The sequence below is a fragment of the Helicoverpa armigera genome, chromosome 14 (genome assembly GCF_030705265.1).
Source record: "Helicoverpa armigera isolate CAAS_96S chromosome 14, ASM3070526v1, whole genome shotgun sequence".
NCBI classification, from domain to species: domain Eukaryota; kingdom Metazoa; phylum Arthropoda; class Insecta; order Lepidoptera; family Noctuidae; genus Helicoverpa; species Helicoverpa armigera.
This window is the reverse complement of record NC_087133.1, coordinates 3,993,588-4,115,483: the sequence shown is the minus strand read 5'-3', so window position 1 is coordinate 4,115,483 and position 121,896 is coordinate 3,993,588. Positions and strand designations below refer to the sequence as shown.

General features: G+C 34.9%; 1 protein-coding gene and 1 long non-coding RNA gene across 2 annotated transcripts; one reads left to right on the top strand and one right to left on the bottom strand.

The window, feature by feature from the left end:
• Positions 1-291: 291 nt before the first annotated feature.
• On the bottom strand, positions 292-73,876 carry LOC126053839 (uncharacterized). Its single transcript, XR_007510501.2, has 3 exons — positions 73,710-73,876; positions 24,142-24,244; positions 292-748 (listed from the first exon to the last, which is right to left on the bottom strand). It is a non-coding gene; the product is annotated as an uncharacterized LOC126053839 (long non-coding RNA).
• A 3,741-nt stretch (positions 73,877-77,617) lies between these two features.
• LOC110380257 (homeotic protein Sex combs reduced) lies at positions 77,618-116,640 on the top strand. The gene is made up of 3 exons (XM_021340187.3): positions 77,618-77,945; positions 80,703-81,621; positions 114,366-116,640. Exons 2-3 carry the CDS (start codon positions 80,856-80,858, stop codon positions 114,668-114,670), a joined length of 1,071 nt encoding a protein of 356 aa, XP_021195862.3. The 5' UTR covers positions 77,618-77,945; positions 80,703-80,855; the 3' UTR covers positions 114,671-116,640.
• Positions 116,641-121,896: the final 5,256 nt, after the last annotated feature.

Sequence of the window (121,896 nt, the reverse complement as noted above, 5' to 3'; positions counted from 1 at the left end):
GGGAATGAATGCGAGTGTCGTTAGGGATTTGATTTTGCATATCACAAATTAATTTTTGGTTTCAGTTGGGAATGCGTTTTATTGTTCATGGTTTTTGGTTTTGGTAATATATTATACGCGGAAGGTATAGGGTGAAACTATTAAATTAAACACGTGATTTTTCAGTCACCACTTTAATATCGATATCTTCATATCTAATTTCTTGTTATCATCGATTACATTTTTATTGTGACAGACAATAGACTTTAAACCAATTCATACGAATTTATTGACTATCAAACGCTTATTCCAACATATCGAGTACATAAGGATTTATACTAATTCTAATCTTCCAGTAACCACGTGGGTAGAATCGAATTGTCGTCACAATAACCGTTATCTAGTGTTGTGTTGTTGCCCACATTATGTAGATATATTCACTCGATATGCTCAACCAAAATATTAAGACCTGCTAGAGTAATAGAACTCAGTACACCGTATTAAGAAGAGGAGGTTCAAGGTACGCTGGGTAGATGAGTTCGGTTTGAGGTGAGCGGTACTATTGTTGTCTTCCATTGATTAATGTCATAGTTTATCCACGATATGACAACAATGGCGTCTTGCCCGAATACCTTAATGCGTTCTGCCTATAGGTTTTATTTACCCTTCCCTTGTTTTCACTTAAATGGTGTTGCTTTATTGTTTTGTATATTGACGACTTTTTTTCTTTCTTTGCTTCCAGGAGATGCTGCGACTTCGGCTCCGAGATCTGAAAAGACGAATTGATTATGTGAATTATTTGCAACAATACATCTGAATGTAAAATTATTTATGACGTTTCATTTATTTGTTTTTGTCCTGGGTACATAATGAAGACGTTACAAAAGCTAATTTTATCGTTCTGCATAAAGAACGTATTGTATCAATAAAATTAATTTGGGAGCAGCCTTATTATTAACTCTGCACATCATGGGAAAAAATGCATCAAGGAAACAAAATTTCACCGGATCTTGGTGGGCTGGATCAATTTTAACAGAAGTAGTGTAAGGACGGTATTCGTTGTAAAAAATATGAACTAAGACTCGTCAAAATTAAAACATCCTATACAAAGTAGGTGTCAGTCACACAATAAGATGGATGGCAAGGCATCGCACCATTATATGCAAATGTTCACCAGCATGTACCAACACAGCAATGATCGCGATAAAACACTGATCATCATCTAAGCACGCCACTGGTTTTGATGATGAATGACATGGCTTATCAGCGTCTATGAGGATGACACTTGAAGGTGCTGTAATTTTAGAATAACCTTTTATTCAAAGGTGGACTTTTAACAGGTTATAGTTAAGTTATGAGAATTCTGCAAAACTTATCTTGGGTTTACTGGTAAGCAGAAGGGCAGACTAAAGTTACTTGATTTCTCCGAAGGAAAATGTAAACATATGTATCTCAAGAGACGTTTTGTCCTGCAGGTTATATTTTGCGATGTAAGATCGATTAAGCCGAGAAAGATGCTTAGGTATGGCTTACTTAAAAATCACAAAAGCGAAACAGTCAATAACCCCTCTAATTTTGTTAATAATACAGAATAAGCCTTAGGCCTTATCCAATCAATATCTGAGCAAGATAAAAAATTCTGCCGTTAATTGCGTAGGCGCAGCTCAGAGGTTTTAAGGCTGGGTTAAAGATCACATCAAAGAGACACTGACGCCCACAACCTATCTGGTATCACTTTTGTAATCTGTTACTGTTCGCTTATCTCAAGCTTGCACAATTGGAGACGTTGCTGAACGATTTTGGTCACCATGATAGAAGCTCCGCCCACGGTTCTGTTAGGTAAACAGCCATAGTTTGCAAGGAGGTTGGCGTCTTTCTAAATCATTTTAAATCACAGGTTTAATGCCAGATCCATCCAATTACGTTACAAAAATATACCTAGACATTTTAGGATAGGTATGTGACAAAGTATGTAATAATGTGACACACATAATGTACACTCATTTTATTGACAGAGGCACAATTAGATTAAACTTTGTGTAGCCTCCTAAAGTTTTCTAGAAAATCTTTTGATTAAAATCTCATTACTTATTTATAGTACGTATCACTTAAAAACCTTGAATCTCAACACTCTCCATTTAATACATACGGCATTTAAGTATCACAAAAATGCCAGGCTCCAACGACAAACAGAAATACCAAGTTCCCGCGATCTTTAAGAAGAAACAGGTATGTGTCATGGCCGAAGTGACGACGTATGCTACGGAGGGAGTCAGCGGTGACAAGTAACACGTGGTGTGGCTTCAGGCGTGGTGATGATAAGGTAACTGTTTGTTTGTTGTGGGATATGTAATATGGGAGAATAGGGAACGAGAAATTATTAGGATGGCAAGAAAGTTTTAATTATTATAAGTGCACAGTCATGTTGCTCAGTGGGGTTATATTTAAATTATTTAAATGAAATTTGGCAGAAGATAGGCTTACTTAGGTTAATCTTTTCAGGATTCGTCGTCAAAGAAAGCAGCTCTTTCATGATAAAAAATAAATTAAAGGATATTTAAGGAAGCAAGGGGTCACAGTCGAAAGTTCTCACATGGACTACGCACTTTGCATATGTGTTATAACTGCATGTATAGATAATCATTTTTGTACCTCTAGGCTCGATTAATGTGTTGCAGATTAGAAAGCCTGCACGATCCATAATGCTAAGGTCACAGAGGTTTTACACTACATAACAACCAAATAATCACATTAACATTTTGTCTCTGTTTTTGTGATTTCATAATTTCCTGTCTTGGTCAACAAAGTTCGAATCCCTATATTTTATATATACCTTAGCGAAGTCGTAACGATCGTAAAGCGAAAGTGTAAAAGTAATTTATCTACTTAATTGAGTTGTCTAAAAACCTTTTACTATCAAGGAAATGGTGAAACTAATGATTACGAGATAATGCGTAAGAAATGGACGAAGGCAAGAACGCTTTCCTACATCTATTCTGAAAAAGCGAAAAAAGGATCTGTGATGGAGAGACGAAAAAAAAGACCGAATTTCGTCTCAGGAGAGTAAGACTGCAGAACCTGAGTATGATCACCCGACGAAAAAGGTAATAAGAAGCACAATAATACATTTGAAACGGGAACTAATGATTAAATAATTAGGGATTGTTTTTGCCTGATGAGATTTACGATTTAGAAAGATACTTGGTAACAAATAAAAACGAGATATCCGTGACTAGTGAGAGGGGAACGGAACTACAAAAAGAGTGAGACAAAAATATGGCATTTTGATTAATACGTAGCCATTGCTCAGAGCGGGCTGTGTACCATTGCTAAGTAATGACCACTCCATAAAGACATGGTTAGGGTTAAAAGAAAATTACTTTATCAACGCCTTGTTTTAAATAAATATCCTGTTTCAGGAAATATTATTGTTGTTTCCAATACAAGAAATTGAGATGTTAGTGAGATGTTAAGATTCGGCCGCCTTATTGATAGCTACACAAATGATGTATTATGAGTATCGTTTATTTTGTTAGGAAGTTTTGTTTCGACTGTTTTATTTGAAACATGGCGGGTTAATTTTATTGCTGCTATTAATTACGCGATTGTGAATAGATAACGTTAATTAAAATGTGTTTATTGTGGTAATAAATAATATTATTGCTGGTTTTTTATTGGGTAACGGGTGTCGCGTTTCATGTTTGCTGTTATTTAGTTAATGTTTGTCACATACAGTTTAATGTTTTTACAAATTGAATGCTCATAAAGGAAATGGAAATGGTCAGTAATGATGATTGATTTACTTTTAATTTTATTGATTTAAATCAGGTTTTATATGTAGGTAAATTGTGTTTAGCTCGTTAAAAAAATAAGGCGCATGCGGATACAAATTAGAATCGATTTTAAGAAAAAAAGGAACCCAGGGACTGAATAGATTCATCAAAGTCTAGTTTTCCTTGTAAACTTTCTTAGAACTACCCTGACTCACCTCTAAGAATCTAAACACCTAATAAAATAATTAAATCCCTTCCCAGCGAACAGAAACAAAAAAAATAAAACAAGGATATTAAAATGCAATAAAAAAGCACTTAATATACTAAGCTGGGAAGAAAAAAACACGTCTCAATGTAAATCGTGCGCCTATGACGTTCTCATTGGTTAAAAAGGGTTACGACAGCTGTCAGATTGGTCCTCTACCAAAGGAATGAATAATAGCTCTAGATAATCTGTGACAGATCCGTCTTAGTAAAAAAGCCGTAGTTTGACACAGACAAATAAGATTATTCAGCCATATTCCAACCTTGGATTTTTGTTCCTGATTTAATTACCTGGATTCTCACAATGTGTGTCATGGGGTTTTGTGTATCTTCTTTTCAGATAAGATGTTTCAATAATGATAATTTTGGGGATGATTCTTTTTTTAAATTAATCGATTAGAATAAGGTTTGGCGTATTTTTTCAAGATATTGTATTCTGCATAGTACACCAAATTTAAAAGCTAGAATAATTCTCTTATGTATGATAGAGGTAATTAAGTACCCACTTAAGGAGGTTTGAATAAAAGTTTTTATTTTTTTATTTAATCCTGTATTGCAACACGTGGTTTCAGCAATGTTAGCGCGAACTCAGTTCCTTTGGGAGAAGTGTCTCAGTGAGTTTCCTCTTACGGAGAACATCGAGATAATTATGCTAACATTCTTAGGATGCAAGTGTGCAGGTAATATCTAATTAGCTTCCAGGTGTTAGCCAGTTATGTAAAGACTTTTAGACCATCAAAACGGGAACAAAGGATCAGTTATGTTAATTTAACATAAGCTTTCGAAGAAACCATTTTTAATTGGCTTGGCGATGTGTATTTGGCGGTAAATTGTTGAATAGTACGCAAGTTAACCATTTCAGTCAGAATTAGACGTCAACATTAAAAACTTTTCAGCTTGACCAGAAATAAGTGACTAACATAGAAGATACATCAAAAACTAGAATCCCGAATTTATTCGTCTAAAAATTCAGCAAACTTTACCAGAATATTCACAATCCTTTTCAAAAAACCGTCCACAATTTCTAAACCCTGCTTCCGCAGAAGGGTTCAGTGGGATAATCAATTATGTATGTCTAGGTGAGCCACCAGGCAGTTAGGCACAATGGTGTCGCCATTATCAACTAATTCCTTGTCATTTGCCTGTGGCCGGGCCTGCGACGGTCAACCGATTGTGTACTCTCTATGTACTGTGATTCGCTCTGATGGCGCGGTTTAAACTGGTTATGTGAACGTGCATTTTAATATGAGAAAAGGTTTCTTTTTAGAGATGTAAAGTTAGGTATATATTGTTGATACTTGATTTATTTACTTGCATATAAAAGTAAGCACTTGTGGGTACAATGGTTTCGCCATTACCAACTAATTCCTTGTCATTTGCCTGTGGCCGGGTCTGACGGTCAACCGATTGTGTACTCTCTATGTACTGTGATTCTGACGCGATGACGCGGTTTAAACTGGTTATGTGAACGAATTTTCTGGGAGTATGAGAAAATTAAAGGAGTTTTTACTGTAGAATAGTTAGGTTGACTATTGATTTAATTTCTAGGACACACATAGCACAATATACAATTGTAATCCCTTTCAGCTTGAAGGTGCTCCATGCATATGTTCCAATACATAACATTCACAGAGCAGTAGGTGCCAGTATACAAGATATTAGGTCCGCTATTTACTTACAAAATATATATGTAATTGTTTTCTAAAAATCACATATCTATAACTATGTAGTGGAGATGGAATCTGTGTAATTATTAGTAATTGAAGTTAAAACTAAATACAACACCAAACTTCTTATTGATTATCACGCAAATGCCTCCACCCTTCCCAGCAAAAATTATTTACAGCAAAACATTATGCAATTCTAAAATCCTTAATCTCCTAGAATCCACTCAGCCCAAGCGGTTGTATTACGGCAGCAAGACAATTGATTATCTACGGTGGTCGTAGTTGCGTCGCACTTAGGTAGAATGGTCGCACCATTACAGGATAATCCCGACCATTTGCGTGCGAGTGCGAGACATTGTAGGGGTCAAGGTTTGTGCTAAGAATTCGGATTAAATGATTTATACTATTTAAATAAAGATTTGTTATAATAATATACACGGTGAAGTCAATTTTGCAATTGGCATGAGTAGCAGCTCATAATATGACATTGATATAGAGCCTTTAAAAACTCGTTTCAATAACATCTGCATGGAACGAATCCGAAAGTTACATTTTTTATTATTAATTATATCGTCCAGATACACCGACTATTTGTTCAAAAATAAAACACAGAGAATACAAAATATTAATTTTGTTGAGCTTGTCTGATACTTTGTCACCTTCATTCCACTACAATCCATCAAACTCATTGGAATTTGCGTACAAGAAAAACAAAAGAACAAAGCAAAGAAATGGCAGATCCACGGAGGCGTCTCGCCTCCATCAATCACGCACAATATTTGCTATTGGTCGTAATCTGTGTGCCCAAAGTCCTCACTCGGGGGACACACACACTATGGGACAAAAATCGACTCTCACGGAAATTATATTGATATTCAATACACAATAAATGGGCCCTGTCAAAAACTTGCTGTTCGCTCCTACGGTCATCCCTAAGCTATCTGTGTCATTTGCTATTGGAAACGCAGTTTCTATCCGTCCCTCTTCTCCTTTATAAAGCTCGTAAGTTAGAGTGAGATAACCATGTATAGTGGGTTTAGCTCGCCTTTGTCACGAGGACTGGACTAATTTTTCATCATAGGGCCCACGACAGTTACAAATGCGGCCCGAACTGTCTCCTTCTTTAATAATACTTTTTATATTTTTTCAAGGGTAGTTCGCCCTCCGTCGAAGGAAGATTTTCATCTGAATGCCCGGGAAAAAATTTAAAGAAGCTTAAATTGCAATTTGTTTGTTAAAACTCTTTAATGCCGCTTTAATTAGAAATAAAAATGTTGTGTTCATGAATGGCAAAGTTTTGTCGAGTTTTGTCAAGAAATTAGTAGAAAATAAAAATGCAATGCCGTAAAACGCAGAATTATTTTTAGAAGGATAAGTATAAAAAAAACCTACCTCGCGTAGGCTTTCTTCAGTTCAAAGTGGTTTTGGTTTAGGTTTTCATAAAACAGGAAATAATTTAAAGTATTTAATAAGGCTTCAAATATAAGACGGCTGCAATTTTTCTATTTAAGTAGATAATATCCTATTTTGTAGCTATTCAAAGGTAATTTCGACCCCACAAAAACAAAAACAGGCACGACACCCAAAATTCCACAAAACGCAATCACAGATGTTATTCTAAAATCTATCGATGAACACAAACGTCTTGGGGTACCAAAACACCCTACGCATTATAATTCGGCACCCCATCAGATGAACTCTCTCGATCAATCTCTGACGAATCTGTCATGTTCGCTTTATGAGAAAAATTGTTAGGATGCGTCCAAAGATCCCCCTTCCTAGCAAACTGTGGGTTTATATAAAGGGTATTGGCATGCTAAATAATGTACAGATATTCAATATTTAGATTGGTTTTGATGAAAAAATATTGGTGCGCATTTTTTGCATCCGCAAGCTTTTTCATTTTCGATATGAGTTTTTGCGAATGAGAGTGCTGGTGCAGAAGCATATGGTACATAATAAACATGTAGCAGGAAAATCTATAGGGTCAACTTGGCATTCAGGCATTATTCTACTTGTAAGTATTGCTAGAGATCTTAATCTTACTTATTCGTGTAATACAACTACTTTAGCTGCATTACCAATACAACTACTGATCTTGTTTCTACAGGATTTACTGGCAAAATTATAACATCAGAAAGTCTATATTTTTCTCTAAGAAGATCACGAGTATTGATCAGGACTAAACCTGAAGATGTTTTAAATAGATTTAAAGCGAATCGCCTGCGGACTTCACGAAATCCCGAATAACATCGAAAAGCAAAAACATTTGAAGAAAATACTTGGTTGGAAATCATTTGTCTAAGCATCGAGGGGTCAATGCGACGCGCCCGTTCTCACGCTGAACCTACGACTAAAAACCACATTGCATTTTCACTTAAGAAGTCTAGACTTTTCAGGAAAGTGATCCTTAAGTTGTGAGGCAGAAGGTTGTATGTGCGCTGATGAATGATTCTATGGGTGCTGGAATAAGTTTGCGTGAGTGTAGGTATTTCGAGAGAGTTTCCGCTAATCGTCTAGAAAAAATATTTGCCGATTCAGCTTCGGTTCTTTTTCCACTGATAAATGTGCTCGGAATATGTATCTGGCAATTTGTGTGTAGTTCGGATCCTTTTGTTTCATTAAGTGCTTTAGCGGTGGAAGTTTTTTTGTTTTTCCTGGGAAAAGTGCCATGTGACGGCGCCGATGGAACAAAGTAAAACATTTGTCTAGTTTTTATATCTATCTAAGTACCTTTACCTATATAACCTTGTGGAATGAATGCTTACATAGATTTTTTCGTAGTTGTTTCAGTAGAAATAACAATGACCTACATGGCATGTGCCTGTAGTAGCCTGATTTTTGATACTAGGTAGGTACACACTTTATTTTCTGCAGCTTTTACAATAATAGCGTTTTATGAAAATGACTGTTTATTCATCCACATAACACACAAAACTATACCATCAAAATTCAGATTTCACCCACAAAAAACTGCCTAATAGAAATAAAAACTCGCGCGCCCCAAAACGGATATTAACAATTTCCTTATTACACAACACACCAAAAAAAAAATGTCCTCGTCCTACAATTAACAGAACAAAAAGCTTCAATGTCATTCAGCTATTAACCATAGAGGTAGAAATACATAGATCGGAATCAGAGAGCCACAAACATTAGGGCGGGGGTACACTGGGTAGATATTGAAATTCAAATGGCCGTCCGTGATTTAGTATTCATTTGACGTGATGGAGGCTTTACTTCGGTTTAGGTTTCGCCAGGCGTCGTCTTCTCGTACATCATAGCGCTACGCTTCAGATCATTGAGTTGGGGACACACTGGGTGGGTAAGACATTATTTTTTTTGTGTCTGGTAGGTTTTGTAGACTCTAGATGATTTGGATGGTGTAGGTATTTCTAGTATCTATCACGGTGGATTATATCTTTAGTATATCCGAATCTCAATATATAATGATGTATATGTACATACGGTAATTTACTCAAATATTTGAGCTGCTGATTGGGAGCTGTCTTTCGTAAATTTGACCTTCAAAAAGTGCTGTTTTTCAGCCTACTTTGAATTAATGAAATTTGATTTTGATTTAATCGTTACTATTGTTGTCGTTGTAACTATTGTTTTTTACGATGATAAGATTAAACTTTAAGCAGTGGCTTTAATTTAACCAGAATAATAAAAAGTAATAATGTTTTAAGTCATGCAACTACATCTTCAGTCAAACTACTCAAAAAATATTGCAGGTTTCACGAAATTTCCTAAAAGAGTGGTAGTGGTATCAAAACACATAAAACACACATAAATCTCTACCCGTCTCCACTCGGTACAGCCACGACCGAGTCCGGTTGACGGCAGCGTAATCCCAAAAGATTTCCACTTGGAGCGAGCATCAAGTCGCGTCCCCACCGCTACACATTCTAAATAATAAACAGCTACACTACCTACTGTGCGCGATTGTACATGTATTCTATGTACGGGTATTGACATGGATAGTGCAATAAAACTAGAATGATAAAAGGCAATAATACCTCTACATACATAACTACATCTTCAGTTAAACCACTCTAAAAATATTTTACAGCATTTTCTAAATATCAGACCACATGAAAAACTATACATAAATCGTAAAACATTCTACAGCATTTTCTAAATATCAAAAACGCTACACATTCTAAATAATAAACAATAAATTCCACTACCTACTGTACGCGATTGTACATGTACTCTATGTACGGGTATTGACGTGGACAGTACAGACAAAAGGTGGTTCTAATGGCTCGTATTCTAAATTCGATTTTGTATAGGTATATAGTTTTTTTTTTTTAATAATTATGGTTTATCGATATGGTTTTTGTTTTGTGTTTTATATTGTTAACAAGTTTTGTAAAATAATAGTATTTAGAAAACAGCTACACCACCTACTGTGCGCGATTGTACATGTACTCTATGTACTGGGTATTGACGTGGACAGTACAGACAAAGGGTGGTTCTAATGGCTGGTATTCTAAATTCGATTTTGTTGAGTAGTCTATATACGGATATTGAATTATTATGGTGTATGTAGTACAGATATCTATGTTACTAATATATGTATGGTTAAAATGTTGGTTTGAGATTGTTTTTAAAAAAGCAAAATAAGAATTTGAGAGCTTCGTAAAATAATCGTACCCAATAAAGACCTAATTTAATTTTTGAAATTTTCGTTCTCTGTTTACATTTACTTCCTGGGTTACAAATATTTTAAAGACCGACAAATGCTTTTAAAAACATACTGCTCACAGTTATTTAACTAAGTGATGTCTACATCAGTATATGTATGCATGGCGGCGCCTTTCATCCACTTTGGTGGGATAAGCAAACTGATATTGCTAATGAGTTACTCGGCAAGCCAGACAGAAGGCTCGAAAGAAAAAAACATGAAAAAAAAATCTGTAAAACTGTCTGAACAGTTATGTAGATGGTAAGTATAAAGGGATAGATATTGTAACATAAAATGATATTCCAGCTACCACTAACAAATTCTTAGTAAATTATCCAGCAGAAAGTTATATATTAGTTTTGAAATAGTATAAGTATAATTTACAATTATGTACCTATAATTTAGTTTTTCAAATCATTCCTTTAAAAACTTAAGTTATATTCTTCATTCTTCAAATGTAACACTTGCTTACAAACAAATACTGAAAACTAAATAATAAACTTATTTACTTAAGCATGTAACTTCAGTTCTTGCTGACAATTACCCAATACTTAAGTCAGCAATATAACTTAAAGTAGACATACTATACATGCATAATATACTAGTGTGGTAAGTACATAGTTTAAGTACTAAGATATTCTGCGGTCTAACCCGTCGGCTGCGGCTTCAACGTATTGACCCCGAGGTAACGCTTAGAAGTAACATTACTAGTAAATTGTTGTGCTAAACAAGTAATTTCTATGTACGAGTAACTATTGTGGTAGGTAGGTATAATATAGTAACGTTACCTAAAGAAATATTTACAAAAAACTTTCGAAACAATTTAGACCCAACTGCTATTGAATTCAATTTTGCAATTAGTGTTCAGACTAGTCTAGATTTTTCTTTACTTCATTCATGAAATGAGAAAACGGAAAAAAATACCTTTGATATTATGTACTTCGATTTTCATATATATACATATATCAAAGCAGTGAAATTTTTCCGAGTCAGGAATCGCCGTCAGTTACAAATGGCTGAAGAAGGACAGAAAACTACACTTCTTTCGTTGACCTTAGGATACAAATACCCTCCTGAATCCAGTCTGCAATAACATCGCTAAATTTCAATCCATTGCCGATTTTCTACAAAAGCATAATTTTAAATTCCGAATAGAACGCGCAATGGATAGCAAAGTAAAGGGAATGTTCGAGCAGCGTTAAAGTGTCAGATTACAGAGCGTTGCTACAGTAGTCCATTGATGCATTTCCTCAGGGCCACTGTGCATTCGATTGATGCACCTCCGACGGTGGACGTATTGCAATCGTTATGCACCTAATGTCAATGCGATCCTGTCGGACGACTGTTAGTCGGTGTCCGTGTTTAAGGAGTTTTATTTTAGAGTTAGATTGTAACTCGTCTGCGAATGGAGGAATATTCGTTCGATTTGTTTTTTTATTTGCATGGGTATATACATTTAGGGGGATTTTCGTCCTCCATGTGAAGGTTATACTATTGAAAATAAACCTTCAAAAATAGCGTGACAAATAAGTAATTAGAGAACATTAGTTAGGAGAATGAGCAGACCTAAAAATACAGAATGATTTTGTCATCTAACCCTTAATAGAATAAGGAACGGGGTTTAATCCCAATAAAAAAAGGTAAGTACCCAAAAAATACTTATAGAAGAAATCATTTAACCACTTAAACATACCGTGCACAAATCATAACATTATAAGGAACTCCCTATTTCAATTTCCAATGATGAAATACAATGCAAACTCAATCCGAACAGAAATAACGAAGAAATATCGTTTACGAAGCTGATTCATTGTTTATAAAGAGTCAATTTCAGCAAAAGCAATCTAAAACGGTTAGCTAGGGAAAAGCGAGTAGTGGCCAACAAGTTGTTCGATGGCAGAGAAATAAAAAACAAATGGCGGAGGTAACTGTGTAATGGGATATTGGGGATAGAAGAATTAAAATCGTAAATGGTTTTGGTGAAGTATATTTTACTACGAGATAAATATGGGGATACTTAGAAAAAAAGGAGCATTAAAAATTATTCCAATTTTGGAGAGAAGGCAAAATGATAAATATTGGAAGACTAAAATTTGCTTAGTGCTGATTGATCCGCTTGAGTGTAATAAAATATTTCTACTATCTATCAAACTGACAAAAATATTAGAATTACCTTTGTATATGTTAAAAAGATTCTTCCAAAGATTTTGTGGGGACCAATTCACGCAATCGAACAAAAAGTATTCCTATTTATAACAATCTTCTATAAATGGATTACCTTACACTGAGAGAATTTGACAAAGCGGACAAGAAGTTCCTTAGTTACATACGCGCACAAACAAACGAATTCTTCAGCTTTATAACCAATGATACCACGATCCAAAAAAAAACATTGGTCTAGAGTTATTGGTTCAATATAAACGCGCTGTCTCCATGGTTGTAATACTATATAAATAAATCGACGGTGCCACTTTACAATCTCGCGACAATGTAATCACTGGAATAACTTTGCAATATGCACTGTGTGCTTTATATAAAGTTGGAGATTTTTATACCTTTATTTATATACGAAAATATAAGGTTAATCAAAGTAGGTATATAATAACAGATATTTTTTATTATGTGCAATGAAATTAATGTGGACCAGCAAATACTAAAAGTGGTCAAATGTTATTTTTTTATCATCATTTTATCAAAATTGAGTGTATAATCATATTGTACGAAATTAAGAAACTTAAGCTTCATGTAGAAAATAAAATAGAACAAACACTACATATTTTTCTCCTTTGATCGCTTGGTCCGCATTTTTAAGCCACACTTATTACCAGGAACCAAACATTGGCTCACAAAATCTGTAATACCACAAAAAGGTTATCCTACCCCTTCCAGCTATAGCATATAGCAGCTAGAACAACGTAGGCAGCATTCACAAGACTGGTTGAAACATAAATCTGGCTCGTCGGCTCGGTCGCGCGGAAACTTTTTGAATTATTAGTTTTAATTTCCGCCTAAGATCCGCCGCGCGTCCCCGTATCTGTCAGCGGACATATACAATCCGCGGATATATTATGTTTGTGTGAACTACGCCTTATATGTGGGTTATGAAGCGAAGAATTTAATTACGTGCGGATTTGTTCGTAATGTTTGCGCATTGAATGTTTGGGCGTTTGTTTTTCGTTTTGAAAGTGATTATTGATTTACTTTGCGGTGTTTCGTTTACAAATGTCCTTCTCAGTTGAAGAAATTAAATAAAAGGAAATCTGACGAAGGGGAGGGAATTTAAAAACTTTTTATTGTACAAATCTACTTTATCAAAGTTCTATCTTAAATTCTATCTAGACGACGTTATGACTTGTTCAAGTTCCGCCAAACAAAATACGCCGTCCGATACAAAATTCCGCCATACATCACAACTCACGAGCCAACCCAACATTGCAGCATTATATCAGACATCAGCAACATTCTTAGCACTCTATTAAGATACCAGTTTGTTATTGAATGGTAGCGTAATTACAGAGTAAGGAACGCCACTGGCTGGGTCGATGTTGATTTTATACTACTGCAGATCGAATGCAAGATACGTCGGCAAATAATGTGCATGTGTTAATACGCCGCGGTCGGATACTGATCGTCTGACTCCAAGGAGGGTTTATCATCGAAATGATACCTTCTGGAATAACGAGATGCCTGAATACAGACGTTGCGCCAATGATATGTGATTTTCCTTGATTTGGTGTTACGCGCTGCAATTTGTGCGATTGAGTTCGATCGGCTACTAATCTTGCCATTTTCAGTACAGAATTAAGTTGATTTGTTAATATGTGGTCTGTTTAGTGATGTGAAGTTAAACCGTGGATAAATAATGAACTTGTTGCGGTACTTTTGAACAGCACAAGTTTATGATTGAAAAAGCAATCAGCAATAGTATTTAGCAACACTAAAGCTACAGAAATAAAAAGCCGATACAACACACAAATAAAAGCGGCCGACCGATAGGATTAATAAATTTGTCTAGTGGAAACGCCACGCTTTCACCGTTCTCCCTTTTTGCGTGTGTTTCCACATTTTTCACGCTATAAATCATATTTTTTCACCGGTAGCGCTTTTTGCGCTGGCGTCCTTTCGGTTTGCCCGAGCGTACTGTCATTTTTTTCACTCGGACATGGGAGTTTGCACTTGCTCATTTCGCTTTTGTTTTGTACGAGAATTTATGATTAATTTGTACCGCGGATGACGCACAGTTGAATAACCTCGACATTGAACTCAAGTTTGTTTGTACATGTGTTTCAGTAATACCTTAAGCTGTAACAATAACGGGAGCGTTAATTAAAACGTTTAATTATCGATAAACATAAACACAGTAAGGCAAATTCCCTTAACGCCGACATGACAAATATATTATATTCAGTCGACAGCGGGGGCGATGGCGCACCGCTTAAAATCTCTCATCGCTGTAAATTTTAATTTAGCTACCACAACGAGAACAATTTAATTTAATTGCCAAATCATTAAGTTAAGCACGAAAATATTAGTCGGCACTAGTGCGACGGAATTAATAAACTCGACAGAACAAATAAAGAAATCAATGACGTATCTATCTTCGGAAAAAATGGCGGAGACTGTACATTAATACGTGGCCATAAATTAAAGCGTGGCTTAAAATTAAGACAACAAGCCTCTTTAATCTACAATAAATGGTGGTCGTCGCTCGGAGACCGGTTTTGAGATGGAGGCGCAAAAGAAAAAAGAATAATCCGGTCCGGAGCGGGTCCAAAATATGATAGGCATCCATAATACAACATGGCCGCTAAGCTCCTATATCTGTCTCCGTCGCACGCGGGGACCTTGTGTATGGCTATCACACTTTATTAAGGTTGACCACATGTGGAGTGTTCCGCTAAGCCTAACCTTGATATCATACTCTCCGCTGTACGGGGTGTCCTTATGTCGATTTCATCTCGCGTTTTTACAATTTATTGCTTTGTGTCGTTTACTCACAGGTTATTTACTATATATTAATGAGTTGATCTGACTCATAATTTAAAAGGAGACTTTATTCGTGCCACCTTTTAATGTCAATAAACTTTTGGCGAACCAGTTTTTACAAATAATACAAATGTGTGATGAACATTGCATCACATTTAAAGCTCTACAAGAAATATACCATCCATCTACCTATGTCAAATTGCTTCCACATGACAACTAGATGATAGGTACTTATAGCACGTATGTCCAGTCACATAAATGTCCCCTATGTTCTACAGAACACCCTATAGAGCCGGCCCCCTCCCGCGTCGTCCAACCGTCTTCGACCACAGCATTCCACATTACCAGCACCACCTTATAAATAAACCGCTTATGTGAGCCTACCTGCCGAAGCTACTCTCAGAAAAACATAATGTAAGTAGGCATCCCGTGTTGACATCAATAATGTTTCGACCATGCATGTCTTGCGGTATATTTTAATGTTTGACTTTTCCGCCGCGTGCGCCGCTCTTTTGTTTAAAACTGTTTTTTGTGTGTCCATTGTTTTAATTTTCTTTAATAATTCATTCGATTTTCAAAAAATGCAACAACCAATAAATGAAGTCCTAAAGTTACTTACGTTATTTTACTGACAATACACATTCAGAATTAATACTTTTATATCACTTTGATTAGGTATAAATTCACAAGACACCTTTGATCACAACTCATGCAATTTACAACACAAAATACGGACTGATTTACCCAAAGTATAGAAACAAACTGAGCCGGTCAAGTGAAAACGAATGCAATATTCTTTTCATGTTCATGCGAATAATATGCAAATGTTCACGATCGGCAGGTGGTCATTGTGACAATACTATTGTCTAGTACTGCCCATTCTTTTGAACGAAACAAGATCACTTTCGCTCGCATTCCAACGAATTTCTGCTACACCTTTACTTTCAATAGTTTTCTAAACAAAACGTTTTGTTGTATGTTTGTAGCCACATCGCCCTTAATGCGGTTGTAAATCTGTAAACACTTTCTTTTGCTAAAACATGAAAAGAAAGTACCTGTTAAAATTTTGCACAGTTGTGTTGCAATAAATTATGGTGGTGTTCGCTTTTTTCTGTTGGCACCCTTTGGTTACCTTAAGTGATATTGCAATTAATTGTTGTAAGTAAAACGGAAAGCAGCCTCTTTCCCGACTGTTGCACACAAACGCTGTTTAAAGCTTTTATGAAAAAGTAGATTGTTCATAGTGGCAAAGGGTAATATTTTTATGAAGGTGCAGAGAATATTTTTTTAGTAAATTTTGCAACTATTCGAAACATAGATAGAAAAGATACTTAGAGAAAGACTTAGTTAGCACCTTTGCAGACTTTGAGATACGTTTATTAACGCACATACAAACTTATGTTATTTCCTTATGTAAGCTTGCTTTTATTTAAATAGAAGGAAGTCAGTTGGATGGGTAAAAGTTACCGGTACTTTTTTTCTTTTAAAGAGGGTTTCTTTCACTCAATGAACTCACTGTTTAGCACTAATATCAATTTATACTTTTCCTTCCGCTTTATAACAATATCTCTTTCATATTCACATCTGTTGATTAAGTTTATGTCGTACCTTTAGCTAAGCTATATAATATGGTATCCAACTTATTTAAAAATAACGATTATTATTTTATGATTTGGTGTTTAAATCATTTTACTGAGAATTGGAACGTAGCTATATCATAGGTATTAATGATGCCCGTTTATTTATTACACACAATTATATTTTAAACTCAGTAACGTACAAACCTCTACATCATCATCATCATCATCATCATCAGCCTATCGCAGTCCACTGCTGGACATAGGCCTCTCCAAGTGCACGCCACTGAGATCGATTTTCGGCTTCTCGAAAATCTTCAAACCTCTACATAAATATTTTTATTTACAAATTCAATGATCTATACATAACCGATTAATGAAAAATCTCAGTGACCACTACTACCAATTCTTACTCCCAATTTTCCAACTAACAACAGTGGGATTTAAAAGGTTCTTCACGTAACTTAGTATAATATAAAAAGCTATAGTATAGCTTCTACACGAGTGTATCGCGTGCCTCCTTCGGCTCATTATCGCTGCAATAACAGATGTTTCTCTGTTATTAATACCGTACGAATTAACTATTTGTTAACAAACGTATGTATTTCTTTTATTGTGCAACGTTATACTTTGAGAAAATTTAGGGTCTTTAGTAAAGATTATTTTTTTAAGGAGAAGGTGTTCAGAATTTTTATGCTGATAACATAAAATACAATACATAATTCCATTCGTCAAAAATTGACGACTTAATTTGATGCAGCCTCTTATTTTTAAGTCTAGACAGAAAACTCATTTACCCAACTTATAATTAGTGTTTCCGATTAAAATTCCCAAGCATCGTACTCGGCTATTTTTGTACACACGAACAACTTAACACTTACAAGTATATTCCCTCATTTTATAAATACACGCGCCGATACGTTCTCGGTTCCGTTACTCGAGACAGACGAAAGATGTATCTCGCGCTTGACCCGGGGTAAGGCCAAAAAGAACAAAGCTCCTAATTCTATTGAAACACCATTATCTAATAAGTTTGTGGACCATCGATCATAGTGAAACGTCCCCTCTTCACTTACATATCATTAATCAGTATCTATAAATGTTGTGCCGACACTTGTGTATCGAATTTTGGGTTTTTTTGGGGGCCGATTGCCGTTCCGTGGCGGTTTATATCGATATGTGTGAGCAATTTGGGTGTGTTCTGTACTTTAATTATGCCGTTGCATGTAGGGTTCTTTTAGTAGGGAAGGTTTGTTTTGTTTGTATGCATTTTTATACAAAATATCTAGGTTTTTATTTTGTTGTTGAATGAATAGATTAAGTATGAGCTATATTTTCTACTGGAACTCGTATTTTGCAACTGATAGGTCCCTTGGCAAAAAGATGCAAAAGTATCGACTCCTCAATCTGATATACACATCAAAGTTAATAAGTGACAATTAAATAATCGATTTGCGTCAATTTAAATGATCATTTAACAGCCTAATCGAATAACAATTTGCTCGTCACTAAGCGAACGAGCAATGACTAAATCGACATGCTAACTAATGCCGTGCATTTCTGAAAGCATTAACTGTAAGTGCCTGAACATAAAACTGATAGGTATGCGATATATCCGAGCGCCCATCAATCTGGGACTGATTCGAATAACATCTCGATATTTAGTATCGATAAAAAAGAGCATTGAGTGCGGTGCCTTTGTTCTCGTCTAAGCTTGCGGTGATTCTTTAGTGCTGTGAGTTGTTGGCTTGCTGTAAACTATATTGTCGGGATATTGCAAGTTGAGAGGTATTATTTCATTCGCATTATTATGGAGAAGATCTAGCATATGTGCGTCTGAAGTTTCATTTAAAAGCGAATCAATTTTTAGTTTTATTTTAAAGCCACGTATTGAGATTATATACTCGTATGTGACGCCTGATTAAATGGAATTGAATTATATAAAGAAATAGTACAACAACCCCCATCGAAAAATTACACCGAACTCAACCAACAGTAGTCATATAAATCTATAAATCTTCAAGAGCAAAACAAAAGTACAATGTCCAAATCATAGGCAGGAAGTTAGATTAAAATCGGGCGTCACACTGCGACATGACTTGAATAATTCCGTCCAATAATAGGGTGGAGCCCTACGGCACTACGGCATGCGGGCATTTGACTCATGTACCTACTACTACTACGGCACGGCATCAGCGTATCGCATTTCGTTACTACTGCATGCCGCATGCCGATCGCGTGTACGACAGGCCTTAGGTACATCGGCGACTTTTCTGTCAGTTGGATTGGGTATGGGCATGGGCATGTTTCGGCGATTTTGGATTTGGTTGAAATAAGTACGCTAAACAATTTAATATTACATTTTAATATACATTATTTGATAAAAATATAGCTTCTTTTTTATCTATTAAAAATATATACATTTTATGATCTTTTTCTATTGACAGAGGGAAAGAAAGACACGGAATAAAATGATATTTTTCCTGGGAACACTATTTGCCGCTAACGTAGCTAAGTCTAGGGACGATGGTAAAAAAATTGAATTTGCCTATCAACCAAAAAATCTAAAGTAATTTTATTATTTTCTTACTTACTAGTTACATCTAAGCACTTCACTAACAAACATCGATTACCCGATCAATCGGCGCCTCAAATCCCATTAACGCCACTATTTTTATCTATCACGACATTTTTGTCTGAAACGTGCGCACGGCCGTATTCTTGTGTGTCGACATCCATTTGTCACCATCGATCGAAACCACCATCAGTCTACCTCCCAGACGAACCGATTGCCTTCACTATGTATAAAACGTACCTAATTGTTTTATTTGTTCTAGCAAAAGTTTGATATACCGCCAATTGAGAACTATTAAAAGATCGGCGCAGACTTTAATAGCCCATTAATGTTGGACGAATTGTAAACACAGAGAAATAATGATGTTGGAATGGATTAAGGGGTTTTAGTGTTTTCGGAATAGACCTTCTGGATTAGATTGTGGTAAACAAGGATTATGTTCTTGTGTGGTTTCTGTAAAGAATGAACGAAAAATGCAATGGCAAACTAACAGATTTTAATGACTTCTTTATGTTATTCTGAGATCAATAGAGTTTATTTTTTTATTATAATTTGAACAACGAGCTGTCAAAATTGCTTTGAATAAGCACGAAACAATAAGAGCGCTCTCGATTACGTTATAATAATGACCACTATTGGACTTGATAATTCAGATACATTAACACTGCTATAAAAATTCCAAACATTCGTTCCAAATTATATACCTACCAGTTTATTATTAAATCATTGTTCCTCTACAATTGGAGTGTAAATTATTCCCTTGCAGATTGTTTCGCAAGACCAGTTTAAATCGTACAATTATAACGTAATATCTTGATTGCGGTCTTCGTCACGAATGTTATATCTTTTTCTTTTCTTTCGTATGAAAAAGGGACGGGTGTAACACGTACGATGTATCGTACGTGATTGAGGAAAGTGGGCGTGCTTCGATCATTTATTGAGTGGAAATTATAGATTGATAACACCAATCATTTACAACACTATTACCTCACTACTGATTCGCGCTGGATATAAATTGAAAACACTTAATTAAGCGATCGATTAATATTATAGCTTTTTATTAAGATGCAGTCTAACTAGCTTGAGCCTACCTCCGTTGAGTAATGGTACGAACAGTTTCTTGCTGTTTTGCAAACGAGAGCTGATAATTATGAAATGTATTGCAATTTCATCTTGGTACTAAGTAGTAAAGGAAATATACAAATGAGGTTTTGAATCTTTTATCTATTCGAATGAAAATAAAATAAATATTACCTACTCTTTCTTTTAGTATCAGACACCGAAAAGGGCAAAAACGTTGTTATATTTTTTCACATTCTCATTTGGAATTACGCACTAAGTTTTTCTGTTTCATTAGGTGTTTTCGTAAATAGCTGTGTGGTAATAGTGTTTATACTGTGAATATTCTAACATCTTTAATCTCTACTAAATAAAAACTAAAAACAAACTTCAACCGACTTTCTATAATCACACTACTTAGTTTACGTAATAAGTCTTTCAAAAACACGTAGCGTGGGCGGTAAAAACTCCCTTTGTTGCCGCTCGAGCGAGCTGATTTCTTAAATAATGTCGGTTTGTGTAGGTAGAGGGCTGGCGAACCACATAGCAGGCAGGCATAGGCAAGCCCCGGTGCAATCAGTCTTATTCCACGCGGACGCGCCGCGATTAGTCAACGCCTGGTGCAGAGACAACCGTTCCCTTTCCCCCCAACCTCCTCTCGGGACGCGAAAATCGATTGTCGGTAATCGATTTCGGTTTGGGCGTGTATCGATTGTTTTGATGTTTTAATGAATAAGTTTTGTTTTATTTATTTTGTTGTATGTCGTCGTTCATAAATTGAAACATTCAAATGGTTGGGATAAATGGAGTCCGGCACGCAAAAATGTGAGTTCAGGAACTTTATGATGAACGAACACAAATATAATTATGAATGAAGAGATAATTATTTGAAAATATTGTGTATACCCACTTATGCATTACAACAGTTATCAAAAAAATCCATAGCCAGCACTCCAAAGTCTTCCGTCTCAACTCTAAGGCGTACTGACAGCTAAGTGTACACTATTAGGGACCAACCACCGCGCAGCTCAGGTCACGTCAACCATAGCTATAACCTAAACGTTCCTCGCATAAGAAAGGGGTAAACAGCATCATCGCAGTCGTGCCCAATCAAGGGCTGGCCAGCCTTTAGATAGCTCTTCGGCAAATTACTGTTGTTGAGCCAACGTCCCCGTCATTACGTGAGGTGAGGCTTATGAAGTATCAAAATGCTTGGGCGTGTGTTTCGATGGAAATTATGTGTTTTTGTTTAGCGAAAATTAAGATGTTGATCGATTATTTTGACTGGAAATTTTGTCTGAGATAAATAGTGTCCCAAAGTATTATTAGCATCAGTCTCTTAAAATATTGAATGAATGAATCTTCAGAGCATTTATGAATATATCTATTGATCACAGAAAAACAAAACCTTTCCATGTACTTATACAGAAATGTTTTACACATTGCAAGCTTCACTTAAGTCTTATCGTATGTATTCTTAAGTAAAAAAGCGGGTGTATTACCTATCCATATCTCGATCGCATTTCCCGTAAACAACTTAACACGCCACATTATCTATCCACGAGCCTTCCTTTATCAGAATTCATTACCTATATATTATTCACGTGGCCGTCTGTTATCGCGACTTTTCTCACTGCGGCATTATAATGAAGAGTTTAAATTTAGGAGTAATGGTTGACCAATAAGATAAAAGCGAGAGGGCTGCGCTTGCAAAAGTAATCAGGCACGTCATCGAACTTTAAGACTCTAGACACAAAGACGACAATGGAGTGTCTCAGGTGAACTTTATCTTGGTATTTCGGTAATGACGGACGCTTGGACGGCCGCATACAAAGCAGTCGGCTACCAGAATAAAGTTATCTCGCGATACATCCCCGTATTAATGGGCAACTCGTTACTTGGGTATTGAGACGTTTCGGATCACTAAACCTGATGATTTTAAGGCATCGAACTTTTGAAAAAATCAACATGGCCGTACATTTTGTTTTACAGGTTGGTGTTTCGCGTTTAAAGGGTGTGCCAAAATAATGGTTGGATTTAATCAAGATTGTTTCGAATGGTTCGGTAATAAAATTAGCTGACGCTGACGCTGCTTGGTAGTAAGTTTTATGAGTGTTGGTATTGGAATTCTGTAAAAGAAATATGCATAAAAAAATAAATACGGTTAATAAATCACGGATTCCTTTTTCAGGTTCAATAACAGGTTCATATCTTTGAACTGACGGTTCCTTAAATTCCTCGTTCCTACGTATACACAAACACTTTTTGCCTTTTTCAGATAATTTTATCCTATGTTTATTTTAGTAAACAAGGCAAGCGAACGTTTCAATGAATATCTTTATTGTATCGGAGCGTTTAGTTTGGTCACCATAATGGAGCGCACAATAGTTGGGCTCGCAATCACCGCGATCTCTATCGGGCACCCATGACCGCGGCCAATGTCTGCGGTCCCGGACTATAATTTGCCAGTTTTCGCCGCCTAGCTGCCTGTAATTTTATAACAACGTCGAACAACTTGAAGACTTCATTTTGTTATTTTAAACTTTACCTTTTTTGCTGCAGATAGGCCCGTAATCATTGGCTTTCGGTTACGTAACGATGGAGAAAGTCCGCCATAATGCCACAGGGACGAACATCATTTTATCATACAAATGAGTAAGCATCGTCGCTTATTGAGATGCAAAGTGACCGTTGTTTTGTCCAAGAATAACACATTAGGAATATAAGTTAATGAGTCAATGTGACTCGTTGTTTACACACGTATAGTCTCGCCTCATAGAAAACTAATCTGGTAACCAAATGTTCATTCAAATGCTAAGGACTCACGGACGTATTGCGCAGTTCTATTGGAAAAAATCACTATGGGCGAGCGTTAAAATGTGCAAAGCACAAGACGACGTATTTAAATGAGGCATGTGCCATAAACATCAAAGAAATGTCACATAAATCATAAAAGGTTTTGGAGACAATGGCTCCTGGCGTCTCCAGTAGTCCCTTAATAGGATTTCGTGAAATCAGGTCAGGATAACATGTGCTTCTAGTTCATTGTTCCGTATTGTGCAATCTTCCGGGTTCTGCGGCGCTATTGTCGGCTATCGGCATGCAAATTTTTTGTTTCTGTTTCAAAAGTGTCTTCACTTTTAGATTTTTGCTTTGTTCTGTTTTTGTAATTTTCTTTTGAATATCGCAAAACTTCACATTGTTCTCTATCTTTGTTGCGTAACAGCCCAAAAATCTTGCCAACGTGTAGCATAGTTCACAGATATTCGGGTTGCATGTCTGATATCTATTTATATTGTAGTGCCTAGATCCAAAGAACAGGCAATTTTAGGCACTTATATGATAATATCACGTGTTTCGCAGGTTCAGTGAAGTCGCATTACCATTTCTATAACGTACGTACACGCAAGGAGCGCGACTCGAATTCGTGGGAAGTCTAAGGCGTCGGACAAAACAAATCACCGTGTCATTCCATCCATTTACTTGCAAATTTCGTGCAAAAGTATCGAAAAAACCCCAAGATAAAGGTACAAAAGTGTTCTATTCTAGTCGCCAAATGAATAATTACCTTTCACGTCTCTCCTTTCAATCTGCGCTCGTCGATCGATCAGCGTCGAGGAACTCTTTCAGTGGCATCACCCTTGCCGCGCCTCAGGTAAGGCGCAATTAATCTGAAACATCCCAAATCAGTATTACATTAAAAACTAAATAAAAAGCCCGCAGCCTGCCGTTTTTTCGCTGCGCGTTTTCTTTTCCATTCAGATTTTTTTGACAGGACGAAAAATGAGACTCATTTATTTGACTCGTACACAATGTAGGACTGTTTGAGTACGAGTATTTGCTATAAATACGCATTTTTCTCTACATCTCCTTCCTCCGTGGGGTGAGCATTAGCCTCGGATGCGAAGGGAGTCTCACGTGCTCCCTTTGTTCGATTTCGAGATTTTAGGGGAGTGCTGATGCTTGTATTCTCATGGAATCCATCAAAATAATCGCATACTCATGTATAATGGATTCGTGGTGTCAACAAAGTTTCTCATGATTAACTGCCTTCGTATTGGAAAGATTTGATATATTGGTTGCTTATGCGTATCAAGGACAAAAATGATAATTTACAAGGAGTCTTCAAAACCTTCGAACTCCATAACAAAGTATTAAAATATTCAGAAGTTTTTTTGTGTCGGTATTTAGCTACTGGAAAATGTAAATACCATCTGAAATTGATGTGTACTTATATAATAATAAACGCGGCAACTGTACAGTCGTGACCTGCCTCTCAATTACTCAAACATCAAGACAACTAATCAGGAAGCAGTCTTTAATTTCAACTGCCTTTAATTGAAACGGCGTCGAACCCCAGACCGTAGCATACTAGTACACGCGTGCTTCAACGCGCTCTCATTAGCACACACATAAAAGGCAATTGTTTCTTTATACTTTTTTAAACGCTGCCTTTTGTTTTTGTGAACGGCGTGCACTGGCAATGTCATATTTTTGACGTTTTAACATTTGTTAAATGCTAATAGTTTTTCTAAGCTCAATTTTAAGGTTCTTGTGCGTTCAATTACGTCGGTCAGCCGAAACATTGGCTCATTGTGTGACAAATTAGGGAACATAAATAGTGTTTTGTCTTTGCCCATTCAGTTATAATTAGGTAGCACAATTTGCTCTGTTGAATCGGTAATGAGACGGTTGTGCGCGAGACTTGTGGACAATAAGCGGTAAATCAATTATACAATGCGTTTCACTGATTTTTACGTCTTTGTTTTTCGTTATGAATATGTAACGTTTGGGAGGCTAATGAGTTTCGAGATGATGCTCATATTGAGTAAGTATTTCAGCTATTTTATCATTTTAAGCATGTTTTCCATTTTCATGCCTATTTCATTGTTTACGAACTTTTCAGCATTTTTTGGCAATAGTCGTAATTGATTTTGAAACGTCTAATAAAAGACGAACATTAAACATTGCACTTACAAATGGTTAAATTCAATTTTCAAAATTCTTATCGAAACTCAAGTAATCAATCAAGAACAAAATAAGTTCGAACAAACCACTCGGCGATTTGTCCAAATGAAAAATTAATTTTGCCGATGATTAATATAATGGCTTACAATAAAACGTAATTGCTGTTTGGAAGTTTTTACATCTTCCTCTTGTCTAAATTAATTTGTTTCAACAGAACGGTTGCAGAATTTAATGTTGTTTAACAGCCTGTAAAAATACCGACGAAAATTATTTTTAGAATTCAAATTCGACCTTCAATTCAAATTATCTTCGTTTTATTACAGTAGCGGTTTATTGTGTTTTTCATCGTTTTATGCAATTGTATACCTGAATGAAATGAGCAGTACTTTTAACGTTTTGAATATTATTTTCTCCCACTGGTAGTCCTTTATCTGACCAAAAAGGTTAGAACAAATACTCGTGAATCGGTACTTTACAATTAATTAACGAGTGCGCTTTCTATACGGAAGAGTCAAATACCTCCCCTTGATAAATCGGATCCCACAGACCTCGGAATTCATTCAATTCCAGGCATAAACTAGAAGACACCTCCCATTGAGGCCTGAACCAAAACAATCAGGTGACACAATGAAATATGACATTTCGTAAAACAATGAGCGGGATCTCGCTATAATAATAGGATGAAATATCTGTGGTAACAATTTATATTCTAACGCTGGATTCAACTTGACAATTTATTAATCAAACCGATTACCTCCCCTGCAAAACCGGGGCCTATTGTGAAAATATTGTCGCCCAAACAATCCTATGAATAATTAAGGATTTAAATTTTAACACAACAAAGGCATAAAACAATACACGCCCTTCAAAGTGGACAAAGGCATTTCTGCGAGTGGCATTTTAGATGCCCCTCGTAAAAATTTTAATGTGTGGGGTGGTCAGTTGATTGTTTGCCACTAACTATATGTTGGCACGTTGTTAGTTAACACATTCTTTCTGCATGCCTACACTCTACACGCGTTTATGCTACGAAGCCCAAGATATTTCGAAAATGTTTTGAAGTAAGAGGCGTAAACTTTATAGACAAACTTTGGTTCAAGCTCTTTGGGCTTTTCGTGTTGTCAATTTCAGGCATTGGTAGAATTTAAGTTAGAAATATAAAAAAAAGAAATACTGTCAAAATAAATTATTGCAATAACAATTTTGACCCAAATATTTATTAACAAAATTTCAATTAGGTAAAAAAAAAAAACATTTGTTCACCTACACTACACATAATATTCATTATTACATAACCTAATTAATAACAAAAATGTTAGATTAATCCAGGAATCAATTAAGGCCGCCATCGGTTCGGTATACGTCTCCGACACATGTCGGTCCCCACTTCCCTCGCTTTTTCCATAACGACCTGTGAGCCCCTCCCTTCTTTAGAGAGAAAAGCATAATCCATCACTGTACGTCACCCCTATTTTGGTACTAGCTGTTTCACCCGCACGCGTGGTACGAAAGTATGTCTTTCCTTGTTTCACCCGCTAGGGGTAGTTTCTCTCAGTCGCCGCTTGACGGGTGATCATTTTTCTTGTGGCGCGTTCAATCATCGCGTCACTATCGCCTTCCCTTTCGTCCGAGGGCATGTTGTATCCCCCTCTCGCTCGCACGGGCCCTTCCTGTCTTTCTGTGTGTCCCTTATTTTCTGTTAGCGGTGCGTGTTCGCGGACCAAATATGGCGTCTTTGTGTTTGATTTTGACGTTTTAATTTTTGTTAATAAAGCAGTCGGCTTTTTAATTACTTTCTGCTATTGTATATTTTTTGTTAGCATAGCTGTAGAAGAAGGGTAGGTAAGCAAAACATCTAGATTTTTTTATGGCTTTCTTTAGTTTATATTTCAGACAGGAATGTATTAGTTTTATTAAAATATAAAAGCTTTGAATATTTAATGTAATAACATCAATGATTCATAGATAACATCGTTGTTGATATAACACATGTTTAATTAATTTCGCTATTAATTTATATGGCATAGAAGCTTAATGTTAAGATTCAGATTACTGAGCATTAATCCAGCAGTCATAGGTACTCGGTGTAGAAACGTATGCAAATGTACTGAATGTGTTTAATGCTTGTAGAACATGCAAGGAAATGAGACAAATTTTCATATCATTTTCAAATTTTAATCATGGGCTTTTATAAACTTAGTAAGAGGGTAAGAGCAAACATATTCGACACTGATGATTATTATTGTTGTTGCTATGATGTATTTAAAATACCTAATGGCGTCCAGGGCCGATTTAATGTTATAATTCCTAATACAATGTTATTATCCAGCTACGCAAGACATTCTTAGGTATATAGGTACTACACAAGCATTTGCGCAGACGCAGGTGCATTCTTCATTCCTTGACTCTCATAGCCCGATGATGGGACGGCGATCCGACGCGACCGGAGATAGATCATAAACAATAATAATTCAGTATATGAACCTATGTAAAAAAGCCGAATAGATCACGTTACATTTAGGTAGGTACTTTCATTTAAAATATTAAATGATTCCTTTACTAACTGTAAATAAATTAATGCGAGTAAATTTTTATTATAGGTAGTCTTCTAAAAACTATAAAAAGGAAGCTTTCTTCAATTATTTTGCCAACCAACAAAAAATATAACACATTTGACGTCCTCCTATTTTACGTATACTGTACTAAGTGCATGACGCTCCACTGTCCGCTCCCGGGACCGCCCGGGAACACCGTAGATTGACTTGTCAGAATATTTGAATTTTAATCCCGGCCAAACGTTACATAAACACCACCGTTTATTTATTCATGAGCCTATCACTGCACTGGATATGTGTTGTCAAGTGAATAGAGAATTTTGGGAAGGATTGATTCTTTAAGAATATTTTTTTGAAATTTAAAACACCTTAAACTATCTTCACAAGGCTTTCCCTAATGCGACAGCAAGAACTTAACACTATTTAATAACTACATTATTTACAAACATGATATGTTATCAATTGCAATTACAGTTACAACTTGTGGAATACCGTCGTCAAAGATAATACCTTAATATTTTCAGAATTTTACAGAAGACATAAATGAAAAAAAATATATAGATTTTATCGAACATAATATAGTTTAAAATGAAGCAAATAATCTTAAAGAACAAGCAATATTATTTACTCAAAGCAATATATCATTCACAGGTCCCCCACATTTCAACGCGCGCTTACGTTAAGGGATGCAGCATTTTAGCGGCCCGATGTACCGCGTACGAAGTTCAATAGTTTATTAGTAAATTGGTAAGTATTATTTCTTTACTTTGTCTTTTATACATTTTTCTAAAATAATATTATCCTGCTAAAATCATAAATGTAAAAGTTTGTGAGAATGTATGGATGTTTGTTATTCTTTCACGAAAAACGGCTGGACAAATTTGATTGAAATTGGGTATGTAGATAGGTGTTGCCTTGGATTAACACATAGGCTACTTTTTATCAAGAGGAAGCTAGTATGTAATAAAAATAAATACTTATGTTAAAGTTTGCTCGTCAAGAAAAGAACATCATGTAGGTATGTTATGAAAAATTTTTTTTTTCTCAAGTGGTTCCTATATATTTATTATGTTTTTGGTTTTAAAATAAAAGGTTACACGAGCGTGCTGATTGCAAAATTCGCCTCTAGCCCCGGGTGAGGCGCGATGCGTGCAACTTCGGCGCGAGACAATTGGTATGTTCCTTTTAACACCCCTAAAAGGTGATTTTTTTTCTTTATTTAATTTTAGGCATTGATACTGTTCAGTGTTTTTTGCTTTTTATAATTAGGTACACAACATCAAAGAATTACAAAAATGGAAATGCTCGTAGTATAGTAACACTTTTATAATGCCTTTAATATTGTTGATTAAATATTATATTTAAACTATTTATATAAGTTTATTTAATTTTTAATCAATTAATGTAAACAGCAGTTAAGCTGTAAAAAAAATATACATTTATTTACATATAAAAAAGGAAACATCAAAACTGTGTATCAGAATTAAATAATTACAATTTACAAGAAGTTGGTGGTTTTTCGATAATCATTTTATAAACTCCTAATATAATAAAATATAAGAGAGCGGAAATTTTAAACTAAATTATTACTGTTCATTGTGCTTAGCCCCAATTCATGGCTTTATGTATGTAGTATAACACCAGATGAATGGTAATTATCTTATCGAAAACTATTACATTAGGCTACCTACGCTCCTAATAAAATTTATTATTCAATAAATCCAATTCATTATTACAGTTCATAAATACAAGTCACTATACATCCACAGATAATGTTAATAACAAAATACCAATAAGTCACCGTCAACCCTATTAGTATTTTAACATTATAATTATTCCGATCAGAATTTTATTAATGGGTCCAAGTGGAACATACCTCAGGCCTTACGAGTCAAGAAACCTTTAGGCAGTAAACGATTTGATGGCTTTTTAATAAGTTGCCTTACGCGGCTGCCATGAAATTAAATTGAATGGCCATAACGGATCGTACGGGCCAGCCAGGAAGGCAAGACTAGTGTTAATTATACGATTTTATGTAAAATTAATGAAGTTGTTTGCAATATCGGATTTTAATTGCTACTGTTAGTAGGAAACTCCTGTTTTGGGACATTTTTAATGAATGCTTAAAGTTTGGCTTTAATCATTATTATCATCGTTTTATATTTCTGCTCGCTAAGGAAAGGAAGAACCAAGCCGTTGAACAGTATAATAGCCGACTATTATCCTTAAATCAAACTTGATAGCAGATCTAAAAATATATCAGATTTTTCTTTTATCTAAAGCCTCCTTGTCTTAAAGGTCGCTCGATCTTTTATCTTAGTGAAAATAAAAGCAAAATTGTTTCTCACTCCGCAGTATCTATAGAGGACACCTATTTATTTCTTTATGTAAATACAACTCCGCGTCTCGCTGTGAACTTTTGAAAATGGAGTACATTTTTATCATTTGTTTTGTTCTTTTATTCTGATAGCCAGTTGTTTTTCTTATTGTAATTAGATACGGAGAGAGCCACAAAGGTAGGCCGCTAATCCAATTTTTTGTTTTTGTTTTGACGCGTACAGGGAAAAGATAGTGGCATCCATTAGTGCTACAAGCCTGAGTAAAGAGCCAACACCAGTTGTCGGGGAGTATCCTACATAATATAAATATTCAATAGGGGTTTGAATATGTTAATACAACGTCTCCTCATTGGGTTGTAGATTGCGTCGTCGTTTTTATCTTATACGACATTTAACTCCGGTAATTCAATTTACTTTATTTGCATAATGTCGCTTGCTTTCTAAAGTAGGTGAGTATGGAAATCTCACTGAATGGGAACGCGATTCGTTTGTCCTTTGAAGTGTATAAATAGATTATTTATGTTGATTTTACGTTTGATAAAGTAGTATTTTAATTGAGTTCATATGTACTAAGAGGAACGATCTTCGAATAGAATTGATTACAATAAGTTTATAGTGATAATTTACGCTTGTTTCAACCTACGCTATCATTGTTAACATCAACCGAATCAAAAAGGTTTCATCACGCTATTACGTATAGGCGAATGGAGATATCTAGAATTAATCGGGCTCTGAAGGCATACAAAGCCGTGAAATATTGCTCGCTCGTTGTTCACAATGGCTACGTCTTCATCACGACCCTATTGTTTTTTTTCTTTGGGCACCACACGCGGGATTGTTTTCTGTTACAGCTATGGAGTTGGGAAACGTGTTTTGCTGTCTCTGTGCCCATTTGTCAGGGACTAGGCATCGACGGCTTAGCTCGCCGAGATAAAAATATCTTCGTACTTAAATATAAGAATCTTACATACTTGTTAATATTATTTATGGACGGTGACCCGCCGATAGTGGCCTGAGGTGTGGGGGATATGAACCGTGATTTATCGTATCACTGTACTTTGACTTGTGAGTTTGTTTGTACCTATCAATATTTGCTACTTACTTTTTTAAAGTAGCGACGAGACAATAAATAATAAAACTTAATCTTATATTCAAACTAAACATTACATAGTAGGCAGCTACTACACAAAACGTACCGACCCACCGTGTTTTTTTAAATAAAAAACCGTATGATTCTCTATCAAGCGGCCCCTAAAAATTGTCACACAAAAACTTGATTAATCAAAACGAATCAATCAGTCACGCTTCCATCAAATCCAACATATGGGAAAGCGATATTAAGTTTTTACTTATAGGTACCTGTACACAAAACCACAATAGAACGAAGCTCTTCATTCCCCGTTATCAATCTACCATGATGCCATCTGTGACGCCGCCATTACTCAATTTCCTTTCCCGCCAAAAAGGAACGCGTAAAAAGAATTCAAAGAAAGAATTCAAACAACCGTTGAGAAACATGGAATAGAGACGCGACGCTTCACTGTCGTGGGTTTGATGTTACCATTTGATTTATGGCTGAATAAATAAGTATTGGAATATGATTTTGAACGAGTCTAGGCTTGGTTCCTTGAGTTTTCTATAAGCTTGGATTTTACGAAGAAATGAGGTATGAGCTACTTCTCGAATGGATTTATCGATTTAGATCTGTCGAGGTATATAGCGGAAAAAATTGAAGGTAAAAACCTTGTATGGACTGACTAATACTTACATTATAACTTTACTTCTAGAATTGAATAAATGCGATGTTAAAAACAGTTGCCTAATATGGTTGCAAACACCACTGACATAAACAAAACGGCTTGTCGAAAACAGATAGATTCTTATCAGATTTGCATATAAATTTTCGGTTTCTAAGCGGAATGTGGCGGTGCACCCACACAGAACCGAATTTGGACTCTTGCACTGTGTGTTGGTACCACTGAATGATAATTTAAATTCATTCTCTCCGCCGCCCGCGCCATCATTTGGACAAATGCTGCGTCATTTGTCTAAGGGACTGCACCGAAGTACGGGGCGGGGAAAACAAAACACTAAACCAAGGAAAATCAACCTTGTACCCTCACTACTAATGTAAGTTTTCCAATAACACCTACCGATCAGATTCCAAAATCTTCTGTTGATGTAAAGTTACGCAAAATTGATATTTACGTGCAAAAATATAGAGTTCATTCGGGTCCGAGCCACGAAAATCTCATTTTGTAAGCTTCCGAAAACATTTTCACAATGAAAAATGAAACTTATAAAGAATGTTCGTCGGTTGATTTTTGATCAGCAAACTTTGCTTTCAATGGGTATTGAATTAAAACTTACCGTATTTGTGCTACGTTACTAATTAATTTAATTATTTATCTCATTGTGCGCATGTTTATTCAATACACATAATTTTAATGAATAGGTGCTTATATACGGAGCTTCTGTAGCTTATCATCGGTAACTACATAAAGTATTATATGACATAACAATATTATTGTTAAAAACAGTTTATTGTGTACAAATTACTTTCAAGGATTGTGAGAATACATTCATCAATATGAATTGGTGATTGGTTATTTGCGTATTAGATAATTTAATGTTTGAAATACTTATTCTACTAAAAATATAAGTAATACTTAAGGGCTGTTTAAGAAAATTCTTAGGTACTTATAAACGTTGCTTAAGCATGTCTTCACCAACATTTAACACTACTTAAGACTTTAAGTAGTGATTAGTTAAAATGTTGCTTAAAAGGTGATTAGAGATTTTATAAGTAAGGGGGCATATCTTTTGCATTTTTTTTATTCTAAAATTCTTCTTGCTGGACTTGTAAATTTTCAGCAATACAAAAGTAATCATAAAGTTTGAACCCATTTTTACTAACCTCGTTCATTAGAAGCGTTGTCTTTGTGATTTTCAGTCTATTAAGATTATATTTGTAAAGGTAATTCCTAATAAAGTTTATATAAATAATCATTACTATCGATTGTTTCATCTTTCTCATTGTCGTGGCTCACGATTGGTTCGATCGTGATCGAAGTTCTTGGTAACGTCCTGATTCCAAATATAAAGAATTCTTCGAAGTATCGTTCTGGAGACCAATGAAAGATTAGGAATCATTAGTCCTTTTTAACCTCCTCTATGTAAAGACCCATCTCATTTAGGGCATCAAAATCAATCAAAACCGTTCCCGCTTTCATATCCCCTAGTATAATAATTCCTATTACTTTGAGCTGTAAACGCCACGAGAAGGAAATGAAAGGCATCAATTTCCTCGGAAAACCTTAATGTAGTACATACAGGCAATCATGTAAAAAGTATATACATATAAGTACATTACGGAGGCTCATTTGTATCGGGTAGGCAGTCAGTGTAAAATAATCGTATACCGTAAATGTTATATTAATGATCGTCCATTTGTCGGAGTGAAATAAATTTGATGAAATTAAAAGGAAAAAAAATCAGTATGAATAATTGGCGTTCGCTTGTTGTGTGTCCGCCTTCTGTTATTAAATTCCACGTAGGTTTTATGTGAAATGTAGAAAGAATTGTTCCGTACAAGTTGGTCGTATATTAGCAAGTTTTCTGTGACGGTGTTTTATTAATTCGTTACATATTGCTATTATTTAAACTACTCTTTAAAACGTGGAAAAAGTTTGCTGAAAAATGGCAAACTTGAAATAAGAATTTCATGTGTCGCAGAACACGTCATTATGGTATGGTGATAGATGGAATTGACTGAATAAAAATACTTAGTAGTTAAGTATTTCTTACTTAGAAGAATCCTTAAATGCTTCAAATGATGACGAGACGGGACCCAAATGTTACGAAGATCTAATTCGGCGAATTTGATTTTTATCTCGACTTTTTTGATCCACCAACCCTACAGTCCCGAAAGCAATCTAGTTGGGCCCAGGATTACTCGTTTCTTTTTTTTTATTTTATCTAATTGTGCCCGCGGTATGCCCCAGAGATGGGGCGATGTGTCGCGGAGTATCTACTCTGCTGCCCTGCGCGGAAACCAATTTCAAAAGACCCAGAAACAGTACAGAGTCGGATGGATTTGTGATTTTTTTTAAAGTGTAAACTTAGGTTATTGGAATTAAGGGTCCTCTATACCTGATACATAAAGTTGCAGATAGAAATTGAATTATTTGCAATGCGTTAGAGAAGGTGAAGTTAGTATAATTGGCTTCTTTTTTTTGGAAAACAAAGTTTGTCACAGTTATTCAATGCTCTAGAACTTGTTTGAACATTAATTTAAGGGGTCTTTGTAAAACTACAACGCTGGAATTTATTTTCATCAGAAATATTTGAGATATCGATCATAAACTAAACCTTCGACCCTTTACAAGCACGTAAAATACATATTAACATACAGATGTATATCAGAAATCGTAGGGTAAATATTGTTGGGAAAGGATACCGTACTCCGGCCCTGTCGAGAGTGGCGCCCCCTTCAGCCCGCGAGTGACACTGACGGATCGCGGGACATTAGTCATAGTCGAGACCTCCCGCCCTCCCCTCCCTGGCCCCTCACAACCCCCGCACATACCCTGTTTATTTACTTTTTGTAACGCTATTGATGTTTAATTATAGAGCACCCTAATGTATCTCGCCTAATTTTGACGCGTAATGTTTTGCTTGTAATATTTCATTGCATCACGAATATATTTTGTTAGTACTTCTATGTCGTTTGTTGAGTGCTATTTCGAAGCGATTTTCTGTCTGCAGTCGATATTTCTTCGGCGAATATAGGAGCATAAGTATAGCAAGATCGTAGTCAAAGTTTGTATTTTAAATACATTTGAGATTCGCGTTCATTTCTTTTACCTTTGCAATATCTACTAAGTTGACCTAGCCCTAGTACAAAAACCATCAAAAATCTATACTTACCTATCTGTTGAGCTAACCAGTTCCAGAACAGTTACCTCTCAAGATCCACCCTTTCGGATGTTAAAGAATTTAGGGCAATTTTACGATTATATTTACATCATAAATGCTTCCCAACCTCCATTCTCCCTATATGTGTCACATCATTAAATTCAGCTAAATCCATGGAAAGCATCTTCTGGTCCCTCCACTCCCTGGCACTCGAACCAAAATCCATTTCAAGAAAGACTAGACACAAATAAAACGCCAAGAACTACATTCAAAGTGTTACAAGTAAAACAAGAGAAACATAGTAATGGCATGATAGTCATACTACGTTAGTTGTTCATTAATACACGAACAGCTGTGTCATTTCAGCTTTCAACGCGTTTTGTTTTGTGGCAAGACTTAGGTATCTTATTCACGCGTAGACCTTATGTCATAAATTGTGGGACGTACTTAGTATTTATATGAGTGGGCTGTTATAGCTGGGAATGATGATTAGAATAGCTGGGCTGTTTTTCTTCTATTTTGTGAGATCCTACATATCTCTACGATTTGACAATTAATATCAATTTATGAAGATCTCTAGATATCCATTATTGTTACACTACTAGTGTTTAGAATAAAGGAATTAGAATAAGTTTTACAAGTCTTGAGAAAAAAATACTGACTATAACAGTATATTTTTCGTGTATTGGTAGGTACACTATAATTTTGCCATTATTACTACTTTGTGCACTAAGTTATTTGTTGGAAACCTTTCAAAACGCCCTCTTTTCAACACCTCACAATGATCATCACCCAAATGAGATACAACTTCACTCTAAAACAAACGCTCATCAAAAACAGTAGCATCATTAAACAAATCGAATTATCCATCAATCAGGTTGTCATCATTGAAGATATCTTTACCTGAACGAACCCCTCGTCTTATCACACAGCGCCATGATAAATGACTCGCGCCTATCTGTTAATTAAGATTTTAGCAGCTCACGTGTAGACGGATGCTGGTAATTTAACTTAGAATTTGTTTGGAGTGAGGTGGATGACGAAAAATATTGATTTTAGATTGTGATTGTTGGTGATAGTGTGGAAATGTTTCGTCGTTTGTAAATAGTAAGATATCTTACACAGGTAAATCCTATATTGAGATACCTATGTTTCAGAAATTATATCTTTTCAAAGATAAAACCTAAATGGGTATCTACACTAATATAGAAATCGACGATAGAAATCTGTTTCGGATTATGATTATGGTTACAAATCCACAATCACCTAAAGACACATCATCTACATAGATAGTGTATAACAGAAACTCACATAACATTATTTTCAAAAGTCAAACACTAAAAAAAATACTGCAAAGTGCAAAGTGTATCAAGACTTACTAAAGATAGTTCGCTGATCGCCGATAGAGGGCGGGTCGAACTCCCATTTGTCAGCGAGAGGCTCATTAGGGTCGAATCTGGCCAAATCTCCGGGGATTAAGGACCTCAGGACGACCCTAGTCGTCACAAGTGTACACTAATGGATATTGAAGGAAAAATCTTAGGTTCAGACTTGAATTTACGTCACGTGTGATAGGCATTTGATTGATTGAAGGGACAACAGTATTTCGGCATTGTGCTGACTGATATTCTACCAGTTTCAGATTCAATCTAATACAGCACAACATACGAGTATCTTTATTGTTCAATGTGTATTTTTAAGAACTAGCTTTCCTCCATGAAATCTTTTAATTTTTACGTCTAGCTCTTTCTTTACGTAACTTCTATTTTTTCTCCAGTTCTGCAACAGTATCATGCCTACATAATTATTTCTGTTTTGGTCATGAAACGTACACATTGTCAGCTCCGTCTCATAAGGGCTTGAGCTATCATTACACAAGCACAAAAAACGAGGTCCCCAGAAAACAAAACGCTAGTTAACTCAATTATAATTGACTTTATGTACGATGTAAATCTGTGTACAGCGATTATAAAAACATTACACGATAGATATAAACTTATCGCGACCGCCAATCACAAACGAGAACTCGAAATAAATCGATGTTACATCCAATCATTACTCTACGTCAGGATCGACTCAATTAAAATATCGTTAATGTGTTTAAACTAAACAAAAATCAACCCTATACTGTGAACTTTACAGTTGCTTTTTATGTGCGTAATATTTTTACCTTGCAATGGTCATTATGGTAAATGTAGTATAGTATAAAACCACGAAATCGGCGTGTCGGAATCGGAATAAAGGTAAAATAAACAGTCGGTAAAGCAACGCTGGACATGAGGTAGTATGTTTTGAATAATAAAAGCGGTCATTATAAAAATATCAACTTGTAAAGATCTTTGGACGATATTTTGTAGAAATAGGTTTAATGGTAATGGCGGTACATAGTTCAGAGACGACAAATGAGAACCGTTATTTTGAAATCACTATTTGGATATGAATTATTTATGAAGTAAGTAAGTAGAGTAGTTACGTGATACGTTGAAATAGCTGACTTTTAAAATCCTTTGAAGATGGTTCTGACACACAAAAACATATCTTTTTCTCACTTACATCAAAAACATCTACATATTTAATAGCTTTAAGTAAACACTCTTACCTCCTTGGCTAGGTACATGAACACCTACATAGATCATTGAGACTACTACTATTAGCTTTAGCAACTTTATTTTGCAATCCTACAATTAAAGCTCCATGGATTTCATGTCTAATATTATTTCAAGTATATTTTTTACATGCTCAAAATCCATAATACCTATACCTTTATATTTTTATCCGGTACTCTATCATCATCCTCATCATCCTCCGAGCCTTTTCCCAATCATGTTGGGGTCGGCTTCCAGTCTAACCGGATTCAGCTGAGTACCAGTGCTTTACAAGAAGCGACTGCCTATCTGACCTCCTCAACCCAGTAACCCGGGCAACCCGATACCCCTTAGACTGGTGTCACACTTACTGGCTTCTGACACCAGTCATCATCATATCCGGTACTCTATCATATTATAATAATTACGACATTACCCAACTAGAGTGATTGCTATGAAATACAGATATGTCTCTGATATTTATCAACTGAAGTATACTGTAATTTCCAAATACTTACTTGGATAATTGCTGGAAACAGATATGTCGTAAAATAATGTAATTTGATACATATACTAAGCTATTTTTGGTAATCTGTTCTAAAAGTAAAGTAAAATGTAAAGAAACTGTTAGGTAATTTCAATTCCAAAGTCAGTTTGATAAAGAAACGAAGCAAACTTGGATTAGAAAACTCTAGTAGCACTATTGTTGCCTTTTATAGAAATTAAACAACATTTTAAGATTTACGCCCTGTACAAGTAAATTATTTCCCCACCTATATTCTGGCACAGCATCGTCGATCATCTCTGAAAATACCCAAAACATCTGACAATCTACATGAGTACTTTTTAAAAGAAAATATTTACAGTCTCCAGCGGTGTTATCCTCGTGTACGAACGATAAATTACTTGTAATTTTGATACCTGAGCTCAGTGAAAAAACACGAGACATAGACGTCTTGGTGCGTCGCAAATTACGGTCATCATCTTCTCATCAGCAGCGTGGGTACGCGTTGATGTATAGCCCTGGCTGGAGGGTACGGGAACCCATAGAGCTGGGAAATGGAGGCGCCAAATTCATTTTTGGAACGTTTTTCTTGTTTTCGTTGTATAAGGTTTCGGAATTGCGCAATAGGTGTACTAAAGAGACTAGTTGATAAGGTTTTGATGCAGTTTAACGTGTCAAAACTCTTTAATTTTCTAGATACCTTGAGTTGAAGCTTTAGCTGACCAATTAAATACAGCTTTTGGTAATAATTACGACTATAATGTAAATCAATTATGATTTAATTATTTTGTTGAGAAATTCTACCCTCAAAGAGATCTGAATGGTCTGACACGATATGTCTTCGCTTTACTTAGAGGACCCTTCGCAAAGTCATATCTAGTCACTTCCATACTCTGTGATGTAAATATGAGCACTTCAACGTCAGAGAGAGTTGGCTTAAAGAGTAAATGGGCGTTCAGCGTTAGGTTTTAAACTCCACTAAAGTTGGTGCCTCACAAGAAACAAATTACAAGGAAACGAAATCACCGCGGTAATATCCCGTTACATTACATTATGTTGCGTGTATTGCCACCTGTGAATATTGCCTATGCAAAAAGAGGGTACATTATTTTGCAAAATAATCGATAAGTATAGAGGCTGTGGTGCAAATAAAATCAAGTGAATAAATACTTTTATTTTACTATACATTACATAACATATTTTTTGGAAAACATTTGGAAAGCTTAACTTTAACCATTATAAAGCTACATCAGACTTTGAATGTTTTGTAGACATAAGATACTTTCTTAACGAATTAAAAATAGCTTTCTAATTTCCATGCGATCGGGAGCGCAATTATTAATGGCTGCAATCAATCTGCATTCCTTTTTATTAACAATTTGCATTACTTTCCGTTTATTTCTTTCTAAAGCAGACCCTGAAAATGATTTTCTTTCTAAGTGTACTTGACGAGTGAGGACGATTTTTTCATGATGAATATTTTATAATTAAAAGTGTGTTTATTTCAAAATCCTTTTGAAACATGTAGGAATTACTTATATGTTTTCCGATTTCCTTTATTTTGTTTATTTGCTTAAGTTTCAGCCAATCATGTAATTGCTTTCGTTTTAAATATATTTATCCTTCCTTTCCCGCCATTTTGTCTTAGTAGTTCAAACGTATTTACCATTCAACTGATGCAAGATAAACAAAATTAGAAATCACGCTCAAGATCAGACACTGCGCATCCTAAAACCATAGCTAAACCAGCTTCCAAATGCCATCATACTTAGCCCATTTATTCAAAACAGAAAGGCAGACAAGCATTACAATATAATATTTCAACTGAAGGTATTAGAAAGGTAGTAGTGAGCGTACGACGGGTACTAATGTCTGCGTATGCGTGGCCAATTGGAATGGCGGTGGAACAATTGCTAGAACGGTTTGAGGTAGCCATGGGTGCTTGATTCGATGTGGGAAACTTCCTTATTTAAAATTTTGAAATTAGAACATGTTGGTCTGCTGTTTGAAATTAAAATGACAAATTAGGAACTATGCCAATTAAACAGGTCAGAGGTAGCACGTTGCGTAGGAGTTGCAAATATTCTTTGACGATACTTAGAAGTCTATGAATAAAGGCTATCTCTACGATGATCTAGATGTGTACCAAGTTTCGGTCTATTGAAGAAGCCTTTAGGAATAGGTAGAATATATGCTATTACTATCTCAATATCTACCATGCCTAGATTTAATGTATGAATCGTTGAATGGTAAAAAATGTCCAGATATCCAAAGCAGATAATCGTAAATAATTAGGCATGAAATTGAATTCCTTACCCCGCGGCACTTAGGAAAGCAAATTCACGCTCCGACCGGGAAAGGGCATAAATTTTCCTATTTTTTCAACGTCCACCCACACCTAATAGTTTTTACGCATCAAGCGGTAGTCGTGTAAAAACGTAAATTACCAAAACGGATCGCCGGTAAAAAAGTGGGCTGGCCGTCAGATCATTAGTGAGAGCCAATGGTCGTTACCTAAAAGTCATTAGCGTCAACTTTTACCGTAATTTGAGGTTGTATACCAACCTACATAAGCGTACTATGTGATGCATTTTCATTATAATAATTTATGTAAAAGAACCAATTTTGTGTTATTAGTTACGACTTTCGATGATGACTTGATGAGGTGAACCTGATTGCGAAATTGTACCGAACGTGTTTTGTGACTTTCGATAGAGCTATTTGCATATTTTGTCCTCTTTTGCTCATCGAATTATATTGAACGTAGTTAGGGTTTACAGGTAATATCTTAATTTACTTGACGCTTTTAGCCTTATTTTATATGATGGATGCTATTTTGCTCCTGATCAGGTTCACCCAGTGACTTAATTATCTTACCGTTGCCACGTGTTCTTGTCTACGTTTCAGCCATTTGTTATCTTAGATAACCAGCAACAGAATTTATTAGGTAAAAATCACTTATTTATAATCAGAATGCTGGAATGGAACGTTTGGCGTTGCCTATTTAATTTGTCTTAAAGACTGAAGCGTTTTCCTCGAACTGCATAGTCACAAAAACCAATCGATCGTGCCAAACCATCGGACCGTGGACAATAACAAAAACCTAGATACTCCATTGTTTTACGAATCAATCAAAACAAAAACTGGGCGTTCGTTTCCATCAATTTGTCGCCCAACTTTTACAATGGCATAAGTTTTTGCACGAGCCAGTGCAGTCGATTGTTCTAATTGCGCGGTTCCATTACAATAATGTCTTATAATCACAGGGCTATTTGTAAACGCCGCGTCGAGCTGCAATGAGGTGTGGAAACGGACCGTTTTGCGGTGTGCGCTTTCAGTGGAGCGGGTAGGGTACAAGTTGTAAGCGTATACAAACTATGTTGCATGTAGACAAAGCGGTAGCGATGTTTGTATGTAACTGTCTTTCTGGGTCAATAATTGTATGTGAGTTTGTTATATCACTACGGTTACATGGTTCTGTTAAATCATTTAAACGAAAGTCATTGCTTTAATGGCTATGAGGCAAGAAAATACACACGTTATCACGTTATCAGGAAGTGTAAAATGCTCTATCTCGTTGGTTTCGGTATTATTTAGAAAATTCATAATAATCTAAGAAGTTAGTTTTAATTGCGCTTTCTTCCAAAAAGAACTTCTTCAACTCTCTCTCTAAATACTCTATAATATAGCTCATTCGTCCGTAACCTTAACTCGCTTAGCTTTCATAACTTGTACCACACTAGTTCTCTGCATTACTGTAACATTGTCGGTCGCTGATGGCCAGTAGCCGTGCGGTTTAGAAATCGATTCAGCTATTCATTAATTTAATACATTTCCTGTTAGTGAGCTTTGTAATTGATATCTAGTTTAATAACGAACAATAATGCTTAACGTACCACAAATTTTGAAATACTATTTTATTTGTAGCAGGACTTCCTCAATGGTACATAATGTTTTAAGTGGACAACTGTTACCGCTTTATGATTAATCACGAAGTAGCTGATAGGAATCATTATTAGCTGCCAATAATATGAAAGCTTTAAGCATGCAATGTAGACTTAAACTTACAGACTTAAGTCCTAAATACCATCTGAATCCGCTTCCTTATTCCCAAATTTGATATCTGCGAAAGAATTTCCATCAAACATTTTAAAGTACTGTAATTTATCATACAAACACCAAATGCTAAAAAACACATGAGCTTGAAGTGTGACCTGAAATGGTGTCGGGTGTTCACAGTGAGACGTTCACTCGTCACATATAATAATTAGTTACAAAGACAAACGGGTCACGAGTAGGGTTGGCGCAAAACAAGGGAAGTTTAATAATTTCTTCCGGATATGTGATCATTAAAAAAGAGGAATATAGTTATAAGTGAATATTTTTATACACTTTTATGAGAAGATAACGTTTTTTTTTATATATTTTCATTGAAGAAGAAAATATTTCTTGCATTCCAACATCTGGATGGAAAGCGTAATTGATGTAAAACAAACTCTTGCTGTACATGAGGGACTTCAATCCATATCCTATTCTTTAAAATTCCCAGCCCTAGTGTCAGGTTTTAATTGATATATTTTAGCAATATAAGAAGCATTTTGTAATTATTCAACTCTATTAATTACCAGCCACACACAAGTGTAAGGAAAAGTTTTACCGGAACTACATAGCAATCATCATCAGCCTTTTTATCGTCCTACTGCTGGGTTCAGGCCTCCTCTCACACAGAGAAAGATTGAGCGTTAATCATTATTGCATACATAGCAAATAAAACCAAAACTGCAATGATCATTAATAAAGCAACTGCAACCAAAGAACTGCATGCCAAATATGAAACAATACGCCATTATTCATTTAAACATCTTGATGCTAAATGCAAATTCTTGACGCGTTAATCTTGCACCTTTTATGTTAATTGAAGACATGTAGAGGGGGCTTCCCCTCGAGAGACAGCCTAGGCTAGTGATTAAACTTTGAATAAAGACAACAATGACAGAATAGAAACTATTTTGAATACGTGTGGCAGTGAAAAATGATGATCTATGGGAGGATGATGGAAAGTTGCAAAGGATGTCGATGTAGAAGGTTCTGGGAATGGTTTGCTTTGTATTGAAGGGATGAGGTTTAAGCTTATTGATTTCTTTTCCGAATAAAATAACAATGTTACAATGACTTTAAAGTTAAAATAAATATTTTCAGTGAGGAGAGTAAAACTAGAAGTTAAGGTTGACTTACTTAGATCGTTTAGTTAAGAGACTATTCTCCCAAAATTTTATATAGCCAGATATTCCACAAAATTTTTACCACTAAATAAGTATTTGCCTTTACTAAACAGCCCTCAGAACAACCCTAAGAGTTAAGCATAGCAAGTGACGTCACTAACGAGTCGACAGTACTCGGACGTTAGCAAGAGGCGGGCTGACCCGAAATTCCACTTAGCAATGCACAGAGAGAAACTTGCAATATAGGTATATGTAGAAACATAGAAGTGGTGCTGAATAGACTCGTGATATTGTAGGAATATAAGCAAATACCAGTAAAACGTAGCATCTTCTATTTTGTAGGGATATTTTCCCACTTCGGTCTATCGAAAATAAATAAATATCTTGACACAATTAGGGTCTGATATACGCAACTACCATCATTTTAGTAAGCTGCAAATCAGACTTGAAAACTCAACCTTAATAAAAATAACAACTGATGTCAAAAGTACCCACCCAAAACAAAAATGTGAAAGACTGCCAAGTTCGATAATATGGGAACGCTTCGCCTATAAAAGAAGTGAGATCTGAATAAGTACCAAGTTCCATACACATACCTCAGTTAAAAATAGTTACTTTTTAATGATGCTACTTGGCAAGTTTTCACACACCTTGTTATAAACCTACTAAATGCAATGAATCAAGTATTTAATTTTCTATTAAAACTTGCCAAGTAACATCATTAAAAAGTAACTATTTTTAATTGAGGTATGTGTATGGAACTTGGTACTTATTTAGATCTCACTTTTTTTATAGGCGAAGCGTTCCCATATTATCGAACTTGGCAGTCTTTCACATTTTTGTTTTGGGTGGGATTTCATTTATTTTTGTAAGGTTGTTTATTTTATTTTTTTTCATATGACTAAGTTAGTAGTAACTGACTGACATGACATGTTATCATATATTATGTTTGTGGATCAAAGTTACACATTCGTTATTTTCGAAAGTGACTCACACTTGACCGTTTTTAGATTTTTACTTTACTTTGACTAAATACAAACCTTTGTAACGAATTTCAGATCGGTACGACCATTCGAAGATATATTATATAAATATTGATAAAAGTTCGTTTTAGTTCCTTAGGGGTATAAAACACCTTCATTATTTTAAAACCGACTCACACTTGACCATTTTCAGATTTTTCCCTTTACCTTGACATAAAGACCTACCTCCATGCCAAATTTCAAGTCAATACGACCATTGGAAGTGGTCTAGGTTTTTGATGAGTGAGTCAGTCAGTCAGTCAGTCAGTCAGTCAGTGAGTGTATAGTAAAAATAGCGATTTTCTGACGTCAATATCTCAAGACCTACAATAGGTATATTAATGAAATTTTGTATTTTAGATAAGTGAGGGGGTCTCAACAGATACTTGAAATTTGATAAGCGTAAATAAAATAGATTTTGAGTTATAGGGTGTTCGAATTTGGCCCGAAATGGTTCGTGTAATATAACCCACGGCCGGTGTGTCGCTTTTTTTGCTCGAACTTGGCGGATACACTGCCGTGTGTCTAGATTTAAGTAAACAGAAGATTTGATCTCCAAAAGGAAAAAAAAATATATGAAAATCCTAAAGTTCTCGATCCAGTCTCCCATTATTTCAGTGAGCCAGCGCTAACGATTTGAAAGTGCACAGCCGTTATCCAAATGAGGAACAACCCGAAAATCCACTTAGCTGAAGGAAAACTTGGAAAAGGGTTGCAAGGGTTGCACGTAAGAGCTTAAAACAAGGGGTGTTTATTAAATTATTTTGTCGCACATAGGGATTTCATCAGAGCCGCTGATAATTATTTAGGACCGGTATTAATGGTTACCCGTTAATATATGTGGCATGCTTTTTTTCTTTCTGAATTCTTTCAAGAAATAACTTATTGCTGCTTATATTCCTTCACTGTTTACTAATAACGGGTCATTTGTTTCATTTATCCAATGGTCAGTTCCAAATAGATGTACAATATCTACTTCAACTACATTTCTCACATGTAAGGTAAACTCAGCGCAAATATGACCAACGTTTAAACACGACATTTTCTAGCTACCAAACCTACCCACAGGATCTAAGTGGATTCCTCAGCGTCTAATTAGATCCAACGAGAACACGTTCCAACCGTTGTTCCTTGTATAATGACTTGTTATTAAAACTTTATATTTGTGTCAGGTGCCTTAACAGAGTGCTAAGTTGTCTGCCAAATGACACTTGTTTTGAATTAAGGGAGACTTCATCAAGACTTGCATAGCGAGAGCTGTTTGTGAAATAATTTCCGTTTTAGTTTCATACAGTAGTTCTATAGTTTCTGTCATCCGTATGTATGACTATTAAAGATGTACTGAAGTTGCGCCGTAAAATTATCTATTACTTTATCCCTCGGATCACAATCATAGACGGTTTTTTGGCTTTTGATATGTAGCAGCATACGAACGGGCTTCACTAACTTTTAAATATTTAGCAGATTTTATTTACCGCAAATCCAAATCAAACAGATCATCTAAACTTCCTATTCCAACTTCAGTTTCCACTCAACTCATAACGACAGTACATTTCAAAACTCAACTCCACCATCAATAAAACATCGATAAACAAATCCCAGACGTCACACGATCAGCTCGACGCGACATCAAAATGCTAATACCGAAACTAGGAGCGCACTCGAATAAACTACATTATGCTGGGATGTTCAGCTGTTCAGTTTTACAACTCAACCCGCGTAACAATTCTCGGAGGGAGCTACGGCGCAAACTTTTAATTGGCGTGCCATTAGGACGGGCGGCAACACTAAGCGATTTGTGGTGTACCGGCCCTCTCTCTCTCGAGGTTTTAATTTCTCTCTCACCTCTTGTGGGGGCTTGTTGATTACGTATTCTGGATTCGGATTACGAACCTAAGATGCGGTTGTGGAACGGTAATTGTCTTGGAAGTGCAGATGTCAGTGTGTCAGCAAATCAAACGAGGAACTTGCTGAGCATAAAGCTAATCAGTTTAAACAAATCACCTTTAATTTATCTTGTGACACCTTAACCATTATTACCTACACTACCATAGAAATTGATACAATAAACTCTGTGGATGCCGCTAGGAAAAAAGTCTATTCCTTTAAGTATGGACGCGTCTTAAAGACAGATTTTAACTTAGTTCCAGACGGATAGAGGATAAGAAAGGCACGATCTTGTAAAAAACTTTCTCAGCAAAAAGTTCTTTCAGAAACTGTGGGAGCTGTAATAATTTCAAGTGGTTCTCTCAGACTTTCTGGAGCAAAAAAAAATTACGTAACGCTAAAAGAGATCGGTGGGTTATATGTGACAAGTGAAGATGAAGAAAATGTAACGAAAATAGATGTTTTGTTAGAATCAAACAATGCAACTCTCGATTTTTAAATTAGTCAATTATAACTTGTGGGTTTTGGCGCGGCTCTTGCAGAGGCACGGTCATGTCTTCGGCTAATGACGAGTCGTTACCGCCACAAATCTCCGACATTACAACGTATTAAAACTCTAAAACTTTACTCGGCTCGCCATTTGGCTTCAACAAAAACTTTCTTACATCACAAGATTTAAATTCAAGTCTCGTAGCGAGCGGAGTCATGAAAATATTTTGCGCAAGGTTGTCTGGCTTACGAAAGATTATAGTTGTAGTGTGCACTTTGATTCTCATTATTCTTGTTTTGAAACCCATCAGTGCAGTCTCTTAAGACTTAATCTTATTTGATGTTAGTACTTACACCTTGTAAGTAAATGTTGGAATTAAACCTAATTAGATTTCAATATGTACTTGTTTCAATTAGAGTGAGTAATAAGTGTAGATTGCAATAAGATAAGTAATGAGATTATTCCCAGCTTTTGTAATATCATTCTAGTCAGATTTATACATTACATTCAATTGATCACATACCTGGTTATTCGCAACCTTATTAGAAGCTCTAAGTAGAAAAAATATTAATGTTTTAGGAAAATGCTTTTCATACCTCGCGCCATTTTCACCGCCATATTATTTGCAAGTGGCGCCGTTTTGCAGATTTTCATTCGCAACCCTTAGCAAAGAAGGGATGATCAGTGTTCACTACACATTGCACAGATGGCGCAGGGAGTGTTGTGTTTCAAACAAGTGAATATAGATGGCGCTGAGAGAAGTACGATTTAATTATTGAATAAATGTAAAATAACTAAGCTAAAAGGGGTTTACTTGCGTATTTTGTTAGCGTAACCGCTGATAATGTATCCAATTTATTTTCCTTTCAAATTGATTGTGTATCAGACAAAAACACAATAAAACAAAAGAAGACGTTTCAGGACAACTTCAGATTTTCGAAGCATAAATTTTTATTCTTAAAAATCAAAAGAGGTTCAAGTGTTTATTAAAATGTGCTAATGTACTCCTCGAACCTACATTTAGTTTAAATGTAGAAGGTCGGGACCCAACGCCGGGTGTTGTCGATTAGGCACGCTAGCCGGAACAATTTTTTAATATCCCCAAACAAGGAAGGCCAGTCTATCGAGTGTTTGAATTGTGTGGATAAGACTTTTTGTATTGATTACGGACGGAACTGATTCAAACATTTTATTTAAAGAATGGTTAAAGTTTACCATAATAGGATACTTTGACGTAGATGAAATAAAGTAGATATTATTGTGTAAGAATAGTTTCGTTAAAAATACCTTAAAGTAGAATAACCTACTACTACAGTGGGTAGTAGTACTATAATTATTGTAATAGTAGGTAATTGCATATCTGATGTAGCCGATTAATGTATGTAGTATAGTAATATTTTATTTTCTTATCAATCAAACACCCAAAATGTAGGACAATTTTGTTTGCTTATTGTGCTTACATACTAGAGAAAATTACACGTTAGTGTCACTTTTCTAGATCTGCACAATCAATTATTCCCAGTCTTCTTAGAAAACAGTCATGTCCACACAAAGCTAACACAAAACGAACAATAACAGTTCGCCAGACTTTGACAGCTACAATACGTGTCGTGGTCGGAATTAGCATACACACTTGTCGCATGCACTTGGCGAGTCTCTATTTCTGTTTCGCTCTCATATGGCACTTCGTATATGTGCGTAAAGGATGGCATATGTAGGGTAGACTTCTTAGACGTTGATGGTACATACTCGGTGTGTTTTGTGACAGAATACCCTATGTTTGAAGATGGGAATGAAAATATACATAAATGTGAAGTAGCAGCAAAAGTTGTGAGGTCAATGCGGTAGGCCAATAGGTAACTGGCTGATACAAACTTCTTAAGAAATGAGACGTTATCAGTGACTAACATGTGCAAAAGCACTGCTTACCCACTTGAAACCCACTTAACGTCAGTCATCCTTAAGGCAAATAAAATCGTATGAGGATATACTTATCTCCTTGTTAGCCCTTGAAGCTGTCTTGAAATTGACAAATACAAGAAAACCTGTAGTAACAATGGTATCACAGTACTGCATAAAAAGGCAATTGACGATATGACGTCAGATGGTAATGATTGATTTGCGTGGATATAAACGATGATAGTAGAAAATTACAAGGAAATGTTACAATCTAATTCTTAGATACAATTAATTTTATGAATATTTTTAAATAAAACTACTTTTACGGATTTTATCACCGTTATGTTATGTTAAGTCTGACCGTGACCATAGATGCTGTAAAGGATCCGAAACGTTTGAATTGAATAATGTTAATATAACCGCGATAAAAGCCGTAAAAGTAGTTTTATTTAAATGTCCAATATTCACGTAAGTGTCAGTGTGTTATATGAATATTTTTGCTTTAAACACTTTACCAATACTAAATAGGTATATGACTATTATTCAAATAACCGAAGAACGTTTAATTTTTAGCAACAAAGGCTGACGGGGAGTGGCTCCACAAACACGGATTTCCAATTAAGTTAGGGCCTGATTGGCAGGTCGTTAGTCAACGCTGCACCGTGAATGTGGGCGCACGTCTCGGCCGGGCCCGCGAAACATCGCGATTATTGATGGCTGATATACAACAAGATGTTTTAGAAATGTATTTTACAAACAAGGCTAGGGATAATGATAGTAAAGTTTGAATAGAAATAGATGAAGCTGCAAAAGAAAAAAAAATATTGAAGTAAAAAAAACTATGCACATAACCATCTAATTTTGAGCTTAATGTTGAAATGGTACTATCTAGCAAACCAATTAAATCTATAGATACACCACTGTCAGATAATGCAACACATTCTTAGATAGCGTCAATACAAAACGATCCAACAATATAATTACTTAACACCATTAAAGCGTTCATAGCAGCAATTATTTCTAGGGATACTTAACACAAAGACATGTTTTCACACCTTTAGAGCCCCCGCAGACCACAGACTTTTTATCGGCCGATAGTTTGGTCGGGCTCTTAATCAGTACGCAGATGTAAGCAAGTGCGCACACTATGACGATTTGGTATCGGCCGATAAACAAGTTTGATGGGCTTCCCGATTCAATTCAAACTAAACTGTCGGCAAACTATCGGCCGACCGTATAATCAGTATTGGCTCCCTACCACACGCGCACACATAACGATTTTTTAGTCGGCCGACTAAGCCGATAGTTCAGTTCGCTCCGAGCTTTGACAGCGAATGGTCGGTCGCGCGTGTTTTGTAAATTGGCGTCGCCCAATTCTCAGTCACTTATTTCGGAATCTTCGATCGTAACTTTGATCGAGGAAGTCGAAAAAAGCCCTGCCCTTTAATAATCGAGTAATTTGGAATGCATACTTAGTGTAAAATTTTCCATTTAATAATCTATCTAAAGATATGATGCACCCAATATTCTCGGGCTTTCTTTTTAATTTTCCTTCTCTGGTGTATGAGAGCAATAATAATTCTATGCAATGTTTTATTAATTTTCATCGTGCGGTGCGACCACTCTTTTCACCAGTTGGTTAGAAACTAGCAAACAGTCGGCCGACTGTTGGGATAGTTTGCGCGCTCATCACCGACTAAACTGTTTAGTTGGCTCGGTGTGCGTACTAGCAGGCCAACCCGACTAAACTATCGGCCGATAAAAAGTCTGTGGTCTGCGGGGGCTCTTAGTGAAGGAAACTAGTTCATTTGCTGAGACGTTGTAACTGATATACGGGGATACAGAAGTAATGGGGTCGATTTCTGAAGTATCATCATATACATTACTTTTACATTCTTCTTGACTTTTATGAAGATACGCGTTTTCTACTGAACTATCTTGTGTTGAATTGTTATTAAAATTAACAGCGTTATCTTTGATAGCATCTTTATCATTTTTAGTTGCTTCATCTTGGAATTTGCACCTGGTACTCGTTGTATCAAATTTCCAAGTAATTGCTCATGTTTTATGTAACTGAAAACAATATGGCTGCAGTATGTGGTTAACATTGAAGGTTAGTTGTTTAGTGAATACGTTATGCTTAGGAACCCGACATTTATACAGTAAATGCTAAAGCTTGTTATTAAAGTAGGACTAAAAAAATTGATAGCTCATTAATTTTAGGATATTATTACAAAACAAGATAGTATTGGTTCCAAATGCTTTTAATTAGAATAAAAGGTTACAAAAAAGATTCCAGAACCATCTAGCAATTTCAATTTCTTTCACAGCCGCGAAAAAGCAAGGCAAGTCACGCATCACTACACAGTCGTTAATTATCGTCGACTGTCTCCGTATAAATATGATCGATTGACTGGTATGTACGAAAACTGATGATATCGGAGGGAAAGGAACATTAAGTGTATTCCTATGTAGCAGTGATATCATTTTCATAGGCCAGTAAAGTTCCTGCAGCCCCTTCGAAGTTGTGCGAACAGAGGAATAGTAACTGTGGAGTCGCAATAATTTTAGATGGAACTAAATCTAGCAATCAGTTGAAGAAAAAATCATGTTTGACAGTGTCGAGAAAGATGGAATAGTCCTCAAAATTATCTAAATCATCCCCTAAAAGCTAATAGTGGGCAGAAGAAAGGTCTCAACTTTTTTGAAGCAAAAAATTCTTGAATATGTTCATTGATGCAATTTTGCTATTCAATACTATTAATTTATAGAAAGGCAAGAAGTCTGTTCCACACTAAAAAAATATTGCTTGAAGGTAATGCTAATTGCCTGCAGCACATTTAAAGACCGATTTACGATAGCAGTCAATTGATATCAACGGAAGCCGGCGTGCCTAATCGTTCAGAGAAATCAAGTAGCCTAGATATACTTACTTACAGGATAATAGTTAATATTGATTTAATTTATTGAATGTGTTACACTAGTTTACTTGTACGTTTAGTTAGCCGTAAGTAAGCCAGTTGAATGATAACTTAAGGTCCATCAAAGAAATTCTACAAATGTGCTTTAAGAGCATGCTCGAAAACCATCAAAAAATTTCATTTTTGCGTATGATAGGATTGTAGTATTTTTACTGTCCGGTCGGTTTAAATGTTTTGAAAATTGCGACTCTATTGAGACCCTATTCTGGACTTAGGAAAAAGCAGCTGAATAGTAAGGCGTCGAGAAAAAAGCAGAATGATTCAATCGGCCACTCTCGAATCTCGATCAGTCTTCGTCTCTGTTTCGTGTGTTTAGTTGGATATCGATTTACTGTCGATTCGACACTTATGGAAAAACTGACAGCTTTGTCGGTTTAACTTTCATAGCATCTTTTGAGATTTAAATTGTATGATTCTATAGCAATCATTTATTATTGCATATTAGTATTGCGTATATTCTGAATGATATCTAAGCCTCTCGCCAATGTTCAGAATTCTTAAGTTACTTTACTTTGACTATAGCAACCGGAAACAGATTTTAGAGCCCCAAAATATTACTCAATCTATTATAGATCTTTAAATAATAATAAAAGAGGACATTATTGTATTCAACACCAATATAATTACACCTACTTCAGAGTAGCTTATAATTTATTTACCGAAACTATTTTCCAAAGTTCCACTAACGTGTTTTCTTATGCAAATCTATGTTAATCTGGCATTTTCACGTTTAATTTTATTTCTGGCCACATTTCTCGAATGATATTGTCTCGTAAATCAGTCGTCGGGTGTTTTTCTTGGAGCGGCCGAGCCACCATGTTTTGTTTAGAATCACGCACACCCCGTCTGCGTTGCTTCTGCGATTGTGATTTATAAGTCCTGGATTGTTTTATTACTAGTTTTACACGTAATTTGAATTTGTTTTTTTATAAAGCTGGAATATTGTCGTTTCGGAATTTAACTGGTTTTATAATATTTTGCGGTTATTTTAGGAACAATCTTCTATGAGGATAGTTGTAGCTGTAAAAACCCGAATTTAATTATTTTAATAATTTACCCAGAATAAATTAATAAGAGCAAGCCTTATAGGTATCGCCTATGTTCTCCCAGACACTGATGCTGAGAAAAAAATATTTAAATGAATTAAACGTGCCCTATGTAAATTCCTGCCCTTATCTACATAAATTCAGTACCAAATATAATTAGAGCTACATCTAAAAAATATAAACGAATGCCAAACATTTTTAATCCAAGATTAATATCATTACCTCGCATGAGTCACGGTACAAAACAGTTCAAATACCAAATGACCGGTCATTTTACACTTTTGATTCGTTTTCGACCATCTATGACGTACCCATGCCGGTAGAAGAGTAATTATTGTTATTCTAATGGATCGTACGGGCATTCTGAACATTCCCCATTGTAAGGAGTCCAGGATCGAAGCCCTGATTAATGATTGTGCAGCGAGGGACGACTTAGGGGCGACTTGTAGTGCGAAACGTGGAAAAAAATAACCACAGAAAAACTTTTTTTTACCAAGCTTAGAAAAAAAATGACACAGAAAAACATGCTTTTTTACCACCTGCAAGTTCTGAATATAAAAATAATTTTACAGTCGTGTTTTGTTTCAACACTCGCTTTGTTTTATTTACTGTAGTAAATAGTTATTCAAATAATTAAGTAGATATACATAAACAATAGTTAATCTATGGCTAGAGTAAATATATAAATTAGACTGCTAACACAGAAATTGCCCCATTAGAAACTGTTTGCTGACCATTGGCATAACTAAGTGAAGGTATTGCTATTATTCAGTATAAGTTCTAACAACTTATTTGAGCAGATGTGTACTACAGTTACTGGTCATTATGTGGTATTTCAACATGAAAGGTGTTGCCTTCTATCATTCATCCTGCAGATTAAGTAACGTCGTTGGTGTGAACATATTGCATCATGAATATGCAAGCCCTTTTGACTATTTTGAAATCAACTGTAATTATTTTTCCTTCAGCACTTTATTTCCGTCAAATTAATCTAAAATTGCAAATATAATATTTTTTGGTTTTATAAAAAATCTTCAATTTATAAAAAATGCGGTATACAGTTTTTCGAATTTCACCTTTCAAAAGACAGTCGGTCCTAGCTGATTTTATTTATCTTTGTAAGTAAAAAATACCTTCAATCTTGCGCAATCTAAATTTTGTCCAAAATCCAACGCCTCCTTCTAACCGACCCACTGTGCGCCGTCCTTAACGCTAGTATCGGGGCATTATGCCTCTGCGAGAGATTATGCCATACAGTTGACCGACCGGTGTTTGTTTGCTGAAATCGACAGGCATGGGGTACCGTCACCCACGAGCCGATGAGAATCCCATAGGCTGATAACCACGATTTTTTGTTTGCGCTAATATTTAAGAAGTATTTGAGAGTCGTGTAAATATTGGGGCACCATTTTCACATAGATTTTTTCTACAATAATAATACTTCATTTATAAAATATGTAGTCTTACCTATAATGTCGGTGCTGCTTAACAATTTCTCGACTATTGTCCTAAAGCTCCACTTATATCTAGACACACGGCAGTGTGTCCGCCAAGTTCGAGCAAAAAAAGCGACACACCGGCCGTGGGTTATATTACACGAACCATTTCGGGCCAAATTCGACCCCCCTGTAACTCAAAATCTATTTTATTTACGCATATCAAATTTCTAGTATCTGTTGAGACCCCCTCACTTATCTAAAATACAAAATTTCATTAATATACCTATTGTAGGTCTTGAGATATTGACTTCAGAAAATCGCTATTTTTACTATACACTCACTGACTGACTGACTCACTCATCAAAAACCTAGACCACTTCCAATGGTCGTATTGACTTGAAATTTGGCATGGAGGTAGGTCTTTATGTCAAGGTAAAGGGAAAAATCTGAAAATGGCCAAGTGTGAGTCGGTTTCATAATAATTAAGGTGTTTTATACCCCGAAGGAACTAAAACGAACTAAAATTATCTATATTTATATAATATATCTTCGAATGGTCGTACCGATCTGAAATTCGTTACAAAGGTTTGTATTTAGTCAAAGTAAAGTAAAAGTCTGAAAACGGCCAAGTGTGAGTCACTTTCGGAAATAACGAATGTGTAACTTTGATCCACGAACATAATATATGATAACATGAACTGACTGACAGTTGGTAAATCTAGTCCATTTAGTTAATCTAGTTCATTTCTTTGTAAGAAACATAGTGCATATTAAAAAATCTGAAAGATAGTATATATGAGACATTTCTTTAACTAACTTCATCATAAGAAAAAAATAAAATAAACAACCTTACAAAAATAAATGAAATCCCACCCAAAACAAAAATGTGAAAGACTGCCAAGTTCGACAATATGGGAATGCTTCGCCTATAAAAGAAGTGAGATCTGAATAAGTACCAAGTTCCATACACATACCTCAGTTAAAAATAGTTACTTTTTAATGATGTTACTTGGCAAGTTTTAATAGAAAATTAAATATTGCGTTTAGTAGGTTTATAACAAGGTGTGTGAAAACTTGCCAAGTAACATCATTAAAAAGTAACTATTTTTAACTGAGGTATGTGTATGGAACTTGGTACTTATTCAGATCTCACTTCTTTTATAGGCGAAGCATTCCCATATTGTCGAACTTGGCAGTCTTTCACATTTTTGTTTTGGGTGGGATTTAGATAATCCAATAGAGACTAAAGAACTCATAAATAAAACAACAAAGCGATCATCGCATACCTGGTTCATACACGTCGTTTCGGTTTGAACACAACTATTTTAATACCCAAACACTGCGCACATTATATGACGGAGTTAGCAATCGTGCGTGTAACTCCGTGACAAATGCCCCTTAAAACAACACAATACGACAAAAAGATAAAGAAACATCTCATTTTCTCTTTTTGTGCCGTAAAAAACCTATTCTTTTACCCACTTTGAGGAACGCCGAAGCTTTTTCAATATTTTTTCCCTTGCTTAGGAAGTCATAATTGTGTTTATAGATAGCATTGTCGTATTTTTAAAATGTTTGTTGTTGAATTGGTCAAGGATACGCCAAACAATGATGTCGCAAAGTTTTGCGAAAAAGAAGCGTGTCGTAAAAATGGGTTCGACTTTCGCCAAACGGAGTCTGTCCCGTCACTGGGTTAAACCGATATTTTGTACACCATCCTGAAATAAGCACAAAATTTCTTCTAGAAGAACATTTCTATCGCACTTATTCACTTTGGCCCCATTTTTTGTATTTACATACTGGAATACCCAAACACTTACTTAACGATGGATAAATAAGGACTAAACGGAATAAGCTGGGAAAATTATGAATAACACAAGCTACCAAGAATAACTGTACCCAATACTGTTGAAATCGAGACCTTCTGCGTAACACTGGTAACTCTTCCACATTTTGCCTGCATTACATTTAAAACAATAGAACTTCCGAACGGTAGATACGCCAAAGAGTACCGTTCCGCGTACGTTGGTCATAAATCTTCAAATTTACCACTTTAACTGTTCAGTTGGCTAGTTGACAAAATAATGGTGTTAGACAATGTCCTGATAATTGTCCAATTGTCACCATGAAGCGAGACTAATCCATCTTTGTTTACACATTACTTTGTAATGAGACTTCAAAGGTAGGTAGGTAAGCTTTCGATGTGCGTGTAAAGATATCGTGGTTTGGTGTATGGTAGGTATAACAATAAGGTTTGCCTTTCAGAGATTCACTTGGTATTGAGACAGTTCATAGCATTGCTAAAACATCAGCGAAGGAATGCAATAGGCATATTTATCTATATAATTTTTACTTCCAACGCAAAAATGTAAAATTCGCATACTTTCAGCAAAACGAACCTTTCACATCTGGAAAAAGATTCGCAAAACATGAAAGCAGGTAAAGTTTTATTACAGGCGGCGCTTTTTCAAAAATCCAGAAACAACTAGAAAGTATTTTATTGTTTTAATAGCCCCAATAAAAGTAGGAACATGTTTGTTTTCAAGAAGCCGCCTCCTGTTTCGTGCCGACGAAAAACAATAGGACATAGGTAGGTAATAGACTACTTCGGTAGATGCGTATACTTCAAAGAAAAATTACTTAGATTTACTCGCTTTTGTTCACAATTTGTCGGCGGCACATGAAAATAGTAGCTGATTGGTAAAAGATAAGCTTAAAACAATAAAAAAAGAGAACAAACGCCATGCATTGCTTTTGTTTTTGGGCTTAGTAGTGTAGTCGGCTGTCATAGACAAACACGTCCTGGTGAGTTTATGCCTACCTATATGTTAAGAGTATTGGTACCGAGGGATGCTTAAAACCCAGCTTAAAAAAAATCAGGCAAATAATGAAACATTCTATAGTTAAACACAAACTTGGGAATGTATGCTTACTCTGTTTAGAAAATCCTAATTTCAGGTGCGATTCTGAATGTCCTTTAGAATTTTTATCGACACTGTACAAATATCACCAAAGCGACAGATGTCATTTTTTTCGCGAAAACCATAAATTAGAGAAAAAGATCCAAAGTAAATATGAACCGAAAAGCCCCGCGGCAAAACCAAATACAATATTCTGAATAAGCCATCGATTGATTTCGTAAGATTAATGGTTGCACATTGTCAGCGCCACAGTATGACGAGAAGGCTGGCTGAATTTGCGCAACCAAAATGTGTTTTATAACCTTATGTATAAGGGCTAACAAATTTCATTTCTGAAATCTTTTTGAGCTGACAGAGCAATGAATGGTGTTCACTGTTTTTATTTCCAGCTTAACCAAAATTCAACTTTATTTTCTGTGTAGCAAAATTCAATGTTAGTTTCTTTAGCATGTTGATCGTAAGACTCTTTGCCACCGGAGTCTGAAACTTGGGGTTCGATAGAAATTGATTTTGGAATTCAGTGTGAAATTGAAATAAAAGGTTTTTATTTGAAAGCACATTCGACACAAAGTAAGATTAGCTGTACGGTTAATCTGACGATTAAATATTTATTTGTTTGGTTTTAAAAACCAATAATAGTATTTGCCCCGATTTAAATGTTCGGCCACATCAGAGTGTAATGGGTTGAACTTAATATTTTTTGATTTATGATATGACGGAGTAATAGCTCCGTCTGGCGCCTAAGTTACTTTTATGTTTAGCAAATACAGTACTAATATTTGGATTGAAAATTGGTATAACTGATTTATCTTATTATTAACAAAAAAGGTTACGTTAAACGTTACAATTTAATACTGTCAAAGTGTAAACATACTTATTTTATGCAGTTGTTAATAAATTTCATATCATTCATAGATATTTTATTTAAATCTAACAAAAATAAATTTGAATTTCGAACTCCTATTTTCCGAGAACCGCCAAATCGATCGACATTTCGAATCGAATGCAAGGCGGAGAGCACAATGGACTCGGTTGGTGGGTGTGCGCATGTAACAGATGTGAATCGGCTCGGGCAGGAGGTGTGTACGGTGACAAAGAGTGCATATGTCGCTCTCGCTGCCGTTCGTGTGTACCCATGCTTACTATTGGGCGCTCAATAACGCTGATGTTGCATGACTAGAGAATTTTGTGTTGTAGGTATTTATTGTAAACTATGTACTTGGGGCGTTCTAGAATTTGATTTGAATTTAAAAGGTAATGGAATGCCAGTTACCTACTCTTTTTTTTAATTTTATAACGAGGTTTTACTCATGACTTTATAAATGTGGACACAGAACACTGACTGCCGTGTTAAATGGATTCCCAAGACATCTTTTAAATGTTATCTAATATTTATCTTCATATTAAATATTTATTCTTCAGCATAATTTTAAACCATTCTGTTAACTTATAATTCGTCAATCCTTTTATGTTAATTTTGTGTACAAACACTCCAATTTTCGCTACTTTTAATTGAATCGTCAATGGATTTTGCAACCTATTCATACGCAAATAAGGTACAAAAAGCAACCGTGTTAACATTCTCCTATTTGCATATAATTTTTAATCGAGATTGCTTATTAAAATTCAAAACATGACTGTACAAACATATTTTGGAGGATTTTTTAATATTAATTACGCATAAATTATCCAAGTGGTTATTACCTATCGGTAGTTCAACCAATGAACAGGCCCTTTTCTACTATTCTTCAGACCAGTTATAGCCTCTTCTGAATAAAAAAAGTTTATTGTAAGGGGATAAATGTATAGCCACCAAATTCTTTCTTCTTACACCTAATTAATTTATTTATAGATGCATTGAAATTGCTCATTATCTAGTGTCAACTATTTCTTTTTCAAATATTGCTTCCTTAATCAGGCCAGACTTTTCATCAATTAAAACCGTCCTACTAAAATCTGCAATAAATTAATTAGTTTAAACATGAACGACATTAAAATCGCAAAGTCGTGTCGCAGCGTCGCACGCGCACGCACGCTGCGCTATTGTCGCGACCCTCGATTGAACTGTTACACGTCGAAATGAGTTATGTTCTAAGTTAGAACCGGGTGTATACAGGGTGAGCGTTTTGTAGAATAGTGAGTTGTATTTAATTTAGTTGATATTATTAAGTAAGTATAGTTAAAAATCGTCATTTTATTAATAGGTCAGTGGAATAAAAAAGGAAGTTATACATTGGGTATGGTAATCACTTGTATGCCATTTTTTGTCTCAATATTACTCTAGATATTGAAATGTTTTAGAAAAGACGGTAGAATTACAGTTCGTAATCTGAGAACTCTGTTGATTTTAGTTAATTGTTCCGCTTATACTAGGTAACTCATCTTACTCAAGTTACATAGTTTGTCTAAGTTTGTTATTCAGGATGAACCATAAACAAATTATATGAAAATTATAATTTCTTCTCATACCATCATTTTATTATACGCCCTGTATAAAATGCAATCGTAAATGCAGCACAGTGACACACATACGCGGCTTTACACTAAACCAATAATAGAAATCAATCCATACTCCCTCTCTCACTCACACAGACGCACCGCAATCAAAGATCTACTCATGCCTACGCGCACACACACAAACCGGCTATTGGAAATATTGGCTTTGTAAACATTTAAGGGATATTTGCAAAATGTTCCGCCAATCGGACCATGTATACCCTTCCCTTTCATTCTGAATACACGTGCTAACAAAAGAAAGGGACAGCGCACCCGGGTTTACAACTCTGCAGAGGGACAATGGTGACGCTATTGTTGAAAGTACCCCAAACTTTTTTTAGGTCACATAAAAGTATTACATTTGTTAGGGTCGTGCCGCCTGTATGCACTTACTCCATTCGTTTCGCAGACAACTCCGGAGACGGGTCGCCGTCTCCTACGCAGTCCAGTTTCAGTGCTAAGTATATGAGATCAGTGTTAGTAGAACAGTGTCAGTGCAGCATTAAAGCAGTATGTCTTTAGCAGCTACTACAAATCGTGCTAGTGAAATGTGGAACAATCATGCAGACGTGAACGCTCAAAGTGCGCGACAACCTAAGCATAACGGCTATAAACAATACCCTACGATGCCGTCCGAGTATTATAACTATCAACCTAATTATTATCCTCAAAACTGTGAATATTCTAATGTGATTAGTGGTGGTTACGGCAAAATGTATGAACAACAAAGTGCTGGTGTTGTGAAATCAGAACCTACGGCTTGGCAAGGTTACAACAATACAAACTACTTCGCTGGAAACCATTCTAATATGGAAATGATCAACCGATGGAGGGAAATGAGTTACTACGCACAGCAACAACAGGAAAACTATGGGTATGAACAGAGAGTGAATCACAATACTATCGATAACGCTGAAGACGTGAGGCTTATTAATTCACCCGGTCAGTGTAGTATTCCTGATACTAATTATGGCTCACCACAAAGTACATCAAGTAACTTCAAATCACCAACACCTGAAGCTGAAGATTCTCCAAACCTAAGAGCTCTATTGACGAAACCTAAGCGCAAAAACCCGTCGCCTTATTTCGTGAAATCTGACAAGGCGTATACGCAGGACATGCTACAACGGATGATGTTTAACCCAGAGGAGGTTAGTGATTGGGAAAAAAACAACGAGAGTGCTGAGAAGGAATGCAATTTGTCGCAATTTCATGGTGGATTCGAAAGCGTTGAGGGTCAAACGTCAATCAAGAAAGATGCAGTGGGTGGGGCGGCGGAAGGCGCACAGTCATCACAGGACTCCGCGGAACCCTGTCAGGACGTGACGAGGGTTGAGGCAGGCGGGGACAATGCGGATTACGCAGATAACAAAATGGCCGCTGCGCAGGATGTGCAAGCGTATTATCCATGGATGAAGAGTGTTGGTGGTAAGTTGAACTTTTTGCATTGTTTTTGAATTGACATTGTGCATTTTATTCAAAGTACCAATTTATACTATAAAACTTGATTTTTATGTAGTACTTTGTTGTGTTACAGGTGACGACAAAAAGGAAGGCTCCAAACGAACGAGGCAAACCTACACAAGGTTCCAAACGCTGGAATTGGAAAAAGAGTTTCATTTCAACAAATACCTATCCCGAAGAAGAAGAATCGAAGTCTCACATGCTCTAGGGCTAACAGAGAGGCAGATTAAGATCTGGTTTCAGAATAGAAGAATGAAAGCTAAGAAAGATGGCAAGTTGACTACGTCACCCGACCCGTATGGTGTTGATGTGGATTTAAGTGCAACGAAGCTGAGTAATATGCCTGAGTATATGGACACAAGGCAGAGAATGCCAGCTTTGGGGGACTACCCAAACTATCACATGAATCCTGCGCAGACGAATATGCCTCCTCACGTACCAGGAACAATTCCTCACAATTACATGATGCCACCTTATGAAGGCATTAAAATGTGACCGTAGACTGTCTTTAGGTACTTCTAATGATGTATATTGATGATAGGTTCATAATTGTAAAAGTCTCCATTATTCATGTTTTTTTTTATACCTTCATTTGCATTGTTATTAAGAACTTGCAAAGTGTCATTATATAAACGAGTAATGTTTTTTGCATGTCGTGCTATTGGCAATTAGACTGATATAATCGTAGTATCGATACTGGCATAGATTCTTATCGATTATTCGCTGCAGGCTCTTACAGGTTAATTGCAGTTACTTTAGTTTTTGTATACATTACAAGTATCTGTTTTTTTTCATAATTGGTTTGAGATGCTGTTCTAATAATATTTTTTTGTTTTTCAATTATTCAAAGGCTGATTAAATAAGTACTTTGGTGATTATTGATTACATTTGATCTAAAAACTTTGATTTCATAACAATCAATCATGTATGAATGAAAATAGTAATGTAGATTTTAGTTTTAAGTATCTGTAAATATTATTAGATGTAAGTTTAAGAAAATGTTCCTATTAAGATTAGTCATTTATTGTAATGTATCTGATTATATTAAAATTAGTAAGATTGATTATTTATAAATTAAAATATTTTTGTACTTCTCTAGTCAATTAGTAAAGGCGCTATAATTAAAGAGGAGTTGAGATTCCTGATTATTATGATTTGCATTTTATTTTATTTTTCCTAATAAAAAAATTATCCCTCTTTTTTATTATTTTTCTTATAGCTTTGTAATATGTACTTCATTATGCAAGTACCTTAACCTTATCTGCAGAATAGTCAGATATTTTCACAGAAATAAACTTTTTATCAAATCATTTCTCATCACAATTTTGCAAATAAAAAAAAAACGTATTACTAACTTTAAATCCATAAGCTTAAACGCAAATCACTAACCGAAAACAGATCCATTCAAAATTAAAGTTCCCCAACGATAGGATAACAATTAACAACGTACCTACCGAACCCTTTCACATAGTTTAAAGGGCCCGAGTAAACACAGGTCTCTAGGGATCAGTAGTAAATGTGCAAATATTGACAGCACTTTTGACGTGTTTTGACGTGCTGTCAGATTTTGGAGAATGGAATAGTGAAATCTGCTGAGTAATCCTTTTGACTTTAGCTACCTGTGTTGATCTGTTTAGGGATTTAGCTTCTGCGGTCGGGTTTGATGCTGTTTTGTTTTGTTTCTTTTATTTTTTGTTTTTGTGAGGCGGGTCGATTGAAGTTGAAAATATGTAGTCTTGTGGTTTCTTGTGAATTATGAATTTAGATCTGGGGTAAGAGATATAATAAGTACAATGTATCAGGTTTTGTACCAATATTGCCAAGACAATGGCAAAATACTAGTCATATAATAGTTGCTAGATTTGTTTAAATGTTATTTATTTTATTAGTTCGAAAGTATGCAAGCATTGCAAGTGCTCATGCGCCAAAACGTCTGTATAGGAAGGTGTTCTCTTGTTATCGGACTTAGGCAATATTTTCTTCTGTTCCAATTTTTCAAATTGGTTAGCTACCTATAGGGTATCTTAAGGTACTTTTACATAGGTTTTCAATTATGGATAGATTCATCCTAAAATTAAAATTACATATATCCTGGATTCAAAATCTGCCAACTCTAACCGGGTTTTAAAACTCGAATTATTTCGCCGCTAACTTCACTACGTTCTGCGCCCCAGCATTAGAAAGTCGACCCTCCTGCTTTTTGAATAAAGAATAACAATAGAGTCTGCGCAAAAGAGAAGTTACAACAATGCGCGTCTGAGCTACGTGCGAGAAAGAGACGCACAAACAATCATCCCTTCACACAGGGGTAAGTCAACACTACGCATGCGCGGCGGACATTCAACCAAGATGGCTGCCAGTGTTTAGTTTATATTTTGATCAAATTTTCGTTAAAAATACTGTTAAATTGAAAGAAAAGCTCCAAAAAATGGTGAGAAATCTTGTTTATGAACACATTCTCATTATACTTTCCGCTGAACTTGATAAATCTGATCGTGATGATAAGTTAACCTGACAGGACAACACTGGTAAGTCTGGCTTTATTATCTCCAAACAAAATGTAAACATTACGAAAAATATTGTATTTATTTATCCAAAAAAAAGAAGAACTGTATTATTTTTATCTTTATTATCATTGTTTAGATCTACATATACCCATTCGTTATTGAACCCATAAAAGTGAGGTTATGCGAACCCTATTCCTTTGATTTGATATCATAATTTCTACGGTCGTGCTATTTTAATTGATTTTCGGAATAAAATTAATCAGATGTAGAAAAATAGGTACATTATGTAAACTTTAGACGCAGATAGGTAAGTCATATACCTACTTATGTGTGTTTATTTGATGTATTTCGTATCGGTAACTATTCTATCGATCATAGTTAAATATAGAAACTTCTCATACTTGATGTACCAATTTTATTACATTTTTGATCAACAAAAAATCTTTTGTTACCAATAAAAATGAAAACAAGAACATTTCGGTTTAGTAACAAAACACACCTTCTCATTAAAACTAAACTTCAAATGCAGTTCCAAAACTTATAGCTGTTCAAAATGACCACTTAATATCTTCACCTTAATGATCTTCAGACTTCAAAATTCAGTTCACCAACGGCAAATTTAAGTTGGTCCGTCCATGCATTGAATACGTTACTTGAATGACGGGTCTAATTAATCCTAACGTTGAACCAGGTCTCATTGAAGACGGATCAAAAGAAACCTCCTAATGGATATTTGAATGCCACCACAGTATTTACTCTAAGTATAAATCGACTAAGGTTTAGAAAATAGTGAGTCATATAAAAATGTATGAGGCCGAATTCGGGTGCGGGCCACATTATGGGCCCGTCAAAATCAATCATAACATCTGTCTCTCAGAAAGTAGCTAAAGGTAAAATGTATTCAGATGGCTAAAAGAGAATGTGTGGGTGGGTATGTGTTTATGTATTTACTTATTATATATTTTTTCGTTTGAGGAATATGTATTATTGTGAGTTTCGATTTGCGAGTAAATAAAAATGACAGTCGCAAAAAACTTTATCCTCAACCAATATGAACAACAGTCTTCTATAAACCAATTTATTTAACACTGCTAGTAATTTTGCATTCCTAATGATAGAATGACATGTCCCATTCAAGAAAAAGTACTTTTCCTTCGCATTCAACAAACTTACTTGCATTACCTGTCTTTATTACCGCAGATATTGATTGATTAATGAGTGTAATTAACAATTTATTTTCGTCCAAACTCCAGTTTATCAACACTCACTTACACATGTACTCTGAAGCTTCGAATACTTTGTACGATCAAAGTGAGGAGTTATCAACGCTCGTAAATTACAATTTATAATAAAACATTACGACCAATTAGTAATAAGGAGGGAGCTAAATTAATTGCTCATGACAAATCACTTTGATAGTAATTCTGTTTGAAGTTTATTTGTTTGCTGATGATAACGTTTCATTGCTTGAAAAGGAAATTTTAAAACTAATTTTGGATCGATATTTAAGATTTTTACTGCATTTTTATCTCGAGTTCTGTGTTAATAAAAATATGTTTTCTATATTTTAAAAGCAAGCAAGTATAGAACTCCAGAATACCGGTCTTGAAATAACATTTACCTACGCATCAACATGAAAGCTTTTCATTGAATAGGCTTATTACCGAAGTTTAACATGAGCATGCAGCATAGTTAAAGTAAACCGACCAGAGCCTAAACGAAACCAACCAAATAGCAATACCAAAACAACACACGAAATCGATACAGCATAACACGTAAACATCACGTTTGGTCACATCACAGAAACATCAGTGGACACAAAAAGTGTGGGATCAACAAAAGAATCTGCAGCGCATTGTCCCAGCCGTCGCCATCATTTATCAACAACGCTCCACTGACATCGTTCGAGAGCAGATCGCAGATCAATGGTAGCAACATTGGCGGCGATTAAAATTTTTGCATCGTTATTATATGTTTGGGTTTGTAAACTAACTTAGTAGCGTTAGATACTTAGTATAGTACCTATATTAATTTTTGTGGTCATTAAAATCAACAGCAATTTGAATGAACCTTCTTACGGTAGATAAGACAAACTCCTGAGAAAATACATGTGAAAGTGCCATTTATAAGTTAAGAAAAAACATAGGTTAGGTACCTATAGGTAACAGCGATCTCTTCTTACATAAAGTATTTTAATACAGAAGCAATTTTACTACAGGTGCAGATGTAGGTGATTACAACCGTGTTTAGATCATCAAGCTACTGTAATGTTTTAAACACCTTACTTAAGTAACAAGACCGATTTAAATATAAAATACTTGTAGGTAATACATTTACTTACGTTCAAACATGATATTTATAGAATTATTCAGTAGCAATCAAGCTTTACACGGATAAGTACGAAATGATCATTTGCCTCGCCACCGTTTAATAGCCATATTATTATAATTCTGCAATTTAACGCCTTTTTTCGAAATTCATAATGACTCAATTTATGAACTTTGCATTTTTTCTCCTTTGAACAACTCAACGATAGACTCTTGAGTGGCTCATTATATAAATTCGATTTTGAATATCGAATCAGCATTTTCTGTTACTTTTTTATTCTTAAAAATTAAATAGAGCTGTCTGAACCAAAGAGATTGAATTTATAAGAAGTTTTAATATATAGCACCTGCTTATTGATTCAGTAATAGCTGAGGAAATACTATGACATCCTTTTGACATTTTGTTATGCTTTTGTATGTTATAATGATGGCAATTATGTGTTGCGAGCTAATGAGCATAATTATATGAATGGATGTAAAGAAGACCTTGTTGTTTCTCACTTACAGCCCACTAATTCATGTTATTATCGTAATTGACGTTGTTGAATAAATCTAAATATTATGTAATATTCTCAATTATTGCTATGTAGGCAAATGTCAAAGCATTCGTTTATCTTACCTGAAAATAAAACATTTAGGAAAACATGTTTGCTACATCTTTAACCTCGTGTGAAAAAATGATAAGCATCAAATGTCTATCAGAACATATTCCATTCGATTCCATATTTAGGTCGTCGATAATCCCATTTCTGTGGCCAACTTTTCCTTCACCTAATTTTAGAGACGTCTAAACTACAATTGTCAGTCTCCGTTCAAATCAAAATCTTAACGTCATTTACCTGACCATAACATGGCCTGACGGGCCCGCAAAAATGTCCATTGACCGTCCAGTTTTATTTGGCCTGCAGTGTAGAAGAATGAACATTTAATTTGTTTTAGGATTAGAGCTCAAGAGTTGCTGGTCGGTTCGGCGTCAATGTCACTTATGTGCTTAACCCGGTGAGTGGATGGAGGAAATGATGGATGGTAGCAACCCGGCCGTTGCTGGAGCAGTGTTCGGATCTGTATAGAGCTGTTGGTTTCCATCTTGATATAGAATAAATATAAAAAGTGATCGGTTTATTGGTAAGTAATTTTGACGAGGTAAGTATAGCAACTTTTAGTTTTCTTGATTCAGCACAACACAGTCTTTATTTTATACAAGTTAAGTTATGAACCTGGCAAAAGACATCAACATTTTTTAGTAATTTTATCCCATCCTTTTCTATACATTTTCAATAAGAAAATGTAGATCTTCTCACACCAGTATTTTTTTTTGCCAACATTAATATTTTCGAAGGGCGTAGTATCAGCTTTTAGAGTATACAATTTTCCCAGCGCTCCATCGGACCCTCCGCGCGCACAAATTCCAAATTGTTTTTGACTGACAGCTAAATGTAAGTTAGCATTGTTTGAGCGACGCACCGCACTTGGAAGCTAGCTCTTTCTCTAATTATTTCTCCACTTCGACTCTAATAACACTGTTTGTTTGGAACTTTTCAGACGGATTGAGGTTACGGGGTGCTTTTTAAAGGGTGAAGATATTTGATGGTAACTATAGATTTTTTAGATGAGTAGGTATTAAAGTTAATGTGTATTGTTTTTTAGGAAGCAAATAAAAAGTTTAGATGTTTCCTTTACGGTACAATTTGGAGGCATTCACGTCTTCTATTTGTTAATATGTAGGTGCTATGTGTTGACCTGGTCATTTATAGTGTTAGTCATACATAAAAAGAAAAGAAAAATGGACCGATAAATATGTATGCGAACAACTTAATAAATATTTATTAATTAAGCCATTTATCAACTTAAAAGATATTCGGGTATTTCCTAATACGAGCTATCAATATCAAGCCTAGATTTTTTCCCAGCGTAATAAATTGAGTCATCCTATGTAAATAAAGCAAAGAATTTACAGACAAATTCCTAGATAGCAAAAATATATTAAGCTAACTAATAAATGACTAAGTTAAAAGCTAAAATTAATTAAGTAAAAGTCCATTCACCGAATTCTTGTGCAAAACTCGCGGTGCCACGAAGGATTGACGGGCAAACAAACAAAACTCTACGGAAATTCTCGAACTTTCCAACCATTTTTATTTACCGAAGAAATCTCATTAAACTGAACACTTGATCGGTTATTTTTATTCTTTACAGTACGGCATAGTTTTAGCTGTGGATATCGATTTAGAACAGCCAATCTGTACAGCTTATTATGTTACAAAGCCATCGCTGACACTATGCTAGATTGTATGAATATGTGAGAGATATAAAATTAAAGAATCACTAATTTGTATATCCTCAAAGTAAAACGAGTATTAACATAACGTGTTTTCATTTTACATTTTCTTATTCGTTCGTGGGAAAATAAGTCTCTAACTCCAATGTTTTAGTTAAAAAGGTTAGGTTTAGTTTAAAAATTAATCAAACCTGAGAGCTTTGTTTTTTCCCTATTTAATAAATGTTGATGTTTATAATGTGATACCGTGGTCAAAATGTTTCAGTTATACTTAATGATAATGCACTAAATGTATGTTAAATTGAAATTTTTCTTTGTTTCAGGTATGGCATTTCTTCTCGCTGCTGTTATAAATAAATGTGCTGAATACAAAAACCCCTTGTTTTATTTCTTTATTTAGTGCCTTTAGTGGTTATGCTACCTTAGTTACATTACATAGTATAGGTCTATTGTAAAAGTTTCACTGAACCTTCTTAGTTATCAAAATTGCTGTTTTGGTTTACCTACTTCAATGGTTGCTTATACAATCTTCAAATAGTTATTTTAAACAGTTCAGTAGCCTGACCATTTACTTTCCTTTCAACAATAACACAAAAATTGGTATATCTGCATCCTTGCTAATTAGAAAATAATAATGGAACATACGTTCTGGCGTATCGTTTAAATCCTAAAAGGTATAAACATAAAGTTGGTACCTAAGTGGGTATATGCATATACCTTTTAAGAGTATCTTAAACATCAGTGACTGATTAAGGGTGAAGGAAAAGTTTGAGGAAACATTGGCTTACAGAGTCCAAACCGTCGCTCATTCCTTCTCAGTATGAAAAGTGTTTGGAAAACAAGCTGATGACAGTAATCAAAAATCAGTCTGTACATCTAAATTTATATATGCTTAAATCTTACTTCCTAATAAATGTGAAAGATTATAATGATGTATATAGGTTTACGTGTATGGGGACAAAATTCCCTCAGAAGGCGAGTGAACCTGCACTACCTAGTACAAAAAAAAAAAAAATTGAACTATGAACATCCTTGTCTGCTTATTTGCTTGCACTGGCTGTCCAAGCCCACGAGTTAGATAAACTGAACAACCCTTCAGGGTTGTTCATATATGTAGCAACATAGAAAGAATGTCATTAAACATGAGCACTTAATAACATCACACGCTGTCACTGAGTGTTTAGCGGTATTAGTAAGGTTGGCGTCGGCCTGACTACCAACGTTTGACAAGGGGCGACACTTTGACTAATGATTCTAACGTCACTCTCTTACTTTCGCCGAGACGAGTGAGTGTCAACAGTTTGGAGTTCGGACTTTTTGGGTAAGTATGCAACAGTGTGCTGTATGGTAAGTTGTTGCGAAGTAATAAAAATAACTCACAGTTGTATACCAGTTCGTGATATAATTAAGTTCGATATGCGATATTCTTTATAACTTGATAAAATACCAAATAAAAAAGAGATGTCTAGCCACCGAGGCTCTCATATTAAACAAATAACAAATGCAAGTTTTGAGGAGATGGTAGAGCAAACTTTCAAAGAGTCAAAATTCAGGGATTTATAAAATGTTACTTATATCTATTGAGTTAGACCAGCCACCACGTGTTTTATTCAGCTTTTAATGTGCCTGTATAGTAGACAGAATAAATAAGTGGCTGTTTTTATCGTATAAAAATAGCAACGAAAGTTTAAAAAGCTCCTATACTCGACAAAAACAAACTCCGTGATCCGTCAAATAAATTCATAAGCTTCAAAATGTATCAAGTTCGAAGCTTACATAGTCTCCCTGTAACAGCAACTTCTTTCGGCGGTACCAGTCGGGTAGCAGAACACATTTATTGGACTGAACCGAACGTGAGTGAACGCTATTGTTTCTAACTCTCGAGCTTTGCATAATATATTGATATCCAAAGTTAGCGAGTTCAAGCAGTCGTTAATACGTAGGTATTGTGTTGAATTATATTCATCGATTGTTAGTAAGCTAGGTAAGGTGAGTAGTTACTATAGATTTTCTTTGCAATTATCAAGTAAAATAGTTTTGGATTATTCTTTATACTTAGTTTTACCAATGCGTAGGCAACGATGCCATTTGAGTCACCTGAGTGACTCAAATGGCATACCCTTAAGAACGAGAAAAAAATTACCACTATTGCACTAACAATGTGGTAGGTACCTATGTTCAATAGAAAACTTTCTTAAAAATAACTATATTTTTTAAGTTAATCGTTCATCAAATAGAGGAATGAAAAATACAATTATAGACAAGATGAAAAAGTAAAGTAGGCTGAAATTTTTTGAGGTCAAGTTTACAAAAGACAGCCCCTAAAACACCCGCTCTTCACCAGTTTCTATGTGCTTTAGTTGTGAAGAAGAAATGGTGGAACAAACTCCCCAGCAAAGATGACTTGTAAGTAACTTTCCACAGAAAATGAGGAAGCAATAGAACAAATCTTATCGCATTTCAAACGGGAAGCCACAGATACAATCAGCGCTTTCCTTGTCATCAACACACAAACATAAATTACAATAAATTGATTATCATCATTAACTCGAAACTACTGTCTTCATTATAATATAACAAATTATTACCGCGTTCTATTTAATTAAAATAATTTAATTGAGATGTTTCTTTTTATTAATAGTCACATAATTATGAATAATCACATCTTATAAGGTCATTGACTTTAGATTATTATTTTTGGTATTTTTACCGTAACTTAATAGGTGTGTCAGCTTTGTTCTTGTTATATATTTGAACTGTCAACATAGGTAAAATATTGCACCAATATTAATTTATCTACCTGGATTGAGAAATAGAAAGATAAGCAATATAAAATATAGCCTTTTTTCGTACACTACTGAACTCTCAATATAATTATCGGAATGTAAATTAGAGGAGATAATTTATTTCACGTATTCAACCGATTTTTTAAGTTCCTTATTCATCAAGAAGCATGTAAAAAATAGTATAGCGCATTAACGCCATCTATACTGCCAATTACAAGCAATGGTAAGCTTCTGAAACATCGCTAGTGGCGCCTCTATCGGCCAAATAGAGTTTCACTCACGTTCTACTTTCAGCGAGTTTCTGGTTCATTAGAATTGAATTGGATTTTTCAAATTAAGGTAAACCTATTATTATAAAATTAAAGGATTTTCAAAATTATTCTAGCATTTTTATTGTAAGGCAATACTTTAATAAGTTTTCTAAATTAACTTCTCATTTAGAAAACTTATTGATGTAGTCGAGCTAGATATATACTCGTTCAGTCATATACAGGAAAAGGAAGTAACGTTTTAGGAGGCAAGCATTTTGGTTGTTTCAATGATTGACTTTTTATATTACTTAATTATTTGCAACGTAGTTAATCAGACAGCATTTTTTGTAGGATTTCATCTATCAAAACATATCAAATCTACTAATTTTAGATTCACAGTTAATAAAGTTATGTCACCAATAAGACGCAATATTTTAAAGTTTTCAAAAATCTGATAGTCAGTGCTTTAGAATTCTTAATGGAAAAACCTTGTTACAGCATATATTATAAGACCTTATATCGAAATCTTAGTAGCTTTCTGATTGACAATTGTATGACCATCTTCAAATGATTTTATCCATTACGGATGTACTTATATTTATGAAATGACAATTAAGACCATACTATTTTTGACTAAGTAAAGTACATGCACACAAATAGGTACATGTAAAATATATAAATATGATAATCACCAGTTAGGTAAAATGCTGAAATATTTTATCAGAAAACTGCATGATAAATGCTCATTGGCAATAAGGTTCGCGGAGGAGTAGTCGGCGTATAGTACTCATTCCCAAGAATGCATCATTAACTATCCAGCCTTTCCCAACTATGATAGGGTGAATTTCCAGTCTAACAGGATGAAGCGGAGTAACAATGTTTTAAACGGAGCGGCTGCCTTTCTGATCTAGGTATAGGACGGTTGAGACCAATTTAACGTGCCTTCCGAAATACTCGGAGGAACTAGTCATGGCAGGATGGTCATCCATCCGTGAATGGACCATACCAAACGTTGCTCTCACTCAACTAATATCGCTAAAACTCAGTTAAGAAGTCCAATTCATGACAAAACATAATTTTTTATTGTTCTCTGCAGTCCAATAAGCAAACAAACATAGTCAAAGGAGTTCTATCTTCCTAGGAGCTCTAAGTATTTTAGATCTCTAAGATTTAAGTTTTTGCTTTCTAGCATAGAAGATGCTAAATAGATGAATTTAAGGAACCTATTTTAAACTATCTATAAAGTATGGCCAATGGCTAGCACTGCCTCCACTGATGGATGAAAGCTCCTCTTTCGAAGTAATTACTTTCTCGATCTAAGTTAAGTATGGAAGATAGGTATGTGACCTATCCAAAAAGCAACGATTCGTGGAATGTACCTGTAAGTATTCGATTTAAAAGCCACAAACGGCTTTGTTTTTTTTTTAATTAAGCGTCATTTAAAGATTTTAAACAAGTTACATTATGTGTTAAAATTCAACATAATCATCCTGTGTATCATCGTTGTTACATCGTAACGATGACTGATTTTTTCTCAGAAGAGTGATCAACATAGGAAGCTCTGTATAAGGATAAGGTCAATTTCGTCTCTTTTAAGTTCTACATAATTATGTAGGTAATGATTGAGGTCCTACTTTTTATATAGGTGTAGATGAAGTAAAATACACGTAAAGACTCCATGTAAAACTCACAAAATAAATAAAACCTACATGTAAAAACCATGCTTACACTGAAAGAAATGTACAGTGACGATTTTCTGCCTATACCTAAGATTAATTCATAGGTAATTAGAACTTTCCTTTAAGCACCTTTAGAAGTAACCTAGTACCTGTTGTAACATAGTCGGTTAAAGTACATCTACAAGAAACTAATCTTGTACATAAAAAAATAAAATTAAAGGAATGTACCTGCTGAAAAGGAAAGATACCAGAAAGAGTTAAAAAGGACCAATGTACAATAATTTCCAATCAGGTAATAACTGTATTATTTAATTAAAATAGCAATATCTAGCTAAAATCTAAGGAGAGAATTTTCCTATAAGAAAACATTAGGTCACCTTTAATCGAAATGGAACAAAATTCCCACCACAAAAACTAAAAATTTTGTTTGAATAATAAATAAAAAAATATTGGTAAATTACTTACTTTATTATATAAAGACATAAATATAGAAATGTATATTTTTACTAACTTTCACCTAGAGCTCGAGAAACAAAAATCTGAAACGGTTACAAAATCATTTTTTCACTTACCCACCACAGGAACACGGCAAACTATCGCCTAATAACTTCCACATTCCAATCACGTGGCCAAAAAACGATAGAAAGTAGGAAAATTTTTGTATAATTTCATAAAGTTTTCAACTATAAAACTGTTTGAAGTTTCTTCATTTACACCCCACTTCAGCGAGTGTCAGGACCAATCGGCGCCCGTCGGAGCACGCAAGAAGCCGCGCCCACGATCACTGCACTACGCATGCTTACACAACGGACGAGCGCTCGAACGACCAACTTCTCCCTCTCACCCGTACTAAACCACACCGTGCGATAGAGACAGCAAACCATTTGCCATTATGATTACATGCAAATTTTTTATTCATTTGCAAATTAAGTGTTGCATTAAGTAATTATGTGTTATTATGTTGGTATCACGGTTAACTTGGTCGTTTAACCAAAGAAACGCGTGATGTTCTAGTTACATTCAAGGGTTGTGCAATTGTTGCTATTAAGTCTACAATTATAGACAATGAAGTACAAAGAATCGAGGATAATACATTAGTTTTGTTTTTAATAACACTAGCATGAAATATGAATTGATGTAAAAAGTGTAAACTCGGAATAAAAGCAAATAATAGTAACACAGTCAAAACAATTTAACGATGATATAAATTAAGTATATTTTTTGTCAAACATTAAATTATATAATGAACATGAAATAAGGTTAAATAATAGTTATTTACTTTTCATTAAAGTTTTTTAGTACAATTTACTAGAAAAGTAATTACTGGATTGCGATCTAGAATTAAAATAAATGAGTGAATAGTTTTAATTGAGACAAAAAAGACTGACCTTTACATAATAAGCTGTAGTTACATCTTTTACTCTGTTCTTTACATTTAAAAGTGATGTACCTAATTTATAGCTATTTCGATATAAATCTTCATCTAGATTATTCGTGTAATAGTAGAACAAACAGGACAAATAAAAATCCAAGACAAGAAGGTGTGTAAGCTCATTTAACTTTAGCAGTCTAAAAAAGTCATCTAGGTATGTAATAAATAATCAAGGGGTTTAAATACTTAGAATTGCATTGAAATAAACCATCATCGGAAATTCCAATCCCATTTCCAAAAATCCAGTAAGACAAAACTGAAGTCAGAACTCCAATCAGATACGACCCTTCAAATTCCGTACATTCTTACACCACCAAAATATATTACACAAAACCCAAAAACCAGTTCCCTATTAAATACCAATAAACGATTTTTAAATAAACATATTAATTTCGTCCTTTTCTATCCGCTTGAGGAAGATAGGGACAGTATAGACCCTAAGGTCGTAAATTATTTTGAGGTGGTTGGCACACATGTGCGTTTGTCACGTGACTAGCTGATTATTAAGTCGTAATAAATTTCGTGGCCCACGGGACGTAGGGTAGGTGTCTACTGGGATATAGCAGACCTTCTAATTTTTTTTGTGATTAACAAAGTAATATGGAAATTTCAACCTGTAAACTTGGGAGATACATAACTTGATATGGTCGTAAATTAAGAAGTTTGGAGTTCAATGGTCATAAATTAGGGAGGTTTTGAGTTTGACAATACAGTTGCAGGTTGGTGATGAAGGATTAGTGAAGCCAGGTGGTCTTCCTTAAATTCTTATTCTATAAGAGAATGTACAGACATTTCAGAGCTTTCATTCAGATAGAGAACCTGGCTTAAAAATATATATTTTCTTTCTACTATGACTTCCATATCAATAATTAACAGGTAGCCAATGTACCTTGGTTGGAGAAGTACTTAAGAATTTTTGGGAAATATATTCTGAAACAATGTATCACAGCGTATTTGTTCTGTATGAGATAATTTGGAGACGGCCAAGAAGACTCTTTTGGCAGCAATCGAGGTCTATCAATCACTTGTCAATCATTTTGGTGTGTAAGCCTGTAAGCAGTTAGTAGCTGCAGTCAGCTTATTTAAATGCTGCTTAGTATAAAAAAGAATATTAAATTCACCTTAATTCATCGCACTTCACTTTGCAACATTAATGGTATCTTGATTTTCATATTATTGAATTGTTACCAACATTGTAACTATTATCTACGTACGTTGATGATTTCTTAAACGGATCTTCAGTTCAGATAATATACGATTATGTCCAGTAATATTTTTTTTTTGGATTGCAGTAATTCTATCTTTATTCACAAATTTTCTAAAGCCACCAACTAAACCTGGTCCCTAAGTTCTAGAACAGACTTTTCCCAAAAGTTTTCTAAGCTAATGCATGCAAATAATTCCTCGTCTTTCATTTGTTTTCCTTTACCATGAACGACAACATCTTACGGGCTTTCTACAAAATTACACACGTTTCACATAATAACCGAACGTGACGAAAACCGTAGTTAAAATTTTCAAAAGCCTCACGTTAAACCGTGAACTCCATTTGCATTACCAAAACATACGGCCCGAATTCGTTCATGAATCGTGTGAAAAAACAATAAATCCAGTATAACATTACGCTATTAGTCAACAGGGTCGTCAGCAAGTGGCGTACTATCGTCATAATTAGCACTTAATTATAATTAAGCCAGTGTACAAGACGAATGTGCCTCGTTAGTGGTTCCCGGCGACTTTACGAACTGTTAGTGATACACTGAATTTAAGGAATGCAATGTGAATTGATGGCAAACTTTTTGCCGTACTGTCTTCGCAGTGGGTTGCGTTTTATGAGATCGTCTTTTGTTTTAAACAGTTCGAAATATTCGAACGTGTGAAGTTTTGAATTGTTTCTTGTTTTTGGATTTTGGTAATCCACAGCTATTGTTGTAATTAATTTTGTTAAATATGTTCAGCAAAAAGATGTGAAGTGGATTCAACGTCTGCTTTGCATTATAAACGGACCGTGACAAGAGCTTTTAAAAATGATTTTAGTAATGATAACTGAAGAATATATTCGCAAACATCGCTGTTTATTCAAAACATGACCTGTAAATATGTTTTTAAAATTAAAACAATTTAAATACATTGCACAACATAAAGCCAGAAAAGTTCTCACAAAGCCACAAACACCAGATAGAGTTTTAGTAAACGTCCCACTTATTTAGATTTATTTTATAAAAATCCTCTATTTTTAATTTCCAGTCGAGCTGCCGTCCGCCATACATCTGCATGTGATTATGAAAATATAGGCTAGTGATACATTTATGCGGTGTGTGGTAATTTTTACTCCTCACCAAGACGTCGTATGTCGGCCATGATGCATGGCGGTTGTCCGCTCATCTAGACTAGGACTAAGCACTTTGCTTGACGAGTTATGGTACCGCTTTTCGAGTGTTTGTGTTATTGTGATAATTATAATAATATTAAGGAAAAATGTGGCTTGCAAGGGTAGGTATATGTTAGAAGGAAGTGACAAAATAAAAGAGAGGTCACATATTTTAATGGTACTTCAAGGATTTATATGAATTTCAGAACTACAGCAGTAAGCATTTCTTGAAACGAAGTTAAATAAAATTACAAAGATGATCCCATAAAACGCCAGCAAAGGTGTGTTAGATATCAGTATTTTAATAAACTTAATAAAGACAACTACTAAGTACAGGAAATAATAGTCTAAATAAAATGGGCGGAGAAACGTATGAAACTGCGCGCCATTCAACAAATTTTCAACCTGGAAAAGCGAACAAAAATGTAAAAAAGATTGCAGTTCACGGCTACCGACAATCGTTTACCATTTACCATCCATAATCATCAATCGGTCCATTGAAATCGGATACGTGGTGTTGCGACGGTGTACCCTAATTACGCTAATCGAAGGAGCGGGCGCGAGAGCGACAGCGGGCGAGCGGAGCGCCGCGAGCGGAGCGGAGCGCACGTGGCGGGCTCAGGTGCGCCCCGCCCCGCTCGCCCCGCCCGCCGCTAGTTTGACGCCGCGTCAACTCAGCCGCTCACCTCGTCGTCAGACGCGCGCTGCACTCGACGCTCGAACGCCGGGAAAACACGAGTCGTTTTTCGCCGCGACGACACGCACCGAAGTTTTCCGAATTTCGAAGTTCGATTCTTGAATAGACTGTAACGGTCGTATTTGATTTTAGTAGATTTTGTTGTTCTATGATTCTAATTTTTTTCTGATATAAAATAATTTATTTTTATTGTGAAAAGTGTCTGCAAATAAACTTGTGGGATGTTTTGTGATTTTGTCAACGATTGGTTGTGATTGGTCGTAAAGTTGGCTGATGCCGCTGTTGGTCACTCTAAGCTTTGAATTGGAGTGAGTATATGACATTATCTTTATTGCTCATTTTTTTCTGTAGGTATAGAAAATTATCGTCAATTGATACAGTTTAATATTGTAAAGGCGCGAGTGGAGAAATCAAAGCGTGTCGCAGTAAATCTCCCAGGACGCAGTGGATTCGAACTGTCCACTTGACACGGAACATTAAAAGTTATTATATCCCAAGAGCTTTTTGGCATTAACAGATATTAAAATAACTTTATGGCTCGATTTATACGATATTATTTGACCATTTTTTAAAGATTATTCAACTTTTATTGCTTGCATTGTAGTAATATTTTATGATCATACAATAACTTTAAATTGCAAACTCACCTGATTTTATTTAACACTTATTCAGGTCCGGAAAAAAGTAAAAGAAATCGGTAGTTTCTTCCTTGTACAGTCAGAACATCAAGCATATCACGTGTTTCCTCAAAAAGAACATTAAAAACATATCAATCAAAGACTTCAAGTCTATGGGAAATACCGCACCCTAGAATCAATCAAATTGATCATATCATCAAAATATTAGAACTAAAGACATTCTCCTATCATATCAAATAACAAGGAACTTACAGTTAATTTAATAGCGAACGACACAATAAAACCAATCAAAGTGCCGAATTAAAATTAAAGCAGACATCCAAAGCACGTTCATCAAAGGATGTCTGGGAATAAACAGAGAGCTACAAGAAAAAAAAAGTTTAAAAAGAAAAAAAAACAAAGCAATGAAATCGTTCGGCCCATTTAATATGGACCGGACGGGACTGACAAAAATTCTAAACTGAAATAAACTGAACACATGTGACTGTATGTCACACGATGTGAGATAGAAGGAACAATGAGATTTGTACTGAATATCATTGTAGGGAAAATTTATCAAAATTGGTAACTTGATGTTCAATAAGGAATAGATTTGATGAAGATGAGTTAGATTGAGTTGGGAGTGTGAAAACTATTGGGAGTTTTGGAATATTAAATCTAAGTTAAGCTGATGCATTTTTGTTGTTCTTACATGTAGATAGTTTGATATCTGCCATAAGCGTTCTTAGATTAATAAGAAGGTGTAACCTATCCTATGGAGCAAGTTTTCTTCAAAATTTTACTTGCCATGTGTATGCAGCATCTATGACAAAGTTTGCTTTTTTAACTTGAAGTTTGATTTAAAACGATAGAGATACTTCTAAGTCCTTACACATCACCAGAGCACTTTTTGTAATATTTGTGATAACATTTAGATTTGTCGGTACCAAAATTGATGTTGTTTCAAGATTCGCCTACTGAAACTTATATGGGTACCTATAGTGAGACTTTATCCGATATGTATATTAATCTTCCTTTTCTGTACTATGCTTCTTTGGTTATATTATGTATCAGTATTATTCAATAGTATTCCAGTCTTATACATAATGTACTAAATACATTTTTAATTGGTAGGCACTAAAATTTCATATCCTGTTTGCTAAATAATAACCATTTGGTCTACTGAGTTCATTTTTATCTTAATCAAGATTATAAATGATATTTAAGATAATTATCTACTTATTGTGTTATAAATTTTGAAGCTGCTAAGTTTTATTATTCAATTATGAAAATAAGCCATTATATGCATATATTAAGAAGTGGCAAGATATATGAGAACCAGATTAAACTTAATGCTCAATATTGTGATAGTTTTATATCTATAAATCACTGCTATTTAAAAGATATTCACAGCGTATTTGCTAGAAAAGAAAAAAATATCATCTCATATTAAAGAAATTAAAATTAATTATTAAGTTACGAAGTTAACAAAAATAAGATTTAAATTATATCTCCAAATGAATCCAAATATTCTTAACATGAATTGATATTACGTTAAAATCCTTATTTATGAACATACAATTTATGATAACGGTGATGTTCGAAGTAAATTCACACATTTATCATTCGGCGAGCAAACGCGACAAATAAATCGGGTGCACAATGACTGCTAATTTGCTCGTAAAGATGTATGCACCGCGCGGAGTACATAAATCGGGAGAAGTCACATTCGGCCTACCGCTTACAGTCATAAAGCTCTGCGGACACTTTTATAGCCCTACCACGTGGCTCCGACACAGTTTTTTCCGCACTTGACTTGACATGTGTACTGCGCTTTAGGAAGTCAAAGGCCTATATTAATTTATTGTTTTAGAATAGACCCCCAACGTGACGCAAGTGGTACATGTGTCCCGTGATTTATGCAACTGCTACTGAGTAGGTACTGTAAAAACGAAAGTGACCGTAAAATGAACCACGTTGCGAACTCTCTTATCGCTCGTGATTATGGCCCACCCTGGCGAATACTTGAAATGGTAACAGAAAAAGAAGAGTTTTTCAAGGGTTATTTTTGAAATATATTAACCCATTTCACTCTTCAACTGTAATTACTCATGTTATACTTACAGATCTTTAGATTTTTTTTACATATTGTGTTCAGTTTATTTCAGTTTTAGCAGTTTTACTATTGATAGAAGTATAGAAACTCAAATGAACGTAATAAATATTTGAAAGAACAGTTAAATAGACATAACTACCTTCAATAAAATGAAATATTATCAGTAAGTCATAGGATAAAATATTGTTGTATTCGAGCCATATATCATGTTCGACAAAACACTGTACTTACATTTTTAAATCAAACACTCAAGATACAATCTGTATTACAACATTTATCACGTATAACGAGACGACGCACTTGACCGACTAATGTGTCTCATTTTATCACAGGTCCATCAATCAAGCTCCACTCTACGGGGACAATTGAAACGGACCGCGAACATCAGTAGCACTTAACATGTCCAACTAGACTATTCAGTGCTCGTCCAAACGATGACAAGTGCCGAGTGATCTTGAGAACAAGGATAAAACACGCTGTTATCGATGAACGAATTAAATTATAACGCTGGGATGAGCTCCTACCAGTTCGTCAACTCGCTTGCTTCCTGCTACGGGAACCAAGCGCCTGGGCGTACTGGGACGCCCGTCGAGCAAGCAGGCCATCCTGGCCTTCCAACACCAGGCGCTGACTATTATAACCCAAATGCTGCGGCTTCTGCATACCCAAATGCTTGTTATTCTCCACCGCAAGTTGGGCATCACTACCCACAACATCCATACGGGACGCCAGCAACCGGAGCGCACATGCAACCGCAAACTATGATAGACTACACACAATTACACCCTCAAAGACTGGGTAGTACGGCCAGTCACATGCATCAGCACTCAAATCCGAGCCCCGGGGCATTGTCCCCCAACCTGATGTCCACACCACCGAGCCAAGCCGCTGGAAATAGTTGTAAATTCGCGGACTCAACCTCTACGACTGGAGTGGCGTCCCCACAAGACTTGTCCACGTCTTCTGGACCAGGTCGAACGTCGCCTGGTTTTGGAGGCGTCGGAGGACAAAATTCTAGTGGAACCACAAGTACTAAACTAGGCCTAACTACACCCATCGCTTCTCCAGTAGAACACAAGGCTAATGTGAACCAGAATATATCAAGTCCCGCCTCCAGCACATCCAGCAACGAGAGCAATGAGGCTAATAATTCTAGCTCAAACACGAAGAATTCTAAGTCTTCTGCATCCAACTCTTCGGCAAATCCTCCGCAGATATATCCATGGATGAAGCGAGTACATCTAGGACAAAGTAAGTGTTAACATTTTTAAATTATCAAGCACAGATTTAAGATCATAACGGTAAAAATATTTTGTTTTATTAATGATTTTTCTGCCGCGAGAATAATCAAAATTATGAACGCCTTGATTCACACTTTTTTACCACAAGCGTGAAATCACAAATGATTTAGCTTCGTCGGCTAAACTAATAACGGCAGCTACGGCCACGCCTCTATCAAAAACCAACAGTTTGATGTAATAGAAATAAAACAATCCATCAATTGGTAGCTAAGGTGGAGACAAAACAAATTATATATCTATTTATAAAGCATTAGCATGCATTGTTGGATCGATATGGCTGGCTGATGGATGGTGTCCATAATAAGGCATAATGGCTTTGTTGGCGGGCGCTTACAACTGAACATCCGAAGCCTTTTTTCTTCTCGTATCCTAATGATGGGGAAAGTTCGTAGTCATCATGACGTTTCATTTGACGGATCCTAACCTTAAGCGTGAATTGGGTTATTCAAGGGTTAATCTGCTTTAAATTAGAATTCGGGAGCATCGAGTAAACTATTTGTTCTTTTTCTTCACGGAACATTATTTGAAATTCTGACCGTGTTTAAAATATTGTTTTAAACTAGTTGAGTGATTTAAAGGCTATCTTGTAATTGGTTTATGCGGACAGCGTCAGCCTTGTTTAAGATGTGTGAAAAAACACAGAATTCGAAAATCAAAAAGTGATATATCAGTGAGATAGTAGTAAGTAACAAGACACAGGATGGCACTGCGGCTGCCCCTGTCTCGTAGATGTCCCGATATAAAGACATGAGCAGATGTCACTGTTACAGCCCACTGTTTCGGCGAAATTATACAAAATTCGTATTGTTATAAGTAGCACAAATCCGTGTCGACCTTGCCAAGGCAAGCGATGTTTTCTTAATTGGTTTATTTTTGAAACTCTTGCGCATGTGGTTAGTTGTCTTTCAGGCGATTGTGACAGAACTTTTTACTATTTGCGACAAATTATGTTTGAAATTGTTAATTTATAGAATGGTCTGTTTCAAAAAAGGCATTTTCAAAATTAATCAACTCATGTACCTAGATTTGGTTATCTGCATTTCTACTGTGAAAACTCAACGTTCAATTGTTTTTAACAACTACTTGTAGTCTTGCCTAGACTGCATTGATAAAGCTTGAATCACTACTTGTAAATCTATAAAGTAGATACTGTTTACCAAACTTTATCTGGTTATCTTCTATTCACATTATTGGGGTAGTCTTTCACCTCTATTCAATATCAACACTGCTAATTTTAGAAACGAACGAACAAGATGACTCAATGAGAAAAATTTTGGCAAAGTGCACAAGATTACATTCAATATTCAAATAAATTAAAATTGTAGGAGACACTCTTGACAGTGCTGTCATCGATGATTGCAAACACCAACGAAATGGATACCATTCATAAATCACCAGAGACCTGCTAAAGAAAATAAATAGTATTCATACAGGCATACGGCAAAACCCTGTTATTATACCCAACAAGTCTGTAGGTTTGACAAAGCCTTATTAAAATGTACGTTTCAACCGATAGGCCTATTGCATACGGGCTACTGTTGGGAAATCGCAAGACTTCTGCGACTAACAATCTAAGCAAATCTAACTGTAAAGTACGAAGGTATTTCGAAATTAGAAATAAGTAGATATCCCACGTGTTTTATAAAGTATGCATAAATAATAACTTAATAATATACCGAAATTAAGACCGATTTTTTTTGTCCTTTAGAGCCTCAACAACGTTACAGTATTTCATGATTCATAATGAAAAAGTATTAAAGGATTTCAGATTGACTCCTGAAATTACCTATTGTGTAACCTAACATAGCAATCGTTGACATATGAATAGACGCTCAATTGATTTATTGCGCCTTTTGAAAAATGTTATAAGATACTCCAACATTTAAGTTACAGCTTTATTTGAAAATAATTAATTCGGATAAGGATTTCTGATGACATGTATTTTTAGAGCTCTTTCTTGGTATTCATAAAAACCATAATTATTCAGGTCTACATGGAAGTAAATAAGCCAACTCAATGGTTGCTGGGCGAATAACCCGTATTACATACGATTTAGAATATTATCGATTTCAGCCCTATACTTGGAGTCTAGTTTAAAAGCTGTGTAGACACACTGGCAATAGTATTTTGGTACACCACCTTTTGAAATAGAAGGTAATATAGTCAGTCTGTCTAGTCTTTTATTCTTTCAGTGTTGCATTCTTCTTGAAATCAGCTAATTTTTCCAGTCAAACCTTGGGTCATTTCAAACCGCCTTCCGAAACAGGAGTTCTCAATTCTATAGCGTATATGCTTAGACTTATTAAAGTGTTTGATTGAGACATGCTGAACTTATGACCAATCAACGAAATATCGCTAAAAATCAAACCAGTCGCCGGACTGCAACGCTCCAAAGTATGCAAATAGAGTTGGCAGGCAGCTAGCTCGTGTTACATGTTTGGTGGTCATAACTCAAGGAGAGGTGGAAGCCACCGCCCCTCGTGCGTGCCGTCTGACGACTTATAAGAATTCAATACACCGTTATTTAGCACTACTTACATACAAACTCCATACTTAGGAACGTTATTAACACGTCCAAATTAAGTTGTTTGGAAAAATCGTGTGGAAAGCCTTTAATGTTGAGGTGAAATGAGCGAGAAGGATTAGACTGAAGGAATAATGCTTACAGGATTATTTGAACACCTCTTTCAAGTATGAACTCTGTTTTACCGCTGAGACCGCATTATGTAATAATTGCAATGTACCAAGACTAGAGTTCAGGAAAGTTTGGTTTATTGACGTGGGCTTGTGAAGATCTAAAATAGGGCCAGCCAGTGTATGTACCTTTTTCATAAAACAAGAAAGAAGCTGTCTTAAGTAATTGCTTTAATTTTGTTGCATCACACCATCTCAATATACACAGCTCCTTTAAAAACTCAACACCTTGCTTGCTCATTAAGATTTCCGCAAGGATTAATTTAGTAAAAGTATAAAAATAATAATTACGTGAAACATAATCTCACCCAAAACATAAACACTGCCAATTTCTTTAAAAATTAAATTTTGAAAAACGAAAAACAGAACGCTTTTGTTTTGGATGCCCTAAAATAAATTATAAGCTATAAAATTATCGGTGATTTCGTATAATTATTTGTGTGTAAGCGTTGTTATGCTTAAACAGTAAAATACCACATTATACAGACTTAATCTGATATAAATTATTGAGTCATAGTAGCAAGGGTTTTCAATTATCTTGAAATGGACATTGAAAATACATTAAGGTACCTGGTCTTGTTAGGTTTTACCCAATCTTGTCAAAGGGTCAGAGTAATTTATTTGTGCTAGATCTGGTTGGTTGTTGCAGTGTTTAACGGGCATTGTCTATGGTTCAGTGTATTGTTATTCTAGATATTTAGAACCAATAAATAATGCAAATATTTTACAATCTGTTTGAAACTCAATAATATATTTTGTGTTAAAATGAAGTAGTTTCAGGTAATAAGCGTTGATAATTTTATTCTGTAACTCGCCTATTTTAACGGCTACTAACAAAAGTAGTGTTAGAATTAATCTCTAATTGTAAAAAAAAACAACTTTTATACGCTCGCCTTTTTCGATAGATATGCTATTTGACACTGAAATAATTTTTGAAATCGGATCTGTAGTTTATGAGATTTACCCAAAAAACCAACCGTAAGATTCTGTGCATGTTTCCATTATAATATAGGTACCTACAAAAATTCACTTCTACAAAGGGCCTAATTTTTTACATTAAACAGTTTCACTAATCCTGAAGATCGTACAGCCAGATATAAAACAACTAGCCAGCGTCTACTTTAAAACAAATTCCTTACGCCGATAACGTGCTTCACACGCGAATAAATTCGATCGTTTTACTTAAACTTACTATAAATGTTAAGCTAATTTAGGGCAATTAAAATTTATTTAGAATGAGTATTATGTATATAAATAACCATTGTATTTATATTATTATTTACCACTTAATTGTAAGTAATAGTCAGATAGATCAGAGGCCCGCACACTGCAAACTTTTAGTCGGCCGATAGTTTGTTTCGGCTCATAAATCAGTATGGAGACGAATAAGTAGTATCTAGTAGGCACGCACATTAAAGAGATCCGGTTTTTGTCCGGTACCAGCCCGACTGAAAACTATGATTGGAATTAAGATTTCCTTTGAAAAAAGAATTGCCAACCAAATCAAAACTGTGGGGCAATGGTTAGTCTGCAGTTTGCTATTCTGAACTGAATTACATAAATATTAATTATTTGTCAAGAAAACATGGATAATAGTTGGAATGGTAATAAATAATATAAAGGTAAACTACATTTGATTTGAATATGTAGTAACAACTTGTATCGTTTATATTCTTGAATTTATTGCCTCCTTTTAAATGTCTTACAAAACAAATACAATTTATGTCTTATTTATATAAGATCTCTGTTGTTTTCCTCAAGTTTTTTTTTGCAATTCATAGTTACTGAGAAAAAGAAGTCATATCTCTACCTACTTTCTATTAAAAGAAACTTAATTATTTCTTTCAGTGATCAGAACTAATCCTACTCTTATATAGCTGAAACACTCCCCTATATTTAACAAAAAGCGTGTAACAAGATTATTATCAGCACTCTATAAAATAATAAGCAACCTTAAGCTGCGAAATAAGTGTACACACGGTATAATTTACTAATGCTAATTAGTGTTTAAACATACCTACTTAATTCTAAAATAAATAGTATATACGTAGTTTTAATATGTAAATAAGTACCATGCATACACCACAATGTACACTTTACTACGAAAGAACTTTCTACAGAACCCAAACAGTCCAAAAATAGCGTCCCCTTAACGCACAGCTTAATGACATGCATAACCCTACCTGTTCCACAGTTACTAGCAGCGATTAGTAAATAAATAACAAATTAAATTCCACTAAAGATTAGTGGCGGACTCAGTATAGGCTCATAAATAAATCAACCGTTCGCTTTGAGACCGAGGTAAATTATGACTCAAATAATATTATGCTAAAGGTATGCCAGCGGAGCCACTTAATGCCTTTCGTGCTTATAAAACTTTTTTGTGCTTTTGTAATTAGCTCTTCGATACATACAGATTATAGTGTGTTCACTGCTTTATCGCGTACATTGGATTAAGCAGAATCATTGACTGAGTCTCAAAATTCTGTTTTTATTGAGCATGTCATGCGCTAGTGTTTTGTTTTTATTGCAACAAAATTTTATTATTATTATGTCATCTGTTATGATATATTGTCATAATAGAATAATTTTATTGCGTTGTTGATGTTACTGTAGGTGTAAATGATCGTTATTTATGAGTTAATTTAATCCAAATAAACCTTTGTGACTCAGCGTACTAAGGTTGTTTTTAAAGGAACAACAGTAAACATGTTGATTTCTGGACACTTCTTTTTGTCTCAATACATAAGAACACTACATAATAAAAAAACAATTTAGTAAATATAGGTGACCAGTGGGAAAAATTACAGCTTACAGTACCGGTCACCTAAGAACACCCTAAATACATGATACATATAGGTACTAACAAAGAACGACTATACATACATACCTCCATAGCATGTACAAACTAGTTGTAATAAGAACCAGATCACCCGATACAAACGTTCGCATCCCAGTCCCGCCTGCGACCTGTCTTAAATATGCATAAAGGGTACACAAAAATAAACTTCTAAAACTTGAATGGTTCAAAAAGGAACAAATAATTCGTGAAGGGATTAGCAGTTGCGTGGTTGGTTGAAACTTGCAATGGCCGCTCGATGATATGGCAAAATTCTTGCTAAAGTGTTACTATAGGTAGTTTATATAGTTGTGTTTTTTTGTATAGCGTTGTGAAGTTGCTTATTGCCGCGTACGCAAGTTTTGTGCTTCGTGTTTTATTAAATGGCACTTTTTTATTGGACAGTAGGTACGAGAATATTTTTTATTAATGAAAGCTAATCATTCTAAATTGGAAAAGATAAATTGTGTTGTAATTAAAAGCTTGATTCTAATTTATTAAAAGAAAAAAAAAACTACGTCTATTTCCGTAAAAAATCTAATTGAAAAAAAAAGCTTTATTCAGGTGATGTTTTTTTGCAAATCTTTTTCGAAACTAAAGCCACGTACACACAGTAAATATTAACTGACCCGCCAACTATAAGTACCCACACGTCAGGAATAAGCCCTTCTCCCTAGAGACACAACTTCAATTATTGATAGAAACTTTTAGCCTCTATAAAATATAGGGGAAGGATACACTATTTTTCATCTGGTTTAGCTTTAAATAACTTGTAGCATGTTGTTGTTTTATTTCATTTTATATTTGCGAGTAATTTATTTGTTGCGTTTTTGAAATAGGGGTTTACATGTTATATTAGTGGTTTATTAATAGTGTTCGTTGAACGAATGTCAGCCGTGCCGCAGGTGTGCACCATGCTTGCAATCAATCGTTTCTATGTTTTTATGTGTTAATGTTTTAATATTTGTGCTAATGCGCATTGCTGTCATGTTTTTGTTGTGAAACTGAGCAAGAAATGTAGGATTATGCAACTACTTTTAATTTATTTTATAATTCTTGCGGTTGATCATTCCGATTCGCATTTATTTTACAAAAAATATAACTTACAGGATATAATTATTGTTTTGAGAAAATAGACTACAGGTAAGGTAAGTACAATGGGGTTGACGTATCCATATGGATAAAAACCCCTAATTAAAATAGAATTTTAAAAAGAGGATATAATTAAAAACTAAAGTGTTTAGGTATCATAAATATAATTAAATGTAAAACATACCTACACACATTATTACCGAAATTCGATGAAATAGGTTATTACTAAGGTATCTATAAAATAAATCCCATATGTATGGGAGCAACCTACTTTCCTTTACATTGAAAATTAAACTGTTTAAAAACCAAAATACAGTTTTTTACACAACATAGGACGAACAATAATCCTATGAAAGCAATATATCATTATCTTATCCAGTCGACGTTGACAATCACGGATGCAAATTATCTCATTTTAATTTTTAATTGCTTCACATTATTCATTCAACCCTAGTCCATAAATTGCACATCTATTAACGTGTTTACATACACATATTTTATAAAGGATATTGTAATTGTTGTATGAAAATATTTTATGTCATCGTTGCTAAAGATGCTACCTACCAACATTATTTTAAACCATCAATTCGATGCTAGAACATAGCTCATAGAATCCTACAAATATTATAAATGCTAAGGTTTTTATGTATTCACGGATATATACCTAGTACTGATGGATTTATCAGAATAACATAAAAAAGGCTACTTCGTATCCATATGCAGGAAGTAGTTCCCTCGAAACTCGGGTTAAAGCTTTGCTACTGTTTATTTGATGTCAAAATCAAAAATCATTTATTCAGAATTGGCGGCAAAACAGCATTTTTTGAACGTCAGATCGATTAAAGATCGTCTTATCTAGCTTTAAAAGCCAATAAGATTGAAGAACAATAAATCTCAAAATGCACACAAATACTTCGAAACTTCGATTTAGAATGTACTTACCACTAAACAAGGCGACGCCAGTGTCCACAGTTGTTTTCAATCAAACGTGTTGAGCCTTTGTGAGACCAAGCCATGTTTAGTCATAATAATCCAATTACGGTCGAAGGCCCTTCACTCTCGGTTACTTTACCTGGTTCTAAGTTTCTTGGTTGTTCGCCAAATTTGATTAAATAGCTATGATTTTGTAGGTCATTGAAAATTGAATTTTGAGTCTCGATATTACGTACAGTCAGCGCCAAAAGTCGATGAACAGAATCAACATGACAAAACACCTGTTCACAATAAAATGCCATAAGTTATAGTCGCAACTAGGAAACAAAATGGACTGTACACCAGAAACTTACAAAAGTCGTTAAACACGAGTATTTCAAAAGTATCTGTGCACTAGTATTCCTAAAGTCGCTGTACACCATCAATCCAAATGTCGCTGAACATCATTGTATCAAAAGTCACTAAACAGCAGTAAATACAAAATTAGGTTAACAAAGTGTATTTTTAATGTTGCCGTGTGTTAATCTACTTTTGACGCTTATGTTGTTCAGCTACTTTTGGGACAGTACTTGCTTGACCTTACTAATGTATGGTAACTCGTTAGCATCTATTTCAATAATTTTAATAATTATTTTGGAAATACACTCTTTTGCAAAAAAAGCGGGCACCTATGCGAAATCTTAGTTTTAAGGACTTTACGTGTATTTCAAAGGGTTTTAATGATTGTAGTATGTTTCTAGCATCAAAAGGGTTAGCCAAGCATGCGTGAGAGTGTATTCTAAATTTGAATTTTGTACAATTGCTAAGAAATTGGTTAAACCTTGTTTTGGACTAATTGCTGACAGAAAGTTCGTCGGTGTTTTGAAAAGTTTTTGAAGTGATTTTCAGAAAACTGATAATGCAGTTTTAATTAATGATTAATGTACCTTTTTGTTAGATAAAACATTTTTGAAAAACTGTGCGTATTTGATAAAATTTTCACCAGCTCTAAATGGGCTATACTGATGATTGATGGCAATGTTAAGAGTTTCGGTATTTTAGTGTAAAGCGTTCTATTGTTTAGATATTTTACCCACGTGTTTTAAAATATCACTTTTTCATAATTAAACACTATTTAGAGGAGTATCCGTACTTTGGGCTGCGACAAAACCAATTTAAAGTAAGCAGTGCCGATCACAACTCGTCTCCTATCAGAATTTGACATTTTTAAAAGTCTTGAAATTCTACAAAATACAGAAAATAGCACATAGACTGTGAGCACGAGGTCTTAAGGTCTCGTAATCACTGATTTTTAAACAACCTCGTCTCTTGGGAAACTCCGTAGACCTCTGAAGATCTATGAGTCAGAGCTTTCAAATAGCGTGTTTTCATCTCGCGGATCTAGACACACGGCAGTGTGTCCGCCAAGTTCGAGCAAAAAAGGCGACACACCGGCCGTGGGTTATATTACACGAACCATTTCGACCCAAATTCGACCCCCCTGTAACTCAAAATCTATTTTATTTACGCATATCAAATTTCTAGTATCTGTTGAGACCCCCTCACTTATCTAAAATACAAAATTTCATTAATATACCTATTGTAGGTCTTGAGATATTGACGTCAGAAAATCGCTATTTTTACTATACACTTATTCACTGATTCACTTATTCACTGACTCACTCATCAAAAACCTAGACCACTTCCAATGGTCGTATTGACTTGAAATTTGGCATGGAGGTAGGTCTTTATGTCAAGGTAAAGGAAAAAATCTGAAAATGGCCAAGTGTGCGTCGGTTTCAAAATAATGAAGGTGTTTTATACCCGGTGTAAATTTATACCCCTAAGGAACTAAAACGAACTAAATTTATCTATATTTATATAATATATCTTCGAATGGTACAAAGGTTTGTATTTAGTCAAAGTAAAGTAAAAATCTGAAAACGGCCAAGTGTGAATCACTTTCGAAAATAACAAATGTGTAACTTTGATCCACGAACATAATATATGATAACATGTCATGTCAGTCAGTTGGTAAATCTAGTCATAGTTAATCTAGTTCATTTCTTTGTAAGAAACATAGTGCATATTAAAAAATTTAAAAGATAGTATAAATGAGACATTTCTTTAACTAACTTAATTATAAGAAAAAAATAAAATAAACAACCTTACAAAAATAAATGAAATCCCACCCAAAACAAAAATGTGAAAGACTGCCAAGTTCGATAATATGGGAATGCTTCGCCTATAAAAGAAGTGAGATCTGAATAAGTACCAAGTTCCATACACATACCTCAGTTAAAAATAGTTACTTTTTAACGATGATTACTTGGCAAGTTTTAATAGAAAATTAAATACTTGATTCATTGCGTTTAGTAGGTTTATAACAAGGTGTATGAAAACTTGCCAAGTAACATCATTAAAAAGTAACTATTTTTAACTGAGGTATGTGTATGGAACTTGGTACTTATTCAGATCTCACTTCTTTTATAGGCGAAGCATTCCCATATTATCGAACTTGGCAGTCTTTCACATTTTTGTTTTGGGTTATTTTATTAAATAAACTTGCCTACACCGAGATTTTCTGGCATTGCTGACAGAAAGTTCGTCGGTGTTTTGAAAAGTTTTTGAAGTGATTTTCAGAAAACTGATAATGCAGTTTTAATTAATGATTAATGTACCTTTTTGTTAGATAAAACATTTTTGAAAAACTGTGCGTATTTGATAAAATTTTCACCAGCTCTAAATGGGCTATACTGATGATTGATGGCAATGTTAAGAGTTTCGGTATTTTAGTGTAAAGCGTTCTTCTGTTTAGATATTATACCCACGTGTTTTAAAATATCGCTTTTTCATAATTAAACACTATTTAGAGGAGTATCAGTACATTGGGCTGCGACAAAACCTATTTGATCGTTTCAAGATTTTTAAAAATGTTAAAGTCTGAAAGGAGACGAGTTGTGATCGGCACTGCTTACTTTAAATTGGTTTTGTCGCAGGTGAAAATTTTATCAAATACACATAGTTTTTCAAAAATGTTTTATCTAACAAAAAGGTACATTAGTCATTAATCAAAACTGCATTATCAGTTTTCTGAAAATCACTTCAAAAACTTTTCAAAACACCGACGAACTTTCTGCCAGCAATTAGTCCAAAACAAGGTTTAACCAATTTCTTAGCAATTGTACAAAATTCAAATTTAGAATACACTCTCACGCATGCTTGGCTAACCCTTTTGATGCTAGAAACATACTACAATCATTAAAACCCTTTGAAATACACGTAAAGTCCTTAAAACTGAGATTTCGCATAGGGGGCACCTATGCTTTTTTTGCAAAAGAGTGTATTTCCAAAATAATTATTAAAATTATTGAAATAGATGCTAACGAGTTACCATACATTAGTAAGGTCAAGCAAGTACCGTCCCAAAAGTAGCTGAACAACATAAGCGTCAAAAGTAGATTAACACACGGCAACATTAAAAATACACTTTGTTAACCTAATTTTGTATTTACTGCTGTTTAGTGACTTTTGATACAATGATGTTCAGCGACATTTGGATTGATGGTGTACAGCGACTTTAGGAATACTAGTGCACAGATACTTTTGAAATACTCGTGTTTAACGACTTTTGTAAGTTTCTGGTGTACAGTCCATTTTGTTTCCTAGTTGCGACTATAACTTATGGCATTTTATTGTGAACAGGTGTTTTGTCATGTTGATTCTGTTCATCGACTTTTGGCGCTGACTGTACCTAAGTCAATAGATAGGTAGCTGTATTGTAATACATTTCATGTACTTCTTCAAACTGATTGTTTTATTGAAATTTCAGAAAACAGCCACAGAAATATTAGGTAATTAAAATCGTATATAATTTATTTATTTATTTATTTATTTAACACTTTTGTACACATAGATCACAAACAATAATAAATAATAGGAAAAAAATTGTACAAGGGCACAGCTTATCTCTAATGAAATTTCTTCCAGCAGGCCCGTTATGGGAGAGTTAGAAATAGACTAAAATATTCAACTTAGATTAGAAATTGTAAAAATACATGTGTTCTTTGATCGACGAAAATACCTCTAACCCTACTTAAGTATTAATAAACCTTAAAATAATTCCATTATACTTTTTTTCTAAAATTATTACTCTGGTTCAGTAAAAAAAATAAACACAGGTAGGTACGTACTATTTTATGCAATTATTTATAAATACATATTAAGGATGGTATAAAACCCAATTTTCCTATAAACGCTACTGTATTTAAGTAGTAATTTTAAATGAACATTATCTGAACAAAAAAAACTAAACATTTAATGACGTTTATCATTATTTCCATGTACTTTTACACGAGTTTTTGCAACTCGGAGTCAGAATGACTGTTATTACGTCATTACTACGTTTAATTAGCTATAAATTATACAAGCTATTATGCATTTAGATACGTTTTTTTAAACATACGCTATTGTTCAGTAATATGGCGTTATGTGTGGCCTTTCGTGTCCTGTTTTTGTTCTATAGCATTTGCTATAAACTTTGAAAAAGATGGGAAATAGCAGAATTGCGCTTGAAGGTGTTCGGAAAACGTTTAATCGTTGATGCGCTTAATAACTAAATGTATGTCCTGAATGCCCTGAGAGAAAAGTTTAAATTATACATACATATCTAGGTAATAATACAGATTATATTGTTTCTAAAGTTTAACTCTCCTAAATAGAAGTCGGTTAAAAAACCAATCAAAATCATCTCCAAACTTTTTTGCACACAACATTTATAGCCTAACCTAATTAATTTCATCTGTACCTACATACATAAATACATTGATGAACCAACTACCGCATACACGGAGCCTATTTAAATTTAATTAAAACACATAACAGGACTATTATAACCACGGCGGGTGTTTTAATTTCGATTCAATAACCCATGTCGAGTCGAGACACTGACTAAGCTTCGCTAAGGCGTACACTCGCTTGCAAATGTAAGGGCGCAGTATTCTCAATTAGCATAGGAAGAGGTTATATAGGTATTAGGTACTTATATAGATTTGGTTTTACGATAAAGTAAATGCTTTTTTATTGTATATCAGATATAGCGTAGAGAGAAAGTCCAAGGAAACGCTGAAGAGAAGATTTGGATAGCATCCGCGCGGACTGGCCACAAAAAGCGACAGATAGGGATAGATAGAAGGCTACTTGGGAGAATTTTGCTCTTGCCCAGCATAGGCCGAATAAAAAAAAATAGATAGATACTTGACATATTTTGATGTTCAAAAAAGTTTGTGTGTAATCAGAATTTTCCATGTAGTAAGTAGTCATTGTCGTCATTATTGACGAAATGTTCTGAAAAAAAATACTAACATTTCAATAAACCTTTATTTTACACTTATTAAATTGATAGAACACATACACAGTTCATGCCATTTAATTCAATGTACAGCCAGGGACAAATGCGTTTGCGCATATGCAATATTCCGTATTCGAAATTAGCATAGGAATCCTGAGTCGTTTGTCAAACGGGACAACTCTTAGTGTGAGATCGTTACTAGGGTCATATAATCAGTAATTATTTGTTCCTTATATTATATTTTATATACTAACCTGTGATATTTAAATGTGAACGTATATTTGCGTAAGGTTACCTGTTGGTGATTGTACCTGATTTTAATGCGTGTAGGAATCGCTTAAGTAATTTCTGTGAGATAAAACTAATTGAATTTCATCGTAGTAGTCTGGTCACACTGTAGGTATTTAATCGATAGATACCAAACATTATAAGTTATTGCATGAGACCTAAGTAATCATGGTTGATAATTTCTTAAGCAGATATTGAGTTTAATTTATTAAATGAAATTATAAAAAGCTGTTTCTATACTATTCCTTGGTTAATAAATCAGAAAACTTCCATTCAAAAATAACAAGCGGAAATTATTTTTATTTTGCCAACTTCGCAATTGAAATGATTCTCGCGAGCTCACGATACACTCCGTCATAAAAAAACTATAACGAACTTTATTAAATATAGAAAAAAATCTTCAAGCCTCAACATAAAAACACTAAAAGTCAATATAAGTGAATCACACCACTTCACGCACAATAATATACTATTGTTGTATCGTCCACAGTGAACCAAACGTCTTCATTTTGTGGACAAAAAAATAATACAGTTATTTCTGTCAAATGTGATATAATGGTAACACTGCAATTGTTTTCATGATCATAAATAACTTTTTACAAAAGATTCGCGGTTTCCTTAAAAGCTAAACGGGCTGATAAACATTTTTTTTTCTTCCGTCTCGAGCCGTCTTTCCTGCGGCGGTACGAAGCCTATAAATATTAATACAATCAAATGTTTTGACGTGGGCCTTTTTTAAACTTTTATCTTGTACCTTCGCTTATTTTTTGTTGGTTCGATTCCGTTTTTATTTCGTGTTAATTTGGACAGCGAATTCGGTCTTTTAACAGATCGTAAAGTATATGGAATGAGGCGAAGAGCGAGAAGTGGCGCCAGGTGCATTTAAGATATTTAGGGGAAATTGTAGCAGCAAATTTTATTATTCGATTATATAAAAATAAGCAATGAGCAATAGTTACTGAACATTTATTGCGTGTTTATATGTTGTTAAACCAGTTCTGAGAAGTGAAATACGATACTCGTAGTAGTTTAAATTGCTATAAATTACTGGTCTGTCCTAAAAAATATGATTAGGTATACACTGATTGGCTTTTTTAAATCATATCAAATTTATGATTTGTAAATAACAAAAATTACTCTAGAAGTGAGAACATTATAATGATTATGAAAATTTATGGTGCTCATATATAATATATGCGTATACCAAGCTTTTTTATTCATAATCAGATATCATTAATGCATAAAATTAAAATAACGGCGATTACTCACACTATACCATTAATTCTTAAATAAAAACATAAATCTTTACTCTGACTCTAAAAACTGTTGAACAAACACCCACTAAAATAACGTTAAATTAATAAAATTCAACTTTATTGCTGAGAAAATAAAGTTTAAATGAGTATGCTGCTGCTGGAACAAGTTGGGTTTCGACAAAATCTGATCAAAGTATCTAAAATGGTCACAGTTAGTGGGTTAACCACTTTAAATTGTCATCTGTCTGATTTATTTCTGTATCTTTTGCGGCCAACACATTTTTGTCTCAGTTTCATTCTGATACAACATTTTTTACATCTATTTGGAAAGTTTTATTTCCTGAATCACGTAATAAATATAATTTATGAACGTCAAAAGTCACCTGTGGTACAGAGGATCGGTATTTAGCGAGTTATTATTTTTTACATATTTTTTGCATATTATTTTCTTACAAAAAACATACTATGCATAATTTATGTTGATTCCAGAAAATTCTATGCAAAATATCATCGTCTTCTTAAATATGGTTTTTATTTCCCTTACCGTAGGAAATGATAGGAAGGGCTATAATTCAACGCTTAAATTCATAACATGAAATTACTTATATGTTTTTTTAACATGATGCACACTTATTACCTACTTCTTACTGGTAATTATCCATTTGCTACAGTTAAACATGTTTTATAGGTACGTTAGGCAGGAGACTGAAGTGTTGAGATCTTTTTTTACAATTTTATCATAGTTAGGTATACAGAAGATAGTCTTCGATATCTTCGCCAATAATAATAAAAAAACCTACAGAATATTGTTACCCGATTTATAAGAAGGGTTATGTACCACTACAGGGTACTTCTAATAAATTCAAATCAAAGTTACTCTTAAAAAAATATTATGATCTCTAAGAACTTTCAATCAAAAATAATTTTGTCCAAAATGTCTCAAATCACTGCCCACTGTGTACGCCAGAGGCTGACCTATCAAACGGTCGTAAACTATAATCATTCGCGGACCACATAAATAATTGCGCGGTCCGACCCCGGTTTTTGTCGGTCGAGATGCGCCCGCACAGGTAATATAGTCATAAATTTCCATAACCGCCACTCGATCTTATCAAACATGATTTTAATTTGATTTCGGAGCCACACGTGTTATGGTCGTTTGACTCAAGTTTATGATCTTAGGTATAATGTTTCGGCTAAAGTGTTGAGAGTTTTAGTCGGAAACATCGTGTTTGTAGATTCTTTCTCTACTTTATGGGAATGTTAATAGTGTGCAAGTATTCTTTTACTGAATTTTATGACTATAATTCAGTGATTTAGTACCTACTCATTTCAATATAGTTAGGTACTATAGAGTAATTTGTGATTTAACGTAATCTCAGTTGAACAGTCAAGTTTCTTTAATCTGGCATAAAAAATGGCCTGACTACAAAACAAAGCACACATCGATATATAGAGTAAACAAAGCATGTACTAAATTCTAGGAATAATTTAAAGCTACTAAAACTAGGTAAGCGACTATCAATCCTTCCTCCGATGATTTACAACTACAAAGTCACCCAGACAAGAGCATTACATCATTTAGTGAAAGTAACACTCGATAAACGCAGAATATTAATTCTCGTCCTAATTCCCACAATCAAACGATACACCGATTATTGTCAAACGTAATCAATAACAGCAAAAAGGTAAATCGACTTCTAATGATAGGCTTTAACAAAACGCGTGACGCCTTCAATGTATCAACGTATATTTGACAGTCAATATGTCATTGAATTCAAACGGTATGATATAAGACTGGATGCTTTTACACCGTATCGTAAGCTTGAGACAAAAAGCGTTGGACGTTGATGGTCTTTCATGTTTTAGCTGTAATACCATTAATATCTTGAGCCGTTTTTCTAGTTCGTTTCTATGGTTGATTTAAAGCAAATTGCATCTAGTATTTTTTTATAGTTTGTTCAGAATAAGCTTCGTAATTTTTTTAAGTTTAACTAAGTATATCATCATCATCTCAGCCATAGGACGTCCACTGCTGAACATAGGCCTCCCCCTTCGATCTCCACAGATACCTGTGACGCTGTGCCGGAAGACGCTGGATGCAGGTCGCCTCCGACAGGTAGCTGTGGAGTATATCATTACATTCATAAATTTCAGACACATCAAAAATTACACACACATTTTATCAATTTTATGTGAAATAAGCCATTTACCATGATATTATTACCACAAGGCGAACTTGCACTCGACGATGATTGACAACACTGACAGATGTCTTAAGCGCATCTTGCATCCAGAAATATTGTGAAGTGTGATACACTTCTGTATGACAGATGCCCGCTACAAAAATCTAAAAAGTGACCACCGCTTACGAAACCACAATTTACAACCCACAATTCTCATTATCTAGTATCAGACTTTAATCCATTTATCACCGCTTTTGTTTACGATCCTCGCGTATCATCGACTATTAATTATAATGCGATCCTCACTTCGAACTTTGACGTTCTCGCTGTGTGACAGACCAGAGATAAGAATTTTAATGTTACTCGATACCACTGTACTTCATTTGTTACATTGTGCTATACGAAAATGAACATTAACTCCAAGCCAATAAGATTCAACTGCTACTTCTGGCAATAAAATTCGATCGTCAATTTAGTTTGAACTCTTTCGGTCATGATTTTAGAGTCGTTTATACAGTTCGATTGTTGAAGAATTCGAACGCTTCTGATGCAAAGCTCAGTTTAGAATTTTGATGGATGTGGTTATAATTGTTTCTGTATCGATTATGCCATTGATAAATATTTCGACTATTGCTCATTTTATTAATGACGTGGAAGCGGAAGAACGTTTTGGACGATGCCCTAACGACGGCGTAATGTCACAATTAATAATATTGGAGCTGTCAAAACATCTGTCAGCAGCCGTTCACAGAACGTCTGCTATTCATTTGTGACGCAATTAAATTTATTAATGTCTAGACTAGTACATTCAACTAATTGAATATGATGTTCCAACTTCTTGAAAAATGTTGTTCTCCTACGTAAACTGGAGAAGTATTTTCCAATTAATATGTCCGTCGTCAATACTTCAGCACGAACTGAAAGTTTGAAACGCTCGGCTCCAAACATAAGATATTTTATTCTTGTGTTGCTAAAAATAATTATTACAAACTCCAGGCACTGCGGACCAATTTTATTATTGGACCGTATTTGGTGAATAAAAATAAATTTTCCTTCTGCATTGCAGTGTCAGATTTGTTTACGCAGATTCATACTTTATCAATTAAACGAATACAAAGTGCTTTGACATATTGCTGAGCTTTATAAAACGTGTTTTATTATGTCACTTCAATCATTCATTCAATGTTTTGAAAGTTTTAAATCAACTATGTAAACAGATTAGTTTCAAATGCTTCTGAGAACTTTTCCTTCACTATCGTTGAACAAATCTCTTTAATACTTTAAATTACCATAAAATGTATATAACCGTTGACCTCTGATCCATCAGAGGTTGCCGGTAGTACAGATAACATCACCTAACATCGTTTGCCGATGGCGGTATTAGATCCCAATGTAATAGGGTTAACCTTATCACTTTGTGTTGGGCAAAGATCCAATGGCGAATCGAGTTTTACTGTAGAAAAGCTCAATTATACCCTAGCACGATCTGGAGCATGAACCCAGAACTGATAGATTAGAAATCAGGGCGGTTAAAGTAGCCCTGATGCAATTTATTGCAATAAGACAGTTATGTACTCAGAAAGTGGTAGGTTAGTACCTAGCAATTTTTGGATCAGATACTCTGAGTTCTGAGTTCGGAGAATATTAAAATACTAATTTTAATACATATGCAAATCAAGCAGATAGTGCCTCACAATATCCCTGTTGCTGTTCCGAATTAAATGTTGAAGATATATCTAAAACAGTCATTGTAGGTTCATCAGAAAATCCACCACCAGATAAAGCCAGTCAATCCTAAGTCTCTAAATATTTGAAGTCATCAGTAACTACAAAAGACTCGTCTATCCTGGTTCAAAGAACTCGCTTCAATGCAAAAACTCAGACAAACATCAATGCAGTTCGCCAAACAGGCATTGTTCTAAGCAACTTTGTAGGTCCATCGATATTCCATAAAACCTCTTTACCTTTTCAAACATGAGGTAGCTATAGCAATCACGAAACCGGTCAGTACGGTAGGTTTAGTACTCTCAGAGGGTCATGATCTCTAGAATACGCCCTCTTACGCCTGTGGACCTCATTATAGACTATGGGAATGATTCATTATGTGTTCGTAGAGTATTTTGCACTTACTTGGGCACTGGTTAAAGGGATAATGTGAAGGTTGCTGCGAAAAGGCTTTTAGGCTTAAAGGTCTTGAAGACAATGCAATTGGTTTTTGTTAGTAGTAATGGGATGTTGCAATAGTTTGCCTGTTGGTTTGACAAATGTATCATAATATCAAGGTATCATAATTTTTTCTTTCTAGAAAAGAGAATGACTAAATAATAGTTCCGTCTGGTCGTAACTTAAAAAGGGCCAAAAATCAAGTAAATAAAGTACAGCAAAGTTTCAACCTAAGATCGATACTGTCCCCTAGTTCAATTTTCACTAAAATTAACGGCACCGTATAAACCAGAGACGCAACGAACCGTAACGGAATTTAAATAGTCTAAAGACGCCTTTAATACCGCGGACTCGAACACCCGGAATCTATCGATACATAAATGATCTATCTCAATATCCATACATTCGAATTCAACACTTGCTGCTATAAGGATAAAGTCTATTTTGGATTGAAGAAACTCCACCAGACTTTTCTAAAATTGCTCTAGAAAAATCATTATTAAGTTTAGCGAACTCTTGTCTAGTGAAATTATTATTAAAATTCTAATAAATTATTGAATACTTTAGTGGGAACCAAATTTTCAATTTTCCTCTTTTGATGATTGTTTCAATCGATTAGAATTTGTCACGATTGACCATCTATGACGGTAACGGGTTCCAGTTCCGATCGATTGAAAATCTATTTGGTGATGTGAAATCCGATATCTCAATTGGTTTTGATGTGTAAAAGGCGGTAGGAACTGAGCTAGAACAAGTTGATTTTCTTGTTTAGGGCTTTGCGGTAAATGGCTTGAGAACTACTTTACACGTAGACGTACTACCTAACTACATACAACAGCCTGTTATGCAAATTTACCGGCGAACACTGCAGAAGATCGTTTAAGTGTTCACGCATTAACTTTTAATACTTGAACGTTTAAAGGGTAGCGTAGCATTTAATTTGCCTTCACTATTCAAGACTTCGTATTTTCACAAATTGGACCTTTATTGAAAGCTGCTTTGGGTGTGTATGATTTGCCATTATTAGAGTCGTCTGATTTACGGGTAGGATTAAGAATTAACTAGTTGGTTAGTCTAGTCAACGCGGCGCTACGTCCTTTGTACATTTAAAAGGCTCTCTTTGTAGGAACTGCAATATGTAGATACCTTACTTATAGTACTTAGGAAGGGATTATCGATGAAGTGATTTTTTCACGGGTATTTATATAAGTACCTGAAACTTGTTCCTTTGTTTCGTAAGAAAACATTAATGAGGAAAATATGCAAATAACGTTTTCTGTAGTTGTTAGTAATTAAATGCAAATGAAATCTGTAGGATATTAAAGTAATTATTGTATTATGATATAACTGACAGTTGTAGCTATAGTTTGCTAATTGCTGACAGGTTATTACAATAAATCTGAGATCGGAATTTACTTAATAGAGAACCTAACAGATTATTTGTTGCCGGTATGCAAAATCAAATTAAAAAGGCACTTTTCTGAAGTAAAAAAATATGATAGAAATCATATTATTATTGAGCAAGAATGCTTTAAAATAGGTATATTTTAACTTATGTTTTTGTATGATATTATCAGCAAGGATACCGAAGATGAAATTGTTGAATAAATATCAAAATAGCCTCTCTGTAGAAAGAAATATTAACGTGTAACGCAATAACCTAAATGTATAGTCAAATGATCGCTGAAAAATTGCTCTAAAAAACTGCAGCTATACATTTAAACGTGTTGACATTCAAATATCGTCTAAAAACTAACGTTCGTGTTAGTTGAAACGTAACATGAGAACATAATATGCATGCAAGAGTATCTCGATTCTCGTGTTTGCGCTAATAATCCGATCGGTCGTTGATTCGAACTTAACCACGTAATCGAGCTGCATTTTCTAGCGGCTATCATTAACTTTGTTGGGAAACTGATCATTTTCTACCATTAACTAGATATTAAATGTTTTAAATTAATTTGCAATTTTTCACATCGCTGTATACTAATTACTGCTTATTCGCCCATGCAATAAAGGTATTAGTACCAAGGGTATCATCAGGTCAGTGCAATCCTGAATTAAGTAATCTGGTATTGAGAAGTTGTTTAGGTAAATCAAGTAATAGGTATTATACCTATCTTTATTACATGCTTTGAATTAGCTATTGTCATTAACGTTATATTTTTTTCTGCTTGACAGAAGATTTTTTATTTGATTTATGCATGTAACCAGAGGATCGCTGCTTTTTACCTTGGATATAAAAAAAATATAATCTACCCATTGGCAGTAACACTTAATATTAAACACCGGAATAGGTTTTATCTAAATATTAGCTTTCGGATATTATGTCGATTTAATTTTCGAACTCCCACGCCGCTCTCGATTTGAAGGTAGAAGAAAAACAAGCATCAACTGTTTCTTATCTCGCGCAAGTCATAAAGTTCTCGTGGGACAGGTAAGGTACACCAAACAGTTAGTTCTGCATCTGTAATAGCAAATACGTAATCTGTAAAATTAAAGAAAAATAGATTTTTGTGAAACAGTTTTCTTAACATTCGGTGTTCTCCAAATGAAATGTTTGAACCCAAAGAAATTCAAATGGCACAAAAGTACATTCTCAGATTATGATATTCTTAGCTATTAGTGATAGTCACTCAGAGGTGTCAAACCTTTGGATAAAATTTGGGCAAAGGAACAATCGTTGTAGAAAATCTAACAGGAGACGTTCACGACTCATCAGCGATCTTAAAAGTGATCATTTTCCTGAATTTCTAGTTCCAAAAAATACAATTAATTCAACAAATAGTTGTGACACGTAGTGTATCGACATTCCGACAGAGGGTCTCGACATGTCCCCAGTTCAGAGGCTCGACAGAAACTGACAGGGGTCGACGTGCGCACTTCATTAATTCTTGAACAATGCTGATCAATGGACGCGGAGGACATGTTTTGTGACGTAATAAGTGAAACTGTTTCGATTCAAGGGGAGAAAAAAGTAAAGAATCTGCTGTATTGAGTTCCCATAAACAAGGAATAAACCGTTAAGCTATGGATGATAGTTTTAGGTGTAGGTATATGTCAAAATACTACCATCCGTAACCAAAACTAATATGCACCGCATAGGAAACGTTTCTTCATAGGAAAGCATTTAAAGTGATATAAAGCGAATATTCATAATATATTGAACCGTTAAGAAAAATTGGTCGGAGCAGTTAAAAATTTGATATTAATAGATAGAACTGTCAATCGAAATCTACCGTTGGTACTTAGTGCAAATAATGTAGAAATTCATACGATATTTATTTACCTATTTCATACACATTTTTTAAAATAAAATGATTAATTTAAACTAAAAGTAACACTCTCTCTAGTATGATAGACAGTTGAAACACACAAAGAATCGACGGAGCAATTGTTAGTCAGTGTACAACTGGCGCACCGCACAGTGGGGCGAGCTTCGTCCGCCGAGGAAACAAAACCGACAGATATTAATGGTTATATGGAAAAAATATTGTGTTGCGTTTTCGTTTTCCCAGCTTTTAAAGCGCAATAACAGCGTGCATTTAAAATGCCAATAGCAGATTAATGTATTGATTCATATTAATTGACAGGTTTATTCCTATTAATTTGCTCCATTTTTCCATCGTGTATAAAATAACATACCTAATAAATTCATTCATCTGAAGAGTTTTCAGTCTAATTTTATCCTTAACTGACATTTTAATCGTCTTATCAATTATGATGTGCAATGATTAAAATATTATAATAAATAAGCCATTAATTTCACGCTCAACGCTTACATACATTTTTATAGTTTATAGCAAACCTGTTTGCAAAATTAAAAAAACCGGACTTTCCAGTTTTTTATCGGTAGTTAAAAATACATGCTCAAAATTTACGAGAGTAAATGCTATGTATGAAGAGGAACCAATAAAATTGATAAAATAAAAACAAAGCGACTTTAGCTACCTGTTATAAAGTCCAATTATAAGATACGACGTCGCACAGTGGTGCAACCCGATCGGCAATAACCAACAGATTTATGAACCAATGCATAGGAATCGCGAACCAATTAAAATGGCGGCGATGGGTTGTCATTCTGTAATTGGTTAATTATTATCAGCGTGGTTGGGCGTGGTTGCACGTGCAGCATTGCATTCGTACGAAATGCAATCATAGTAGGTTTCTGATCAATACTTGTAGTACAAGTATTTTACTTTTACTTCGCTGAATGTAATAACGTTGTACCTACTTTAATTCTGTTACGATATCCCAATGATTGGTTTTGTTGGCAAAGCATCACTGTTTTATACTTCCTTGCAAGGAATTGATAGCTTCAAGCGGTATCGACTCCTTAATTACAGATATTGCTGTGTAAAATGCAGTAGCTCACTGCTAGACCTGTTTCTAGCTTATCCCTTAGGAAAATTTATATATTATTAGTTGAGTCTCAGGCATTTTAATTTCAAAGTTTGCAATTGACAACCAGTTTCATTATCGTCGATATAGAATTCCAATACCTATATTTTAAAACATCAAAGATGTTTAGGTATTAACAACTTCTTCGACATCTCACTGATATATTACTCTCAGGCCACCCAAGACCATCTTTTTCTACGTACAAAAGCCTGTTAATAAGCATAAATAAAAATTAAATAATCGTCACAAACGATACGCTTTCATAACCTCACGTCGAGGTCTAAACACGTCATTAGGTATATGATTAATGAGGGCTGGCCCACGGCCCAGGGGAGTCTAGGCGTCAGTGCTAATGTTCATTCAATTCATAATTATGCTTTTTATAGCGCAAGTAATAGAGTCGACCCTCCTGTCAGCTGTTACCGGGAAGTATAAACGAAGTGTGAATTTATTTGAATAAAATTGATCAGTTTATAATGAATATAAAACAGGAATGAAGTACAAAAATCTGCATTTTTCTGCCCAGAAATTAACCAAACGAGTTCAATCTAATGCATTAGTTATAATTAATAATTATAACTATCTCACTGAAAATGTACTTACCTACACATAAATACATCGAACAATAAAACAACAATTTTATTTCAAACCTGCGCTCGTTTATAATATTTTCAACATCCGATATGCACTGTGGTTAATTCGTCGATTTAACTAGTCAAAATATGTACAAACAGTTTCAAGATGGCGTGAGGAACACGCGTCGAGGTACTGACGTTGTACTCCGAAGAAAGATCAGTTTGTTTTGAAATGTCGTGAGCCGTGCCGAGCCACTCGTTTCATGTCACGACGAACGTTTACGTGTATTTTACTAAATTAACAAACGGTTATATTTGCAATTAAAATAATTAAAAGCTGTTTCGTGCTGGAAAGGATTAAACGACTATTCATGGAACAGATAATATTTTATTCGATTTTTATCGAGTTATGACTAAGATGTTGCAATATTTATAGTGCATATCCAGACAGAATTTCATGCTGTTATTCTCACACTGAGCAGCTATTTCAATTTTGGGAAATGGACGTTTGCTTGAAAGGTTGTCTATAAATATTCCAGAGTCTCAACTCAAAATATTTACAAACATCTAAATATTCTGGTAAACGTATTACAACATTTAAATTCTGAATGACGATGTCCAATTTAATATAAAGTAAAGTTTAACATATCTTCTCGTGCCTACTGTCCGGCGATGTGAAGAGAAGCGCGCGTGCGCACACCGCGCTGTCACTCGGCGACAGCGTCTGCGCCGGTTCTACGCAGAAACAAGGATTAAATAAATCCACTCACTAAGATCAAAATCCCGCATAAACTGGATAAGATCCACTGTTATTACTTTATTAAACCATGTTATTAATACATAATTTTCTATGAAAACGTTTAATATCGATCGCCATTTTATTATTGTAAAAGTTGTTGCAGCAAATTGAATTTCGTTCTGAAATAAAATTCTCTCTCTTCAAAGAATATGTAAACTCTACATAGCTACTTACATAATATACTGCCGGAGATTAGCTCTAGTTTATATTTCACTGTGGGATAATCTGCTCTACGTTTAGAGTTAATATAGTACAACATAAACAATCTCTTTCCCCGCAGTTGGCTCATCAGTCGGCCAACAAATTAGTCGGTGTCACTACAATAATATACAATAAGGAGTGCACAGTGGTACGCAGGCCTCAGGCCGTCGCATAAATCGCTCAACACAGCCGAGTAATGTTTTGTATGGAGATTTCTTTCGACAATACCGCGCTAGCCGTGTGGTGGCCTTTATCTAGTCTTGGATTAATGTTTGAAATTGATAAACGTTGCTCCTTTCTTTAATAGCCGATGTACTGTGCATTTTCACACTTGTTTTTCTACTCAAGTAGCTTTATGTTACTTCTATCGTTGCAGTTATATCATCGTGTTGTGTATCTCGACATCGAATCCTACGCTATTGATAGGATCATAGCCAAATTGCTTACTAGATATTATGATATCATGATCTATTCCTGGCTCAGTGTAGCGCACATTTCCATCCGCGCAAACGTCGAGGTCTTTATACTCTATAGCCGACGTCATCTTTGTTTGTAGATACAATGCAAACGACCGGGTACTTAATACATTCATTATGTTTTCCTTAGTCGCTTAATGCCCATACGATTCTTTTAAAGTTTTGCTATAAGGACACCGCAAGTGGTCTTATTTAAAACAACTCGGTTTTACAACAAAGCATGTCTTTGAGACGACATAAATCACGAGTCTGTGCGAAAATTACCAAATGTTGCAAAACGGCAAGTTAGCGTGCATTTCGCAAGGTCAACTTGCATTCAAAATTGTAACATTTTTTCTACTTTTCGAGCAATTGTGCATTCAAAGAAAGTGTGTAAGACTTTCTTTCGAAAATGTCACAGTAATTAATTTACTAATGCGACTATTGATGGCTGCACTGTGCTCTAATACTTTTGCTTTCTTTAAAAGCGCATGATGATAATTGGTTCAGGAGAAAAAAAAGCTTTAGAAAATTTGCATGGCTCGGACCCACCGCGGGCAGGTAGTGTCTCGTAATCGGACGATTTGTCTTATTGTCGGAGATGTCGTGTGTTTGTGTGCATCGACCGCGACTGTGCTCGAGATAAAAGTAATAAATTAAGTGAAACGGAAGGTGTTTGTAATGGTCGCCGCGAAGGTGTGGCTCCAAACATTAGGCTTTGACTAATTCAAACAAAAACTTTTAACAATTAGCATTCTTTAATATCTGTGACAACAATAAATCGTTAACCATTTAAATCTATTAAAATTGGTATTGCCGTAGTCGGAGTTAAGTTATAAATAAGAGAGGTATAGGCGAAGACTCGTCCAACCAGATTTATTATTAAATTAATATTCAATTAGCTTTCCGCACATGATGCCGTTGTGTTGGGCGTACGTATTATTAAATTTAATTTATGGCATCATTTACTGGGCGATATTTTTAAAATTATTATCGGTCCCACGGCGTCTCCAGTAATTGTGGTGCCAACGATTAAGGAAGCGATCGAACGGACCTCAATATTTTATTTTATTTCTATTTAATGTTTTAGACTTTAGACCGTCTTTACTCAGCTGAGTCTATTTAGACTGTTGGCGATTCTTGCAGTTTATATCTGTGTGTTGATAATTGCACGCGAATAAATAAATAATCAAGTCGCTTAGCACTCCCGAGAATTGTTTATCGGTTTAGTGTTGGGAAATTATACTGATATTATCATGCATTCATCGGTTACCATCCAATGCGTATATTTTAGTATATGAGCCGATTAATGTTCCAAATTGAAGAGTTGGTATGAACAGTAGAATACAGACATATACCTAAAACTATCTTATTCACTATATGACAGCCAATAAAGCACTGCAATTTCAAAAAAATGCCTATGCTTAGTAAAAACTCTCAGTAGGTATATAAAAAAGATGCACAGTGTACCGAAGCGTACGGCTGTTGGAAAAAAAACAAACATTTATTTACGATTATAATTATGACTAATGTCTCGTATGACATTCAATGATAAATCACAACAAAATCATACATACCGTTCGCCATTCCAAGGTTTTATACTTAGCTTCCTATAAATAATCCTCTGTGTTACCGGTTTGGTCCGCTAAGCTACTAAGTAAATGTAGATAGATAGGCAATTAGTCTTCCAGATAAGCGATCTGAACTAAAGTCACATAATAATGTACTAGGATCGTACATAAAAGTATTTACTTTAGTGATAAATAGTCCAGCGCGACTGTGTTTTGCATGATCGTTGTGTAGGTAAATGGATGCAAATTGATTTGAATGACAGTTTATCAGTAATAGGTATGTTAATAGTGAGTTATGGTTATAAACGTTATTAGTTTGTGATCATTTGCATAGCTATTTTATCAAAGTGATATATACGCGGATTTGCAATCTAGTTGTGTCCGTTTAAAAGTATCTACCTGTGCGGTAGTAACAAAGAGAACAAACCGAACAGCCACCGTATCGAAATAGTCCAACGAAAAAGCTCCAATAAGAATTTATCAACGGCGCCGACCGCAACGCGCCGCTGCGCCCGCACATAGAGATTTATTGCGTGTTATGTAAATGTGTACAAGATATTAGTGTCCTTAATATTTCTACGTCGTGATTAGTGCTCACCACGAACGTGAGAAATCCACTCTTAATGCTTCGCATCGTGCCCGCTCCGGATCCAATCGGACAATCTTCGGATTCTCTTTTATGGATCGACGATTACGTAGCCGCGCTTGCGCCGCACAACTGGTTCGACTCTATTTGTAATTCCACATTTCTCTGTAATAAATCTCGACTATTATTATCTTTACTGAATTAACTAATTTCCTCTGTATGTTAAAGTTAATAATCGTGAGGCAACGAGCCAAATAATAACTAGCGCCGACTAGGAGCCAGTGACATTTGGGTAACATAACACGATCTGGTGGGATGGCTGATGACATAATTTGAAACATGCGTGCGTGTGGACATCATCGCTATAACTCATTTCGTTGGTAGCACTACCATGACTCTTAGTCCAGTGGCGACTTCATGAATTTACATAAATAATTACAGCTTTAGCAGAATTCAATGTTGTTAAGTTTAATAAAACTTTTTTTTTTTTAACTCGACAAAATTTCAATTTCGCAACGGATAAAACAATCCCCACCACAAGTCATTCAACAGAAATCGAACGCCCAAGGGATGCCATTAAGAAATAAAAACCCAAAACTTGTTGGTAAAGTAAATCAAAAGTTTCGTAAAGTGGCACCGCGGGACAGACTGACACATTGCGGCGATACCTCGCCTGAGATAGTGAGCCAAAAAGTCGTATCTTCAAATAAAACCTTACGAAGCGCGGGTAGCTTTAAAAAGCAAAGACTCGATAGGTAGGCGACGTATAATAATTACTTACCAGCCAGAATGCTTAAGGTAAAAGAAAATAATCCCTGCACTGGTTTAGGACATGTTCTGTTTTTTAAATACAAGAGTAATTTAAAATACTCATGAAATAAAATATAGTCAGCGATACAATAATTTAAAACATGCAGCTACTAAACTTAAATCAACATTATTTTATACCAAAATGATATCATCGTCATTCATTGCCAAAAACGCTTTACATGCATGTAAGTCAACACCGAATGATAAATCTGAAATGAATGACATTAGAACGTGACTAATTCATCAAAATAATATAAGACATATTTGCAACGGCTTACGCCATAGAGTTATGCGTTTGAAAAAAGGATATAACAGTAGAGATGTGGAGTTAAAAGTATTTATGTAGTTGCAAATGTAAGTTTGTAAGGAGTACAGGAAGGCTGTATAAGAGTATGCCTGAGGCCACCTTGCGCACGTCACTCATACGTCAAACATGCGCGTACGACGGAGCGCTTTGTTTCAAAACGCAGGTGAATTTGCTCCGGTTACCATCTTATATTAATATTCCCACCAAAATGTCACGCTTTGAAAAGTATTAAAATAAACGGATAATCATTTTTTATAGCTTCAAAATGACACTAAGTTATAAATTTTCCTGTCGCTATCAGAATGTCATTTTAATAATAAAGCTCACTTGTAGCTTTTGTATTAGTTTTAAAGTCTGTTTGTGTGGGTGACGCAAAAATAAAACGCATTTTGGAAATTCCAAGTTCTATTGCACGTGTTTATTTGTACATTCAAGGATCTGGCCAAGGTTCTGATAATTCAAATTCTAAATTTTATGAGAAACGTTTTCAAGGATTTGTTCCTGTCATTTTAGAGGTGCAGTGTATTTTTGGGGTCATTGAGGAAATTATATAAAACCTGAAATATTCCGGGCTAGGATTGAACCGCAAAATTCTTCTGGTTTTCATTCAAAATTCATCCGCTATTCATGATTAATGTGTCTAGTTGTGTGTGAGAAGTCAGATGACCTGCTTGACGATGCACCGACTGTTTGTAATAGGCAGATGTTATTCATTCAGCCTAGACGCCATGGCAACTGATTTAATTGTCTACCTCGATAAAATATAGATTTCAGACGCTTTTTGCGTATAATATTTTATGCTCAATGAACTTGGTTTCCGCTGCAGCTGATGTTACAGACGCGAATTATTTTGAATTGCTTTGAATTTATTCGATGACATTTTAAAACGGTATTGTTCGATTTTGTCTAGACTTCAAAAGCTGGTCTCGTTTTATTCTCATCAAAGTCCAAGTAAGGGTCTTGCAAAAATAACAATGATCGTTTCTCTTAATACAAGTTATGGTCTTCCTATGGCGTCTCAAGAAACTCATCGTTGATACAGCTACAGAAAAGCAACCTTTGGGATATATCGTTTGAAATAAGTGTAGCTGCATAGTTAAATTCATTTCCGACAGTTTCCCTAAAAAATATTGATAATTTTGAAACAGCACGTACCTAAAGTATTGCGCTAAATTCAAGGCGAACAAGTACATCTCAGCTAATCCAATGTGTACCTGTACTCGATGTAGTTATTCTATACAAAGCAAACAAGCAATACCAGAAGATATATTGCTCCGTTTGAACTTTAAAGATATCCCTACATTGTGAGCCAGACAGATACCTACACAGACGCTTCACTAATCTATACCTACGTATTTAATATAACTGAAATAACACACAAAGGTATATAAAATCTAGTAACAAATTACGAAAAAAAGACTAATTAGGTACAATATATTTACAATGGTAGAAGCAAGATAAACATTGTACAACATAAATAACGTTTGAATAGAAGCTGATTAATAAAGCGAAGAAAACTTTATTGGAGTTAATCCGTATGAAAATTTTGTAGTGCGCTGTAGATGATTCGGAAGTCTACATAGAAATGAAACTATTCAAATGAGTCTTTTGCTTTAATTTTTCCGAGAACATTATCTGGAAGCTAATGATGAATTTAATCATTTTTTTCAAGACTCAAGATAGACTGAATCTATTAGGTAATATTGCGGAAAGACACGATGATAATGCCATCGAAAAGTTTTGATTAAAGACAACAAAGCTGTGCACCAATTAATTACAGCAAAACAGTGTGAATACACAAACGATACTATCGACAATTACACGGCCTATGTAGACCACAGATAAAAATATATTTGTGACATTTTTATTGCACACTCTGTTCTCATCTAGATGTCATTAGTCATTGCTTTGATCTTAGATCTCAGAGCGTTTTTATGTCGGACACATTATAAAGTCGAGAGTACGCCGTTGATTGAAGAATCCTCACATTTTATACAATAAATGTTTTACTTGTAAAAACTGATTATATTGCGTGTTCAGATTATTTTTGATGTTGGGAAATAAATCTTGGAGATGCAAGATTTTTAATGGATAGCGAGATTTTGGAAGATGAAGTGAATAAATGCAAAAATATGCATGATGTCATTTATATTGATGGAATAGTCAATCTTGATAGTGAAGTCTTATTTTTTCGAAAGAATGACGTGCTCATCAATTTGAAATTAATTGCAAATAACACCAAAGTCAACAGCACCGTTTTGATGATAAAGACAAAATGAACTGTCCAATGCATTCTCAAATTAACAAACCGCCAAAATCTTAATATCACGTTTTATCAAATACTGTCTCCAGACGTTGGCTATTTTAGTTTTCAAATTTTCAAGTCTCATCCATGTGTAATACGATGTCATTCATTTAAAATTCGACCATGCAATATGTCTAGACTGTGGTAGACGGAATATCAATGGTCTGTGACCTAGAATTATCTAGTTTAGTTATAAAGACGACTACCGTTTTCGTATATTTTACTGCAAGTTTGGATAACTGGAAGGTTTTATCTTGCATGATAGTGATGTGGGACAAGTTTTTTGATGTGAATGCGTTCTTTATTTTATTATGGACTTCAGTGTAACTTCAGGATATAAAGTGGATTTCAATATCCAAATAATTTCCGTACGGATTGGTGTCCCGAAAATATATTAGATTATAGATTTTTGTACCTCTAGTAGTACCTCTTTAGGTACTCTAAAGTACCTTAATTTTTATTATAAGTATCTACTTGTCAAATATAATTCTCTGGTCTGAGTTATAGGAGTGAATGTAGAAGCACGTCTTTTTCTATACCTAGATAATTGTGTATGTCAGTGAAATATTTTATTGCAATTTAATACGATGGACCTGTCAATATTTCCATACACATAGCTTATCACTTGAACTTAAACACATTTAAATTATAGTCTTGATGTGACCGTTTAATCAACATCAATGTATTCCTGTATTCATATTGAAATTCAAATGCTCCCGTATTGTATCCATTCGTTTCGTACAAGGATTATTTATGTTAAAATAATGCTGTACGTCTGTTGTTTGTGCATCGGCCTGCCACTAACATTTCAATCGGCTCGGTTTTTGCTGCAGCTTCACTCGTACGCTTTTAAACTCATACGAAATCGAATATTTATTTATACCAGCTTAAACATCTTCACTGACGCGGGTATGACAACTCAAAGAATAAGGGAAGACTAAACGTCCGAACTGAATCTATTACACAATTTATTACCCGAACCAATTGTTTTATAATTACTCACTGTATATTGCTCTGATTTATTTTGAATTGTCTCACTGGGACAAGGCAACAACACAATCACAATAGCATGATTCAATAGATTAATAATAATGATGTGGCCACTCATTAGTGGACCAATCTCCTTAAAGAAATATAATAAATGGCGCAGTTTAATTTGGTAGACACACCCGAGACGGGCTGCGTATCTATCACAGGAACACTGGCGGCCGTCCAAGCCGGACCAAGTGGTGGGCCGTGCCGTCGACATGCCGTGACAGGTGCGGCATGCAACCCATGACTCGCGCGCCGCCGCCATACCGCTCACTCGCTACTCCCCCTTTGATATTCATTTACTAACTGCACTTCATACTTCGGATGCTTTCTAAATAAACACTCCTCAGCCATGCCCGATGTACCTGCAATAACAAAAAACAATCATTTTAATCGCACCCAACATGCGTAATATCATCAAAAGCTCATCTCTTCATACGACGTATATCGTAGCTACTAGAAGTTTATGTTGGCCGCGGTCTGTACCCGCAAACAGGAACAAGCATGTGCCAAAACAATCATTAGAGAAGGTGTCGTAGTGCGTCGCGAAACAAGATATAAATTAAGAAAAATGTGACAGCTCGAGGGAATAAATTAAAATTAATTGCACAATAGTGTTTATATTTCTGAATAGAAATCTTGTTCTTAGCGGAGCATGTTGCCGCGAGCTGTACATCACAATCGAGCAAGCGTGGCAAGGCACGAAGTCGATCGAGCCAACTATTCATTGGCGCTCAAACGAACATTCAGTTCTAAATATTAACGTGCTTCGCGTTTGTGACCAGAATAATACTTAACAAACTTATACAACTAATGTGAACTAAATTGTGGGTCGTTTGAGTCATACTAATCATTTGTGTTAACTTTTCCAGGCACGGTGAACGCCAACGGAGAGACGAAGCGTCAGAGGACATCGTACACCCGGTACCAGACGCTCGAGCTGGAGAAGGAGTTCCACTTCAACCGGTACCTGACGCGGAGGAGACGGATCGAGATCGCGCACGCGCTCTGCCTCACCGAGCGCCAGATCAAGATCTGGTTCCAGAACCGCCGCATGAAGTGGAAGAAGGAGCACAAGATGGCGTCGATGAACATAGTGCCGTACCATATGAATCCGTACGGCCACCCCTACCAGTTCGACCTTCACCCGAGCCAGTTCGCGCATCTCTCCGCATAGGATCAGTGGAATTTTTCGAACAGCGGATAACTGATTTATTAATGTAGACAGTCGTCCGCCACGCGGGGTTGTGTGTAATATCATAGAGTACTCTGATGTTACAGCAACCAGACTGGGTCAGTTATTCGCTGTTCGAAAAATTTCTATAGTGTAGCCTAATTTTGTTATTGTTATTGAGACGTTGAAAGTGACGAAGACAGTGTTTGTGCGGCAAGATACCGTGGAACAGAACTGCAGTGACGAGTAGAGAGTGCTTATTGTGAGAAATATGAATATAAAACGTAACATTTAAAGTTTATTCCAATTTCCCATACCTGTACTAAGACATGTAACGAAATCATCATTCTTGTCACGAAAAAGTTATATGTAAACATAAACTACAACGGTGTTAAAATTTAAAGTAGAATTGAATTTTACCTAGTCATAAGCTGTACGGTATCGATTTGCATTATTCGTTAAACTGTAAGATATAAACAACTGAATACCGATATTGTGTACATTGTGGTGGCTAGAAGGTGTCTACTGTTAAACAATGTGATAGCAAAATTCTGACAACGTTTGCATTTCATTGAATATTTTCAACAGAGTGGAGATAGATGATGTAGAAAAACATATCAATGAACAGTCAAATGCTGGACAAAACTTTGTATATCACGTTTTCATCATAGACACTTGATAGTATTAAGATAGACGTTACTCCCAGCGTAAGTAGTCATCACAAGAATAAAACAAATTCGGAATTGTACAGGGATAGAGTAAAGGCGTACGAACAACATATTGTTAAAGACAAAATGTATCAGAAAAATATTATATTTAGGTCATTTCATAATCTAGTAACGAATATTAGAGACGGCTTGTAAAAGCGCTGTGAAACTTGATGAAAGCTCAGTAATAGATTGTGAATAGGTAATTCCTTCCTATTAATGTAAATAACTTGTCACGTAGTAGGTACGGTGAAAAAATTAATATATATCAGTATGTCTCCCGAACTGTTTTATGTTCCTGTCCTTAGTTTGTAAATAACAAAGTATTTATCACATTATAAATACGTACTATAGTTAAAGATATTAAGTAATGATATGAATAGTGATTTTTTAAAGTTTCCACAAAAGATCCCATTTAAAAATTTCATGTGGCTCTATTGCGTACTTTAAAGTCTTTTAATGTCGTATATTGTAAAATGTACTTAAAATAATGCTAGTGATAAAATCTTTTCTTTTTCATATTTTCTTCAGTTGTTTTGAAATTGTTTTAATTTTCATTTTCGTTTTGTGAAATTATCAGTTGTTAGTTAAAAATTGATTAATATGCCAACTATTTTAGTTTCTTAACTTTTTAATGGGTCGCCCTAACAAGGTTATACACCTCTAGATGTGATAGAACTCACATGTTGCCTAACCTTGTCACAACGTTCAAATTAATGATGTTGGATAATTTGACCTTATGCTTTATAAATCGCCGCTTCAAGTTTTGTTGTCACATTTTTATTAGAAAACGTCGTGGTCAACTGTGATATTTTGTTAAATTTTAATTCTTAAGTGAAAACAGCGCGATTTGAGTTCGTGTATTTGATTTTATTTCAAGAAGTATGTTTGTAATGCTTAATTTCTTCGATTGGTATATTTGTTGCTTTATTTATTGTTTGTAAATATTAGGTAATATAGTGTAAACTAAAAATGTTCAAATTCTTAAGTAAAATAACTTCTCTCAATGTTTCTTTTGTAAAAATTCTGTGCAATAGGACGTGGCCTGACTATTTTCCGTCTTCTATCATTTTGTAAAATACTTTTCCTCCTAATTTAGTTATGTTATTTCTTTATTAACTAATAAAATAACGTTTATCGTTCATTCCAGTTTAAATGAGGACTCTAGTAAAGTATGCTACTGATCATTTAAATTATTGTATTGTATTAATAAAGTGTATTAAATTTGAAAAATTGGTGAAGATGATAAAATAAATTATGATGATACGAATGAGTTTCATTACTTAACAATAGTTTTAGTAAATACTGTATCAGCTGATATACCTACTCTGACAAATATGGCAAAGTTTTAATTTACAATTTAGAGATGGGAGTCCCCAATCAAATCAAAACGAGGCCATTAGAACAAACTAAGATCAAACAATAAAACAAATGACGACAAACACTGAACATTTAAAACACAATATAATCGTAACGATAGAAAGTATCGAAGTTGAGCGCCAGTCAGACGCCGTGCACCCATCAGCCAGTATTGAGCTATGATAAATGAACGATCCAGTGACATGACAGCCGAACCTGCGAGGGCGCTAGCGAACTCACCACGTGCCAACAAAAGAGTGTCGAAAAATGTGAAGGTTGCCTCAGTTTGTAGGTCGGAGGCTGGCCGTATAAATCATGCTGTCGGAATATTTCGATCTATACAATGTTTTGATATGGCAACTGGTGATGAAAGGTTTAAACGATCAAATTGCTTGGGGTATAGCCTATTGTTCGATTTGGAGCTACAGTTCTTTGGCTAAATAGAAAGTGCAGGCAGACTGTTCACACTTCAGCACTCTTGAATCATCTACTTAGTTACCATGAAGAAACCAGGCAGCCTGATTTTGATAAGACAGTTCTTCTAAAAGTAAAAGTAGTGATCATAAAAGGTAATAGGTACAGAAAATCCTTACTTTCTCAATGAATCTCATTTCATACCACGACATTAGATACTAAATTGTAACTAGAATAAATACACTTTTATTTTAGTAAACAAACAAACCAGCTTATCTCCACAACTAAACTCAAAAGCATCCCAGCAATTTCCAGAGAATTTTAAACATACAAGCATTAAGGTTACTCGTAAGATGTGTATCGTCGTGTCGCGTTACAATGAGTAATATTATTAATGTTCTGCTGTCCTGCAAGTGGACAGTTCGTGATACTCCTCACATTAGGTGTGTCGAAGTCGCGAATCATATTTCATATTGCGATGCACAAGCGACACTGTTTTGACAGGAGTGATAAGATTTTACGTTACTTATGAGCGATTGTAAGGATGTTCAATGAATGTTTTGAGGATGTTGATTTGAGATTGTTTTACCGTTATTGGACTGTCTTTTGTTTTTGGAATTATGCTAATGTCATGAAGAGTCTCAAAGTGTTGACAGTATGGCCAGAGACGGAAAAAGTAGAGTGAAAATGCTACGCTTAAACTATACACTTGAATTGGGTAAAAAGTAAAGTAAAAAAAAAATACGGTCGAATTGAGAACCTCCTTTTTTGAAGTCGGTTAAATGTGGTGATGAGGAATAAAAAGGAGATTAATTCAAGTAAATATATAGATTCAGTCCAGTAAAACAATGTGTATAGGACTAGCAACTGACCCATGTGTCATGTTGATAATACAGTTGACAAAGTATGCACTTAGATTAATTATTTGGAGTTCAATAAAAATAACTTGTTTTACCTTATGAAATAAACACTTGGGATCTCTCAGTAGGAAGAGTGACCAGTGAACAACAAACACTGAATAATATAGCTCAAAGGCCATTGAAAGATGATGACTAACTATAGTTTGATTGAACTTTTGTATTCGAATTGAAGAACGAAGTATGAAGGATGAGCTGTATTCAATATAGGTCATAAGCAATGTGTGCCAACTTAGCCTTTATGAATGCCTATATAATTAAGCGAAACATGTGTATCACGTTTCTATATTTCAAACTAGAATAGGTATTTGCCCTTTAGCTGCCAGAGTTAGAGGTTTTAATGAAATAATACAGTTGACTGATCCTGAGAACGGAACCTGAGAACAAAATATCATTCTAGGTAAGACAAGATAAGAGATATAGTTTCCAGTGAAGAGATCATCAACAACATCTGAAGAGTAGGATATCCGTTGTCCACTGCTGAGCATACCTCCCCACTGAAAATAATCTTTTCGAAGCAGTCCATTCAGCATCTACCCATGAACATAATCAGGTCATCAGTTCACTTCATTGGTGGCCGTTCCACTGTTCTTGGTCTATGTGGCGGTAACAGCGACCAAGAATCTTAAAGCGCCTTGTTCAGCTAATATGTTAGAAATTATGGAATCTCTGTTATGGCTCTTCAACACTAAGTATATGGGACCATTTTAAATTAAACTAGGTATAGGGAATTCAACTTTTCTAGAGTAACACTTTCCTCAACCATCTGAGTAAAACGTTCCATACGAACAAATTCATTTCAAATAGACTGGGAAAATATAATATCTGCGCGAATACAATCGAACGAACTCCATCAATCATTGCTCCGTACTGTTGGACTCAGCACGGAGGTTACATACAAAAGCGTTTTTATTTTTATTGAACGAAGAACATTTTGTTTAATGACTGTATCACCTTTGTAGGACACTGAGGATGATAAAATTGTGGTAAGTAAAAAAGTTAGGAATTAAACAATGGATTGATTGTTCATTGTTTCTGTTAGTATTAAAAAATGTTGAGGAACTTCAAATAAAATTAGAAAGGCGAATTAAAAAACTTGGGAAATAAATGTTTCTATTTAGTTAATTTATTTTTGAATTGTGGTAATAAGGAACCGTAAAAATATCTAGGTACTAATTCCTGAAAAAATTGAAAAGTCATAATATATTACTAAAACAATTAGAACGGGTAAAAGTATTTACCATTACACTACCAAATTGACAAAATTAAAATATAAATAAATATTATGAAATAAAATAAAAATTCCAATTTGGGTTTGCGACATCTTTGCAAAGCTCAAAGAATTTATTGCGTAGCTTATGAACTTGAAGCTTTACGCACTAGCGCCATCTCGTGTCACAAACAAGAACTAAAGAGGACTCGCATTGCGTCATTTTGGGCGTAGTCTTGAACTTTTCCGTAGATGTCGCTTCATGCATTCATTAATAGGAAAATTCTGATTAGAATCCGCATACGTGAGTTTCTCGTGAAAAAAAATCATTGTAAGATTCCCAGTGAGAATTTTAAGTTTTCCGTTTCATATTCTGGTAGCTATTAGTTTAATCTTCATTGGCAAATGGGGGCGATTAGTTTTATTACATATTTTGGGTGGTGCCCTTTCAGCACGCATTCTGCACTGCGGATAAAGGTAAGTGCATTATTTTTTTATTTCATTATCTAAAGCATGCCATGTTTTCAATGTTTTTCTTCTTAGTGTTCATGACAGTGCTATTATATTTTACAATTACCAGCTAGAAATCTAATAAGATTTTATTAATTTTATTCTAACAAGCCCCTCTTAATTGCTTTGCGGTTTAGTTACGCCGCTCGATACTAGGTGGCGCTGTACTGCGAACTTTTATGGTAAAGCAGTGCTGTCGTTATTCTGTCAAGCTCGGAGGGAGCTTTCATTTAAAAAGCTTTCATATTAGCGTACGGACGAGAATTTCAGTCTAGTTTTTTTTCATATAAATTAGCTAGATTTTAATATTTTGTTCCTGATGCGGTGCTGGGCGCTACGTTTTGGTAAGTTTAAAACATTGTATTTTTTATTTTATCTTAATAACTACAGACAAAGGAGGAGAGACTGAAAATTGTAGTTAATGTGTACTTTTTTATTTTGTTGAGGTAATTATAGTAAGAATTATATTCTGCAAGTACCTATTTATCATAATGTGAAAGATTTTAATAATTTCCTGAATAGTATTTAGAGTTTACTGAGAGGCAAAAGCACTCTTTAGAATATTTTCCCGTAGGTATAAATATATTTTTATGATATTTTTATTCCTGAATTAACAATTTTAAATATACATTATGTATAGACAGTAAAGAACATTCTGCCTGCATTTGACGGTTTCCTTCATGCCAATTTTTGAGAATTCTTGTTGATATAAATCTCAAAATTTATAAATGTAGAGTTCCAATGCTACTTTAATTGCCAAATGATATGTCAAATCTTAAGTACCTACTTGATTACAACAAATAGTAACATAAGGTCATGCCTTGTGCTTTTGAATTAGTTATCTACTGTTTGTACATTTCTTCCTACAGATTCACCCGTACCATATTTGTATTATTATAATAGGTAGGTATTAGGTAATACTATAATTATTATCGGATGTTATAGAAATCATTCTCATTGTTCCAGAGATTTCTAAAGCATCCATATTGTAAAATTTTCGTCAAATATACCTATTTTGCGCTCAGAAGTTAGCTAGGAACTTCACGATGGTCATTGTATGACCAAGATACTACAGCGCATGTGCGAATGGTCTAAGTGGCTAACTTCGGATAGGCAAAGCTATACATATGACTTCCTATATAACGTAATTGTTACCTATTTCAAAAACTACTATAGATTATCTGAAATAACTCGGACCGTATTAGCTATAATTACTTACATAGTAACTGCAGATGCAGGAGAGAAATAATCTTTTAGGCACTACATGCCACCTATTTTCCTTATCCTTAGATATTTGGCGCATTTAACTGCAAATAAGATAATTACGACTAACAATTATGTATCAAACTAAGCATTTATATAAAAAGAGGCTGTCACAAAATTTTCTCAGCAATCTGCAGAACATTTTGTTTAAAAAAAAGTGAGCCAGCTAATCAGGTTCATACATAAATAGTTTAAATACATAAACCAATATTACAAAGCTTTATTTCCAAAACAATCTTTGTCTACCGAACTAGATCTTGTGAGACCCTTCTAATCCTATAAACGAAGGGATCGGTTGCATTTTGAAAGTCAAACAAAAACATTTTTATACCTGACTACTATGAATGGATATTTTTGTTCGTTCCGAAAAAGGGGCAATAAAGTATGGCCGCCACAAAGGCACCTTTGCGCCTGCGTCGATCTCGGACTTGCGCATTTGGGTAACGGTCGAACTTATCAAGGGTTCTCGAACGTAAATCGCATTTGTTTAAAGATAAAGGTTTCTAGAACGAATTTTTAACTTATTCTACCTTGGTCCATGAATTTGCCTATGTGAAGCTTAAATGAAAAAGAAAATTTACACTTACCTATATAAAAAATGCGAAAGTATGTACATCTGTCCGCTTGTCACGCTTTCACGCCAAAACTACTTAACGATTTTAATGATTTTTTTATATAGGTAGATGCCTATTACACCTATTTCAAAATCTTTAACTATCGTTTTGAGTTTTTTTGTGAAAAAATAACACACATCGTTTTCAAAAATGTAGCCTATAAATTAATACTAGCTGGTGCCCGCGACTTCGTCTGCGCAGGTTTAGTATTTCGAACAATAAGTTAACAAATTGT

Coding starts and splice junctions, on each gene's coding strand:
- LOC110380257 (XM_021340187.3), top strand. CDS start 80,856: ATGAACGAATTAAATTATAACGCTGGGATGAGCTCCTACCAGTTCGTC. Junction 81,622..114,365: donor GCGAGTACATCTAGGACAAA/GTAAGTGTTAAC, acceptor TAACTTTTCCAG/GCACGGTGAACGCCAACGGA.